This window comes from Narcine bancroftii, chromosome 6 (assembly GCF_036971445.1).
Source record: "Narcine bancroftii isolate sNarBan1 chromosome 6, sNarBan1.hap1, whole genome shotgun sequence".
Taxonomy (NCBI): Eukaryota; Metazoa; Chordata; class Chondrichthyes; order Torpediniformes; family Narcinidae; genus Narcine; species Narcine bancroftii.
The window spans coordinates 223,944,595-224,088,773 of NC_091474.1; the positions used below are offsets into that span (position 1 = coordinate 223,944,595).

Here is a 144,179-nt window from a genome sequence, read left to right on the forward strand (position 1 = left end):
TGTACTGGGGTCAAGTAAAACTCGTCCTCTGGTTGGTTGAAATGCGCAAAACATTTACTCGTGAAAGTTATGGCCTACGGTCCATGCCGAGAATTGCATTTGAATGTATTTTTCAATTCAATGATGGCTTTCAAATGTTGTAATTGAGTGTGAACGGACTAATGAGAATTCAACAAGCAGCAGAGGTAATAACTGTGTGTTTGGTGTAGTGTGCCACATTGAGGCGAGGGGTGTGGAAAAGGGGAGAACGCGTTTCAGAACGTGCGAGGCAGTTCGTGGAAATAAATAAATATATACATGGATACATACATAAGGGTTCGCGCGTGTCCACAATGCGCAAAAGAAGACATCGTCCCATTCAGGACAATTAAAACTTGGTCCTTGCAAGTTCCAGTCTGAACCAACCCTCTCCGAAACGCTTCATGTCCTCTGTTTCGATGGTTCTAGAGATGCCACAAGTGTATAAATGAAGCTGCAGAAGTGGCTTGCCTTCTCCGTGAGAAACCTGAGAGCTGCAATATCTCAGTGTGTCCATGTATCAGATACCTATATACTGTACTTACGCCCCACACTCACATATAGATATATATATTTATGGTTGCAGGCTATTACACATAGTCTATTATATATAAGACTATGGTAATAGACTGCAACCATAAATATATCTATATGTGAGTGTGGGGTGTAAGTACAGTATATAGGTATCTGATACATGGACAAATATACGTGTGTGTATATATATCATAGACTGCAACAATCTATAGACTCTCTATGAATGTTCCTGGAGTTACTGTAATGGAAATGACAGTTGCATTGGCCATACTTTAAATGTTGGTGTCTGCCACATAATGGGTTTTAATTGGCGTGGGGACGCTTTTATGATTTAACAAATCACAGAATGTATAATACAATGAACTGATAAAAATATAAAATGCGTCTCCCATTCAGTTACTGGAACATAAAAGAATCGCTAGTTAATTAGACGCAAGCAATTAAACTACTGTACATGTCTTCTCTTTGGTAGTCAGGGCTGAAAAAAGATCTTTTCGGGCCTTTTTGCGTTAGAAGCATCCGAAGTCTGTTGAGAAAGAAAGAATAAAGCGAACTTTGCTGGAGAGTCGCTATGTTAACTTGTAGTAGTCTGTCAGATTACCAGGTTGCGTCTCTGCCCACAAGTTCAGCCGATTACATCACGGACAAAGTATGTTTGGTGTCCTGAGAAATAAGCCCGTGACAATTGTCGACTAGTTAATTCGTCTGTGTTTCTTGAAACGTACACTCGAACGATTTTGATCGGGAATGGAGTTTGGAGCAAGGGGTGGGGGGGTTGCAATACTGCCACTCCTCAATTTAACCAAACCACATTCTTGTTGAGACCCGCTGATCAAACCGTTGGCCGCCAACCACAGGTTTGATGCACGATTTTCCTAATTAATAGATAACATCTTCCACTAGATGAGAGCTGATGTATTCTGCACCAGCTTATTCTTTGTTAACCTCCTCATTAACTTTCGTAGGTCACTCAGGTCTCTCCAACCCAAAAGTGAAGAGAGGCTTTGTGCTACGACTTGTAAACTTACTTTTTTTTTGGACGAAGGGGAGATTAAGGACAAAAAAAAAGACTCCATTTAGGCTTGATTCGGCTGCACACACACACATACATTTCTGCCAGGATCATAACCTCATTCCAATTTACAATTCTTGCTGGGTAATTTGCGGTTTTCGAGTGGGGGGGGGGGCCCAACTCATTACATTTTTTTAATGACGGCAAACACATAGCCAAGTCGGTATTTTGATTGTAGAAAGGGTCAACTGGTTATTTTGTCAGATCACCCGGGGGACTAATATTACAGATCGTCATATTTGTTTACTGCGTTCTTGAAATTGCTCGGTACATGATCCAAAATCGAGCAAGTGGCGGTGAGGGTGGGTGGGGTCTTCCACAAATGCCAAAAAAAAAGAGAAACCAGATCCAGGTTCAAACTGAAATACGATCAGTACAAACGGTAGTTTAGTAGCGCCACCACCCCTGCAGACTAACCTTCCACCACCACCCCCCCCCCCCCCTTCTAATAATGAATGAATGTTAGCATTTGGCTGTCCAGTACACCGCGTTTCATGTGACCCTCTGCAGCAACACAAATCAACATTTGTAGCAAATCCTTTGCACTTTCCGTGTGCCAGAACATTCCTGTACTTGTGTCTGCAAGAAAAGGCGATTTTCTCACACTCATTAGAGACGTACCTAGACGCAAAGGAGAGTCAAGCTTCTAGCCTGCCCGCCACTCCGACAAGTCACCTCATAGACCAAAAACACGGGGATGATTTTGAAAAGAAATTGACTTTTGTTTCGAGTTTGTGAAAACTCGGAATCAGGCAGGGGACAATGGGACTCCCCGCGGTGCTGAATGACTGGAGCCATCTCGAATCAGTCAGCCAAGGCACCAATTAATCCGCTCTTTGTGAGTTCCGAGCCAGCTCGGCCACAGCCACCACACTGCATTCGGCCATTGTTCAGACCTTCATGTGGCGGGATTTATCCATTTCAACAGGAAAGTTTTGTCTAAAATAGTTCGAGCGGAAGTTTCTCACTGACAATTTGCCCCAAATAGATAGATTTGCCGTATCCCGACCTGCAGCAAATTCGACCATATTGCAGAGTAAACCCCAACTCTGCTTTAGAATCATTTTAAAAATATAATTTATCCCACCTACACCTTCAAGATGTCAAAGCCAGAGGCAATTTATTATTAATGGCTCGGAGACCCTCCATCGGACAGTCACCTGTAACCTTCTTGTAACCCCATTGTACCGTTTCCCTTTGCTAAATTACCATTTACCACCTCGGAAACCCCTAAAACGCCCGACAAAGCAAGCATTTAAAATGGCAGTTATTTCAATCTACTGCAACTGAACCTTTTTACTGGCTATTAGTGATGTACATTGTTAAACTACTAACGTTCCTCCAATAGCGGGGCAAAGCAGTATTGATCTGGGTGAAGTTGGTTCCAAGATATAAAAAATGTCTGCTCATGGGACACCATTCCATGCCAATGGGGCTAAACCACTCCCAGATTTCCATCCACTCTTCTGCAGTTTCCTGACAGAACTGTGAGTGGGAGCTTTTGCATTCTGTATTCCGTTTACCCTAAAAATCAGCGTCCTCTCGCGCCCAATCCTCTTGGTTGGAAACACTTTGGTGCGCCGTGTGCTAACATTGCCTGAGTGTAACTCGGATGATACCCGGTCCCCATTTCGCTCTGACGTTCCTTGGCTTTGTAGTATACCCAAGGGCGAAAAATACGCCGGTCACATTGTACCACGTGGATTCCTTGGGCTTGAAAACCTCTAAGTATCAAATACTCAAAAAGCATTAAATTTCCCGGGACAAATAACTTCTGATCCACGATTTCATTGTGTTGAGTGGAAATGTTACTTCTATTTCAACAGGTTTCATGTAAGTAAAACCTGTCGATCTTAAGCAACCAAAGTTGTGATATTTCTCCCCTGTGAAGATGATTTAAAAAATATGTTTATTCATTTATTGACTTTCCAATTTCAAAGCATCCCTGGGCGATTTACTCCACTCAAGGACTTTGTAAAATGTGGTCCTTGTTCTCCTGCAGTTGAAATGCACAACCACCGACACTAGAGCAAGATCTGGCAAAGGACCAGATAACCGTCTTCGTTAACGATGTGAAAGGCCAAGCCGCGAGGAAAAACGTTTTATTGTTCAAAATAGGGCCCTTGATATTTCTTACTTGCGCTTGAGCGAGTACACAGGAATAGGATTTAAACGTTTCACGTAAAAGATGGCACCTTCGACCACTGCCCTCACACTGCGCTGAATAAGTCCGCGTAACATTCGTACTTCAAAGAAACGATCAGGTTTACGTACAAGAATAGAATCTACTTAATTTAAAGGTAGAATTTTCTTCTAGTGAAACGGGAGGATGTAAAGGCTTTAGAGAGGGAGAGGAGACTTACCAGGACTGAGAATATGTTTTAGAAAGCAAGGCTGACAAAGGTAGGACTTTTCTCTTTGGAGCGATGAAGGATGAGAGGTGACTTCATAGATTATGATTACGAGGGGTATCGATAAGATGGACAGCCAGCTCCCTTTTCCCCAGGGCAACAATAGCAAATACCAATAGACATCTGTTTAAGGCGAGTAGAAATAAAGTTTTGGGGAGACGTCTGAGTTGACTTTTTTTTTACAGAGAGGGGTGGGTGCCTTGAATACATAGCCGGCGTGGTGGCGGAGGCTGGTATAATCGAGAGAGTTAAAAGACTCGAGGCACATGGATGTAAGAAAAATAGAGGGTTATGGGTGTGAAGGAGGAAAGGAGTAAATGTTGCGGAATTGGTTGATGTAGATCGGCACGACATCGTGGGCCGAAGGGCCTGTACTGCGCTGTTCTATGAATTATAAAATTATTCCAGCCTCAAAGTGTTGATGTTTCCCTGTCACAACTTTTATTATTCCGAGTTTCAGAAATCAAATATTTAGTATGTTGAAAATCTAATGGATTTTCACTCGCATCTGTCAAATGAACCCCGTTCACGCAACGGTTATAAATGGTGATTCCCAGAGAGTTGAGCTAATAACCCGGAGGCACAAGCTCAAATCCCATCATGCCAGTTGGAGAAGTTAAAATAAGTTAGTCAAATAAATCTGGAATACAAACTAGTAATAATGACCATGGAACTATCCGATTCTTGGTTTTTTTTTAAAGCATATGTTGGAAATGTTGCCCGAGCGCCTTGGTCTGATACGACTCGAGACCCACCGAATGATGGTCGACTCTTCACTGCTGTTATCAATCAGGCAGATCAGTTCAAGGACAACTCATAAATCCTGACTGTGCCATCGATCCGCACAACTGGATGAGGTGTTCGAGCTCGAAATTTATTTGCTGAAAGACACTTTGAAGCTTTTGACCTGGGGGGCGGGGGAAAGTAAACATAAACCCCCCAATATTAAGGGCGACAAAAGTTCTTGCTGTCCTTGTCAACCCGATGAGATTGGAAACGCGGTCGCTGGAATGGAGGCGATGGATCGATACACTGCGCACAGCCCATCTCGCCTTCACAGGGCATAATGTGCTTTGCAGACCGACCTGTTTCTTTTCAGCCGTCCTCGATCCCGAGGAGTTGCCGTCGTTGAAGTTCATTTGAATTAATGATGGACAACGACGCCGCTTAGATTTGGTCACCAAGGATAGATCGAAAGAACAGGTGGGCAGTTTACTGATTTTCTGCAATATATTTTATCGCACGGTATATTTAAACAATCTATAGTTTTCTGTTATCTGTGTTCATTAAAGCATTGCCAGTACTTAGGAATATATAATTCCCAGAGCGAGGCTCAAATTTGATTCGATCTCTGTCACCAGAGATTCGGGTGTCATCTAGAATTTTAGATGGATGGAAAGTTTACAATTTCCATTGCAGATTCGTTCTGAGAACCAAACTCTTCCCGCGTTTCAAGTGGGCAATTGTATCATTTTAAAGAGAAACCTCGGTCACGGACGAAGAAGAATTACGCATTGCCTCAACCAATCAACTCAACTTTAATAGACAGGATTACGAACTTTTTCGGGCCCTGTTACAATTTATGAGCAAATTCGTTAACTGTGGAAAAAGGGTTTCCACGATACTCTCCCGACCCAAAAGATCCTTCAAAGCCCAGGAAAAGGTAAAATAACCAAGGCATGAATCGAAACACCTGAGATGTACCCTGGAAACGCTGCTTTAAAAGTGCGTCCAATTTTGTAAGATCTACTTCGCAAAATTAAATAAAATGATGTATTGGGTCATCGATGTATTTATAATGTCATTGTATCCGTCCCGTGCAATGAACAATTGTGGCGACCACATCATTTTAAACACTCGATCCCACACGAACACAATGAGATCATAACCTCGCTGGTTGGAACTCAAGGGTCCAAAATGACAGTAAGGTATCGTCATAAATTGAGTGGGGGGGGTCACATGACATCGGTGCGGAGACGGGCTTGACACTGCATTACCGCAGGGAATTTGTGTCACGGATCGATAACCTATTGATTTGAGCCGGGGGAATTTGTGCCAAAGCCAAACCCAAGTACGCCATGAGCGATTTCACAGCGTCTCCCGCTTCCGTCGAGCGCCGGATCCTCGCTCATATAGTTCGCAACTCGAACAGTTTAAACGTTAGTACGATTGGCAGCACCCCGGGCCGAATCAATCCTAGGAACGAACATGAACGATTGCTCCGGGTCTTTAATCGCCGGCTCTTCCTCAGAGAGGTTGGTCACCTCTCTCCTTCTCACCTTAACGCCCTTCATTTCAACGCGAAGAACTGAATAAATTCTGGCACTGGGCCTTAATTTGAGTGCAGTTTCTGTCGCGACAGTGGGTTCACTCACAGACGATTGATTCACTGGTGGCATCAGCGGGTCTCCTCATTTAGACGCGGCTTTTGTTTCTTGCGCGATCTTCACCGTGGACTCCGCTTGGCGTCATTCCGAAAGTTCTGTCTCGGTGTGGTTACATCAGTTGTTCATCTTGCCGGAATTTCCCTGAAGCGCAAACATTATGGTTGCTGGTCGAAAGTGTTATCTCGAAAAGCCGCAGTCAAGCAATAATGGCACACGTCTCTACTCACCGGGCTACGGCCGAGAGCTTTTATTGAAAGTGAACCTCTACTGCGGAGGACGGTGTCCGTGTGACCTGCTCCGGATTCCTCTCCAGTTTTCAACTTGTCTGACAAACACTATTGGGGATATTTATTTGGTTTTTTTTTGGGGGGGGGGGATCAGATGTCAGAGCAATTGTTTCGTCCTCCCACTTCCTTCTCGCGCGCTCACACTTTTAAGTTTTGCAGAAAGAAATCTTATTGCAACTTTCAAGTCACAGCACAGCCCCGAATGCCATTGGCATCTTAAAACCTGCTGACGTAATGGTTTAGTCGTGTGTTGTGAGGGGGGTGGAGGGTGGTGAAAGATAAAGCAGTGAGCTACACTATGGAGACAGTGGAAGGAAGTGTTGATCTATCAAACCCTGCGTTTGTCTGAAAGTGTGATGTTCGAACCCAGGTCCGAGGGGCCACATTCGCCAGACCTCGCCCGGAGAAAATCATAGTTCGGTTCACGTTACCGGAAGCGGTTGGCAACTCGTTCCTTTCCATCCTGACCCGAATCGAAAGCCGGGACTCTGATCCTCTTTTAACCGCTGCAAGGAGCGGAACTTCCAAATGCTTGACGCCTGACGGATGGACCCGCTCGATTCATCGACCAAATCCTTCCTGCTTGACGAGGGAGACGGGGCGAGGACTGGGCACTGATGAAGACTGACTGTCGGAAAGCGGCTGATGTTATCAGAAGTTGTCGCTCTGCTTGTCGGGGGAGCAGAGAATCAACAGTAGCCAGCGAAAGGAGAGTTATCGGAATCACTCTGGACCACATCCCGCCTCACCATTATATCGATCTAGATATATTTACCCGCACGATCCTAGAATATATATATTTAAATATATAAATAGGCGCTTGACCAACCAAGATCGCAAGAATGAGCAAACCCGCCGGATCAACAAGTGGGTGATGCATATCAATGTGGATATTTTTTTTGTGATATGGGATTCTGGTGAAGGAAGGGTCTCAATAATGTTAAATTAACGAGTGTGGCGAAGACACGTATATGCTAGGTATTCTGCCGAGGGTGTAATAAACATGCATCATGCAGTATTTTACAATCGAAGTGCAGACTGATTTTGTTTTTAGCTCCTGGGCCTTGAACTAAAATAACTTTCTTCTCGCGTAGCTTTGAGCTGAGACCCTTTCAACGGGCGGTGCAAGGCGATGAAGCAGGCGTCTGTCCAAAGTAATATGGCACTTGGGAACGTCTCTAAGTTTGCTGATCTTAGTTTACGACTTTTAACGTTACTTTTTAAAAAAATTATTCTGTTCGATATCTGTTTCGCCGAGGTTACGCGGTTACACAGGCACAGGATTAACAAATAGAACCTAATTGCAGTTAATGGGGACTCGGGATCTGAATATTGTGAAGGAAGAGTTTTGCTTTTCTCCTCCAGCTCCGATAACAGGGACAATGTATGGAAACTGTCGGTTTGCTTTTGTGTGTGTGCGTGTGATATTGGAAAACTGTTGATCTAAGGCAAGGCAGCTGTCGATTCCTGTTTTCTGTTCCATTTCAAATACTCGATCCATAGTTACCTTTCGAGTATTACCTGGGATGTTTTCAACATTTCAAGTGATTCGTACAAATTGAGGGCCGTTTATAATTCCAGAGCATAGGTTCCGTAGTTTAATGTTACAGATAGAGAGTTTGTACTGAAACCACGTTGGCTTTATTTCGCGTGACACCTACCTGCTTAGCAATTCGCTAATCCCGACGATGAAACATTGATTAGTGGTGTTTCCCATTTCTTAACCTAAAATGCACTGAGATTCTAACACGATGCAATCCCAAACACTGCAGACACCACCTGTCTGTTGAAGGGAGTGAGAAACAATGTCAGATTTTACCTACTAAGCAGGTTATTGGTCCTGCAAGATTTCATGGAGTAAAATAGAGTCTGAAATCCTGGTTACGAAAGAAAAGTAGGCAAATGGCCTCGAAAATGAAATATTGAGATTAATTCCACGGGATGAGATTACTCAAAATAAAACATAAGGGGCACTGAAATTATTCGAGGTGTTACTGAGGAAATTCACAATGAAGTCCGTCCAGGAAAGCATCTCATTCTCTTTCCATAAGGGACATAAACTCAAAAAGTAAAGCTTTACAGAACCGAACGATTGTTAAAGATAAAGTGTATACAGAATTCGATGTATTCAAAAGCACACGTCGCCAAGAATATGAAATAAAAATGATCGCATTTACGAAATTGATTGATTAATTGGGGGCTCAAAATCAAGGAAATTGTCTCTATGTGTAAATACTGAATTTTGAAAACCGAATTAATACAATTATGTCTCAGTATCACGAGGAAAGAGAATCCCTCGATTGAAAATGAAGACTAGAAGGTAGCGGAGTTAGACAGATGAATAACTAATCTTGTATTCGGACCAGATGAAACATTAATTATTTTACTCTTTCTATTGACTTAATTTTCCAATATTTGCAAGTTTTCTACGCCATCCCACTCATGAAGGTTACACTCCAACAATGGTGCTAGTATATATTAAACAATGACATCCCCCTACTCCCTCAAAACGGCGTAATGAATTATCTAGATTTGACTTTATTCCAAAACAACTGATGTTAGTTGGACGAAGTGAGGTAATGAAGCACTTTAGAACGGATAATGCAGGAAGATTTCTCACTCTTGCCGAGATGGGAAGCCATTGCACCTGTGGAGTCCACCAATGCTGTTGCATTATCTGATGCCACGTAACATTGATTTTTAATGCATTGACTTACTGTAACCAACATTTCCTGCGGTTTTTTTAAAGAAGAATTTATCTATTATTTACTAAAGTGGAGTTTGTCTCCCCACGCCACCCCCCCCCCACCCCCCTTTCCGGGTTTGATGAGCTGTGCTTAGACGGGAGCGTTCACTAACTCTGCCTATTAGTCCATGTTAAGCTCAAACAAGAGCACTGTATGGGTGGCAATAGAAACCAACTCGGCTCCCAACAATCACGTTCCTCGAATCAAAGATAACTTCTTTCAACGGCTTATAGCGTTGATGGTAATTACAGTAATAGAATATGCCATATACTTTTAAGTAATTATTATACACAATAAGTGTCAAATGACCCCCTACTGACAAAAGTTAAAGGCATGTTTTCCTGGTGAATAAAATCGTGTTCCTTTTTATTTTACACGCATCAAGACTAAAGTAGGCGATCGCATGTTTAACTATCAGCTTTACCAATAATGTTGTTGGCTTCTCTGACCTCTTCTTCTATTGAGAAATTGCTCTTCTTGCAAGATGTTTATTTAAAGTATATATATGTCTAATGCGTGCGCGGTTGAAATTCAGAAAAAATACGTTGGAACAGAATGGAATATTCCATGGGTTTGTCCAGGAGCAGTTTTATTGATTTGCGTCCAGATAAGTTTCATATTGAACTTTTCTACAATAGGAATTATTTCACTTACTTTTAGCACCGGTACACGATCATTTAAATGTATTTCTCTTTGCAAGAAACACGAGACAGAGAGTAATAGCTTTTTTTAAAAAAAAAAGCATCATATCTGTCTTTTTTTTTGCATAGTTTTTTTTTACACAAAAGTAAACAGATTTTCACATTAAAATTCGCTATCGAAGGTAAACTTGAAGTAACCAGTAATATCCTCAAATACTTAATGTTAATCCGATCTTTTATTTCACACCAAGAAACCCATGTGTGGGCTGGGCTTTGTAACGTTAAATTGAATTGACGCCACCCGATCGGACCTTTTCTTTCCGTATCGATTGCTTTCCCCTGCATCCATGCTGGAATTTCCGAATTCTCATGGTACCGTTTTGGACATAATTGCACATTTACCAAATAATTTCATTTTCACTCGACACTAACGTTAATCAGATATCCGACGGAATATCTGTTTAAATATGACATCCAGGCTCATTATGCCACTTTTCAGTTCGCATCTGTGGAGAAGGTTTTAATCCCCCACATTATAGCGCTGTTTTTCTTCAGCTCTTGTATAAAGCAGCTGTCAGAACTCATTTAAGAAAGTCATGACAGCTTGTCCTCATTGCAAGCAGTCAACAAGTTCAATGGGAAATCATTAACTCAACACTTTCCGCCCAATGTTCCGACTGGTACTTTGACTATCACAGACAATGTTGGAGCTGTCTGTACTTCCAAAAATCCCAGCTTTTAGATTCCTACGGTCTGCAAAAGCAATCAGTGACATGAAAGTTCACAAATTTGTTCTGTGCCAAGTCATTCCCAAGATCCGATGATAATCAACATCAGATAACTACTGACGTTTCAACTAATGAGGAGTTTCAAGAATTATCGCTGTAGACTTATCATCCCTGGGGCTTGTCAGAATTCTTGAAGCTCTGCTCTCCTTGTAGTTGCGCCTCCCTACTCATCTACTAACGACTTTAACGTGGTCAATTCATTTCACCTTTACTTTCACCGTTGGTCCTAATTTTAACACCTACCCCCCCCCCCCTCCCAACTCACCCCTGAGGAACAAATTAGTCGGATGGAGGGGGAATCGCGGCCAAAAAGTCAAATGAAACTACGCGAAGAAGAGCGTTAAAATCCTCTATAGTAAGCGCATTTTATAACATTTCTCTGATGTAAACATGTCCATCTGTTACTTCACAATCGACGGCGTTTTTCCAATCATTGTTCTTCATGGTTAGTATAGACAGACTTTTCAACTGTTTCAAAGTCACACATGGGTAATAACGTGCTCTACAACATTCATTGCAACCTGATTTCAACATATTGTTTGTAAACTTTATTGGTAAGTGCCTAATTGTTGCCTAATTCCATAAGCCTATCAGGCCGCTCTGAAGGTGGGGTCCATTCCTTTTAAAGAATTGGATTATTTTCCAGTCTGGAAGACAATTTAACCCCCACACCAACTCTCTTTGACTTTTACAAGTGTACAAATTGCCTCTACTATACTGCTTTAAGATAATTCAGTGTCTGAAGGAATCTCATGGTCTTAAATTTGCTGGTTCCATTCTAATTAAACTTGGTTAATTACTAATGTTACAAGACAAGTGTCTAACGGATATAAGATGATTTTTGAAGGTTTAAAAATGTCAGATACCAATAAACTGGACCCGGTGATACCTCTCATTCGTTCCCAATGCAGGTTGTGAAAGAAGGAACTCGTATATTATGCGATTATTTCATACGAGATGTTGCAAAGGCCTCGATAGAGGTCGTTACTTCATAACTCTGAAAAGTTGATTTTCATTTTCAACGCTCTTGATACTTAATAGTCATCGAGCTCCTGAAAAAGCCACTATGATTTTATTTTGAAACACCCGCCAGCCCTTTTGACTCCTACTTAAATCAGCCAATTGTATTTTTCTGTAGGTCGTATTTTGGATATTCCGTGTAAAGTTTGCGGAGACCGAAGTTCTGGTAAACATTATGGAGTTTATGCTTGTGACGGCTGCTCAGGGTTTTTCAAGCGCAGTATTCGCCGGAATAGAACCTACGTTTGCAAATCAGGAAACCAGGTACCAACGAAGCCCCAAGAGCTGATACGGTTACATTCCGTGTTGGCTCACTGTCAGCACCTTTCAGAAATCTTTCGCTGCTCTTCATCGCAAGAGATTATGCAGATAATGTGCTTTCGAAAGTAGGTCATCGTTGTGATTTGTTGGAACTTGCTCACTTTCACCGGACGAACCCACATTCCAGCATCGTTTAGACTGTAAACTATTTTTTGGGGACGGGCTGATTTCCCTTTGCATTGCGGAATAAGATGGCAGCCTTCGGGAAACGTCCTTGTTGGGTTCTGGTCCCTTATTGTTTTGGGAGAAGGGCGGGGAATGGAGAATCAAGTTCACTTTTCTTGTTTCAATTTAAATAACCTTGCCTGTTTGGCGAGCAGTCCAGCTAGACATCTCATGCATAGAACAACATTCACAGTGCAGCAAGTGAGACACCACAGAGAAGGTGAGAGTTGCAGATAGCAGTTGGTACAAAGACGAGCTCGACTCTCGCCGTTCCTGTACAGAAATGTTACTGCATGGATCTTAACATTTTTAGCGCAATTGTTTTGACGCAATGCGTTTGAGAGAAATGCAGAACGAATCTGGTCAGGTTCACAAGTTAAATATTTATTTGATATACCTATGCATTTCCAATTTAAACGTATGTTTAGGGATTCTAGTTGTGAGTCAATTATAGGCAGAATGTTTCAACTTTGACCTTTTTTAAAACTATCACCCGGTAGTTGTAAAACGTGGTATTGATAGATGCAATGTCTGACAGTGAAATATATTTCATCCGCTTCAAGGTATTTCGTGTGTCGTTTAGGCAGGGTCTTTTTTTTCGTCTTTTAAAGGGTGGCTGTCCCGTTGACAAGACTCACAGAAATCAATGCAGAGCCTGCCGGCTGAAGAAGTGTCTTGAAGTAAATATGAACAAAGATGGTAAGTTTTTTTGTTGTTGGTGTCAGATTAACCTTTCATTCCCCCATCCCGCGCCTGCTTGAGACTGAAGATTTCGGAATTTGTCGCGAAAAGAAACAAACTCCTGGAGAAACTCAGCGGGTCAAGCAGCGTCTATGGAGAGAAATGGACAGTTGTGGATCCGAGTCGAGGCCTTTCATCTGGACTGAAAGAGAAGGAAGATGCATTACCGACGACCGCACACTCTTTCAGTCCAGATGAAGCGTCTTCATTCGGAACGCCGTCTGCCTATTCACTCTGCAGACTTGCCTAGCCCGCGGCGTTTGTCCGCTTTTTGCTCCAATTTCTTTGATGTTTCCCCGTGCGGTTCAAATACAACTTCCAGCAGTAAAAATACTGCTGTTTCACCGGGTTTGACCTCAAACCTGCAAATGAAATTTCGAAATTTTATTTTTAGGCTTCTTAAAAATCTTCCTGGGTTTAATTGTCTTTTCATAATTGCATTGGAGGAGAAAAGGAAACCAAGGCACCGAATCCACATGAACCCCTCCAACCCCGGTATTTTCCCGTAAATCTTGCATTGCAAACTTCTTTCGCACCTTTCTTCCATGATTATTTGGTATTCAGAACAAAAAAAAATTACTGCTTTTCCACGTTTTGTTAATTCTTTTACAAGATATTGACATTACAGATAATGCGTCCAATTCTTGTCCATGTCCATCTATGTCCGAACGGAAGAGGTTGTTAACCACATCACCCATATGCCAGTCAAATGGATTTCCTTCTCCGGAGGACATTAATCAAATGGATTGGAGTTTGAGTATGTTCACTGACCCCAGAGAACTTTTTCAGGAGGAAAATACTAAATTTATTCAATTATTTGAATTAAAGTCCTGGGCTGCTTTGGACGGACTTGAACTGGTGCCTCTGGATTAATGGTCCAGAATTTTGACAGAGTTAACATTTTTGCTGCGGTACCGCTTCTACCTTAAAGAATAACTATTAACTGTCGCGACTCGACTTATTAAAAAATCTGTTATTTTTTTGTGCCATTACTATTCGCGCAACCTTGCAGTTTCCAAGTTGGCTGATCGTTTCGCCACATGCAACAATAACGGCACTTCAGGAGGATTTCGTTGGCTATAGTACAGTATGCATGGCCTTGGGGTCTTTTAGCCAGGGCATCAAAGTGGGAAAATGGATTAGCTCATGATTAAATGGCTGGGCCGAATAGTCTATTTTTGCTCCTATATCTTATGGTCTTAACAAGGACTATCTAATTCCACACATTTCTATCCCCTTGCAAAAAAATACAATCTGCTGGAGACAACTCTGCAATTAAGGTAGAATATAGAACAGCGCAGCAAAGGACGTAATTTTAAAATAATTTATCATGAGTCTATGCCAGTTTTCAAACGAATCCCATTAATCTTATTTCTCCATTATTTCACGTGCCCACCACGTCTCCGTCCACCTAAATTGGGGTCACTTACAATAGCGAATTGACGTTCAAGCCATCACGTCTTTGAGGTGTAGAAGGAATCCGCAGCCCCCCACCCCGGGAAAGCCCAAGCGGTGTCAGAGAGAACCTGGTGGAACCCAGGTGGCAGGAGCTGTGTGAGCTCCACATATACGCACGGTCACTGTGATTCAGGTATATTCTCGCACATATCGCCCCTAAATGGTTCCGTGAAGAAACCAAATTGGGTTCATGGAGTCATCGAATTCTGCAGCATAGAAGCGCGATCTTCGACGCCCACTACTTCCAAGCCCACCTTTTTGTTGATCTATTTTATCTCATTTGCCCGGCATAGCTTCTTTGCCTTGTCGAAGACTTAAGCATAGTGATTGTATCTGATTAAAGCACTTCCACTGTCTCCCAAAAAGATACAAGAGACTGCAGATCCAGGAGCGAAACAAATGCAAACTGCTGGAGGAACTTAACAGGTTAAACTGGGTCCGTTATCCCCTCTCCCAGTCCCAGAAACCTGGTAGATGGTCCCCCTCCCAACAGTATCCAGAACAGGTTGAGGGGAACGGCCACCGGGGTGAGACGAAGGGATTTTAAAATGGAGCAACAAACAAATGCCCGAGGATCTCAGCGGGTCAGACAGCATCTGTGCAGGGAACGAGACCGTCGACGTTTCCGGTCGAAACCATGCATCGGGAGTGAGAATGTAGAGGGGAGATGTTGCAGGAAGGAACTAGCAAGGGAGAGGTAGATAAGGGTGAAGATGGGATCGGTGGGCAGATGGAGCCAGGAGGGGTGGGGTGGAGAAAGCGAAAAGCTGGGAGGGGACGTGGAGACAACAGAGCTCCGCGTTGTGGAATCTGGTGAGAAAAGAAAGTGATGAGTGGAGCCCGATAAGGGAGGGAACTCGGCAGAGGGGATCTGGGGGAGGAGATAGGGGAGCCAGTGGGAGGAGTGGTGGGCAGATGGTTCAGGCGAGGGAGGGGAAAAACTGCACATATGGCATCCTATTGGTTAGTAAGGGATTATTTAAGGTGGTATGTGTGGATAAAATTGGGTGGAGAACCACTGTCCTACACACTCCTCCCACTGATTTCCTCCACATACCGTCCCCATATTGTTCTCATCTTCCCACCGTCCCTCTCTTATCCGGTTCCACTCCACATTCCTTTCTCATCAGATTCCATCACGTCAACACTTTCCATGATGGCTCAACATCGCCCCAGCCTCCACGAGGTTGTCCCCTCTCCCACCGTACTCCGTCTGCCTGTCAGAGGCCCCCACCCCCCCCCCCTTTTATTGGATCCACCAATCGCCTGGCAGCTCCTATGGCACCCGTCCCCTCTCCTCTGTGTTCTGTCCATCTCCCCCTTTTGCCCTCAGCCCGGATGCAGATCTCGACCCAAAACGTCAACTATCTTTTTCCTTTCACAGATGCAGTCTGACCTGTTGAGTTCCTCCAGCAGTTGGCTTTAAGTTCCCCCTTTAAAACTCCTTCCACTCACACTAAACCTACCAATCTTGTTTTTGATACCCCAACCAGGGGGAAAAAAAGATTATTTTTAACAGAGTTACAGCCATGGTAACAGGTCCTTCCGGGCCCACGAGCCCCCGGCGCCCAAGTACAACCATGAGGCCAATTTAACCCCGTTCGTTTTTGGAATGTGGGAAGAAACCGCAGCACCCAAAGGAAATTGACGCAGACACGACGGACAAACTCCTTGCAGATTCTGACCATCTCCCTTTACATGCGTCTTAAAATGTTATTTTCTCGTTTCAAATCACTCCAGGACCGAACTTGACCTCTCCCCTCCTCCACCCCCCCCCCCCCCCCACCCCTCTCTCTCTCTCTCTCCCTCTCTCTGGACTCTCTCTAGTGCAATCACATCCATCCTGGCTCTTTCTTCGAGTAAGTACTGATAAACGTTAAAAAAAATTCTAATGTAGGTATCTCCAACTTCGTGTCAAAATGCCATCCAGTCCCCTACACGAGCTGTTCAATAACTTTAATGTTAGACGGAAGAGGCGAAAGTTTTCGGATGCGATTAAACCGCAGGCTTCAGCTGCTACTAAACTACAGACGCCGCTGAGTTCTTCCAACAGATTATTTTTTTGTAGCAAATGAATTATTCCCAGATTTTCCTTGCCAAACCCCAGTCACTTCGTCTACTTTTAACACCTCCAATGCTCTTTCTCTCTTTTTACCGACCAAGACAGCACACACCTTGCGGGTTGAGTGATGTTCACCTCCTGACTAATACAGTGCTGCTTTTTTGGAGCTCCGGTTCACCCGAAGCCGTTTACCTACGTACAGGTACGCTTTCCCTTCTAAATCTCCCATGTCTATGGCCATACACTTTAGGTGAAAGCCATCCTTACCGGTGCGAACAGGCGAGTTCACCGTTCAACCTCCTGAAGATGTTCAGTGTGTTTGAAAACTATGACTCGGTTGTTAGGTTAATCAAATGGAATGACTGGTTTGCGAAGATTTAATTGGGAGGTGAAATGATCAAAAATCCCAAATTATCATGGGAATGATTGTTATTTAATTAATGTTTTATGTTTATGATGGAAACGACTGATATCGTTCAATATTTTACTATTCATGATCTACGCGCCATAGTGGGGAAATGTCAGTCAGCTCTGTTGGAGCCACAGATTAACTTCTTATCTGTTTCTCGTGTAAAGTGGTGTCTGTTCATTTGGACAGTTGGAATAATCTGCTCTTTTAATACCTGGAAGAAGGGCTCGGGCGGTTAAAAATCTTTATCCTCTGTGGAGGCTGAGGAACCTGCTGAGTTCCTCCAGTATCTGTTTTCACTACAATCTGCAGACTTTTCATCCTGCATTCAGTTTTATGACAAAATTCGACTATCAGCCACACTCGAGTGTTGTGGCCAAAACCCGAAAGGATTGATATGAAATAGACCCTTTCCCGGATGGGTGTGGGGGTTCTGTGCTCATCTCACTGAACGAACGGGTTTGAACCGATTTGTTTTGAAGTGACAGATTTTCAAGCCGCCAAGGCGCCCGGGCGATGCTAATTCCGAAACAAAAAGGGATTTGTGGCCAACACGAAACTGACGGGTCTCTAAATTCTGGTTTGCAGGATAGAAGGGAGAGGATCAATCAGTTCGGCCCAACTGGGGAATGCTCCACTTGGACCTGCTCCCGACTTTCCTTGTTTAAATCTATCGGCGTGATCCTTTATTCACCTCTCCCCCTTACCTTGCCTCTGAGTAACTCACCTCCACAACAGTAGAGAGATCTTCACTGTGTCAAAGCATTTCTTGAATTCCCACTTGATGTGATATTTTATTTTTGGGCTCTCCTTCTACACTTCCTGCCAAAAGAAGCATCACTGTCTCCTTTCCAGCTAAATGAGTTGTAATTTTGAAGACATGTCTCAGGCTACCCTCTGCTTTCTTTCTTGAAGAGAATCGATGCCCAGTCAATTCCAAATCAAAACACCCGCAGACGCTGGGAATCTGAGAAAAAAAGATGCTGGAAATGCTCAGCCAGCCATCCGTGGAATGAGTTCCTCTGTTTCCTTTCTGTCTTCAACCATCAACACCAGAAGGGGCCCATTGCTTCCAGACCAGCAATCCCACCAGCCCCATCCCCCATTTTTTTCCTTCCACCCCTTGCAATTTACTGTCTCTCTTCCTCGCAAAGCCAGCTACTCCCATTTGATTCTTTTTACTCTTAAGGTATACTAAGGGGGAATAAAAACTGGCCAAATAGCTGAGCAGCCTTGACTTTGGGGCTTGAGAGGAAACTAAAGCATCAAGAGGAAACCCATTGGCCAGCAGAGAACACTCAGAGGTTCCTAGAACTGGGAGGCAGCAGCTTCTGGCCACTTATTGGCCACATGCCCAACTGAAATTTGAGAAAGATTTGTCATAACTTCCCCATCACTCTGGAAATCATTCTTGCATTTTTATAGCCTTCTTAATCTGTGGCATAACTGTGTTTGTATCCCTTTGATCCTCTGCACTTTTCCAAATCATGTGACCTTCCTATTCGTTATATCATCATGCCCTATCTGTGCTGAATTTCATTTGCTAGTACCTGCTCCTTCTGCAAGTAGTTGTTTCCTCGTAGACATTTCCATGACCCACCCTCACCATCCTTAACATTCCAACAAGGCCAACCATCACTGCCACCCTACTAAGCCTGTCACCTACCTGCACAATTTTGGTATAATTGACACATTTGGAAGTTGTATTTCTGATTCCAAAAGTCCAAACTGTTCTGTAAATTGAAATTAATGGCAAAGTGATTCAGCACCCTGCGCATTTGCTTGCTGTAAAAGCACCATTACAACTAATGCCACATCTGATATCTTGGCCAAGATCACCGATTTTCAACCTTTCTGAATCTAGGACCCACCTGGCCATGGCCCACTTTATTTTAATGTCAAGAAACACACCTAATTCAATTTTATTTAACATTTGTAAAGATCCACATGAAAACCCACTGGAGCCCACCAGTGTTTGAGAACCACTGGTACTAGAAGCTGAGCCCGGAGATATCAAGATGTTTTAAATGTGATGATGGCTTTTCCCTTGACTCCCCCAGTCCCACATGTTGGAAAATAGGAATGGTATAGACCTGGTGGGCTGAAGGGTCTGTTTCTGTGAAATATAATTGTGACATCCTTCCAGTCTCCATCACTTGCAGTGCAATGACGTCCTCTCTAACTATTTTAACCATAATCGTAAAACCACACCCGTGTCATTAACTTCCTTACTGGGAAAAGAAGTCCCCCCTACTCATCCCACAATATATTATAACTTAAATAAATCTTGCTTTAGCTTTCTATTTCAACAAAAAATGCCCTTACTGCTCTGTTATTGGCAATATTCTCCCCTCAACCCGTTATGGGGTTATCTCATATTTCAAGCCATACCGTAATTAGAACTGTTCATGCACCATCAGGTGTCCGCTACCTAGTGTTTTCACCAGGTTGAGACTGACAATCTTATATTCAAAGTATATGCCAATGAAGGAACTTTATTAACCAACATATTTGCTTTCCCAACAACATAAGAGCTTTGTGAATATCCCTCTCTGCTGCTACAATTCTCTGAATCCTTCCATTCAATACCCTTGTGGTATTTACTCTCCCCAAGTGCACTGGTCGCATTCCACTGAATTGAATACTACTTGTTTTCTTTCTGTCCACAAATAAGTCCATCAATATTTTCCAGCAGCCAACAGCCTCTTTCCTTAATCAATTATGTCGTAACAATTGTATTATCTGTAAATTTCATTAAAATGCCCTCTTGATAAAAAAAAATCCTTCAGGAAAGGTAGGGAACACTCAATCTGGCTAAATCTTTCTCCAGACCAGCAGTAAAAAAGGAATGAATCTTCTCTGCCTTCAGAAGTAGCTAGGCAAGCCACTCAGTTCAAGGGCAATTAAGATTGGGTAGTCATTGGTATTTTTTCAGTAATATTTTGCTTGAATAAAAGGATGCTTTTTTGCAATATCTATTGCATAGCAGAGGAAATATGATAAAGTCAAAGCTGTTGCAGCTACGTCTAGATGAGGATCACTAAATGTAAAATATAAGCAAATGTTCAGGAAATTCCTATATCCATAAATTGCAATTTATGATTATAGTTCAACACTAAATGTATCTGAATTGCCCGAGTTTTATGTTGAAACTATTATATCTCTCCCTATTTGATCATGATTTACTTTTCTTACCTGGATTTGTTTGGTCATGTGCTGTCACACAGAATGAGAAGGCCCCAAGCCATGTGGATTTCATATTTAAATGGAAATGAGTTAGAGTGAAAAGAACCAAGTGGTGACCATAACATTCAAGTTGAAAATAAAACTATCCGTGTCTAAACGCAGCAAGATGAAAAAGGTTTCAGGCATGTGCTGATCAGTTGCATGTAGCATTTCCCACATAATTACAATGGATCCAGCAGAAGCTGGGTATCCCGCAAAGAGTGACTCACCTCCTAACTCCACAAAGATTTTCCGTAATGTAAAAGGCATACAGGGGATGTAAGGGAATACTTCCATCTGGGTGCCATTTAAAGCAACCCATTTGATTGGTGCCAATGTACCATATGGGACTCCCTACCTTGCCACCCTGTAGGAGTAGATTCAGAAAGAGAGCAGCAGTTCAAGAAGTGGATCGCCATCAGCTTCTCAAGTGCAGATAGGGAAAGGAAATAAATGTTGGTATTGGCACAAATACCCCTACTGGAAATAAAAGAAAAACCTAGAAAATGTATTATAGTTACTTGCCAGCTACAACTCTGCAAATCAGCTCTTTCTATCAAAACAGACAAAGATTATAGTTACAGAGGAACACTACAACTTTCTGTTTCCTTCCATCCACACATCCTCCTGAATTGGAAAGCTATTGTCTTCTACCTTTATTACTGGATCAAAATCCAGCCCAAAAGAAGTTCAAAAAGAGGAATGGGCAATAAATTCTGGCCTTTACAACAATACGTTTATTTCAGAAATGCAGTCCAAAATTAAGAAACCTGATAGTCTATGCAAAATTTAGTTCTATGGTGAATTACAGTATCATTTTGCTTCTATAATGCCAAAATCCTCTTTTAAGTTCATCCAGGTTAGTTACATTTCCTGGATTCACCTGTTTTTGCAATAAAACAATTATCTCTTTAAATCAAAGTCATTCTGATTTATAGGAATTGTGCCAAAGAAGTATTGGGAGATGAATTAGTCAATAACTGATGATCGTTCCTTGATTTTGGCACAGCTCTGTAAACTGAGAGACATAGCCTGCTGGGGTTAACTTTGTAACCCCACGGCAAATTTGTGTGATCTGTGCATTAGTGTTATTGGTCTTTGCAATTCTGCTATTCTGGCTGCAGATCTCGGTGTTCCCCTATTTCTTTGCAATGGCTTAGGATTGAAAGTGATGAGTTAGGTTAGTCTCCAAGTCTCGGTGTAATAATCATAATTCCTTTGCCATACACTTTGTTGACTTCTTCATTCAGTAGGTTATAATTTTCCATTTCACCGCACAAATGTAAAATTTATCAACTATAACCGTAACACTTAGAGCCCTGAATATTCTGCTGATTTTATTTATTTTACAGTTCATTTCTGTATTCATTAGGTCATCAAAACTAGACTCAACATGAATTAACCCAATTTCATACTCCAATAAGTATCTATAGGGACATTTAAGAGACTCTTCAACAGGCACACAGATGAAAGAAAAATAAAGGGTCATGAGGTAGGGAGGATTTAGTTTTTTTAAGGCGTCCATTACCCCAGTCATCCCCGGCTCTCCCATATGAGGATAGAAAAACATAAAAAGTCCTTGTCTTCTTGTTATTCAATATTTCATCAATGTCCTGGATTTCCCTGTTTTAGTTTAAATATTTTTAGCTTTTTTTCCTTGATTTTTTTAAAACTTTATTTATTTGTTCAAAAAACAAATAATATATGACATATACAACAATTAACTATAAACATGAACGTTATTTTTTATATATATAAAAAAAGAGAGAAGAAAAGAACCCCCCCCCTTCAGCCAACTCTCCTAAGGAGAACCATAAAGAAAGAAAAAAGAAAAAAATTAAAGAAAAATTAAATATACATATTAAAATCTAATCAATGTAAATTGAAATGTAAATATTCTGAATATAATGACCACTTATTAATAAAAAAATATAATTATCACGTGAAACATACGTAATTTTTTCCATTATTAAACAATATTTCGTCTCATTATGCCTTTTTTTTCCCTTGATGAATGAAGACACTAGAAGCAGGATAAGTAAGAGTGCACTGAGAAAGTTCTTCTTCCTAGAGGGTTCTGAAGTGAAATTCCCCACCCTGGGAATCTCTGGTGCTATATATTCAAATCTGATATTTTTTGAGATATTGAGGCAATGACAGGATATGGTGGGAAAGTGGAGATAGGGCAGGTGTAAGATTATTGAATGGCAGAACAGGCTCAAGTGGATGTATGGTCTATTCATTTATATTGTGTCTTTCAAAACCTCCAACAGCCCAAAACACTTTAAAGCCAATTAAGTACTTAAATAGCTACTGTTGTAAAGTGGAGATCGAATAGATAATAATGTACTGAATATCCAAGTGGGCACAAGAAATAAGAGCAAGAGTAGGTCCTGCAGACACTCAAGCATGCTCTGGCTTTCAATAATATCGACCCCACTTCTCCACCATATGGCCTATATTCCTTGGTTTCCTTTACATCTCAGAATTTATCATCATTGAGAATAGTCAGAACCATTGTTCTCTGGGTTGGAGAATTCCACTTCAGAACTTTCCTGCATGAAGGAATCTCTGAGTCCTAAATGGCTCATTCTTAACCTGAAACAATGGATGCAAGTTCTAGATTCTCCTACAACCAAGAGGAACAGATCATTATTAATATTAGTGTCATACAATGAAGAAATAGGCCCTCTGGCTCAACTCATCCATAGCAACCAAGGTGTCTTCCTGAGCTAGTCCCATTTTATCCCTATCGCTCAAAATTGCAAATGTCTTAAAAATGTTATTGATCCCATCTTTACCATTTTCTCTGGCAGTTGTTCCATATACCCGCCACCCTCTGTGTGGAAAAAAAAAACCTGCCTCTCATCTTTCCCTTCTCACCTTAAACCTTATCTGTGTCTTTCATGAGTTCATAACTCTCTATAACATCATCCTCCAGCCTCCTGCAATCCAGGGTAAATAGTCCAAGTCTATCCAGCATCTCCTTATGATTCAAGCCCCCAGTCCCAGAAACATTCGTTGGTACATTTTCTGCCCTCACTCTAGCTTAATCACATAATTCCCATTGTATGATAACCAAAGCTGCGCACAATATTTCAGGTGTGATTTCACCAATGTCTTGTTACGTGATGTCTCAGCTTGTCAGTACTGTCAAGAACTCTAAGAATTGGTCACGATTTATAATATCACCTCTCATTCTTTTTAAATGTTGAGAAATCTAGTCCATTGTACTCAACATGTCTTCCAAAGCAGGCTAATAATTTGGTAGCAAGGATTGCAAGCTTACAAAGTGAGGGTAAACACCATAGATGGCCGTGATGCTTCATTACCCGATGAGCTGAATATTTTCTATGCCCACTTTGAGAACAACCATACAATGCCTACTAGAATTCTTGAAAAGGCTGAGGACCCTGAGATATCTGTCTCTGAGGATGACATCAGAGGGTGAACCTTTGCAAGGCATCAGACCCTGATGCCATATCTAACAGGGTACTGAAAACCTACACCAACCAACTAACCAGAGTGTTCACAGACATTTTCAGCCTTTCATTGCTGGAGTCCCAACTGCTTCAAAAGGGTATCAATCATCCCGGTGCCCAAGAAGAGTAGTGTGAGCCCAGTAGCACTAACTTCTACTGTGATGAAATGCTTTGAGAGGCTGGTCATGGCCAGAATTAACATGTACCTAAGCAAAGGTCTGGACCCTCTACAATGTGCCTATCATCATGATCGCTCCACAGCAGATGCAAAATCACTGGCTCTCCACTCATCTCTGGATCACCTCAAAAACAGCAACTCATACATACAGCTGCTCTTCATTGACTACAGCTCAGCCTTCCACAACATTATTCCTTCAGTGCTGGTCAAGAAGCTACAAACTCTGGGACTCTGCACTCCCCTCTTCAACGGGATTCTTGACTTCCTCATCGGAAGACCACAGTCAGTATGAATTGGAAACAATATCTCCTCCTCAGTGATTATCAACACAGGTACATCTCAAGGATGCATGCTTAGCCCACTGCTCTACTCATTATACACCCATAACTGTGTGGCCAATGCTATCTACAAATTTGCCACTAACACTACAGTGGTCAGCAGAATTTCAAATGGCAATGAGCAAGTGTACAGAAGGGAGATAGATCAGCTCATTGAATGGTGTCATGCCAACAATCTTGTGCTCAATGTTAGAAAAACCAAGGAGGTATTGTAGACTTCAGGAGGAAGTTGGGGGAACACGAACCAGTCCTCATCAAAGGCTCGGTCATGGAGAGGGTCAAGAACTTCAAATTCCTTTTTATTGGAAAATTTTATTTAATTTCACATATGCATTAAAAATATACATAAATTTCTTATTCAAAACTAATGAAAAATTAATACATAGTGAGTTAAAAAATATTTCCCCCTTCCCCCCAACAACCCAATAGAAAAGAAAGAAAAAAAAAGAAAGGAAAAAGAAGAAAGAGAGCATCTGGATAGTATTTATAAAAATTTACCAAGACTATCAAATAAAATCTAACATATCTTAATTTTCTTGATTTTAGAGGTCAGAAAGTTCAGGTTGGGCAATTACAACTTAATTCCTACAATTTGTAAATACAATTCCAAAATTCTTTCAAAAATTTCAAATTTGATACATAAATTATATATAATTTTTTCATGTGGTATACAATGACCTATTTCTACTTATCTACCCATTCCCAAATACACATCGATTTCCAAGTTACTGCCACACATTTTCTAGCTACCACTAAGGCTATTCTTTTTGATTTTGTTGAATTTCAATTTCAATTCAGTGTCAAAAATATTTCCAAGTAATAAAAATTTGGATCTTAAGGAAACTTAACTTTTGTAAGTCTTTCCAATAATAAACCCAGTTCTGTCCAAAAGGGTCTTAATTTTGAACATTCCCATGTAGAATGTAGAAAAGTACCTAGTTCTTTATTGCATCTAAAATATTTATCTGAAAAATTAGAATTTAATCCATTTAATTTCTGTGGAGTAAGACATATTGTACCATTCTATACCAGCCATTAATTGTATTAGTCACACTATCCTGACAAAGTTCCAACCAAGTTTCCTCTTGAATATTTATTTTTTAAACCTTTCTCCCATCTTTGACTTGACTTATGAATTCCTTGTTTATTCATTCCTTTTTGCAAAATTGTATACATAATTGAAATAAACTTTTTAATATTTATATCTATGACTAATTGTTCCAAATAACATTGTTCTGGACCTAAATTTTCTCTTAAATATGCCTTTAACTGATAATAAGAGACTACGGATGTCATGATAATGAATATGTATGAGATGTACCGGAAGTCACGTGGTATGAGAGAGAGATAAGAGCACAAGCAGGAGAACAAAGGAAACTGGAAAAATAAAGACCCTGAGAAATTTACCTGATAAAACTTGTGTTTAAAGTTTTATTAACTTCACATTTCGGGCCACAAATTGGGAACAGAAACAGAGAGCTTTGTACGCTTCGTAGCTATTCAGTCGACACCGAAAGCTGTGACTACGAAGGAGGTCGAGAGAGAATCTGAATGTGATCCAGAACTCATGGAAGTAAGAGAATGCATACAGAGTGGACAATGGGACAAGTGTACTCACAAGGCTTACATTCCCATTAGAGACGAACTTTGTTGCATCGGACAGTGTGTATTGAGAGGTTGCAGATTGGTGATACCGCAAAGATTGAGACCGAAGATCGTATCCTTAGCGCATGAAGGACACCTAGGCATTGTTGGTACCAAGCAAAACCTCAGGACCAAGGTATGGTGGCCAGGTTGTGATAAAGACGCAGAGAAATTTGTTAAAACTTGTCACGGATGTCAAATCACAAGTAGGAGTAATCCGCCAGAACCGATCCGGAGTACTCAACTCCCGACAGGACCATGGATCGACGTAGCTGTTGATTTTCTTGGACCTTTACTGACGGGTGAATCAATTATGGTAGTGATAGATTACTACAGCAGTTACTATGAGTACGTGGTGTTGAAGTCCACAACCACTGAAAAAACAATACAAGCGTTAGCAGAGATATTCGCAAGATATGGATTACCTGTTACATTATACTCTGACAATGGTCCACAATTCATTTCAGAGACATTTGCGGAATACATGAGGACCACAGGTATCCACCATCATAAAGTAACTCCAAAATGGCCGCAAGCCAACGGAGGAGTAGAGAGACAAAATCAATCCATTGAAAAACAATTGAGGATTGTACACGCAGAAGGACAAAATTGGCGAGAAGCATTGCTATCTTATGTGGCTGTCTATCGAGCAACGCCTCATGCTACCACTGGAAAAAGTCCTGCAGAAGGATTTTTTGGGAGAAAAATCCGCACAAAAATGCCAGAAATAAAGGAAATCCGATACGACCAGGAGATGAGGGACCACGATGCTGAAAAGAAAGGTGCAGCAAAGCTGTACACAGATTCGAAACGTGGAGCCAAGTACTCAGACATCATGCCAGGAGATAATGTTCTAGTGAGGCATGAAACTGGTGGTAAGCTAGACACACCTTATTACTATCAACCCTATACTGTCGTATCCAGAAGTGGCAGTATGGTGACAGTCAAGTCTCCGACTGGAGTCCTGTATAAGAGAAATGTATCAGGTGTAAAAAGGTACCAGTCCAGAGATACATCGAGCGAAGAGGTTGAAAGGCCAATACGAGATGCTGAAACTGAGAGACCTGATGATGTTCCAGAGACAGTTACCAGCACTCCTGATGAAGTGACTAGAGCGCCAGAAACACCCGAAGCCGTGGTGAGCAGTATTTCCAACGCTGAGAGTGAACAACCGAGAAGCGACGACAATATCGCAGGCAGGCCGAAACGAAACCGGAAAGTGCCCAAACGATACGAAGACTTTGTGCCATAGTTTTAATAAGAACTTTGGGACAGTATTTTAATCTTATATCATAAAGTACATGTATGAGTGCTGTAGGAAGTAAATTTTATGTACCATTAGTTACGATGTTTGTATGTTTCCGAGGGATATTGGTAAGTGAAGGTAAAGTTTATTTCTGATTAAAGGAGGGATGTCATGATAATGAATATGTATGATGATGTACCGGAAGTCACATGGTATGAGAGAGAGATAAGAGCACAAGCAGGAGAACAAAGGAAACTGGAAAAATAAAGACCCTGAGAAGTTTACCTGATAAAATTTGTGTTTAATGTTTTATTAACTTCACATTTCGGGCCACGAATGTGACACGGTATTGTTTTGTATTCCATAGCTACTTTTCAATTGTTCAAATGTCATTAAAGTTGAACCTTGAAAACAATCTTTTATTGTCTTAATTCCTTTGTTAAACCAAATATCAAAACATTTATTATTTATTGTAAAAGGAATAAGTTGATTCTGACTCAATATCATTCCTGGTTTCTGAAAATTTCTTATTCCAATTTCTAAATGTATTTTATTCCATATTTTAGAGAGATGTTTTAACAAACGAATATCTCTATTTCCCATAAAAAGCTTATTATTCCATTTATATATAAAATCCTCTGACTTTTCTTCTCCTATTTTATTCATTTCTATATGAATCCATGCTGGCTTCTCTCCCTCTTGAAAAAAAAAGAGAGAAACCTCAACTGTGCTGCTCTATAATAATTATTAAAATCTGGTAATTGTAGTCCTCTTAATTCAAATTTACGTGTTAATTTTTCCATTTTCCCTTTCCAGATAAATTTCCTTACATACTTATTTAGTTCTTGAAAAATTTTTGATGGTATAAATAAAGGTAGCATTTGAAATAAATACTGTACTCTAGGGAATATATTCATTTTTATTCAATTAACCCTTCCTATTAATGTTATAGGTAGTTCCTACCATTTCTGTAAATCTTCTACTTTCTTAAGCAATGGTGTATAATTCAATTTTAATTGCATCTCTCTGAGACTTAAATTGATTTTTCTTTTTACACTGCTCATAATCTGCCTTTACTTTTGGCATTAAGAACTTCAAATTCCTGGGTGTTAACATCTCCAAGGATCTGTCCTGGAGCAGCCATGTCGATGCAATCATGAAGAAGGCTCACCAGCAGCTATACTTTGTGAGGTGCTTTTTTTTTTTTTTTTTTCACACCATAAATCACATTAGCCATGATATACGCTATTTCTTTTTCACACATATACAGTGACTTTTTCTCCCCCCCCCCTTTCCTCCCAAACCACCCCCCCACCCCCCCCTCGTCCATTTTAGGTATACAATCTAGGTTGCATTAAGCCAGTCAGACAATGTTGTCATTCAACAAAATTACACCAGAAATTCTACTGAGTCCATTCTTTTCTTTCCTTCTCCTTCCTTCAACTTAGGTACTGTTTGTCCCCAGTAGGTTTTCGCTATTGTATTTAATGTAAGGCTCCTATACTTGTTCGAATATTTCAATCTTATTTCTTAACCAATATGTTATTTTTTTTTAATGGAATACATTTATTCATTTAAATTTGGTAGTTTCTTCCTTTTAATTTGGTTATGTATTCCATTAATATTTAAAGACATATAGTTCAGCGTAGCCCTTTTATATTTTGTTTATCTTCTCTTTCCGTTTTTCCATCATTACCTTTCCTCCTTTTCCATTTCTGTTTTCTTATTTTCAACTCTTTATAAGACAACATTCCTACAACATCTAACATTTTCCTTATTCTCCTATTTCTATCTTATTTATCCCCAATCTCCCCTTCCCCTCCTGAGTTGTCCTTTATCCCTTGTCGGACAACCACATCTCCCCTCTCCATTTGGATTTGCGAATCCACTCGCAAGCGTCAACTGATTTTGCAGTGACCGCTATTTCCCCCCACCCCGCCTCCCCCAGAAAAGATTTCACTTTTCATATGTCACAAAGGTCACTCTTTTAATTCCCTCCTTATTCTCTCTATTCCATTACCTTCCCTTATTAATTCTTGTCTATACTATCTATATTTTCCTCTAAGTACAGATACATTCATGTATGCTCATTGTCTCTATTCACTCTTATACCTCTTTACCCGCATACATATCAATCGTGATCATTTTTACTCTCATTACCCGTCTTCATCCCTCAGTCTATTTTTGTCTTTACCCACATACATATCAATCGTGATCATTTTAACTCTCATTACCCGTCTTCCTCCCTCAGTCTATTTTTGTAATTGTTCTGCAAATTTTCGTGCTTCTTCTGGATCCGAGAATACTCTGTTTTGTTGTCCTGGAATAAATATTTTCAATACCGCTGGATGCTTTAGTATAAATTTATACCCTTTCTTCCATAAAATCGCCTTTGCTGTATTGAACTCTTTTCTCTTCTTTAGGAGTTCAAAACTTATATCTGGATAAATGAAGATTTTTTGCCCTTTGTACTCCAGTGGCTTGTTGCCCTCTCTTACTTTTTCCATTGTCTTCTCCAGTACCTTTTCTCTTGTAGTATATCTTAGGAATTTTACTACAATAGATCTTGGTTTTTGTTGTGGTTGTGGTTTAGAGGCCAATACTCTATGTGCCCTTTCTATTTCCATTTCTTGCTGTAGTTCTGGACATCCTAGGGTCTTAGGGATCCACTCTTTTATAAACTCCCTCATATTCTTGCCTTCTTCATCTTCCTTAAGGCCCACTATCTTTATGTTATTTCTTCTGTTATGGTTTTCCATTGTATCTATTTTTTGAGCTAGTAGTTCTTGTGTCTCTTTAGTTTTTTTATTAGATTTCTCCAATTTCTTTTTTAAGTCTTCTACCTCCATTTCTGCTGCTACTGCCCGCTCTTCCATCTTGTCCATTTTCTTTCCCATTTCTGTTAAGGTCATCTCCATTTTATTTATTTTCTCTTCTGTGTTGTTTATTCTTTTTCTTAAATCCTTAAATTCCTGTGTTTGCCATTCTTTAAATGACTCCATGTATCCTTTAATAAGAGCAAGTATATCCTTGACCTTGCCTATCTTTTCTTCTTCTATTTCCCCATACTCTTCCTCTTCTTCTTCCTCTGGGTTGACCATCTGTTGTTTCTTTGTTGCCCTTTCCTCCTCTTCTTTCTTGTTTCTATTGTCTTCTGTGGTCTCTTCTTGCTGCAGGTGTTCTGCAGCTGTCGTTGCCGGCTGTGGAGATCGGCTCCCCAGCTGGTCCCCCCTCCCGTCAGTGTGTTTTTTTTCATGCGCGGTTGCGCACTTTTACTCGGCTCAGCGAGCCATTTTTGTAGTCCATTATTTACCGACCTGAGGGAGCGGGTTTCTCTCTCCGCAGCGGGCCTCTTCGGACAGGTAAGGCCTTCACCTTTTTCCTCCTTTGTCTTCTCTTCCTCTCTTCTTGCCGTTGCTTTCGATTTTTCTTTTTTTGTCGCCATCTTCTTTCCACCTTTATACTCACTTTTCTGTAACTTTTATTTCTGTGCCTTTGTGTTTTCTCTTGTTTTTCCCGACTTTTCTGGAGAGGGCTGGAGTTCACCGTCCGGCCACTACTCCATCACGTGACTCCTCCCCCTTTGTGAGGTGCTTGAGGAGATACGGTATGTCACCGAAGACTCTCAAAAACTTCTACAGGTGTACCGTGGAGAGCAGCTGGCTGGTTGCATTACTGTCTGGTATGGAGGCACCAGCTCTCAGGACAAGAAAAAAACTCCAGAAGGATGTTAACTCAGCCTATGACATCACAGGCACCAGCCTTTACTCCACTGAGGACATCTACAAGAGGCGGTGTCTTAATAAAGCAGCCTCTATCTCAAAGAACCATTCCTCTCAGGTCATGCCCTCTTCACTCTGCTACCATTGAGAAAAAAGGTACAGGAGCCTAAAGATGAGCACAAGATTTTTGAATAATAAATGAACCAAAGACTTGCACTTTTCGTGCATTATTTTTTGTTAAATTTATTGTTGTAAAAGATGCTGTATGAATGTTTGCACTATGATGTTTCCACAAGTTTGTGACTTGTCCATGACAATAAATTCTGGTTTTGATTCTGATTCTGAAAAGCTCCTTTTGATGAAATGGCTTCCAAACTTCAGATAACCTGGAACACTTTAAAGCCAATTTCAGTTTTATAGTAAAACAGTCTTCTGGAAGAACTCAATGGGTTGAGCAGCATCAGAGGGAGAAAGAGAATAATCAATGTTTTGGGATGGTGCCCTTCATCAGGACTGGACAAATCAAAAAGATTCCAGCCCAAAATGTAGACCATTCTCTTTCTCCCATTGATGCTGCTTGACCCACTGAGTTTTTCTAGTTTTTTGGTCCTGATTCCAGCATCTTGCTAAGGTTAATCACTGTTGTAAAGAGGGAGACACGGCAGTTAATTTGAATAGAGTTTGCTTAGGGATTAGCGCAATGTTATTACAGTGCCAATGACCCGGGTTCAAATCCAGCTCTGTCCGGAAGGAGTTTGTACATTCTCCCCATGTCTGCATGGGTTTTCTCCTGGTGCTCCAGTTTCCTCCCATCCTTCAAAAGCATACAGGGGTTGTAGGTCAATTGTTACTGTGCTGTATGTCTAAATTAGACAACTCCCATGTGAGAAGGGTCAGATGATTTCTTTAGGTTCTGGTGAATGAGGACGAGTACCCTGAAGAGAATCATCGCTTGGTCACTTATCTCGCAGGTCATTTTGCAAGAATAATGCGGACAAGACTGGTTCACCTTCTACATTGCAACACTTCAAGTGTGACTATAAATCCATAAACCTTCGTCCGCGAAGCCAAGCCAAGAAGAAGAAGAAACACTTCAAAAATACTTTGCTGGCTGAAAATCATTTTGGGACATCCAGAGATGATTAACACCCCCCCCCCCGAAAAGTATTTACCTATCTGAAATTCCCTTGATTTTCTTAAAATGCAGTCATGATATATTTTATATCCAAAGAACTGGAGAGAGACCTTGATTTAATTTCCGATGTTTTGAATAGTGAACAGGCTCTCAGTGCAGTGCAGTATGGCAGTGATCACATGCTTGGGTCTCAGGAGTCATGACTTGCCTTCTATTTGCTACACCTCTAAGACATGGAAGTGACCAAACTCATGGCTTTGACAAGCCAATTATAAAGATGGTATCAAGTTTTACTATTATTGCCACTTAAAGTAGGTATGTGGGCCAAAGATCATACAATTAGTTATTCCTCTCACCCAAGTGAATGAATAATCATCAAACAAAAGTTTTTTTTTCCTTTGGCTCCTCTCATACCTTCTTCTATGTTTTCTCCACAGCTGTGCAGCATGAAAGGGGCCCTCGGACATCCACAATAAGAAAGCAGGTAGCCCTGTATTTCCGCGGGCACAAGGAGGTGAATGGAAGTGTCACTCCTTACCCATCAGGGGCTTTACCTGGACCAGCCTTCTTCACTGCTGTAACCCAGTTAGAGACGCATAACATTGATGTCACCACTGGGTCTGATCGACAGGCATTAGTGGGCTTGCCACAGCCAACTCCGAAGGTAAATGATCATTTCCACTTGTATCTGTTCTTATCTTGAAGCAAAGAAAACCAGGGAATAATTGGTGCTGTCAATTATTAGTCAATACAGAGAGAGGCAACATTGATTATATAACTGCATAAATATCTGTCCAGTTACATTGCTACAAGAGCATTTATATCACTGTAAGTGGGGAGTTGGTTGTTGAGAGATGCGAATAGGAAGAGACAGTTTTTCTCCTGGTGCTCCAGTTTCCTCCCATCCTTCAAGAACATAGAGGGGTTGTAGGTCAATTGTTACTGTGTTGTATGTCTAAATTAGACAACTCTCATAAACAGTCATGTGAGAAGGGTCAGATGATTTATTTAGGTTCTGGTGAATGAGGACCCTGAAGAGAATCATCGCTTGGTTACTTACTTGGTAAAGGACATGGGCGAAATGCAAGCAACTGGGTTCACCTTCACCGAGGGGGGGGGGGGGGGGTGGAGGGGGGCAGAGCTGTTGAGCTCTGTCTGACTGACTCTTATCATTCACTTGCAATAACCATCTATTTGTTTGTGGTCCTTTTCTGTCACACAAGAAAGCCTATGGCAATGGTTTACCAGCTAATGACTATTGTTGCTTGTTCTACCCACACTAATCTCATGAGAGAGAGAGAGAGAGAGAGAAAAAACCCCGATTGAGTTGTTTAATTCGTGGTCGGAGTATGGCAGCGCTGCAGTTTTCATTCCCCTTTGTGGTAAATCATCGCCCATTGATTCGACAACGATATATCTGATGCTCATTGACTCTGAAGCAAAACTGAAAACGGTCCCAGTTCACGGGGCCAAAAAGCAGCCAGAATGGCCAGAAGCCACAGCTCCAACAGGGCACCGGGAAAAATGACACCACCACTTGGCTCGGACAATTTGCACAGTTAAAAAAATAGTGCAAAGCATTATTATGTGTTGAAAGAAGGTCAAGTTGAACAGGCACAGGCACGTTGGCTTCCAAAGCCTCCTTAATGTGCATATATCAATTTACCTCCCATGCTTATTACTCGACTATTGTGGATAGTTCATTGTTATTTCCTTCTCGGCTGAGAAATGTCATCGTGGTCTCACACCCATTGGAATAATGATCGGTTCCTGGTCTGAGAATGCATCTCTTTTTTTACCAATCGAATTCCCATCCCACAATCAAAATATAAATCAGTGGTTCCCCGGAGGTCGGGGGCTGGGGGGGGGGGGGGGTGGGTGCAAAGGTCAACCCCGAATTGCTCCAGAATGCAGCGAGCACAGAACAAGGCTGCAGATGGCCGCAGCATGTGACCTGTAACTCCTGACGATTTCCCGGAGGGCTCTAGTAACTGTTGCTCCAGTACATTTTATTTGCAGTTTTGCAATTTAAAAAAAAATCATTTCGTGGTCCACTAATTGTTAGTAAGTTTACATAGGTCGGCATCACATTGTGTGCTGAAGGGCCTGAGATGTTTCATGTTCTCCTTATGCCTTTCCCTTATTCTGAGACTCTGACTACAATTTTCTGACAAGGGCACCTCATAAGCTCCAAAAAACAGGTTGCTGGTTTCTAAATCTCAGACCCACCTTCCCAGGAAGTAGATTGGTGAACCTTCAATGCACCCCTGCTGTAGAAAGTATATCCTCCTTTGGTCAGGAGACTGAAATCGTACATAAAATGCTCCAGGTGTGGTCTGTAGGTTTGTTTCAGCTTGTCTGTGGCAATGTAGTAAAGACAGATATTACTGACATAATAAACAATTAATATGTAAAACAAGATTGTAAATTTGACAACAAAACGTTAAAAATTCTCAAAATATTTTCCCAACTAAATAAAGGATAAATCCTGTTGGTGGTCTGGGCAGGGGTTTAAGCTCCCCTATCCCCACTGGTGCTCCATTGGTCTGTAGTAGGTGGTCCATGGTGAGTAAAAGATACTTTTTTCTGAATATTTTATTTAATCAACATATATAAGAACAAATAATTGAGAATAATATACCAAGTTACATAATGCAATGCTAACAAATGTATGCTGAAAGAGTAAAAGGATACTTAAGATGGTTCTGGGTGAAAAGGTTGAGAACCTCTGCCCTACATAACTGCAGTAAGAAAACTTGATCCTGTCCTTGCAACAAAATGTGCAATTGAGTAGTTTCTTCATCATCATTAATGAGACTAGCTTTTTAAAAAGACTTCCATATTTTATTACATTCCCCAGCTGATGTTGTGAGATTTGAGCCAAGAGGGTACATTTCAAAATGTTGACTGGAAGAGGGAAGTGAGTTGCATTCCTTTATTTCTTGGCAAGGTAGTGAAAGGCTATTTACCATTGGGAAAGGAACACGACCCTGATTAACAAATCCCAAGAAAACACCATGTACCTGTGTTCGAATGTTCTAGAGACCCAAGGGTCGGAATGAATAAATATATGATTTTTAAGCCATGAGGCAGACTCTTGGGGCGAGACTAGCTGCTTATTACACAGTGCTTCTTGATGTAAAGGAGTTCTCATGCTTTGCAAAATGATTAAAATCTTTTGCTGCAGCTGAATTCATGTTTATTTTCAAGCAACCGAGGGGTCACTTTATCAAAGGTATCTGCGTGGATGGTCATAAGCCTGGCTGTTAATTCAATAACTTAACCTTTACACAATATTCATTAAAAAAAACTGTGAACAGACAAGAAAAGCCTGAAAAAGTAAATATTCTTTTCAGTTTTAAAATAAAACTGAAAATGTGGTCTATACTGGAGAAATGAGCTGAAAGTATGGAGATTTTTTTTTAAAGTGGATGAAGAGCAAAGAAAGAGAATGAAAGTAGATTAGAAACAAATTAAAAGATAACCCAAAAATATACATGAGTAGCAAGGAGTAGATAAATAAAAAGATGAGGATAATTAAGAATAAAACAGTATGCCTGCTTTTGGATGCAGATTATATAGCAAAGTTTGAAATTAATGTATCTGTTTTCACTAGGGAATAGGGGTTGTACAGGTGGTAGTGGGGTGGGGAGGAAGGGGCAATATCGCACAGGTGTTAATGAAATGGTTGGTGATCGTTAAAGTTAAAAAGGCATCCAAGCTAAAGTGTGGATATAGTGATGGCACATGATGGCAATGATTGAAAGTGTTAAAATATTACTTCAAACTAAGAAAGCGATGGAGCTGACAATTACAGGCCAATCAGCCTAATTTTGATCGTGAGAATGATGTGAAGGCCTCAGAAGGTGCAAAGAGATTTTCTAGTTTTTCTTCAGTTCTAAGTTGGACTTGAAAGCCTGGATTATACTTCATAAAGCAAAGAATGGTGAAAGGGGATAATTGCATTGATAAGGTGTTGTCCCATTAGTGGATGATTAGGTTCACAAATTTAAAGTAACAGGCAAAAGGTAATAGAGTCGGGTGGCATGGATGAAGAAAATCTATTTTACAAAGAGATGAACTGAAATTCATTAGTCTGGGCAAAAATGATTGACAAATAGAAAGTAAATGGTTAATAAATCGGAGTAAGTACATATGTGTTAAAGTTAGCACAACGCTATATCAGCACCAGTAACGCAGGTTCAAATCCAGTGCTGTCTTTAAGGATTTTGCACATTCTCCTCGTGACCTGTGTGGACTTTCTCTGGGTGCTCTGGTCAAAGTGTATGGCATTGGTAGTTTAACTGGGTGCAATAGGCCAGCACAAATTTCATGGGCTAAAAAGGGTGTATTATTTTTAAAAATTGATTAACTTGATTGTGTTTTATGATTCTCCAATAAAAACATTTAAACAAGGTAAACTAGTTGACATTGTCTATATGGCCTCTCAAAAAATGATTGACAACATTTACCATAGGGCATAAGAATAAGGCAGTAAATACAGTATAGAATTGACTAAGGAAAATAAGCACATTGGAGGGAGATATACAGTAGAATTTAGGACCACTGCCCTTCTTGATATATATTCATGACCTGGACATGTGTAAACAGATGAAATCTCAAAATCTACAGTTAATACGGAATTTCCAATTTCACTAAACAAACACTAAAGCTGGAAAATTAAAATGAGCAGATATGGACTGAACGGCATTTAATACAATGTCTGGAAGCAACTGACTGGTCAGATTTCAGCATCAGATCTTTAGAGGAAGCACTTGCAGGGGGATTTAAGCAGAATGAGTTGGGAAAGGCTGAGGTTTCCCTTTTGAGCAGAGAAGGTCAGGAGATTTCGTTGGTGGTATCTTGTTTAAAAACCATAAGTGGCTTTAATGGTGTAAATGAGAAGCATGTTTCTAATAAAAGAAACAAGTAGTCAAGATTTAAGGTCAGAGCCAAAAGGTCCAAAGGTAAAATGAAACACTTTGCAAAGTGGCTTGATATATTTTGATGTTCACTGCTTTAAGCAGGTTCAGTGGTAACAGTAAAATAAATGAATCGAATGGAAATGGTTTACAGAAAAATTGCATAAAGAACACAGGAGATGGATTGGGGACAGTCTTGATGACCTTGAAGACCAGGCATGACCAAAGATTCAACCCAAAATATTGACCATTCTTTTTCTCCCACTAAAGCTGTTCCGCCCACTGAGTTCCTGGAGCAGGTTGCTTTCTGCTCGGGTAGCAGATGGATTGGCTGACTCTACTGGAGAGGCAAAATAAGGGAAAGTAGCTCTGTTTTTGTGTTCCTTCAATTAAGTTACGACTTTGCTAAACCCTGTACGCACGCGGCAAGCCAATAATTAGCTCAGAATTTACTGCCAGCAAACTTTCCACCTCAGAGGGCTGCAGATGACGAGTCACTGTGCATATTAAAGGCTTGGATCGATAAATAAACAAACTTCACCCCCCTCTCTCAGCCTGCACCACTATTTATGTGATTCACTCTCTCTTGGTCTCCATCCTAACACACACATTGTCCTTCTTTTCACCTACACCCCTGCTCTGCAATTGAAAGCACGCTTGATTTCCTGGACAAGTTTTCTCAATTCTGATGATAGGTATTGCACTTGAAACCTGAATTCTGTTTCTTTCTTCATAGATGCCTCCTGGCCTGCTGTGAATTTCCAACATTTTCTTAAACTTTCCAGCATCTGTTGTGATTTGCTTTTCAGGAAGTCAATCTGAATCAGTGCTCGTGGGGTTGATGAGGGATCAGTATTTATGTAAATTGAAAAAGTTATTATATAATACCCTATCCATAAATAAAGATACAGCAGAAAAGGGATTGTAATGGCTCACACAATCTTTCAACAATATAAATCTCCTGAACTATTCTTGCTCTTCTGATCAATGTATAATCAAAGTCTTTTTCTTCAGTACCCACATGAGGTCAACGGAGCACCCATGTATCTATACGAAGTAGCAACTGAATCAGTGTGTGAATCTGCTGCGAGGCTCCTCTTCATGAGTATCAAGTGGGCCAAGAGTGTGCCTGCCTTTTCCACACTCCCATTCCAGGATCAGGTTAGTGGTCTACATTGCACCCAACTTTTGTTATCTCTTTATTCCAAATACTCTGCTTAACTTGGACAATTGCAAGATGTTGAACATTGGCAGTTTAAATCAGGGCAGGACTTACATAGGCAGGACCGTGAAGAATGTGGAAGAACAGAGAGATTTAGGGGTACCAGAATATAATTCCATGAATGTAACTACACAAATGGTAGGGTGGTATAGAAGGAGCCTTGCATGCTTGCCTTCATCAGACAGGGCATTTGAATACAGGAATAGAAATATCATGTTACAACTGTCCACGATGGTGGTGAGACCATAGTTGGAGTATTGTGCAGATGAAGGAAAGATATTGTTATGTTGTAAAGAGTGCAGAAAAGTTGTTCAATTGAGTTACTGGGATTGGCAGACTTGAATTATAACGAGAGGCTGGATTGGCTGGGGCTTTTCTCCCTGGAACATAAAAGGATGAGGGGAACGTTATGAAGGTTTATAAAAGGTAAGTCATCATTTTTTTCAAGGGCAAGGGAATCTAAAACTAGAGGACATAAATTTAAGGTGAGAGGTGAAAGATTTCCCTCTATCAGACAGAGTGTTTATGGAATGAGCTGTTTATGGAAGAAGTGGTAGAGATGAGTACAGTTTAAATGTGATGCTTAAATGGTATAGGGGGATGAGCCAGACACAGGAAATGGGGACTTGATTGGGTAGACAAGTTGGTATATGTTGGGCTGAAGGGCCTCCTTCCATGCTGAAAAATTCTAAGTTGAGCATCTTACAGAAGCCATAAGCCATTTGTCTGCGTGCCTTCACATCTCGCTACAGTGACATAAAAGATAATGCAGAGATGAAAACCTGAATCAGGGTCATTTTATAGTTTCATCAGAGGGGTTCCTCCAGAGTAAGACCATAGACCATACAGCATGGAAACATGGAGTAGTGGCCGGTCAGGGAATTCCAGCCCTCTCCAGAAAAGTTGAAAAATAAACACACAAAACACAAAGGTACAAGAGTAAAAATTAAAACAAAGTAAAAATAAAGGTGAGAAGAAAATGGCAGCGAAGAGAGAAAAGTCGAAAACAACGGGAAGAAGAGAAGATGAAAGAACGTCGGAAGAAGAAGGTGAAGGCCTTACCTGTCCGAGGAGGCCCGCCGCGGAGAGAGAAGCCCGCTACCTCAGGTCAGTGGAAGTCCCGGGCTCGGGACTACAAAAATGGCTCGCGGAGCTGAGTAAAAGCGCGCAACCGCGCATGAAAAAAAACACACTGACGGGAGGGGGGAAACAGCTGCGGAGTCGATCTCCACAGCTGAGAGTGACAGCTGCGACACAGCAACAGGAGCAGAACATGGAAAATAACGACAACAAGAAAGAAGAGGGTAAAAAGAAAACAAGGAAACAACAGATGGTCAACCCAGAGGAAGAAGAAGAAGAAGAACATAGAGAAATGGAAGAAGAAGAGAAAGGCAGGACAATGGATATATCTTTTTTTAAAGAATATATGGAATCAGTGAAAGAATGGCAATTACAAGAATTAAATGAGATAAAAAGAAGAATTAAGAGTGCAGAAGAAAAAATGAATAAAATAGAAATGGTCATATCAGAGATAGGAAAAAGAGTGGATAATGTGGAAGAATGAGAAATAATTGTAGAAATGGAAGTAGAGGACTTAAAAGAGAAATTAGAAGAATCTAATAAAAAATTTAAAGAGGCACATGAGCTGTTAGCTCAGAAGATAGATATAATGGAAAACTATAATAGAAGAAAACTGCCTCAGGAATTTGTGATGCCACCATCATCACCCTGTGCAAAAGCAAAGGCGAGAAATCAGACTGCTCATCTTCAGGATTCTACTAAATAGAATAATACCTAGTGTCGCCGAGAATATTCTCCCAGAATCACAGTGCGGCTTTCGCGCAAACAGAGGAACTACTGACATGGTCTTTGCCCTCAGACAGCTCCAAGAAAAGTGCAGAGAACAAAACAAAGGACTCTACATCACCTTTGTTGACCTCACCAAAGCCTTCGACACCGTGAGCAGGAAAGGGCTTTGGCAAATACTAGAGCGCATCGGATGTCCCCCAAAGTTCCTCAACATGATTATCCAACTGCACGAAAACCAACAAGGTCGGGTCAGATACAGCAATGAGCTCTCTGAACCCTTCTCCATTAACAATGGCGTGAAGCAAGTCTGTGTTCTCGCACCAACCTTCTTTTCAATTTTCTTCAGCATGATGCTGAACCAAGCCATGAAAGACCTCAACAGTGAAGACGCTGTTTACATCCGGTACCGCACAGATGGCAGTCGCTTCAATCTGAGGCGCCTGCAAGCTCACACCAAGACACAAGAGAAACTTGTCCGTGAACTACTCTTTGCAGATGATGCCGCTTTAGTTGCCCATTCAGAGCCAGCTCTTCAGTGCTTGACGTCCTGCTTTGCGGAAACTGCCAAAATGTTTGGCATGGAAGTCAGCCTGAAGAAAACTGAGGTCCTCCATCAGCCAGCTCCCCACCATGACTACCAGCCCCCCCACATCTCCATCGGGCACACAAAACTCAAAATGGTCAACCAGTTTACCTATCTCGGCTGCACCATTTCATCAGATGCAAGGATCGAAAATGAGATAGACAACAGACTCGCCAAGGCAAATAGCGCCTTTGGGAGACTACACAAAAGAGTCTGGAAAAACAACCAACTGAAAAACCTCACAAAGATAAGCGTATACAGAGCCGTTGTCATACCCACACTCCTGTTCGGCTCCGAATCATGGGTCCTCTACCGGCATCACCTACGACTCCTAGAACGCTTCCACCAGCGTTGTCTCCGCTCCATCCTCAACATCCATTGGGGCGCTTTCATCCCTAACATCGAAGTACTCGAGATGGCAGAGGTCGACAGCATAAAGTACACGCTGCTGAAGATCCAGCTGCGCTGGGTGGGTCACGTCTCCAGAATGGAGGACCATCGCCTTCCCAAGATCGTGTTATATGGCGAGCTCTCCACTGGCCACTGTGACAGAGGTGCACCAAAGAAAAGGTACAAGGACTGCCTAAAGAAATCTCTTGGTGCCTGCCACATTGACCACCGCCAGTGGGCTGATATCGCCTCAAACCGTGCATCTTGGCGCCTCACAGTTTGGCGGGCAGCAACCTCCTTTGAAGAAGACCGCAGAGCCCACCTCACTGACAAAAGGCAAAGGAGGAAAAACCCAACACCCAACCCCAACCAACCAATTTTCCCCTGCAGCCGCTGCAACCGTGTCTGCCTGTCCCGCATCGGACTTGTCAGCCACAAACGAGCCTGCACCTGACGTGGACTTTTACCCCCTCCATAAATCTTCATCCGCGAAGCCAAGCCAAAGAAGAATAATAGAAGAAATAATATAAAGATAGTGGGCCTTAAGGAAGATGAAGAAGGCAAGAATATGAGTGAATTTATAAAAGATTGAATCCCCAGGGTCCTAGGAAGCCCAGAATTACAGGAAGAAATGGAAATAGAAAGGGCACATAGAACATTAGCCCCGAAACCACAACCGCAGCAAAAACCAAGATCCATTTTAGTAAAATTTTTAAGATATACAACAAGAGAAAATATATTGGAGAAAGCAATGAAGAAAATAAGAGAAGACAAAAACCCACTGGAATACAAAGGTCAAAAAAATTTTTTCTATCCAGACATAAGTTTTGAACTCCTGAAGAAGAGGAAGGAGTTCAATACAGCAAAAACGATCTTATGGAAAAAAGGATATAAATTTATGTTAAAATACCCAGCGGTACTTAAAATAGTTATTCCAGGGCAACAAAACAGACTATTCTCGGATCCAGAGGAAGCACGAAAATTTGCAGAACAACTACAAAACAAGCAGAGAGATGAAGACATGTAATGAGAGTAAAAATGACCACGAACTATATGTATGTGTGTATATGGGTGTATATATATATATAAATATATATATATGTGTATACATGAGTGTATCAGTATTTAGAGGAAAATATATAGAGTATAGATAAGATTTAATAAGGGAATGAAAGGGAATAGAGGGAATAAGGAGGGAATTAAAAGAGTGACCTTTGTTATATACGAAAATTGAAATCTTTTCCGGGGGGGCTGGGTGGGGAGGAGTTACGGTCACTGCAAAATCAGTTGACGCTTGCGAGTGAAGTCGCAAATTCAAATGGAGAGGGGAGATGTGGTTGCCCGACAAGGGATAAAGGGCAACTCAGGAGGGGGAGGGGAGAATGGGGTTAAAGAAGTTTTAAATAGGAGAATAAGGAAAATGTTTAATGTTTTAGAAATGTTGTCTTATAAAGTGTTCAAAACAAGAAAGCAGAAATGGATAAGAAGGAAAGGTGATGATGGAGAAATGGAAAGGGAAGATAAACAAAGTATGAAATGGCTACGTTGAACTATATGACTTTAAATATTAACGGAATACATAACCAAATCAAAAGGAAGAAACTGCTAAATTTACTGAAAAAATAAAAAATTGATATAGCATTTGTGCAAGAAACACATTTAACTGAATTAGAGCACAAGGAATTAAAGAGAGATTGGGTAGGACATGTAACAGCAGCGTCGTATAATTCAAAAGCAAGAGGAGTAGCTATATTAATCAGTAAAAATATACCAATTAAAATAGAAGAGGAAATAATAGATCCAGCAGGGAGATATGTTATGATAAAATGTCAGATATATTCGGAGTTTTGGAATCTACTCAATGTATATTCACCTAACGAAGAAGATCAAAAGTTTATGCAAGATATTTTTTTGAAGATAGCAGATACGCAAGGGAAAATATTAATAGGAGGGGATTTCAACCTTAATTTGGATTCAAATATGGATAAAACTGGGAAAAAAATTAACAGAAAGAACAAAGTAACCAAATTTATAATTAAATCGATGCAAGAAATGCAACTTTTGGATATATGGAGGAAACAACACCCAAAGGAAAAATCAGTTTATTCGGGTAGACATAAAACATACTCAAGAATAGACCTATTTCTGTTATCAGCTCGTATGCAAGATAGAGTAAGAAAAACAGAATATAAAGCTAGAATATTATCGGACCATTCACCCTTGATATTGACAATAGAGTAAGAGGACATCCCTCCAAGAATGTATAGATGGAGATTAAACTCCATGCTACTTAAAAGGCAGGATTTTAGATAATTCATTGAAAGACAAATTAAAATGTACTTTGAAATAAATACAGAATCAGTGAAAGATAAGTTTACACTATGGGATGCAATGAAAGCATTCATTAGAGGGCAAATAATAAGTTATGTAACCAAGATGAAGAAGGACTACAATCAGGAAACAGAGCAGTTGGAAAGGGAAATAGTAAATATAGAAAAAGAATTAGCAATGAAGGAAGATACAACTAAAAGAAGAGAATTGACAGATAAAAAAATAAAATATGAAACACTACAAACATATAAGGTGGAGAAGAATATAATGAAAACAAAACAGAAATATTATGAACTAGGTGAAAAAACGCATAAAATTCTAGCATGGCAGCTTAAGACAGAACAAGCTAAGAAAATGGTATTGGCATCAAGGAAAAAAGACAAACAAATCACATACAATCCAACGGAGATTAATGAAAACTTTAGAGAATTCTATGAACAATTATACCAAACTGAAAACGAAGGGAAAGAAGGTAAAATAGATGAATTTTTAACTAAAATTGAACTACCAAAATTACAAATAGAGGAACAAAATAAATTAACAGAACCATTTGAAATAGTAGAAATACAAGAGATAATAAAAAAAAACTACCAAATAATAAAACACCAGGAGAGGATGGATTCCCAATAGAATTCTATAAAACATTTAAAGATTTATTAATTCCTCCCCTCCTGGAAGTAATCAACCAGATTGACAAAACACAAAGCTTACCAGATTCATGTAAAACAGCAATAATTACAGTAATACCAAAGCAAGGGAAAGATCCACTCGCACCAGCATCATATAGACCAATATTATTACTTAACACAGATTATATAATAGCTAAACTATTAGCAAACAGATTAGCAGATTATGTACCTAAAATGGTAAATCTAGACCAAACTGGATTTATTAAAAAAAGACGGACAATAGACAATATTTGTAAATTTATTAACTTAATTCATTCAGTAGAAGGGAATAAAGCACCTACAGTAGCAGTTGCTTTAGACGCAGAGAAGGCCTTTGACAGAGTAGAATGGAATTATTTATTCAAAGTATTGCAAAAATTCAGTTTACCAGAGAAGTATATTAATTAGATTAAAACATTATATAAGGGGCCATTGGCGAAAGTGACAGTAAATGGATATATATCAAAGCAATTTAATTTAAGCAGATTAACAAGGCAGGGATGCCCACTATCACCCTTATTGTTCGCGTTAGCCATAGAACCACTAGCAGAGTTGATAAGAACAGAAAATAATATAAAATGGATAAAAATAAAAGACAAGGAATATAAAATCAGTTTATTTGTGGATGATATTATAGTATACTTAACAGAACCAGAACTATCAATAAAAGAATTATATAAGAAATTGAAGGAATATGGAGAAGTGTCGGGTTACAAGATTAATGTAAATAAAAGTGAAGCAATGCCAATGAATAATGTGGATTTCTCAAAATTTAAGAAGAAATCACCATTCAGATGGCAAATGCAAGCAATAAGATACCCAGGTATACAAATAAATAAAAATCTCGGCCATCTATATAAACTCAATTATTATCCACTAATGAAAAAATTACAGGGCGATTTAGAGCATTGGAAAGATTTACCACTAACACTAATAGGAAGGATAAACTGTATTAAAATGAACATTTTCCCAAGGATACTATACCTATTTCAGGCATTGCCAATACACTTGACAGAGAAATTCTTCAAGGAGTTAAAGAAAATAATAAGGAAATTTTTATGGAAAGTGGGGAAACTGAGGATAGCACTAGATAAATTAACAGAATGGTATAAGCAAGGAGGATTACAACTGCCAAACTTTAAAAATTATTATAGAGCCGCACAATTAAGATACCTATCAGATTTTTATCAAACAAGGGAAAGCCAGATTGGACTAGATTAGAACTAGATAAAATAGGGGAAAAGATACCTGAACATATATTATATAAAGGGATGAAAAATTGGTACAATGTAGGAGTTCTCCAGTATTACATCATCTGCTCAATATTTGGAAGAAGATTCATGTAGAAAGGAATAAAACAAATTACCAATTACCAAAACTAATAATGACGCAAAATTAGTTACTCCCTTTTACAATAGATAACATTTCCTTTAGAGAATGGGAGAAAAAAGGAATCAAAAGAATAGAAAATTATTTTTCAGGAAATAGATTATTATCCTTTGAACAAATGAAGGATAAATATAATATAACTCAAGATACAGTGTTGGCATATTACCAATTGAGATCCTACTTGAAGAACAAATTAGGAAGTAGTCTGAGGTTACTAGAGGGAAGTAATTTTGAATATGTGATTACAGATACAATGATAATCAAAAGATTTATAACAAATATGTATATTAAACTGCAAGAAAAGGAGAATGAGGAAACAAATGGTAAAACTAAACAAAAATGGGAACAAGATTTATATATAAAGATAAAGAAGGAAACATGGGAGAACTTATGCTCTGGAACGATGAGAAATACAATAAATACGAGGTTACATATGATACAATATAACTGGATACACAGGCTATACATTACACCTCAAAAGTTAAATAAATGGGACCCAACAGTATCTGACAGATGTTTTCATTGTAAAAAAGAAATGGGAACAACAATTCATGCAATCTGGACATGTGAGAAAGTAAAAAAATTTTGGGAAGATCTAAACCAGATATTAAATAAAATTACAGAAAATAATATACCAAAAAACCCAGAGATCTTCCTCCTAAGTAACATAAAAAATAAAGAATTTGGACTTGATTTGGATGGTGCACAAAAAAGATTTGTTAATATAGCTCTAGCCGTAGCAAAAAAAATATATTATGTCAACCTGGAAATTGGAAGATAATTTGAGAATACAACAATTGTATGTAGAAATGAATAAATGTATTCCATTAGAAAAAATAACATATAATTTAAGAAATAATATTGAAATATTTGAACAAATATGGGAGCCTTACATGAAACACAATAGAGATAACCTACCGGGGACATCTACCACCTAAATTAATGAAAGGAGAAGGAAATGAAAAGAATTGACTCAGTGGAATTTCTTGTTTATTTTTATTGAATGACAACATTGTTTGACTGGTTTAATGTATCTTAGATTTTGTACTTTAAATGAATGGGGGGAGGTAGGGAGGGTGGGGTGGGAGGAGGGGGGGGTAGAAAATGACACTGTATATATTTGAAAAGGAAAATGTATGTATCTTGGTCAGTGTGGTTTATGGTGTGAAAAATAAAAAATTTAAAAAAAAAGAAACAGGCTCTTATGCCCAGAGGTCGGTTCAGAACATGATATTCAAATTACACTAAAACTCTGTTGCTTCCATCTGATAGGTATCCCGCATCCCCTTCATATTTGAGTGTTTATCTTGAAGCTCTTAACTGTCACTATTGGACCTGCTTCCACCCCTACTCCTGACACCCCATTCCAGGCGCCTACCATTCTCTGGGCAAAATGTTGCTGTTAAATCTCCTTCCTCTCAACTCCTTTGGAGTTATGAAACTGTGCACATAACGAGCTAATTAGGTACGATTAAAACAGTGGTTTTCAAACTTTTTTTTTCCACCCATGTACCACCTTAAGCAATCCCTTACTAATCACAGAGCACCTATAGGATAAGGAATATTTAAGTGGTATGTGAATGGAAAGAAAATGGCTGAGAACCACTGATCTATACCCATCATAATAACCATAAATAATGGAAATATTTATGTGTTTTATCCCATTCCAGCTAATTCTTTTGGAAGATGCATGGAGAGAACTCTTTGTTTTGGGAATAGCCCAATGGGCCATTCCAATCGATTCCAGTACCTTGTTGGCGGTGTCTGGTAAGTCCCAGTATATTCTTAATAATCAGTAATTAATGTTCAAAATGCAGTTTATTTGTGATCCAATGTATGCACTACAAGGAGAGATTTCATGATCAAAACAAACAACCTGCTGCAATAATTCAGCTTGTGCAGAAGCATCTGTGAGGAAAAAAGAATTGCCGACTTTTCAGGTCATAGAGTAGCAGAGTTCTACAGCTGTGAACCCCGCCTTTAGCCCCAAGCTAGTCCCATTTGCCTGCATATCGCTCAAGACCTTTCCTATCCAATTGTTACTAAAAATAGGATTTACATCATTGAAAACTACATAAATATCTTTATTACAGTTTTTCTATTGAAATCTTAGTTTTATCTAATATGAAGGAGAAAGTGTCAATAAACATTGTTAATGTCCTTGACTACAGTAAAGGCTACAATTTAGTTTCAAAATAATATGAAGAAGAATGTGTCAATAACCACTGTTAGCGTCCTTGACTTTGGTTAAGTCTTGACTTCTAAATAATATCTCGCTGAACAAATATTGTATTAAAACTGGCTGTTCACCATCTGTTAGTGTCAATGTCAAAGCTGTCAGCACAGACTTTCCTCCACAGATTTGGTGTCAATTGTCAATCTCCATTAATCCTTTGGATTAACACACTCAGTCTCTTTCATTTACCTCTTTACTTGCACTTTAGTGTTTGCACTCGACAAATTTGGTGATGTTTCGCTATGAAAGGGGGATGATAACCCACAGGGTATGGGCACGTTGGCAGGTCTTCAGCCTCAACACAGTTATCTTCTTCTGTCTCATTTGGTTTATAATCCCTTCCCATTTCAACTAGTGTTGAAGTATGTTTGTTACTAACCATCGTAATGTAAGTAATAAGTGTTTGGCACCATGTTTTCCAAAAATAGCTCAACAAAGAATTAAACTAATCGTTACTACAATCAATATCCCGTGTGAGAACCGGGTCTCTAATCCAGAAAACCAATGCCCCAAATTACCTCACCATCTCTCAGAGGATATCGTTAGTCTCTTGTTTCCTGATGTGGTTCACCAGATTGGTAACACTCTCAGAATTATCGGGAATGTAAGTACAACATTCTGTGCCGATCAAAGCACAAGTGCCTCCCTTCTTTGCTAACAAATAATCTAGTGCTATCCTATTCTGGAGAGTAACTGTTCTTTTGTTACCATCTACCTTTTTTTTTTGACCTCTGTTGCATCATTGAGTACCTACTCTAAAACAGAGATCATATTGTTAATCCCGTAATAAGGTGATCATTCCAAAAGGAGATCTAATAAGGGCTAAAGATGGTTGAACAGTATTGATTTCCCATGATATTTGATTCAGGACTAAATAGGGGAGACTCTGTCAATCATTCACAAAATATATGTAAAGGACAACATATCCTAAACCCAGTCCAAGTGTATGGGAGCCCAGGGTATGCTTTAAACCCACAAATGAAATAAGTACCATTTTATGCAGTAAAAATGATCCTATCCACATTGGTACGATAATTTCCTGCCAAGAAAGAAGGCTTTTTAAAATCGCTCCAGCCCAATTAATGATAAGATCCTTTTTTGTTGTAGATTCTACCCATCTCCAGTTGCTCTCACAATCACTATTACCAACAATATTTCCACCCGGAACTGTTTGCCCAAAGCAAACATTTCCTTTACCTGGGTGTCCTAATTCCACGAATGGAGGGTGTTTAGATCTGTTATAACGAGGTTGGTAGCATTCCTGGATGATTGTATGCAATTGAGACCCATTTCTGTAGCTCTGGGGTATTTGAGAGTTTCTCATTAGGATTTTTGCATTATAGCCACATCGGATAAGTTGAATGGGACCCAACCTTCCGTAAGGACCGAAAACTCATGCATATCCAACAGCTACGATCGGTTTAGTGTCATTTCCTGGGAGCACTAGTTCATCTTCTCCTAAAGGGGATACTTGATCATTTTCAACAATCTTATTGCTTCTGAAATAAATGTCCAAATATAACATGAGTATAGATTTACATGGCGATCACGAATTGAAGGAGCTCTTCGTTTCTCGGGTTGGTGATGAGGTTGTTGGCACCTGGTGGCGTGAATGAGACGTTAACACCACCAGGCAGGGGGCCCTTCCTTTCCACCGGGGAGAGGGGCAAGAATCACGAGCCTTTAATTCGATTTTAACATCAATCGCCGGATTTAAAAGGGTGCAGATTTCCCTCTGTCGACGACATTTAGTTTTATTCTTTTTTTTTGGGGGGGGGGGGGTCGAATTATGCCAAATCTGTAAACGAAGTGAACTGTTCCGATCCCGTTTTAATCGGCATCCTTGGCGACTCCGCCGAATGTGTCAACGAACTGAACTTGATTGGAGACCTCGAGTATCGGTTCACGTGAGATCCTGCTCGACAAGTACGTCCATTTATACAGAGAGACCGTGCGGTTACAGACAGTACAACGGGATCGACTCGAGAGAACTCGATTATATGTTGTTCTCGTGAAATCTTAGTTTTATCTTAATATGAAGGAGAAAGCGTCAATAACCATTGTTAATGTCCTTGACTTCAGTTAAGGCTTCACTTCTTAATAATATCTCGCTGAAAGAGACTGTATTAAAAGGGGCTGTTCACCAACTATGTTAGTGGGCTGTCAGCATGAACTTTCTTTCACCGATTATGTTGTCCACCTCCATTTAAAAAATCCACTTCAATGCCCCTGACAGTGTGAGGTAGCCCCTATTTTTTTAAAAGAAACAAGTCTCGCCAGCTTCCTTACACCCCGACCCACTCAATTGTTTGAAAACTTTCTCGTGGCTTTTTAAAGTTAGTAAAGCTGTTAAAATCGCACACGTGTATTGTAAAAAAAAAACATTTATCTAACGATCTGGAATCTTTGAGAGAGATTAGATTGATTTTGAAGCGGTTGACGTGACAAAATGAGACCCCCCCCCCACCCCCCCCCAGTCTTCTTGCAATGAATCTTGAAGCCGACCTGATTCCAGGAAGGAACCGAACCAGGGACAGTGGGTTGCGAGTTCATGCCTTTCTCTCATTCTGCGCCCCCCCCCACACACACACACCAAGGAATGAACAGCGACAACACGGACTCGCAGAAGCTGAACAAAATCATCGCGGAAATCCACGCTCTGCAGGAAGTGGTGGCGCGATTTCGACAGCTCCGCGTGGACGCCACTGAATTCGCCTGCCTGAAATGCATCGTGACTTTCAAAGCAGGTCAGTGCTGGACCCTCCGCGCAGACTTTCGGGCTCGATACTCATTTTGAAACCAAGAGTAACCGCGCGACATTCCCCAGAGTACGGATGTTCGGGATTGCAACGAGAAATCCCCAAATCGCGGAGTGTAACTGGGAGAACGACCCTGGGCATTGCTCCGGCTTTTGGAGTGATACTTGCATTTATTATTCGGGACGAGAGAGTTGCCTGAAGCCCTGGGGATTTTAGGTTATTTATTAGACCGAAAATTTATTTGGCTATTTGATAGCGGCTACTATGTTGGTGCTTTTAGAATTGAGGTCAGAACGAAAGAGCATGACAGCACAGAAACAGGCCCCTTCGGCCCTTCTAGTCTATGCCGAACCTATTTTTGCTTAGTCCCACTGCCCTGCACCCAGTCCATGGCCCTCCATACCTCTCCCATCCCTGTCCCTGTCCAAATCCTTCTCAAGTGTTAAAATTGAGCCCGCATTCACCAATTCAGCTGAAAGCTCATTCACACCCCTACCACTCTCTGTGTGAAGAAATTGTCCCTCATGTTCCCCTTAAACGTTATCCCTTTCACCCTTAACCCATCATACGGCATGGGGCCCAGAGATGCAGTTATATGACAAAAAGACATCTGTGTACCAAGAAGTTAATCTTCCTGCTTGTTTTGGTCACAGTCTTTCAGGCAGAGACCTCCATTAAATAAATAAACCATTGTATTTTACAATAATCCAGTCGTTCTCATAATCATTGCTACTAATGAAAAGCTGCGCACAATTCTTTGAAAACCCAGGATATTAACTGTATGTATATTTCACAGCCCCCTGGTGCAATGTGAACTGGGTTCCTTTGATTGTTAGTCCCGATTTCTAGATCGAGTTCAGAATTGAACATTGCAGTCATATTGTACCCTTTCAAAATACTCAGCTGGTCGTGCAGCATCTGCAGAGAGATAAACAGAGTTAGTAATACAAGCTGATGGCCTTTCATCAGAACTGTTGAAACTTAAGCCACTTTCAGGTGCATTCTCCGCCAAGAATGTACCTGCAGAAGTGGATGCAGAGCTTTGGAATCGTCGTTCAGGTGGCAGCCCTAAAAGTGCTGCGCTGTCCACCTGAAAAGGACAGCTGCGCGGGAGGCGCCTCGGAGCGCACTCCCGCTCCTGTCCACTGTAGCTTTCAGGCAACTGTATTCAGGTGCCTACGGGGCCTTCAATGCTCCGGCGATTATCCCTCCTGGAGGAGGGTTAGAAAGTGCACCTCAGAGGGGACTCCTGCTCTTTCAGGTGGGTACCCTGAGAGCTGCATAAGGGTAGAATATGCAGCTTTACGTCGGGGTATTCTGGCCACCTGAAAGAGCCTTTAGAAGGGAGAGGGGTGGAGAGAACAAAGAATCTGTGTAGGCACTTTCAGGTGGCCAAAATACCCTGATTTAAAGTTGCATATTCTATCCCTATGCGGCTGTCGGGAGGCCACCTGAAAGTGGAGAACCTGGCCAGGAGGAGCACTTACCTAACATTCCTCCTGTGGGTGTAATCTCCGGCTCCAAGAATCCCCCGTTGCACCTGAAAGCAGCAGTGGGACTACGGCCACAGTCCACATGAGCCGGCGTTCACTTGGACGCGGCTCTCCTTCAGCTGGCACATTCAGGTGACAGAAAGGTGTCTTCTCCTTGGCCACCTGAACATCCCAGCTGCACTCCCCTAGCTGCGTCTGCCGACGCATTATCTGTGTCCGAGCACCCTAAAGTGGCTTGTGATAGGAATAAAACAGGAAACTCTGCAGACACCAGGGTTCAAGTAAAAACACAAATCTAGAAAAGCTCAGCAGGTCAAACAGTGAACTTTTTATAGCAAAGATAAAGATATAGAACCAATATTTCAGGTTTGAACCCTTCATAAAGGTATGGTGAGAGAATGGCAATGGAGTTGGCTGAGAGAGGGTGATGAAAGATGGAGAACACCTCATTCTTCTGGAGGAGATCTACATTGGAAATGAACAAAAAGAGGAATGGAGATGGTGCAGATGCTGGTAGTCTGAGGAAAAACAATGTAGAAAATAAGCAGATTTAATAGGAGAATGTGTCTCCAGTTCTGATAAAAAGCTACAAAGACTGACTCCCAGAAGTGGTTGATTTCATTGTTCTGTTCTGACAATGTACCAACCCAGATCAAAATGGTGAATGGACAACTAATAGTCTTTGTTCAGAACCCATCCTTGTGCAATCCAGGAGAATCACCACACCCACCACTACACACCACTAAACCTATTCCAACATCCAACAATGAACAATGAACCCTACCACAACATCTAACACCACCCCCTGCCATGTGATTACAACCTAGTACATCTCACGACATCCATGCCCACCACATCTTCCCACTTAGTCAGCTTCTTCACCACACCCACCATTCTCTGCACACCCCCCTTTCCTACCCACTCCACCAATCTTGGCAACCACACCTCCTACCAGTCCCAGCTCACTATACTGACCTCACCCCACCACTTTCATCTACCATTATATGTTCCCATCCCACCCAGCACAATGCTCACCACTATACCTGCCCACTATCCCTGGTTCCCATCAGACTGATTGAATTTGAATGTGCCGCCATTCTGATCAAACTTCAGCTTTAGGTGCTAGAAAATCTACCTATCAAAACATGTTTCCACTCATTTACCAATCAGAATAGGCAGTGTGTCAGAGACAGATTCCATTTCAAATTGGATTTGAATATCTATTGTCATGAGTGGAAAAAGTTTGTTCTGTGTGCTATCCAGGCAAATCAACCTCTCCTTAAGTCAACAGGTTGTGCAAAATAAAACAAAAGTGCAGAGTCCAGTGGAACAGAGAAAAGCTCAGTGACAAACAGGGCAAGGGTAGCATCATTTCATTAATGAGAGGTCCATTCATTCGTTTGATTACTAGCTGTCTATGGTGGTGTGGAAAAAACTGTCTTCAAACGTATCTTCAAATTATGGTGGTGCATGTTTTTTTTTCTGAAACACAGATTTAGTTATGAAAACCATTCCCAGTTTTTCCCCTTACAATTAATCTTACATTGACATTCTATTTAGTTAATGCTAGTTTTATGCTGTAGGTTGATGACGCCTTTTAACAGAACATTTTTTCCACCGATGGATTACTGCAGTCTACATCATTATTCTTTTTATTCTCCTTCATTCCTAGTCCCAACTCAGAGTGGCTCAGAGCTGAGGAATTTCCGCAATGCTTCAGGAATCGCAGCTCTCCAAGATGAGGCTCAGCTCACTCTGAACAGCTACATCCATACCAGGTAAAGGAGAATGTCCCACCCATACTCATTTGGCTTCTTCGGGAGAAATGGTCTTCACGTAGAGGCTAATTTTTGTTTGCAGTCTTCAGATTTGCTTACCAGAATCAGCAAAGAAATCCTTGATCAAAATAGCTGTAAAAACTCAAAATAGCCTGTACTGGCTAGTGTTCGTATGTAGTGCTTGTTTTGACTTTATAAATGATCACTTAATATGTCCTCTTCACAAAAATAGGGCAAGTCAAATCCAACGAAGGAGCGGCATGGCTGGCAGAGCAGTTAGCGCAACGCCTTTTCAATGCCAGTGATCACGGCAGGGTTTGAGTCCCACACTGTCTGTAAGGAGTTTGTATGTTCTCCTGGTGTCTGCATGGATTTTCCCTGGGGGCTCCAGTTTCCTCCCCCATTTGAAACGTACCGGGGGGTTAATTGTGTGAAAAATGGGTAGCCCCGACTTATGGGCTGAAATGGCCTGTTACTGTGCTGTTTATCTAAATTTACAAAAAAAATTTAAAATTTAAATGTAATTACTGCCTTGAGCGAAAGACAAACCACACGGAAGCTGTGAGTGAGCTGAACCAACCAAATGATTTTATATGATCCTTTGTGGTCCCCACCCCACCCCCACTGGGACCATTGTGATATAAGCAAGTGCAAGCCTCCTCCGCCCCCCACCGCCCCCACCAGAACCAGTGTTTGAAGTTGCCGAGTCCATAGTTCGTAAACAGTTCGTATGTTTGGGAGGCTGACCTCTCCGCCATGGGGCTGGAACAGTTATTGGTTGTCGAGATTGAGGTGTGTTGGTTTGAGGCGGTCGACCGTGAATGTTTCCTGCCTACTCCCAATGTCTAAAAGGCATGTAGTCTTGTTGTCCTGTTGTGCCATAACACCTTGTATGGACCCTCGTATGAGCGCTGAAGAGGCATCTAGGGTGCGCCTCTCCTTATGAAGACATATTTGCAGTCTTCGAGATCCTTTGGGCCATAGGATGGAGCTAGACTGTGGTGTGAGGTTGAGACAGAGGCCAGGGTTCCCAACTTCTCGCAAAGTCATGTTACCAGTGCCTTAGCTGTTTCCTCCTGGCTGTAAACTGCTGGCACAAACTCTCCCATGACTGTCAGTAAGCCCCCATAGACCAGCTCAACAGAGGACGTGGCCAAATCCTCCTTTGGCACTGCGTGGATGCTAAGGAGCAGCTTGTCCACTCAATCCAGGCCTCGGAGCCACGCCATGAGGGCCTTCTTCAAATGGCGATGGAACCTTTCCATCAGGCCGTTACACTGTGGAGGTTAGGCTGTGGCGTGATATAACTGGGTTCCTAGGAGCTGATGCAACTCTGCCATAGGCCAGATGTGAACTGTACCCCCCTGTCCAATGAAATATTGGAAGGAAGGCCGAAACAGGCTATTCATTTGGCAATGAAGGCCTTGGTGCAGAATGTCAAGGAAGTATCCGAGAGCTGGACAGCTTTCAGCCACCTAATGAACCTGTCCACCATCTTGAACAGGTACATGGTGCCCCTGGAAACTGGCAGAAGCCTGACAATGTCCATGTGGATGTGGTCAAATCATCTATGTGTCAGCGGGAAGAACTGAAGTGTGGCTTTCACATGGCTCTGTTCCTTGGGTATCCGACATTGCAGGCAAGTTCTAGCCCAGTGGCTGACCTGTTTACACAGGCTATGCCACATGAATCTGTCTGCGACTAGTTGAGTTGTCACCCGGATGGATGGGTGGGCCAAACCACATAGCGTGTCAAAAACATAATGCCATCACGCTGTGGGAACAATGGGCCTAGGTCGACTGGTGGACACGTCACAGAGAAGTGTGGCTTCAGATGGCCCGAAATGCACGTCTTCCATCTGTAGCCCTGAGACTGCAGTGCAGTAGGCTAGTATCTCTCCACCCTGCCGCTGGGCACTGTGAGTGCTATATAGTCAATTCCAGAGGGACAGGGAATACACAGACAGGACAGACATATGGGACAGGGCATCATCCTCGAGGTGGCTCTTGCCAGAAATGTGCTTGATAGCCGTCATGTACAATGAGATACAAGAGAGGTGACGCTGCTGCCTTGCCGACCGTGGGTCTGACAACTTGGCGAAGGCAAAGTGAAGGGCTTGTGATTGGTGAAGACCATGAAATCCTGTCCTTCGAGAAAATAGCAGAATTGGTGTATGGCAAGGTAGAGGGCTAGCAACTCCCTGTTGAATGCATTATACTTCTGCTCCAGGGGTCGTCAGTGTTTGCTGAAGAAAGTAAGCGGTCCCCAGTGTCCATCAATCAGCTGCTTCAGAATGCTGCCAAAGGCCATATTGGATGCATCGACTGTGAGTGCGGTGGGCGTATCAACACATGGATGCAGTAGCAGGGTGGCGTTGGGCAGAGCATCTTTGGCTTGGTTGAAATCTGCCGTGGACTCCGTGTCCCAGCTGAGTTCTTTGGCCTGTCCACACAGCAGCTTGAAAAGAAATCACATGATCCTGGCAGCTGACAACAGGAACCGATGGTAGAAGTTGACCATTCCAATGAACTCCTGAAAACCTTTAACCAAAGTTGGCATGGCAAACCTACAAATGGATTCAACCTTTGACAGAAGAGGGACCGCCCCATGTCGATCGATGTGGTGTCCAAGGAAGCTGATGGCTGTCAGGCTGGACTGACATTTCGCTTGGTTGATGGCAAGGCCGTAGCCACTCAGTTGCTGGCAGAGAAGATGCAGATGTGTTAGGTACTCCTGTCATGACGACTGGCGATGAGGATGTCGTCTAGGTAGATAAAAACAAAATCTAGGCAGCACCCCACTGAGTCCATGAGTCCCTGGAAAGTCTGTGCTGCGCTGAGGCTGAATGGCATGCAGAGAAACCTGAAAAGGCCGAATGGAGTGAAGAGAGCTGTCTTGAGGATATCGCTGGGGTGCACAGGGATCAGGTGGTACCTCGCTCCATATAGATTGGCCATAAAGTCCTGGATGTGAGGAACCAGATACCGGTCAGCTATCGTGGCATCATTGAGCAAACAGTAGTCCCCACAAGGTCTCCATCCCCCAAGAGACTTTGGTCCCTTATGTAGAGGAGAAGCCCACCGATTCCCATCTCCTCCATCTTCCTAAATTCTTCCTTGGTGAGCTGCGGCTTGTCAGGAGGAAGCCTGCGAGCCCAGGCTTGAAGTGGTGGTCCCTGTGTGGGGATGTGGTGCTGGACACCATGTTTTGGGATCACGGTGGAGAACTGTGGTGTTAAAATGGCTGGGAATCCTGCCAGGAATCTGGCAAGCTCATTGCTTGATAAGATTACTGAGTCAAGGTGGGAGGCCGGGAACTTGGCATCTCGAAGGGTGAAGTTCTAGAATTGACCAGATGGCATCCTTCCATGTCCACTAGAGGGCAGTGGGTTCAAAAGAAGTCTGCACTCAGTAGGAGCTGAGACACGTCAGCCAAAGTGAAGGCCAGGTAAAATGGCAGGAGCCAAACTTGACCAGAATAGTCCGCATCCCATATATGCGTATGCCGCTATTATTTGTGGGAGTGACAGTCCTGACTTCCTGGCATGGGTGTCTCAGTTCGAGGGGGGCAAGACGCTGACCTCTGCCCCTGTGTCCACAAGGAAATGCTGCCCTGAGGGCCGGTCCCATAGATAAAGAAGGCTGTCTTGGCGGCCAACCATCATTGCCATTAGCAATGGGAGCAGGTTGGACGGCAGCGGTAGGCTCCAGAACCCCATTTTTGAGGTAGAAACATGAGTTTGAGTCTCCACCTGCTATGGCTATCACCAGCCTCCTCGGTAAAGTGGGAAAGTGGCAAGTTACTGGGCATGACAAAGTATCTAGGTCAACGGGCGTCCCGCCATATTGCTTGGCATGCCACAGGACATCCGCACGGGCTGCTAATCTGCATGGGTCGCTGAAGTTATCATCTGCGAGAAGTAGATGGATGTCTTCTGGCATCTGTTCACTGCTTGTACAGTAAGCAGGGCTGGTGGCCATCCATTAATGCCAGCATATTGTTCGCGGCAGGAAAGGCCAAAGGTGTGGATAAATGGCGACTGATGTAAGAAGTTGATTATTCGTCTGACAGTCTCCTGGTAATATCTTGTGGAGACTGCAGTGATCTGCCTGTTCTGAAACTGGGCCTCTGCCTAGACTACCGGCTGTGAGGTCCAAAAGCTCGACAGCTTCAGCAAGACTGCGTCCCGTGTGCTTGTGTCATTCATTCATCATGGAGTCCAAAATGCCATTTTGGACGTTCGGGATCACCACTGAGGTCGGTGTACTGTGCAGTGAACACTTTACCCTTTCATTTTTGAATGTTCTGCAACTGTTCTATAAACCTGTTCACCCTGGCACTTGGGAGGCATCGCACCATCTGAATCCATGACTATGGTCACAGAGGTACTTGTCTCTTCCCTTCACCATCAACTCTTCTGCCACGGTGGTCCTCGGACATTTGCTTTTCATCTTCACTGCTTTCCAACATGGAGATAAAGTTTTGGAGTGAGAATGCATCTCCCTGACTACCCGCCTGCCTCTCTTCCTGTCTCAAGTGGTTAATCAGTCCCTCTCTCATTGCTTTTCCTTGAGATGCTATTGGCAGTGATTCTGCTATTTTGCTCCCCATACCTAAATCCAGATCTCTGATTTTATGGAAAAGAGAAAGAGGTTTCTTTGGGGATACTGCCAAATGCACTCCTCCATCTTAAATGTACTCTCTTTTCTGACCGCTATCTGACCGCATTCTTGCAGCTCTATCCTTTTAATTCAAAGTCAGTGATTTGCCATAGGGTTCTATGGGACACATTATTAAACCACATCACTCTACTTCTATATATGTTATGTTATCTGCCTCTTACAAACTCATAATAATTGAAACTAAGTCTTTATGTGTGAGTATTCATTTTATTATACTTATGGCCACTAGCAAGTTGCCCATTGTCTATTAAATTTTATGCTTTCCATTTCACGTATCCAGATGCCAAACAGTCTCCTTCAATTTTTCCCTTTGCAAATTCCAGCCCCTATTTGCATTATAGTCTTAATTCGTATGCACAATAATGTAGATATATCGTTGCTAAGTTTCATGTGCTGCGGAATCAGTCCAGGTACAAGTCCTCCCACAAAGCAAAGTACTATGGATTTTGGACATCCAAAACAAGTACAGGCATCGCTGGAACTACTCAGCAAGTCAATCATTGCCTATGCAGATATATAGAGAATTACTTTTCAGGTTGATTATCTTCCACCTGAACCATTAAAAGATCCAGGGGTACCAGTCTAATCACCACCCTCTCCAGAAGCTGTTGGAGTTGGTCATATCGCTGATTCCAGATCAAAAGAAAATGAATCACAAATCACAGATCAATTTAAAAAGCTATAGGGGTGGAAGGAACAGAGGTCAGAAACAATTTGAAAGGGAGTAAATATTGGATGACAAAATGAAAATTTGCAAGGAGTTGGTATTTTAATAAATAAAGGAGCAAAAGAGGGAACTGGACTTAAATAGGGATAATGGAATCACGACCATTAGCTTCATTTAAATATAGAAACAGTGGCTATGATTTCTAATGGATTAATCTGAATGTTAAATAAAGTCCAGATGATCATGACTCCCTCTCATGTCCTTCATTAGTTCAATGCAATCAAAAATCACTTGAGTAGAGACTAAGCTCTAAACTGTTTCTATGTCTCAATGGAAGGAGATATCTGAACTTGGACTGATAGAAATTTTATTACATTTTTCCTTCCCACTTTTACTCTCTGTAATGATGCATTAAAAACAGAAATTTACAGCCCCATACAGGCCCTTTGGCCCACAGTGTTTTGCCGACATAATAACTGACTCTAACATTTGCTTAGAATTTCCCAGCTGCAACACCCTCTATTTTTCTCAGATTCATGTACCTACCCAACAGTCTCTTAGAAGGTCCTTTTGTCCCTGCACCACAGGCATTGCTGGCAGTGTACACACTCTCTGTGTGAAAAACTTACCTCTTGCATCCCCCTGTACTTACTCCCAAGCACCTTAAAATTATGCCCCTTTGTGTTAGCCATTTCAGCCCTGGGGGAAAGCCTCTGGCCATCCACACAATCAATACTTCTCATCATCTTATGCACTTTTGCCAGGTTGCACTCCAAGGAGAAAAGACCAAGTTCACTCAACCTTAAGGTATGCTCTACAATCCAAGCAGCATCTTTATAAGCCTCCTCTGCACCCTCTCTATAGTATCCACATCCTTCCTGTAGTGAGATGTCCAGAACTGAACACAATATTCCAAGTAGGATCTAACCAAGGTCTTGGTTAGCTGCAACACTACCTCAAGGCTCTTGAACTCAATCCCACGGTTAATGAGGGCCAACACACCATTTGCCTTCTTAGCATTCCTATCAACCTGTGCAGCAACTCTGAGTGTCATAGACCCCAAGATCTCTCAGTTCTTCCACACTACTCAGAGTCCTCCCATTAACATTGTATTCTGCCTTTAAATTTGACCTGCCGAAATTAAGCACCCTACCTTTCTGAGTTAAACTCCATTTGCCCCTTCTCAGCTCAGCTTTGCATCCTATCAGTGTCCCTCTGTAACCTCTGGCAATTCTCCGGACTATCCAACCTTTGTGTCATCCTTAAACATACAAACCCACACTTCCACTTCCTCATCTAGGTCCTTTATAAAAATCACTGATGTACTTTTCCTTATGACTACCTCCATTTGGTTATCTTAAACAGTTGCCAATCCATCTGTCAGACAAATAAAGGAGCTTCACTTTCCCAGAAAATATCGTGTTATGGCTGGTCTCATCAACTAATCAGTTCAGACTTTCAAATATTCCATTAACTTTCAAGTCAATTTTTACAAGCTAAAAGCTAATTCCAATAATACACTTAAGTGCTGTTAGTACATAACGTGTAGATTTATTACATTATTTACAAAGTGCAATGGAATTCTTCTATTGATAGTGAACAGTTGAATTTAATTAATGAAAAAAATGCTGGAAATACTCAGCAGTTTACCAGTACTATAAATGAATTATTGGGTCTATTCAACTAGAGGGCAGTGGGTTCAAAAGAAGTCTGCACTCAGTAGGAGCTGAGACACGTCAGCCAAAGTGAAGGCCAGGTAAAATGGCAGGAGCCAAACTTGACCAGAATAGTCCGCATCCCATATATGCGTATGCCGCTATTATTTGTGGGAGTGATCCTATTCAACAAAAATAGGATCTTAAATTTAAAGAGAGAACAGAAAATGCTGTAAATCTTCAACAATTCAGGCAGTGGATGTGGAGAGGGAAACAAAGTTAAAATTTCAGGTCAGTTTCAGGTCTTAAATCTCAGCTGCCAAGTCCAAGAGAATGCAGATAAACTGAAGGAGGTGAGGAAAATGGTCTTTTACTCATTTATATTACCTGGCATAGAGAAGATCATTTGAAAGTTGCAGGTCTGCTTTATCACATTTGTTTACTTTTAAGATGCTTTCATGTCATTGAAGTCATTTTCAGCTGTCATGAGCCTCACACGGTGTACATGGGCGGGTTCATTCCAAGAAACATCAAATTGTAAGGAGGTGATTTTAACTTTCCACATGTTGACTGGGACTCCCATACTGTAGAGGGGCTGGATGGGTTAGAGCAGTGGTTCTCAGCCTTTTTCTTTCCACTAACATACCACTTTAAGTAATCCCTATCCCATCAGTGCTTTGTGATTAGTTATAAGATGGTATGTGAGTGGGAAGGGAAAGTTGAGAATCACTGCTCTAGACCCAATTGTTACTGAAATATTTTGCTTGAGAAAAATTGTCATTGGCCCATTTCCTTTGTAATTATGAAACTATGCACATAACGAGTCAATGAGGTGCAATTAAAACAGTGGTTTTCAAACTTTTTTTTTCCACCCACATACCACCGTAAGTGATCCCTGACTAATCACACAGCACATATGGCATAGGGAAAACTTAAAGTGGTATGTGAGTGGAAAGAAAAAGGTTATCAAATGTGTTCAAGAAAGTTTCCTATACCAATATATAGATGTCCCAACTAGAGAGTGTGCAATGCTGGATCTCTTATTGGAGAATGAGGCAGCGCAGGTGACAGAGGTGTGTGTAAGGGAACACTTTGGATCTAGTGATCATAATGTCATCAGTATCAAGTTAATTATGAAAAAGGATAGGTCTGGTGCTCGGGTTGAGATTTTAAATTGGAGAAAGGCCAGTTTCGATGAAAGGATCTGGCAAGTGTGGATTGTTGTTTGACAAATGTGTGCTTGGTAAATGAGAGGCCTTCAAAAATGAAATTTTGAGAGTACAGAGTTTGTATGTTCTTGTCAGAATTAAAGATAAGACTAACAGGTTTAAGAAACCTTAGTTTTCGAGAGAGATTGAGACCCCGGTTAAGAAGAAGGAGATGCATTGCCGGCATAGGTAGCAAGGAGCAAATGAGATACTTGAGGAGCATAAAAAATGCAAGAAAACACAAGGAAATCAGGTTTATAGAAGGCAGAGGATTATATAGTACATCTGAAAAGATCTTGTATAGTGTGAGGAGGAAACCAGCAACATAAAAAAAGTGGCTCTTTTTTGGCCTTTTTATCATCAGTACACTTCCTTGGCTATTGAATTAACACGGATAACTGTCCTCTCGTGCCCCTATTATTGACTGTAGCATTACATACATTAGGATCTCATACCTGAACTGATCAAATTTTAATTTTTTCTACTTTTCAATTGTGAACGAGGGAGAAATTTCTATCATATCATGGTTGTAGGTGGGGGTTGGGAGGGAGTATTTTGTTTTGTCGTTTGATTTTCTGTCTGTTTCTTTATCTGTTTATGAAAAAATTGGCTATTTTACTTCAATAAAAACATCTTTAAAAAAAAAAGGCCTAGAGTATGATAGAACAGAGATATCTGGGAATACAGATATCCCTTGAAATTAGTTAGGGCCATACAGAGAGCTTTGGGTACATTTACCTTCATATTTTAATGTACTGAGTGCAGGAGCTGGAATGTTATGGTAACATTGTATAAGACATTGGTGAGACATTGGTAAATTTGGAGTATCATGCACATTTTGGTCACCTACCTACAGGAAAGGTATTGTTATGAGTCCAGAGGAGCCCAAAACCCAACAGCAATAGAAATTCACCAAGACAAATGGTTACTTAAACAAAAGTAGCTTTCAATTTTCTTTTAACATAAAAATAGGATCAAACTTCAACTTATTACTATTAACTTGATCCCCTTTTAATTCTAAGCGCATTTGTATGTACTGTGTATATGTTCAGGAAAGTTCTTTGATTCACAATCCAATCTCACTTCTCCAAGTTCTCCGGTATCAGGCATTTCTTGTACTGTGCACAGAATTTAATATTTATGAATTTTTACCAGGTTCTGCTGCTGGACGGTAAATGGCTACCACTCAGGAAGGTTCTTGTTGGTTTCAGAGAGATTTGTTGCTTGTTGGACACACAAACTGATTCCCTCCAATCAGCCACTTCAGTGTCTTGTCAAAGAAACTTGCCCCATCATGGGTTTTCCAAATGATAACCTCTTCTTCCAAGTCACCACAGAATTCCTCTTGTTTCCCTTATTTCAGGAGAAACATTCTAGCCAGACATTTCCTCTTGTAAAGACTACAAGGGTTTTCAACAGGCTGAACTCAGAGCTCACAACTCATCTTCAAAATGGGGATTCAACAGGCTTGCCATGTTGCAGCCTCCAAAATCTACTGCAGAACTGTCTTCTCTCCCTCTCTCTCTCTCTCTCTCTCTCCACCACCCCCCCCCCCCCTCCCTATGTCTCCATAGGCATTCTTCAAAGTTTCTGTAAAGTCACTGTGGACATGAAGTTTCTACTTATGCATAGCTCTTGCATTTTAAGTGAAATGTCTTGTGAAGTTTTACTGTTTGTGAAGTGACCTACACACTAAACCCTCACAATTTATATTTAAAGACATATTAATATAAAATATAACCCATTGTAGCGGCAGCTACGCTGCTAACTGAAGGATCGCACAACCAGACGGGTTGAGTTCAGTGAGCAAAAACTGATTTATTGCAGGCTGCCTGGCTGGTCTTACACTCCCAGCACGGACCTGGCTGAGAACTGCGCTGGGGGGCCCCGACGTCACCGGGGCATCACATGGGTCGTCAAGTGCAGGCTTCTGAGCCTGGTGCCAAGGTCGGGAGGAAACTCCAGACGGCGCCATTTTGGCCGGCTGCCCTGCCGCATGCGTGACAAGCTGGGCCGGTTCGCCTGTCTAATGGTGTACCGCCAAACAGCCCCCCCCCCTCCAGAACCAGCGCTAATGTCCTTTTTTGCCGGGCAGCCTCGCTTCTTGGGTTGGGCCACAACTACTGGTTCGGTGGGGTCGAGGTGGGCTGGCTTTAACCTGTCCACCGTAAAGAGTTCCCTCTTACCACTGATGTCCAGTGAACTCTTCCTTAGCTATTTGGAGCTTATCCGGTGGGAGCTGGCATGCCTCGGTGTGAACTGGAGGGCCTTGAGTGGGGATGTAATGAAACACCCCGTGGCGTGGTGAGGCGGTGGAGAACTGCAGCTTGAGGAGGGACAGGAACTCATCCAGGATACACTGAAACTCGTCCTTGGGCATGCTGACCGTGACCATCTGTGGCTGCTCTGTGCGGGAGGTGTTGAGGTGAATGGATTGGAAGATACGGCCTACCTTGAATGGGCGAGGAGGAAGTTGACACCCAGGATGGTGGTTGGAATGGAAAAAACGGTGAACCTCCTCGAGAACTTCCGCTGGCCAATCTGGAAGTGGACGGTCTTGTCTCCATACGCTCAGATCTCTGTCGAATTGGCTGCATGGAGGGGATGTCCTCAAGGCCGGTTCCAGGACTCAATGGCTGTGGCCGGGATGATACTGATCTGGGCCCCAATGTCGATGAGGAAGCGTCGGCCGCTGACTGAATCCCACAGGTAGAGAAGGCTGTGTTCTTGACCAGCTGCCACAGCCATTAACAGCCGCCGGCCTGCTCATACCCCTGGAACGAGCAGGGCTGATGACACTTCCAAGCCTTGGCTCCTCAGCACTGGTGGAAAAAGCACAGGCCTGAAGTGGATGACTTGCTTCTGGCTATGCTCTTTGAGGCCCCTGCAGGGGCCGGGTGTTCCACCGAAGTGCTAGAGGAAGGCTTGGCATGGTCATGTCCATGACTCGTAACCTGCTGGACTGCTGAGCCCTCCAGGAATCATTCGAGCCATAGCTCCTGAGCCTTTTGAGCGACATTCCTAGGGTCGACAAAGCTCGCCTGGGACAATAACAGTTGGATATCTTCTGGCAGATCGTCGAGGAAGATGCACTCGAAGAGTGGGCAGTTGGTGTGATAACCCATGAGCGTGAGCATCTCTTCCATTAACTCGATTGGAGTTCTGTCCCCCAAGACATCGAGGTGCAGTATCCGAGTGACACGCTGGTGCCTGGAGAGGCTGAGGGAGCCAGTGAGCACCTGCTTGATGGTCCCATACTTATCTTCCACGGGTGGGTGCTGAACGAGGTGCAGCACTCGTTTGGCATTGGCCTGGTCCAGGCTGGCGACCACATGGTAAAACATGATCGAATCCGATGAAATCTGTCTCCAGCTCCTGAACCCAGAAGTCAGGAAGCTTGATGGCTATAGTGTTGATCGAAGGGTCGTTCATGTTGGGTTCAAAGACATTTGAACCTGTCGGGGTCACCGATTGTAGCGGCAGCTACACTGCTAACTGAAGGATCGCACAATCAGACGGGTTGAGTTCAGTGAGCAAAAACTGATTTATTGAAGGCTGCCTGGCTGGTCTTATACTCCTAGCCCGGACCTGGCTGAGAACCACCCTGGGGGGCCCCGACATCACCAGGGCATCACGTGGGCCCCCAAGCGCGGGCTTCTGAGCCCAGTGCTGAGGTCAGGAATAAACCCCTGATGGCGCCATTTTGGTCAGCTGCCCCGCCACGTGCGTGACAAGCGAGACCGGTTCACCTGCCTAATGGCGTACTGCCATACCGTAACGGTATCAATAAGATTGAAAGAGTGCAGAGAAAATTTACAAATTACCAGGACTTGAGGGGCTAAGTTATGGCGAAATGTTAAATCGCCTGGGACTTTATTCCATGGAGTGATGGAGAATCGAGTGATTTGATGAAGGGGCATTGGTAATGATTGGTAATGATTGGTAATGATTGGTAATGATTGGTAATGATTGGTAATGATTGGTAATGATTGATTGGTAATGATTGGTAATGATCTTTCAGCAATCAATATATTCTGGTATGGTCCCAAAGTACTAGAACATTGCAAATGTCACCTCACTATTGTTAGGTCTGCTTTGTTCATGAATGAGTGAGACAAACACCAGACTGAGTCGAAATCAGGGTTCTTTGTTCTTTATTACCGGATTGTAACACTTGCGACTAACCATGTTAGTCGGAGAATGCATTCTGCCGTTATCAGCAAAATGGTGATTTTTTATACCCTTGGATATGTGCTTAGAACATCATCATATCATTACTTGTCCAATGACTAAAACTGTTGCTATCCTTTCCCTGCTAGCTTCCTGCCTCTCAATCCATCAATGTCTCTCTTATCTTGTAAGTACAAGGATGCATTCACATCTTGTTACAGCCCTGCACAGGGTAACTCCTTACACATTCCCATCTCATGATGTTTTACCTAACAGGAGTACAAGGACACCTCCCCTTCTTGTTACAGCCCTGCACAGGGTAACTCCTTACACATTCCCATCTCATGATGTTTTACCTTACACTATTCAGAAAGGGGGGAGGCAGCAGAAAGGAAATTATAGACTGGTTAGTCCAACATCAGTGGTTGGGAAGATGTTTGAATTAATTGTCAAGGATGAGGTTACAGAGTTGTTGGAAGCTAGGCCAAAGCCAGCACGGTTTTTTTTTAATTTTTTTAATTTTTTTATTTTTCACACCATAAATCACATTAGCCATGATATACACTATTTCTTTTTCACACATATACAGTGACTTTTTCTCCCCCCCCCCTCCTCCCAAGCCACCCCCCCACCCCCCCTCATCCATTTTAGGTATACAATCTAGGTTGCATTAAGCCAGTCAGACAATGTTGTCATTCAACAAAAATACCCCAGAAATTCTACTGAGTCCATTCTTTTCTTTCCTTCTCCTTCCATCAACTTAGGTAATGTTTGTCCCCGGTAGGTTTTCGCTATTGTATTTAATGTAAGGCTCCCATACTTGTTCGAATATTTCAATATTATTTCTTAACCTATATGTTATTTTTTCTAATGGAATACATTTATTCATTTAAATTTAGTAGTTTCTTCCTTTTAATTTGGTTATGTATTCCATTAATAGTTAAAGTCATATAGTTCAGCGTAGCCCTTTTATATTTTGTTTATCTTCTCTTTCCGTTTTTCCATCATTACCTTTCCTCCTTTTCCATTTCTGTTTTCTTATTTTCAACTCTTTATAAGACAACATTCCTACAACATCCAACATTTTCCTTATTCTCCTATTTCCATCTTATTTATCCCCAATCTCCCCTTCCCCTCCTGAGTTGTCCTTTATCCCTTGTCGGACAACCACATCTCCCCTCTCCATTTGGATTTGTGAATCCACTCGCAAGCGTCAACTGATTTTGCAGTGACCGCTATTTCCCCCCACCCCGCCCCCCCCAGAAAAGATTTCACTTTTCATATGTCACAAAGGTCACTCTTTTAATTCCCTCCTTATTCTCTCTATTCCATTACCTTCCCTTATTAATTCTTGTCTATACTATCTATATTTTCCTCTAAGTACAGATACATTCACGTATGCACATTGTCTCTATTCACTCTTATACCTCTTTACCCGCATACATATCAATCGTGATCATTTTTACTCTCATTACCCGTCTTCATCCCTCAGTCTATTTTTGTCTTTACCCACATACATATCAATCGTGATCATTTTTACTCTCATTACCCGTCTTCCTCCCTCAGTCTATTTTTGTAATTGTTCTGCAAATTTTCGTGCTTCTTCTGGATCCGAGAATAGTCTGTTTTGTTGTCCTGGAATAAATATTTTCAATACCGCTGGATGCTTTAGTATAAATTTATACCCTTTCTTCCATAAAATCGCCTTTGCTGTATTGAACTCTTTTCTCTTCTTTAGGAGTTCAAAACTTATATCTGGATAAATGAAGATTTTTTGCCCTTTATACTCCAGTGGTTTGTTGCCCTCTCTTACTTTTTCCATTGTCTTCTCCAGTACCTTTTCTCTTGTAGTATATCTTAGGAATTTTACTACAATAGATCTTGGTTTTTGTTGTGGTTGTGGTTTAGAGGCCAATACTCTATGTGCCCTTTCTATTTCCATTTCTTGCTGTAGTTCTGGACATCCTAGGGTCTTAGGGATCCACTCTTTTATAAACTCCCTCATATTCTTGCCTTCTTCATCTTCCTTAAGGCCCACTATCTTTATGTTATTTCTTCTGTTATAATTTTCCATTGTATCTATTTTTTGAGCTAGTAGTTCTTGTGTCTCTTTAGTTTTTTTATTAGATTCCCCCAATTTCTTTTTTAAGTCTTCTACCTCCATTTCTGCTGCTACTGCCCGCTCTTCCATCTTGTCCATTTTCTTTCCCATTTCTGTTAAGGTCATCTCTATTTTATTCATTTTCTCTTCTGTGTTGTTTATTCTTTTTTTTAAATCATTAAATTCCTGTGTTTGCCATTCTTTAAATGACTCCATGTATCCTTTAATAAGAGAAAGTACCTTCTTTATCTTGCCTTTCTTTTCTTCTTCTATTTCACTGTACTCTTCCTCTTCCTCTTCTTCTTCCTCTGGGTTGGCCATCTGTTGTTTCTTTGTTGCCCTTTCCTTCTCTTCTTTCTTGTTTCCATTGTCTTCTGTGGTCTCTTCTTGCTGCAGGTGTTCTGCAGCTGTCGTTGCCGGCTGTGGAGATCGACTCCCCAGCTGGTCCCCCCTCCCGTCGGTGTGTTTTTTTTCATGCGCAGTTGCGCACTTTTACTCGGCTCAGCGAGCCATTTTTGTAGTCCATTATTTACCGACCTGAGGGAGCGGGTTTCTCTCTCCGCAGCGGGCCTCTTCGGACAGGTAAGGCCTTCACCTTTTTCCTCCTTTGTCTTCTCTTCCTCTCTTCTTACCGTTGCTTTCGATTTTTCTTTTTTTGTCGCCATCTTCTTTCCACCTTTATACTCACTTTTCTGTAACTTTTATTTCTGTGCCTTTGTGTTTTCCTTTGTTTTTCCCGACTTTTCTGGAGAGGGCTGGAGTTCACCGTCCGGCCACTACTCCATCACGTGACTCCCCCGCCAGCACGGTTTTCTTAAGGGAAAATCTTGCATGACAAACCTATTGGAATTCTTTGAAGTAACGAGCAGACTGGATATGGGAAATGCAGTGGATGCTGTGTGTATTTGGATTTTTAGAAGTTATTTGATAATGCGCTGCTGCCAGCTGCTAGTTAGTGGTGGATCCACAGAGGTGGATGTTGGGGCTGCTACTTTTTTGATGTATATTAGTGATTTAGATCCTGGAATGAATGGATTTGTGGCCATATTTGCAGATGATATAAAGGTAGGTGAAGGAGCAGGTAACTTTAAGGAAACTGGGAGGCTGCAGAAGGACTTGACAGAGAAGGAAATTAGGTAGAGAAGTGGCAAATGAAATACAATGTAGAAAAGTGTATGGTCATGCACTTTGGTAGAAAACCTAAATGGGCAGTCTATTTTTTAAATGAGGGGAAAATTGAAAATACCTAGACACAAAGGGACCTGGGAGTCCTCGTGTAGGATAGCCTGAAGGTAAAGTTGCATGTTGAGTTGGTGGTAACGAAGGCAAATTTCATCAGAGAAATAGAATGTACGAGTAGGGATGTGATATTGAGGCTTTATGAGGCACTGGCTCCTGATTTCAGAAAGGATGTGTTGAAGATGAGAAGATGAAAGCAAATACAGTATGACAAAATATAATACATGTGATTTGTTTAAAGTTTGACATCATTGTTTGATAGTGAATAAATTGTTCTAATAAAAATTATGGATTAAAAAAAAAAGGATGTCCTGAATTTGGAGAGGGTTCAAAGGAGGTTCGCAAGGATGATTCTGGGAATGAGGAGTGTTTGACAACTCTTGGCCTATACCTCAGTGGAAGTTAGGAGAATGAGAGGGGATCTCATTTAAATATTTTGAATGTTGCAAGATATGGACAGAGTACATGTAGAAAGATTGTTACCCATGGTGGGAGAGTCTAGGACAAGAGGGCACAACTTCAGGATTGAAGAGTGTCCGCTTAGAGCAGAGATGCTGAGAAATTTCTTCAGCCAGAGGCTGGTACATCTGTGGAATTGTTGTCACAAATGGTTGTGGAGGCCAGGTCATTTAAGCCAGAGATTAGCCAGGGCATCAAAAGTTATGGGGCTAGGCAGTGGCTCTGAGTGGGAAAAATGGACCAGTCTATTTCTGCTCCTATGTTTTATGGTCTTCTGGTATAGATAGGGTAAATTCAGGCATATTTTCCCCACTGTGGTTGTGAAGCATGGGTTAAGGGTGCAAGGTGAAATATTTAAGGGGAATATTTGATGGAACTTCTTCACTCAGAGGGTGATGAGAGTGTGAAATGAATTGTCAGTGGAAGTAGTGGATGCAGGTTGATTTCAATATTTAAGAAACATTTGGATAGATACATGGATGGGAAGGACATGAAGGCCTACGATCCGGGTACATGACTGGGTGGGCCGAATCGCCAGTTTCTGGGATTCTCTGCGCATTTTAAGTTAGCCGGAGGAAGATTTGTCACTGCAGCGGGTCAAGAAGGCAGCTCACCATCACTTGGGCAATTGAATGCTGCTCAGTATGCGAAACTCGCGCCCCTGGGTGAAGTGGAGAACGGTGGACGCAGAGCTACCCTCGACCTTCCGCCAGATGCTCCCTCGGGCTTCCGCCCTTCAGTCTTATCAAGGCAACCCTGTTTTGCTTCTTGCTGCAATATCACGGGGACAGTACTCGCCGTCCTTCATATGCTAACTCGTTTATTTCCTCTGTATTCTCCAGATACCCCACGCAGCCATGCCGTTTTGGAAAGTTACTTTTACTTCTGCCAGCTTTACGTTCCGTGAATCCCTCGACTATTGAAGAAGTCTTTTTCAAGAAAACGATCGGCAACGTCCCTATCACAAGACTATTGTCAGACATGTACAAATCCAGCGATATTTAACTCCAAATCTTTCAAAAGGATAATCTACGTTACCGGTGTTACAAGTGAAACTTCCGCAGACTAACAGAAATCGTGGCTATTACTGTCAAAAAGATGTTTCGTATGCCTGTATAAAATTGGCCAAGGGTTGTTGATAATGTGCCATTCGCGCCCGACAGCTGCCTCTCCTGCCAAATAAGCTGTTTGAAGTTCTCACCAATTAGCGAGTTCAAATTTGACCATGTTCTTTTCAGCAGAATCCATTAGAAGTTTGGCATCCTTGGCAGATCTCTGTTAACGCTTTAGGGAGTTGGGGGGGGGGGGGGGGGGGTTCTTACTGCTGCCGGTGGGCGAAACAATGCAGGGCCCATTTGACCTAAATGGAATGTTGGCCAAAGCTCATTTCACTGTGGCAAAATGTTTTTTTTTTAAACCTTGCATCTGATGCGTTTCCAACATAATTCTTGGCAAATCACAAGGCGGACTTTAAAACACATCCTTCATCTGACCTACTAGTGCCATCCTGGAGAGCACCATGCCACGAGAAAACAACGGCTATTCGTGAAAAGCTGGTAGTATCCCCCCAGTATACTTACTCCTGCCGTTCTTAGTAGATTGTTTTTATAAAAATTTTGTTAACATTTCAAAGATGCTTTGAAGAAATGTGTAAGGCCAACACGTGTAAATTAGACAAACCAAATGTGAAGGATGAAGCGAAGGACCCAGCCCAGCCAGTTGCTGTCCAGTGACTTAGTGCTGAAACCAAAGGCGACGTCAGTTTGACTTCCAGTGGCGAAACCGCAGAACTCCTGCCCGATTATCAACTTTGAGGTCATTTCTGCTGCTCTCCAACAAGGTGAAAGACTTTCAATGTGACCAGAAACCAATCGGAGAGAGTTCGTCTATCATAGACTCCTTTACAAGTGCCTTTTTGCTTTCTTGAGGTATTTGGCCAAACTGCCAGTGCAGTTTGAACGCGGCATGCATGGAAGGAGTTGCCACTATTGAGGCGGCTGGGGGAAGATTTATGGTCGAGGCGCCGTTGATCGGGAAAGTTCATTACGTCTTTGCACGAGAACTGTGGAGTGGATGCGTTATCTTTCAAATAAGCACTAAGGAAAGCAGCACTTGGACATTTTTCTAACAGAAACGTTCGTTGCGTTGTTCTGTGCATAAATATCAAATGTAACTGAGTTGTCAAGTCAAGAATCTTGTAATTCATTCGGAATAGAGTATAATTATACAAGTAAAATATCAACGTTCAAAAGTCGTATTGAATGGCAATTAATTACTGAAAGTGCAAGTAAATTGAATATTCTGAATAAATAGATTTCTCCGGATTTTCTTATAAATGTTTAAATGCACTAAGGGACGATTTAGCTGAATAATTGGAATGCTAAGTTTGCAAATGTGAAACCGACGCGAATTAGACACGAACAGAGGAAAGCGAGAGTGAGAACTCACATGAAAAGTGGAGGATTCATTCCTTATTAGACGACAGATTCTCCAGGAACAGTTATTTACATCGACATCTGAAACAACATTTCAATACCAACTAACAGCGGGTCGACTTTGTTTTTGCCGTCTCCCCATGCTTGAACAGGTATCGATAGCTTAGGAAACGATTATGGTTTATCTTTTTTTGCCCACGATGTTTCAAAACTAGCATTATCCCAGTTTCACTCACTCACCCGAAATGCCCGAATCAAACCCCAATGGCTCGTTGACCACGCAGTTCATGAAACTTTGGCACATTATCTCCAATTTCTTCATTAATCTTCCATATCCTCTTTGAAATTTCGCGCTGGTCTAAGACCAATTCAGAATTGCAAGATTGCAGTATCCAACAAGCCGTCAAGTCAGTTCGGGCACGAGTCACTCAACTTAGTTTCAATTCCATGTTATTTCCCTACAGGCCTGCACGAAGTCATTTCCAATTGCCGTTTGCGTGGCAGATGAGAATCTGCGCCCACCGCCAACCTCTTTGGCAGTGCATTGCAGACCCTAACAGCTGATTCTGAGAACGAAACTGTCTTACTTGCTTCATTTCGAATTTTTCTTTTGCCAATCAGCTTCATTTTATAAATCTCAGGTTTCCAACCCTTCTGCCCAATGGGAGCAGTTTACCTTAAGAATGTAAGATAGGGCAAGGCAAGGCAAACCAGCCTCTTGTGCCTGCTCTGCCATTCAAGATCATGGCTGATCTGCTCCCTCATTGCTTACTTGCATTAATTCTCAATCCTTCATATTTAAAAGTAATATTTTCAACCCATCTACTCTGTGGACCCTTCTTGATTTTAAATATCTCCATAAAACCCCCACCCAATTTATTTTTTCCTCAAAGAAAACAACTCGAGTTTGTGAGAGTCTGGTTGATGCATTACTGGAAGAATATTCAGGCTTTGGAGAGGGTGCAGAAGAGGTTCACGAGGTAATAAATAATAGATTTGTTCTTAAGAATGGGGATAAGCAGAAGGTAAGTTGTGGGAAATCTCTGAAATGTATTTACTTGTTGTAAGGAAGGTGGACGAGCTGAAGGTGTGGATAGACACTTGGCAGCATGACGTGGTGGCGATTAGTGAGACGTGGTTGCAGGAGGGTTGTGACTGGCAGCTAAATATTCCGGGGTTTCACTGCTTTAGGTGTGATAGAATTGGAGGGTTATGAGGGGGTGGTGTTGCATTGCTTGTCAGGGAAAATATTACGGCGGTGCTGATGCGAGATAGATTGGAAGGCTTGTCAAGGGAGGCAGTATGGGTGGAATTAAAAATGGAAAAGGAGAAGTTACAATTATAGGGGTGTATTATAGAATACCTAATGGGCAAGCGAGAAATAGAGGAGCAAATGTGTAAGGAAATAGCAGAGATTTGTAATAAACACAAGGTTATGTTAGTGGGGATTATAATTTTCCTCATATAGATTGGGAAATGCATTCTGTGAAGGGGCTGGATGGATTAGAATTTGTGAAATGTGTGGAGGGTAGTTATTTTGCAGCAATACATTGATCTTCTCTACATAGAGAAGGGGCAGTGTTGGATCTACTGTTGGGGAATGAGATAGGGCAGGTGATGGAGGTATGTGTTGGGGAGCACTTCAGATCCAGTGACCATGGTACTATTAGTTTCAATATAATTATGGAAAAGGATAAGTATGGTCCAAAGATTAAGGTTTTTGAGTGGGGAAAAGCCAGATTTGATAAAATGAGAAGAGATTTGCAAGGAGTGGTTTGGACTGATTTGTTTTATGGGAAGGAGGTAGAGGAGAATTGGAGCTCATTTAAAGGTGAGATTTTGAGGGCACAGAATCTTTATGTTCCTGTTAGGATAAAAGGCAGGGACAAAAATTCGAGAGAGCCATGGTTTTCAAGGGAAATTAGAAAGTTGCTTCGATATAAAAGGGAGTCCTACATTAAATACATGAAGCAAAGTATGAATGAGATGCTTGGAAAATAGATGGATTGTCAAAAGCTTAAGAAATAAATTAGGATAGTGAAAAGAAGGTACGAAAAGAAGGTGGCTATAGTGAACAGGGTGAAAGTAAATCTGAAGGGTTTTTACAGATAAGTGAATAGCAAAAGGAGAGTGAAGGATAAAATTGGACAACTAGTCAATCTGAGCAGAATAATGAGTGCAGAGCCAAATGAGATGGGGGAGATACTGAATGAGTTCTTCTCTTCGGTATTCACTCAAGAAAAAGATATGGAATTGTGTAGGACAAGAGAAGCAAAAGGGGTAATTATGGAAAATGTAGGGATTAGGAAAGAGGGGGTGTTGGAACCTTTGAGGCATATAAAGGTGGATAATTCTCCAAGTCCCAACAGAATTTTCCCCAGGACCTTGAGGGAAGTCAGGGAGGAAATAGCGAAGGCTCTGACAGTAATTTTTCAACAGTCGCTGGTTCTGCAGGATTGGCACGTCGCAAATGTGGTTCCTTTTTTTAAAAAGGGGTCCAGGTGTAGGTCCGGTGATTATCAGCCAGTAAGTTTGACATTGTTGGCTGGTAAACTAATGGAAAGTATTCTTAGAGATAATGTTTAAGTATCTAGAGGGACAGGGACTGATCAGGGACACCCAACATGGGTTTGTGCAGAGAAGGTCATGTTTGACAAATCTTGTTGAATTTTTTGAGGAGGTGAAGAGAAAGGTTGATGAAGGCAGAGCAGTAGATGTAGTCTATATGGATTTCAGTAAGGCTTTCGATAAGGTTCCACATGGAAGGTTGGTAAGGAAGGTTCAGGTACTAGGTATTGATGTTGAGATAGTCAGATGGGATCAATGGTGGCTAGAAGGTAGATGCCAGTGAGTCATGGTTGATAACTGTCTGTCAGGATGGAGGCTGGTGACGAGCAGTGTGCCTTAGGGCTGTGTTGGGTCCCTTGCTGTTTGTCATTTGATGGAGTGGTAAATTGGGTTAGTAAATATGTGGATGATACAAAAATGGGAGGAGTTGTGGATAGTGAAGATGGTTTTCAGGGACTGCAGAAGGATTTGGACTGCTTAGAAGAGTTTTTGGAGAATAATCAAAACAGGACATATGCAGTGAAGGGGAGGGCATTACAGAGAAACAGAGATCTTGGAATAACTGTTTATTGTTCTTTGAAAGTGGATGCTCATGTAGAAAGGGAGGTAAAGAAGGCTTTTGATATGCTGGCCTTTATAAATCAAAGCATAGAATATAGGAGTTGAGAAGTGATATTGAGACTATTCAAGGCATTGGTGAGGCCAAATTTGGAATTCTATGTGCAGTTCTGGTCCCCAAATTATAGGAAGGATATCGATAAAGTAGAGAGGGTGCAGAGAAGATTTATTAAAATGTTGTCTGGATTGCAGTATCTAGAATGCAAAGAAAGAAGGAATAGACCAAGTCTTTATTCATTAGAACATAGAAGGTTGAGGGGGATTTGATAGAGGTATATAAAATTATAAGGATAGACAGAGTAGATGTGAATAGGTTCTTCCCCTTGAGGGTAGGTGAGATTGGAATGAGGGGTTATGTTCAGTGTTAAGGGGTAAAAGTAACATGAGAGGGTGCTTCTTCATTCAGAGAGTGGTGCCTGAGTGGAATGACCTTCTGGAAGAGGTGGTTGCAGTAGGGTCAGTTTTGTCATTTAAGAGAAGGTTGGATAAGTGCATGGATGTGAGGGGATTGGAGGGTTATGGACAGGGAGCAGGTAGGTGGGACGAAAGGGGCCGAGATGAGCTGTTTCTGTCCTGTAATTGTTTTGTTAATTTTTCCAATTCAGACAACATAACCATACAAGGTTGGACAAGCTTAGATTGTGTATTGCACCAGAGAAACCAAAGGTGTTGGAGAAACTTCACAGGCCACTTGGCATCCACATGTGATTTTGTATTGTACTCAACCCTAGTATCTACAGACGTTTTTTTCCCCCTGGAGCATTGGGGACTGACAGCTGATCTGATGGAAGCTCATAAAATTGAGTCATGGATAGATAACTTTTCCCTAGATGAACATGCCAAATATTAGAGGGCATAGGTTTAAGGTTCATAACCACTGCCTTTCTTTCCATTGGTATACCACCTTAAGTAATCCCATACTAACTGCAGAGCACCTATGGCATATATGTCCTTTGAATTAAGATTAGTACCTATTGCACTTCTCCACTGTCCATCAATATTGCAAATAAACCACACACTTAACACTAATGTTCTGCAGCAGCTTGTACTACAGAAGATCAAAGAAATGAGCCATTAAACTCAATGGGACTATAGTCAGAATGATCATCCTCCATTTGCCTTTGTTTAACTTGGTCTATCTTTCTCATTCATGTGTTTATTTCCTCTGAACTTATCCATGTTATTTGACACAACCACGTAGGATGCTATAGGTGCTCTGTGGTTGGTTAAGGGATTACTTAAGGTGGTACACGAGTATAAAGGTTGAGAACCACTGGACTAGGGCTCTGCATCGTGCATCAGGAGAACAGTTATTGCATACAGAATAAAAATATTAGTTTTTAATATGCCAAACTTAAATATTACTTTTATTTCATTAAGCTGTTTACTATTTTATTGATATGTTTGCCTGAAGATATTGCTGCAATCACTTAGTTATCTACTTTGAGTATTTATATCTCCAACTAAAATAAACTACACATTTATGATTGGCAAATGATTGGTAAACCATCTATTTGTACCAAGTATACTCATTTGACTACTTCTTGGGATTGCAAATTCAATTCAGCATTCTTGATTACCTGTGGTAGCCATTTACTCTCCTGTTTATCCATGCATTTTGAAATTGCTCTCCCATTTCCCAAGTTCAAATGGTTTGTGACTGGTGAGAAAGTGGTTCCAGCAACAACAGCCAATTGCCTGCCTAATTAACATGATTGATTGTTCAGTCATTTACATCCAGATCTTTCTGCCGCTTATTGCCTCCAACCCAATACATTCTGACTTTGTGTTGTCTTAAGTGAACCATAGAGGAAGCAATGCACTACAATGAGATCTTGGAGGCAAAGATCCTAAGGCACAATTTCAAAGAGTACAAAATGGTGCCATATCTTAAATTATTCATCACTAAAAATTCTTCAGATCATCATGGCATTACTTTCGTGTAATTGATACTTAAATAAGCAACTATATTTCTTGCTCTACAGCCTTGCCATTTCAGAAGTACCTCACTTTAAAGTATTCCAGGATGTCTTATGGTCACCATACCTTCCATTTAAATAAATCGCAACTATTTCAAATCTTTATTCGAAGTTTCCTTTTATTTCTAACTGAACCAATTTTTATTGATTCACTGGTGTTCAGAATTGGTCTCCATCAGGTGAAATGGTTTATCAAAGGAACATTCAAATCTTGGAGCAAAAGGTGGTCACTCAGCTCTTCAACCCTTCTTTAGTGTTTAAAACAACGACTAATGATCTGATTGCAATTGGAATCCATATTCCATCAATCAGTAATTTTTCATGCCTTGTTTAAAGTATCTTTCAATTTCTAGTGCAAGATGGTGTTTCAAACAGTTAAATTTCCTTTGATCAGTATTAAAATTGCAAAACCAATTTAATTGCCAATTCAACATAGCAATTTTAAACTTTTCTAATAGGAAGAGTTGACTTTAATGGAAAGCAAAGATGTGACAGTCACCTTCAAGGGTGTGCAGGACAAATCACCCAATAAACCAAATGTTAAACCATTGGGATTTCAAAAGTCAGATAGTTGATTGTTTGGAATGGAGATTACTGGCTCGTGTGTATTAGAATTAAAGGCTGCTAGTAATTAATATGCATGTTTTTTGATGCCAATTTCAAATACATACAATAACTTTAAACTCAAAATATTTTCTGTTTCTCCAGTGTGGCATTCCTCCCACTTCCTATAATAATCAGATCATTGCAGCACAGTGCAAACCCTTTGACCCCTGATGTTGTGCCAACCTTTATATTCCTACAAAAACTATACTCTTCCAACTCATAACCTTGTCTTTCATCCATGTGCTTCAGAGTCCCTTAAATGCCCCTCATGTTTCAGCCTCCACCACCACTCCTGGCAAGGCACTCAACTCTATAAAAACCTACACCTGATGTCTCCCCTAAACTTTCTTCTCTTCACTTTGTACAGATGTTCTCTGGTGTTTGCTATTCTTGCCCTAGGGGAAAAAAGGTGCTGGCTGTCCACCTTATATTCATCCTCATCTCTCAGAATCTTGTAGATTTCTATCAAGTTTCCTCTCATCTTCCTTCACTTCCTCTCATCCTCCTCCATTCCAAAGAGAAAAGGCCCAGCTTTTCTTACCTTGCCTCAAGACTTATTTTCCAATCCAGTCAACATCCCGATAAATCTCCTCTGCACCTTCTCCAAATCTTCCACATCCTTCCTATAATGAGGGTACCAGAATTGAACAAAATAGACCAAGTGGGGTCTCAGAGATTTGTGGAGTTGCAACACTACCTCTTGACTTTTAAACTCAATCCCCTATTAATGAAGCCCAGCATCCCATAGGCCTCCTTAACTAACCTATCAACCTCTATGCAAGGTTGAGAGATGTATAGATTTGGACCCCAAGATCCCCATGTTAAGTATCCAACCATTAACCCTTTTCTCATCCTTCTGGTTTGAGGTTTCAAATGCATCACCTCACACTTATCTGGATTGAACACCATCTGCCACTTTTCTGCCCAACTCTGCATCCTGTTAATATCCTTTTGTAACCTATGACAACCTTCAACACTATCTACAGCTCCTCCAACCTTATCTTCTGCAAACTTACTGACCCATTCATCCACTTCTTCATCTAGGTTATTCATAAAAATGACAAAGAGCTGGGGTCCCAGAATAAATCCCTGCAGAATTCCACGAGTCTGACGCTACAGGCAGAATATTTCCCATCTACTATCTTGTACTATTTGCTTTCAACATGCAAGCTAATTTTTAATCCACACAGCCAAGGTTTCATGGATCCCATGCCACATGACTTAGAACAAGTCTCTAAAGAGGGACTTTGTCAAATGCCTTAATAAAATCCATACAGACCACATCTACTGCCCTCCCTCCAATTTCCTGTTACCTCCCAAAAAAACTCAATTAGGCTCATAAGACAAGACCTTCCTCTCACAAAGCCATGCTATGTATTCTGTACTTCTCCAAATGCTCATAAATCCTGTCCTTAAGAATCCTCAGCAGATTGCACACCACTGACACAAGAATCACCAGTCTATAACTCCCAGGTTTCTTCCTTTTTTTAAAAAAATACCCAAAAAGTCCACATTTGTTTTTCTTCAATCCTCCAGCACCTCCTGTGGCCAAGGACTCATATCCAATGGAAGGGCAATCAAATCATAACATCCTCAGGCTCATTCACAGATTACATGTCAGCTCTGATGGACCAGCCACATTTGCATACCAAACACATTTTGTAAATGGACCAACTTGAACCCTGGTAGGAAGGCATTATAGGCAGAAGGATTCAAGGATGCAATTAAAACATCAATATGCAAATGAATGGGAACCCCCCACCCCAATCTACATGCAGAAGGAACAATGTGGCTAGAAATGTGGGAGGACACTACCTCAAACTTACTGCCACCTTCAGAAGCAGGTATCTGTTCATTTGTCTTAGTATAGTTTCCACACCCAGCCTCATTCACCAAAACTAGTGGATGCAACCATCAAGCTTTCTTAGGCAGACTAGAGATGCACCAATTTTCATCATAATCTCCTCACATGATATAGTATGTGAAACAGCACTAAAGCCCAGTAGGCAACAAAATAGAGTCAAGACTCATGAATAGTTAAGTGAGCAAGTCTCCAAACTGAATGAATGTTGAGCAAATACTGAAGTCATGAATCAGTTATCAAACCATGTTTAGTGTGTTTCTACAGTCTCAAGATATCCTTATATCTTTAAGTGCAGGTAGTCAAGACAAAACCATCCACCAAAATACAGCATTTAACTGGTGACTGGTAAATCAATTGCACTATAAAATAGTGACTGTGATTTAAACAACGATCAAACCAAATAGAATTGATGATAAAACAGTAACACATGTACCAGTTCAATAGGATTCAACATTTGTTTGACTTTATTCAAAAACGTTTAAACTTTGCAGGATGTTTAGGCTTAGTGTCCAAGAAATTCAGACAGAGACTTGGCTACAAGAGTTAGTACAAAAAAGTGAAAAGGAATCTGATGGAAACATTCGAATAGGCTCTACTTTTGTAACAAATGCAGTGTATGGATAAAGATAACTAGCCACAGAAAGGAGATACATGGCAATAGTTGAACAGCAATAGTTTGAAGGCATATTACTGAAATTCAAATGTTTATTTTGGCTACTGATGGCCTCCAGTAAGTTTTATTCACTCCGTCTATTTACCATTCACTCAAAGAGCAACATCTGTCAAATCCTAGACTTCAGCTAGGATTTAAATTATAAAGCACATGCATTATAAAAATATTCTTTCACAAATGACAAAGCATCAGATAAAATTGTTAGAAGTGCTGCAATCATACCACAGGTCCATCTGACAAATTCTGTCAAATGCAACATTTGGGCACAGACAATTACATGAGCATACTTTACTCAATTTAAGGCTTCAGTATGAATAATGCAATAAAGTGTTATACAAAGCCAAATTATAGTAGCCAGCTCCAATCCCAAATGCAGATCTTTCTTCCTCTTGATCTGCACCCAAGATGAAATTCTGTTTTCAGAAACATCAGTAAGCAGAAAGATGTACTGAGGATTAACCAAAAACCAGCATCTTCAATTGGTATGGAAGGATTTTTGACAAATCAGTGTTTTAGTCCTTTCACACTGTTTGTGCATGTTTCACTTTTGCTGGCGTGTAGTTTTTATCTATGATTTCCTCTTGCAGAAACATATGAAGACAGCGCTCATTCTGTGCCAAGGGATGCCCAGCAACTCTGAAAAGGCAAAATATTCAAATTTCAGTGAATAAGTTTAGAATCAACAAAACCTAGCATTTCATAAAAAATTGCATTGGGGTTACCAGAGACAGCTTTCAAGAAAGAGATGAAAGATAACTGACATGGTGGGAAAAGACTAGAAAAGCTGTCCATGTGTACAGGAAACAAGTTATCTGGTTGATTGACTACATCACACTTCAAAAGTGGAGTGGAGATTGTTAAAGGGCTTGCCATAACTCTCCAATCCTCAAGATACTTGATATTCTGGTTCAAATAAATAACCAATGGATATGCCTAACAGATATAGATCAAACAAATCTACACTACAATTAATAGACTAAATTAAGAGACAAGGCAAAATGGTGCTGATTGGATGCTAAATAGCACAATTTACCAGATAGTTTTGATAACAGAAAGTTGAAGGGTATTAATATTTGTTAATTAAATAGAGAAGGTTGCTTATGTCAGCTCCCACCTATCAACTAGGTCATGATATGGGGGGGGGGGGGGGGGGGGGGGGAAATCACCAATTTCAAGCAAGATACAGGGAAGCCTCATCTGACGACCAATTTGTTCAAGTGCAACAAAAGCAAGCAAAAATTTCTGGCGAACTGTTGGAAGATAGCTATGCACCATTATTGTATATGGCACAATGAATGAATTATTTTACTTAAGTTTGAACAAAAACAGCATTAGGGCAGACTGGAGTCAATTCCCCTCAAAATGCATTGCAATAATTTAAGAGCTCACTATGTTTAAGATGGTCCAACTAGCAAACTTATCAAATAAAAGTGAACTTAGATAAAACCAAAAATTACATCCCTCTCTGCACAAGCTACAAGTTTACTAGTGTTTCTTCCCCCCTCCCCCCAAACAAAGTTCCAGTACCTTTGTGACATCTTTCAGTTGGGCAGCATGGTTAGTGTAGCTGTTAGCACCAGTGATCCAGGTTTGAATCCAATGCTGCGAGGAGTTGCTAAATTTTCCCCATATCTGTATGGGTTTTCCCCAGGTGTTCCTTTCCTCCCACCCTCCAAACATAATGGCCAGAATCAACTTCTACCATGTTGCAAATAAAAAATTTTAAAAATTAAAAGTGGAGTTCGAGATGAGCATCTTTAACTACAATCTTAAGATGTTAGTGCAATTTGGATAAAATTTGTCTAGCTTTATTTTGCAAAACAATAGCTGTGTTAAAAAGGTACCAACACTAACCTGATAATGTAGTCCTCGATTTCCGACTTATACGAGTTACGTCCACCCACACACGTTTGAATTTTTAAAATTTAAACTACTGTACATATTTTGTATTAAAAGAACTGTATACAGTGGTCCCCGCTCCCCAACTTACGACCAAACCAGAGTTACAACCAATTTTTCGGTCCCCATTATTGTTACAAGTTGGGAACTACCTGGAAGGTACAATATTTTTTCCACTAAATGTAGATCATCGGTGTCTAAAAGTAATGACTGAAAGTATAGAACATGGTTTCAGGAGAAAAAAAAATATGGAAAACAATTTTCCCATTGAAGTTACTTGTTAATAAACTGTTCAAGTCCTTGTCTTCTTTCTTCTATAAAGTTGTCATCAAAGATGCCATCATCCCCTCGAAAAGGCAGCTGACGAAATAGTGCTTTGCCAGGCAATGGCGGTACCACAACCTAAAAAGGAAAAAAATGTTTTTAGCCAAGAAAACAGAATAAATAAATGCCTTGCTACATATTTAGCATGTCTTCTGAAAGAAAAACATTCTACAGTAAAAACCCAATATCTGGCACCAATAGGAATTGATAGATGTCGGATAAGAGAATTTTAAGATTGTGTTGCTTGGATTGGCAAATTGACTGCAAGGGGCTCCAAATTTAAACTTTTTTTTAAAAACCTATTTATTTTCTGCAATTTTTTTGCCAGTTACTTGAATTTCAGATAACAGGGATTTTACTGTATTTAACTTTGAAGTGTACAGTGCAAATGCTATTCAATAGTCAACCACCAAATGAAAGTTGTTTGTGTTCCACCACTGATAGATGAAGTGATGACAATACTTAATCACAACAGCCAGAGTTAATTTCATGGCAAAGAAAAATGTACAAAGGTGGATATACCAACTAAGATCATATCTTTTCACCATTAAGCAGTTACCTACAGAAAATCCTTATGCCACAAATTGAAATATATATTAATTTGTCATTGCCCACCAATTTGCTTTTAATGCATGTGTCTACAAGATCTGGTCCAACCAACTTTAGAGCAAGTATTTACATGAGGGGGAAAATAAATTCTATAAATCATGCACTCAATTTTTTTGTGTCAAGTTACTCCCCAAGTACTACTGCAGCTGAAAATTCAAAACTGATCAGCTAATATTGAGAATTTTGAAACATTAAAGTTTTAAATCATTAAAAATAAACAACTTTTGGAGAAACATTGGTGCAATGGAGGGAGATGCAGTTTCATTCATTAACTATAGAAGGTCCATGTCCCATTCCTTGCAGATACTCAAGAGTTTCACGTAATAGTCCCAATGATGCCTTTCCTAGGTCATAAGATGTATACTATAGCAGATAGTGTAACAGAAGAAGGGTTGGTTCACCTAAAAGGTTCTTATTCAATGTACGCCAGAGGTAAATGCAACAATCAAGTGAAGTCAAATGAATCAAGTTAGCTTTGAATAGCAATCTCAAGTCTATTCACAACAATTGGACAAGCAATACCTGCACCAATTCCACTTGACAATTTACATGCTTAAGTTTAGTTCTTGAAGCACCACAGTCAGTTTGTTGTGACAACGAACAAGAGTTCTGGTGTCCTCACGTCGTGGAATATTTTTCATTCTTACTCTAAAAAACATCTGTTGATTAATTCTATGCCAATCTGCACATCCATGTACTTCGTAGCTTTCAATGAAGCACTGATGAAACAATTCATTCCAGACTTTGAGGGAAAAAAATGATTATAAACCTAAAAGTTTTCTTTCCTAGCTACAGTCTTGGAGGTGCCCCATTTTGACTTGTAGTTCTGCATTTCAAGACCATATGCTATAGCCTTGCTTTAAATTGTTAGTGGATTTTGGTTTACAGATCCTAGCTTCATTGAGTAGCAATTTTAAATACGAAAGGAATTGGCCATTACAATTCAAATTTAATATTTATGCAAATTTCAAAGTCAAATTAAGTTTAACCCACAGGAAATCCCTCCAATTTTATTTAGGCAAATTGAAAGGCACCCAAATTGTATGTTAAAAAAGTTAAAGATGCATGTTACCAGGTAACTTTTACTCATTGATTCAATTTTTAAGGCATGTAGTTCTCCCCATCCTCCCCCAACAAAAAAAGTGACCTATTTTGAGAATATTGCTTTGATGGAAACCCAGTTATGGTTGGAGGACACAACCCCATTGTTAGATGAATTTAACCAGACATTTCGGTCCCAAAATAACTGGGCTTTACCTTGCTTTCCCTTTCAAGTTCATTTCTCAGCCATTCAAAGTCACTGTATCTTCTTCTCACAGAAGATTCCTTCAACTTGAATATTGGAAGATTGGTCTGAAAAATATAAGTTACTCAATGCAATGAAAATGCTTTAAAAAAAGTCAAAATTGACAGTTTAAAGTAGTTAAATATTTAATACATACAGATTGATCATAATTTGGAAAAGGAGTTTAAAATTCCATGCCACTTAAGTTTTATCACTGTAATTCTGAAGTTTTTAAAAAAAATGCACCAGACAGATCATGATTGATGGAGGAACCATTTCCCTTTTGCACAGTAGAACCTCTGCAAAGAGGCGATTAGATTTATGAATAAATAAAGGATTAAAAGTTCCACACAAGAAAATTCTGTCTCCTTCCTAGTGTTGGAGATAATCACAACTCTATCAACAAGTGCACATAAGTTTAAGCAAATGATTTAAAGGAAATAATGCAAGGAAGTCTCATTCATGGGGAAAATAAAATCTGAAACCTTGTTGGGGAAGAGAGTGAAATGAGAATGTAAATATCTAGTGAACATTTGAAATACTATGATCTTGAAGGCTGCAGCCCAGGTGCTAGAAAAGAGATTAACATCGATAAAAGCAGAATTAGAAATTACCATGACATGATCATAATCTCAATCAATGTCAACAATCTTGAAATATTAGAAGGTATATTGTTGCTTTGATAGACAAGTTTAGCTTTAGAACAAGCCCAATGGGCCTCAGCAGCTCTGGAAAGCACAGTCAAATTAATTTAATCCCACATGCCTGCATGATCCACATCCTTCCATTTGCTTCATGTTCAAGTGCTTAAATGCCAATGTTACTACTGCATCTGCTGAAGGGCTCAGGCATGAAACACCAACTGTCCATTGGTTTCCATGAATGCTGCATGACCTGCTGAGTTTCTCCAGCACTTGTGTACGACGCAAGATAAATGGGGGAGGTCCAACATGCAAATTTGTTGGAGAGATGCTGGGCTGCACAAGTTTTCACTTGAAAGAAGCTCAGCACCCATTCTGAGGACACTCTTTCCAAAGATTTGTCAGGTTTGGTTTCAGTATTTGCACAAGTATTGGCGGAGTGGAATGACCTTCCAGAAGAGGTGGTTACGAGGTGGGACTAGTAGCATTCACTTAAATCGGTGCAGACTAGAGTGGCCGAGATGGCCTGCTTCTGTACTGTAATTGTTATACGGTTATAATCTTAACTATTTTGTTTTGGAGGGGAAGAGAGAAGGAGGTCAATGTCCAAGATGCCAGGAAAATTTTATTTTGCAAATATGGCAATGGGAGTGAAATACACATCTCAAGTACAGACATTAGATTTTCAAGGCTCTTTGGAATGTCAAAAATCAATGTTCAATTTTGAATAAATATTAAGGCCATATCCAAAACATGCAATATAAATTAGCAACAACCGACTTCTAACACATTCACTGAGAAATTTAGCTCAAACTCCAAATAGCTTAAACCTGAAAGCCTGCAGACAATGATTGAAGTAAAAACACAATGCTGGAAAAACTCAGCAGGTCAAACAGAGTACTTTATCTAGCAGGGATACAAAACCAATGTTTGGGCTTGAGCCATTCAACAAGGCATGGGCAAAATGTAGGCAGGTGCCTGAACAAATAGCTTTTTTTCCTCTTTCCTTGCTTTGACTGAGACTAATCCCATACATTCAATTAAAATGAGTTAAAATTCCCATATCCAAAGTGATCAGTAAATTTGACTGCAAGATTTCAAAGATGCTCAAGCTTCATTTTCTCAGAAGTGAACCACTGTGTTCTAGTTTCAAATCTACACTGCAATGAACAAATTATAATCTATTTTAAATGGCATCTGAAAGTCAAAACTAGCCAGAAGATTCTAACTAGATCCCTAGATGTTTCTGGTCAGCTGCTTTCTTCGAAGGAATGCAACTCTCCCATTTTCAAAGCAAATTGGTAATTTGCACCAATTGTACTTTGGATTAGAGATATCAAATTTCACCAACTAGCTTCTTACCTGAATTTGCCTTACTTCTCCCTGAAACACCAATCGAGTCTTTGTGAATCCTGAATACTCCAAACAAAACCTTTACAGCACTGATTACATTAAAATGGAACTCTGCATTTTAAACACATTCTCTCAAATTACAGAGAGATTAGCTTCTATTTTACTTGGCAGAAAGATCAACCAAACCAAAAAGCCTACCTAGGATTTACCTGTGGGCACGGAAGTCTATAAAAAGTTAATCCTTGATGCAGATCATGATTGCAGGTACATTGACGAGAAGCAAGTAATCCACATTAATTTGACTTCAAAATGCCCTTTTTAACTTCTGACACCTCATTCTTTATTCATCGACCAGAAGAAAGGTTGAAGACACTGGTCTATTACAGAAATGCAATAGCATCACTTCTGTTCACTTTTATGGCTCTAATCTACAGCAGTACTTGTATTAAAAAAGAAAGTAAATACAATATTCACAGACCTCAATGAATCAATTACGCATAAAAGAATCAGTTTAATCCACTACAATTCATGACAAGCAATCTGATAAATCTGACTGCTTTACATTTCTACACAGCAAATCTTGTTCAGTTTGAGTAGTTGCACAGTTTAATAAAAAGTGTCTAGATATTTAAAGTTACATCAAGAGTCTCAGCATTTGAAAACAAGCAACCATACAAATAGACAAAACCAGGTGGTTTTGAAGTACAGTAAAATCCCTGGTATCCAGCACCTACAGGGATTGGTAGATGCCAGATAAGCACGTTTTCCGGTTCCTTGATGCTCACACCAACAGACAAAAATACTGTACTTACCATGAACAAACTTCACTTGCATGAATATAGAAACCTGAAAGCATTTTTACTTTATTTTCAGTCACATTCTTTGAAAATATTTGCATCTGCAGGTTCCTCCCCCTCCATGAAGTCACCCAACATAATTAACCCCCCCTCCCCCAAATTTACAGATAAAGCCTCTGACCATGGAAACTCTTACTAAGCAGGGATAAGGAGACACTAAGAGTCACGCCAATGGCGAGCAGCATCAACCAGCTCTTCATCCTGGGCAACTCATTTAATTCAGACAGCTGCTACAAGCAAAGCACTGACTGAATGCTTGCCCCCATCTTCAAAGATTTATGTGTTACTCCAGAGAACATTTACTCTTAAAATTGTAAACATTTACATTTTGATTAATTCTTATTTTTAAAAATATTGATCTTCATCAATTTTTTTTGTTGGTTGCTTGAATTCCAGATAACAGGTTTTACTGGATTTGTGGATTTTCATGAAAAGTGCATGGAAATGTTACAAATTTAGAAAAAATTGTATGCATGATATTCTCTGTACATAGTTTTAAAAAAAATATAAACAATGGCTTATTGAACAAGCAACAAGAATCAAAACTGCAGGCTCAACACTACATAGGTGTCATCTTTAAATCAGGCCTGTCTCAAGAAACGCTGCAAAATTATCAGTATCAGATAACCTGCTATACCAGAGGTCCCAGCACATTTAATCCCTGTTACATTAAGGAAAGCTTATTGCTTTTTCCCAAGACCGCATTTTGGCAAGTCAGATCACTCGTCGGTTCTCCTACCTATAGACAGGCCCTAAAGAGAGACTCCAGAGATCAGGACAGCCAGAAGGCAGTTGCTGGAGGCTGTAGAACAGCAACAGGAATGCCTCAAGTCAATGGATTGGGCAGTGCTCAAGAACTCAGCTGAGGATCTGAAATGATTACACCAGGGCTGTTACAAACTTGACCACAGCTACTTTTTAAAAAGCCACTGTGGATAAGTGTGTCCTCACCAATTCATACAGGGTTTTCCTCAACCAGAAGCTCTGGATGAACAATGAAATCCACCCAGAATCTGACTCTGCTGTGAGCCAGATCACTGGCATTCAAGTCCAGATATCCAGATCACTACAGAAGGAGCAAGAACCACTTATGGAAAGCCATCTCCTGGACATTGTGGAGATTCCAGATGAGACTATAAACAGCTGTGGCAGGGCCTACGTCACACAACCTGTTACAAAACTAAATCCAGTGTCACAGGAGACAGCAAAGCTTCACTCGCAGATGAGCTCAAAGTTGGAAGTCTAAGGGTAGATGAGTCTGCTGGACCAGATGGAAAACACCCTTTAGTGACCATACTACCAAAAACTCATGAATCCTTGTTGTTTCTTCCTGGAAAAAAATCCTTCCATACTAACGATTGTCACAACTCCCTTTTTCCTTTTGTACGGGAAAACAAGCAACTTCCACGATGCTTCCAATACCCAGGTCAAAGTGACCTCTCCTTTGGTCATGGAGGTTCAGTAAATTCCCCGACAATGAGAATCAGTTGAATTGTCCATCATCACACAGTCATTCCAGCTCCGTGTTCAAGAGATGGCTGGTGATTAATTTCGTTCAGTGCCCCATTCACATGACTTTCTCACCACCTGTGTCCCTGGAAAAAACAAATCTTCCTTCTCCTCTCCAAAGTAGTGAAGTTGGGTCCAGTCTGTACTAGTTGTTGCCACCCAGTTTCTTCACAGCTGTGAATGGCTGCAGTCTGTGCTAGGCCTTAAAGTAATATTTACACTAAATGAAACGTGAGCTCATAATGCAAGGTGCTGCACACGAGGCTGCTTTACAAAGTAAGAGTTCATGGAATTACAGGAAAGATACTCGCGTGGATAGAGCATTGGCTGATTACCACAAAACAGATTGGGAATAAAGAGATCCTATTCTGGTTGGCTACCAGTTACCAGTGGTGCACCACAGATCAGTGTTGGGGCTACTTCTTTTTTACATTGTACATTAATGATCCTGATTGTGAAATAAGTGGCTTTGCAGCCAAGTTTGCAAATGATACAAAAAAAAATAGGTAGAGGGACAGGCAGTGGGGAGGAAACAGAGGCCACAGAGTGACTTGGATTGGGAGAATGGACAAAGAAGTACCAAATGAAATACAATGTTGGAAAGTGCATGATCATTCACTTTGGTTGGAAGACTAAAAGGGCAAACTGTTATTTGGATAGGCAGATCATTTAATATTCAGAGGTGCAAAGGAGCTTGGAAACCCTTGTGCAGGATACCTTAAAGCTTATCCACCAGGTGGTGTCAGTAGTGAAGAAAGCAAATGCAATGTTAGCATTCATATCTAGAGGAATAGCATACAAGAGCAGGGATGTGCTGCTGAGGCTTTACAAGGCATGGTGAGGCCTCACTTGGAGTACAGAGTACAGTTTTGGGCTCCTTATTTAAGGAAGGATGTGCTGGCATTGGAAAAGGTTCAGAGAAGGATTACATGATACCTGGAATGAAAGAATTAGCATACGAGGAACATTTGACAGTTCTCTGACTGCAATCAGAAGAATGAGGGGACTTCAAAGAAGCATTTTGAAGGTAGAAATGCCTTTACAAAGCATATGTGGCAAAGTTCCTCTTCCCCTCCCGCCGCGCCCCCCCCCCACTCCGACCATGGGAATCTTCCCATGGTGGAGTCAAGGAAAAGAGGGCACAACTTCAGGATTGAAGAGCACCCATTTAAAATAGATGCAGAGGAATTATTTTAGCCAATATGGTGAACCTCTGCAATTTGATTGGGCATATTTAAGAGAGGCATCAGAACAGTCTGTATTAAAGGTTATGGGGTGAAGGCAGGGGAGTGGGGCTGAATGGGAGAATGGATCAGCTCATGATAGAATGGGAAAGCAGACTCAACAGGCCAAATGGCCTATTACTGCTCCTAATAGTCTCTCCCAAGCCAACATTCTCATCCTGTGGGTTGCATGACCAGAACCTGAAGAGGTCATTCTGCACTGCTGTGGCTTGTTCGCAATACTGATCACTGCTGCAAGGAATAGGCCATTTCCTACAATGCACCAGCAAGGGTGCTTCGGAAGGTATTTACTGGGTGCAAAATATTCACATTCCCAGAGGAACAAAAATATTTGAAAAGTTTAAGGCCAAGATCAGGATGCTATTTCATTTGCAACAGTGCCCAAAACCTTTGGGACATTAGTGTTGAAGACTTTGTCCATTTAAATTGACAGCATTTTGGAAATGCCTTCAAATATCAAATTTAAAACAAAAGGTTAATCTTTAATCATTTCTAAAAAAAAAACGACAAGATCAATTACTAGATTGCCAACTCAAATGAAGTTCAGAGTTAGTTGTACCACATCAAAACTGTGTGTCCATAATTTTAAGCTAATAAATAATACATGCTCGCCAGTGAATTAGTGGTCATATGAATAGTGGTCTAAAAAAACTTTAGCGTTAGATTTACTTTTAGCAGAAAATGGGTGGAACTTATTTAGTAGTGGGACAACAATGATGTACATATTCTTCTTTGGCTTGGCTTAGCAGATGAAGATTATGGAGGGGGTAAATGTCCACGTCAGCTGCAGGCTCGTTTGTGGCTGACAAGTCCGATGCGGGACAGGCAGACACGGTTGCAGCGGTTGCAGGGGAAAATTGGTTGGTTGGGGTTGGGTTTTTCCTCCTTTGTCTTTTGTCAGTGAGGTGGGCTCTGCGGTCTTCTTCAAAGGAGGTTGCTGCCCGCCGAACTGTGAGGCGCCAAGATGTACGGTTTGAGGCAATATCAGCCCATTGGCGGTGGTCAATGTGGCAGGCACCAAGAGATTTCTTTAGGCAGTCCTTGTACCTCTTTTTTGGTGCACCTCTGTCACGGTGGCCAGTGGAGAGCTCGCTGTATAATACGATCTTGGGAAGGCGATGGTCCTCCATTCTGGAGACGTGACCCACCCAGCGCAGCTGGATCTTCAGCAGCGTGGACTCGATGCTGTCGGCCTCTGCCATCTCAAGTACTTCGATGTTAGGGATGAAGGCGCTCCAATGAATGTTGAGGATGGAGCAGAGACAACGCTGGTGGAAGCGTTCTAGGAGCCGTAGGTGATGCCGGTAGAGGACCCATGATTCGGAGCCTAACAGGAGTGTGGGTATGACAACGGCTCTGTATACGCTTATCTTTGTGAGATTTTTCAGTTGGTTGTTTTTCCAGACTCTTTTGTGTAGTCTTCCAAAGGCGCTATTTGCCTTGGCGAGTCTGTTGTCTATCTCGTTGTCGATCCTTGCATCTGATGAAATGGTGCAGCCGAGATAGGTAAACTGGTTGACCGTTTTGAGTTTTGTGTGCCCGATGGAGATGTGGGGGGGCTGGTAGTCATGGTGGGGAGCTGGCTGATGGAGGACCTCCGTTTTCTTCAGGCTGACTTCCAGGCCGAACATTTTGGCAGTTTCCGCAAAACAGGACGTCAAGCGCTGAAGAGCTGGCTCTGAATGGGCAACTAAAGCGGCATCGTCTGCAAAGAGTAGTTCACGGACAAGTTTCTCTTGTGTCTTGGTGTGAGCTTGCAGGAGCCTCAGATTTTTAAAAAAATTTTTTTTATTTTTCACACCATAAATCACATTAACCATGGTACACACTTTTTCCTTTTCATACATATACAGTGCCATTTTCTCCCCCCCCCCCCTCCCATCCCACCCCCCCTACCTCCCCCCTCCCGTCCATTTAAGGTATAAAATTTAGGATACATTAAACCAGTCAGACAATGTGGTCATTCAATAAAAATACACGAGAAATTCTACTGAGTCCATTCTTTTCATTTCTTTTTCCTTCCGTTAACTTAGGTAATGATTGTCCCCGGTAGGTTTTCGCTATTGTATTTAATGTAAGGCCAGGAGCCTCAGATTGAAGAGACTGCCATCCGTGCAGATGTAAACAGCGTCTTCTTTGTTGAGGTCTTTCATGGCTTGGTTCAGCATCATGCTGAAGAAGATTGAAAAGAGGGTTGGTGCGAGAACACAGCCTTGTTTCACGCCATTGTTTATGGAGAAGGCTTCAGAGAGCTCACTGCTGTATCTGACCGCACATATAACATATATATAGTGCAGACAATAGAGAGACCATTCCACAATTACACCCCCCCCCCCCCCGGACCATCTTGGTGGCCTTTTGAGATGGTGGACTACCTTTATCCAGGTCCTGTCCATCATCCTACTGGTTGTATTGCTTTTGCACTGCTTTTGCTTAATCCCTTCATGTATAATTTGTTTTCTTCCCCCCCACCCCCTTTTATTAACAGTAGGGTATGGGGGGGGTGGGGAAGAAGAGAAGATAAAACCATATTCTAATTATATTGGTTATGATAAAGGAGAGAATGTGAAATAACAAGTTTAATGAATATGCCTAACAAAGGGTTAGAGAGCTGATCTGAGCATATAGTTGCTTTGCAACCTAGTGGATATCTTCTAACATGACCTTCCCTGTGCTGTAATGAAATAGTAACTGACACCACAAAGAACGAAAACAAAAGCAAGAGCAAGGACACCCTGACATTTCCCAGCCATTTGCAGACCCCAAAGGGAAGCATGTCATTATAAACACAAAATTGCCAGATATGTGAAACTCGTGTAAAACCTGTAAGGGTCTCACACAGACCCCTGCCAAAGGTGTATAAAAGTATGATGTACACTCTAATGCTTAACATAACATAACAATTACAGCACGGAAACAGGCCATTAGGCCCTTCTAGTCCGCACCGAACCAAACACCCCTTTCTAGTCCCACCTCCCTGCACAATGCCCATAACCCTCCATCTTCTTCTCATCCATATACCTGTCCAACCTTTTCTTAAATAATACAATTGACTCCGCCGCCACTATTTCTCCCGGAAGATCATTCCACACGGCTACCACTCTCTGAGTAAAGAAGTTCCCCCTCATGTTACCTCTAAACCTCTGCCCCTTAATTCTTAACTCATGTCCTCTTGTTTTAATCTTTCCTCCTCTTAACGGAAAAAGTCTATCCACATCCATTCTGTCTATCCCTTTCATAATCTTAAATACTTCTATCAAATCCCCTCTCAACCTTCTACGCACCAAAGAATAAAGATCCAATCTGTCCAATCTCTCCCCATACTCCAGATGCTTAAACCCAGGCAACATTCTGGTAAACCTTCTCTGCACTCTCTCCACTCTGTTTATATCCTTCCTATAATTAGGCGACCAGAACTGCACACAGAACTCCAAATTAGGCCGCACCAACGTCTTATACAATCTCAACATCACCTCCCAACTCCTATATTCCATGCAATGATTGATAAAGGCCAGCATACTAAAAGCCTTCTTCACCACCCTATTCACGTGAGTTTCTACCTTCAGGGAACGATGTACCATTACTCCTAAATCTTTCTGCTCTTCTGTATTCCTCAATGCTCTCCCATTTACCACGTATGTCCTATTCTGATTCTTCTTACCAAAATGAAGCACCTCACACTTATCAGCATTAAATTCCATCTGCCATTTTTCAGCCCACTTTTCTAAGCAGCCCAAATCCCTCTGCAATCCTTGAAAACCTTCTTCATTATCCACTATTCCACCCATCTTAGTATCATCTGCATATTTACTAATCCAATTCACCGCCCCATCATCTAGATCATTAATGTATATAACGAACAACAATGGGCCCAATACAGATCCTTGAGGCACACCACTGGTCACCGGCCTCCAACCTGACAGACAATTATCCACTACCACTCTTTGGCCTCTCCCTTTCAGCCAATGTTCAATCCATTTGACTATCTTAAAATTTATACCTAAAGACTGCACCTTCCTAACTAACCTTCCATGTGGTACCTTATCGAAGGCCTTACTGAAGTCCATATAGACAACATCCACTGCGCTACCCTCATCCACATTCCTAGTCACCTCTTCAAAAAATTCAATCATATTGGTCAAACATGACCTTCCTCCCACAAATCCATGTTGAGTGCTCCTGATCAGATCCTGTCTATCCAGATGTTTATAAGTACTATCTCTAAGAATTTTCTCCATTAATTTACCTACCATTGAGTGAGAGTCAGTAACTCTTTCTTTTATCATCCCTCACTCCCACCAGCATTACCAAAGCTAAAGAAATTGTTGTATGCTCAATTGGTTTTGCTGTTTGTTTTATTACAGCATGGGCTGACTTTCACAACAGCCTATAATGGTAGTTTTAGTGGGTGTGGCTTGCAATCACAGAATTGTTGTGGCTCTCAAACATCTGAAGTTAATCGTAGGTGGCTCTTATGTTCAGCAAGTTTGACCATTCCTGGCTTAAGAGGAATATTGCTTCAAAAGCACCTCATGCTCAGGTTCTGGGACAAGTGGTCCAGTAGGGTTACTGCAAACAGCTGGTACAGATTCAAAGCCAGTGGAGATAAACTACATTTAAAATTGGTACATTTCTAAATCTTGCTTATAGAAGTATTAAGCACCCAAAATACCTGAGTTCTATCACAGGTCAGTGAAAAACAAATTGCAGATCATTCTCAATTTAATCTGAGCTTAAATTTTTAAAACAAGAGTCACACACATCGGAGCAAGTCCTATGACCTACTGCAGTCATTCCAACCCAGTAATATTAAGGCCATTTTCCAGTACACTGAGGCACATGCAATTCAGTAGTGTGTATTTAAAGAAGGTCATCTGCAAAGGCAAGAATTTTTAAGTGTCATGCCTAAAATATCACGATAGGATGCAACTTTCAAACAAATGGAATCAATACATTTAAAGATCACCTTGTTAAAGCAGAGGGGGTGCAAAAGAAAAAAGGTTAAGGTGCAAGCATTACCTCTAATGCTAGCATAAAACTGACAGGTTTTCTGTAAAGGTGATCAGGGATAGGTTATGAGTGAACCAATAGTGATTGGGATCAGTATTAAGGATATAGAGTGCAGGATTAGGATCAGATTTTCAAGAGCTATAGAGTATGATCAAGCAGAATTTCAAAAGATACATTTTGAAATTTCTTTCTAATGTCCCATACTGCCAAAATGGGAGCAGTGGGCTTTATGATGAAAGACAGAAATTTACTTACCATTAATAGCAGGGGTGGCCAAACTTGCTTATTGCAAGAGCCACGTATAATAAATTTCAGATGTTTGTGATTATATAAGACACGAAAGAAAATTACACGTTTTTAATTCTCAAATGCACATTGTTACAAAATATTTACATAAATATTAATACAATAGTATTTATTTATGTATGCAGCTTTTAAATGGATAATTTGTATTAACCTCAATAATAAGTGTAGTGGGCCGAGCGACTGCACAGATAGACAGGCCAAATTTTTGCACCAGTCAGCTGACCCAAGATGGCCCCCTTCACTACTGAGAAGCCAAAGGTTGACACTATATGTGGACTAAGGGAACTCCCCACTTCCAGGAAGCGTACCACCAGCCAAGGAGCGACACCGTGATGGGCTGACGTCACTTCTGGAAGCCAGCACATACATCACTAGGAGTGGGTGTCCCCTTCGTGCAACACGGTGAATTCAAACAATAAAATCAGGTACTGGATCACCCTCACACCGTGTGGACTTCTCTTTATTCCGTAGCTATGCCGTAGTAGATGCTACAGTCGTAAGCCTGACGGTTCCAACGTTTTGGAACCCGCAAACACAACAGGATGCAAGATACCACTACTACTGCATTCGCAACAGTTGCAACCAATGCGGTGGGTGTGCATTTGCCACCCTTCTGGGCAAACTAGCCCAGGAACTGGCTGAGTCCCAGTTCCACATCAGGGGAATTGTCTCAGAAGACACCTAGTTCCAGCACGTTGTCAGCGTACTGGATTCTGCCACCTCACCTGAGGTCGCAGTCGCACACTAGTCCACTTCAAATTAATAATATTCTTATAAACTGAATAATCTCCTTCACTTACCGGTAATATTTCACTTTTTTCCCCAATTAACTTTATATCCAGAAAGACATCCATATTGTATTAAACATTCCTTCAAATGCAAAAGTGACTGAGCTGGATTTGTTAAATACACCAATACGTCATCAGCAAATAAATTAATTTTATACTCCTCATCTAAAACTTTCATACCTTGTATTTGTGTATTTTGTCTCATCAACTGTGCCAAAGGTTCAATCACTAAACACAAACAAAGCTGGTGATAAAGGACAACCTTGACGAGTTGATAGAGTTAACTTAAAGATTCCGAAATCAAACCATTCGTTAATACTCTAGCTACCGGTTTACTATATAGAGCCCTAATCCAACCAATAAAAGAAGGACCAAATTTAAATTTCTCCAAAACTTTAAACAAAAAATTCCATTTAACTCTATCAAATGCTTTTTCTGCATCTATGGATATCACCATTGGATGATCTAAAGATTGTCAAAATCTATTGATCAAACTAATCACTCGCAAAATATTATCAGAAGCATATCTATTCTTTATAAAACCTGTTTGATCAATATGAATCAACTTTGGTAAAAATTTAGCCAATCTATTCGCTAATATTTTAGCTATTATTTTATAGTCTACATTTAACAACGAAATTGGTCTGTATGAAGATACCTTCAAAGGATCTCTATCTTTTTTTAGGAATTACTGTAATTAAAGCACTAGAACAAGATTCAGGTAAATCATAATGTTCTCCAACTTGATGCAATACATCCCCAAACTGTAGATAAATCATAAAAATTTTTATAAAATTCAACCGAAAATCCATCACCAGGTGATTTACCATTCGGCATTTCCAGCATAGCCATTTTAATTTCCGAATCAGTAAATGGTTCTTCTAACTCTTGTATATCTCCATCCTCTAATATCAGTAAATTCAACTGTGATTTTTAAAAAATCCAATCAATCCAGTTTCCTGTTTTCCTTCAGATGTATATAACTTTTTATAAAATGAATAAAAATCATAATTAATCTCACAAAGTTTATAAGTAATAAGAGAATTCCGTCTAACAGCATTAATAGTCCTCGATAACTGTTCTTTCTTTAATTGCCACGCCAATACCTTGTGTGCTTTCTCTCCCCATTCGTAATAGCGTTGTTTAGTCCTATTAATCACACATTCAAATTGATAAGATTGCAAGGTATTATATTTCAATTTCAGCCCAGATAATTCTATTTTCTGATCTTCTGTAGCATCTTTCTGAAATTCCTTTTCTAACTCATCGATCTGTTTCTCTAATTCAAGACTCAGATTTAATAGATTCTTTTTATTTTAGAAGTATAACTAATCATTTGTCATCTCAAATAGGCTTTCATAGCATCCCATAATACAAACTTTCTTTGAACAGATTTAGAATTTTCTTTCAAAAAAAATTAAGTTTTTGTCCCCCCAAAAAAATCAATAAATTCCATATTTTTTAACAACATTGTATTAAATCTCCAACGATAAGCTATTTGAATTTTCTCAGGTTTCATATGTAAAATATAACAGAGAATGATTTGAAATCATCCTACTTTTATATTCCGCTTGTTGTATTTTCCCTTATAAATGTGCCAATACTAAAAAGAAGTCAGTCCTTGAAAACGATTCATGTCTAGACGAATAAAAGGAAAAATCTTTCTCTGTCGGATTAGACATCTCCAAATATCTACTAAATTTCTTCGGAGATTTATCTAATAAAGGTTCCAAAACACAATTAAAATCAGCACCAACTAAAATATTATCATAAAAATATAAAAATGCATCCGAAATAAATACTTCATCATCTGCATTTGGAGCATACTTATTAAGTAAAGTCCAAAATTCACTAAAAATCTTACAATTGAATTTAAGAATACATCCTGCCTTTTCCTCCATTGATTGTAATTCAAAAGATAAATTTTTATGTATCAAAATTGCTACACCATTACCTCTAGAATTAAATGAAGAATATACATGCCCAACCCAATCCTTTTTTAATTTCACGCTTTCCTTCACATTCAAATGTGTTTCTTGTAAAAAGGCAATATCAATTTTCATTTTCTTAATATACGCCAAGACTCTCTTACGTTTAATTGTACTATTTAATCCTTGAACATTAAAAGTAGCAAACTTCAACTTTGACATATCTACTATTATTACTAAATACCAATAATATCTTTATATAAAAACTCAAATCAACGTATATAGGCCCTCCAATTTTAAAAAAAATCACAAATTAAAGACTAAGAAAAAAGTTTAAAAAATAAAGAAACCCCCGCAAAAAAAAAAACCCCAAAAGGTAATAATCCCCTAAACAAAAATTGGGTGTGGATCACCCACCAGTAGCTGATGACTAGTAAAGGACTTAGTGCAAATCTCTCCCTCCCCAGCCAAACAATCAGTAACATCAAAATATAATAACAAGAAAAAAAAAAAGAAAATTCTTTTCATCCAGAAGATTCCAATCTCGAAGATCCCATTTCTGAAGAAGGTAGACTCTCTCCATTCCCATTTCTGCCATTTCTTCCATTTCCAGAGCTACCAAATTTTCCTTTAGGAGATAATGGTGGACTACGTCTTTGTCCTCTTATATCTGGCAATGAGTCAGCAAAAATTTTTGCTTCACAATCAGTTTCAAAAAACCGAAATTGATAGTCTCCGTAAAACACCTTCAACACTGCAGGGTAACGAAAAGTAGACTTATAACCTTTACGCCACAAAACTTCTTTACCTGGATTGAATCGACGTCGACGTTGAATGACATCTTGACTCAGATCAGGATAGAAAAAGACTCTGCTATTCTGAATCAATAATGGGGTTTGTCATTGTCTCACATTTTGTACTGCAAGTCAAGTATTGCTTCTCTATCCAAATATCTCAGACATCGAATTATTACTGGTCTCAGGGGATGACCAGCTGAGGGTATTTTCCTTAAAGCTCTATGAGCTCTTTCCAGAGCCAATCCCCTAGAGAAAAATTCTTGCCCTAATATTTGCGGAATCTAGTCTTTAAAAAAAACGAAGAGGATCTCGTCCTTCTATACCTTCTGGCAAACCAACAATTTTCACATTATTCCTTCTGCTTTTAATCTACTCTCCTTTCTAATAATCTACTTTTCTTTCTTGCTCCTTCTCACCATCTCCTAATTCTATGACTGATTTTTCCACCTTCAAAACTTTTTCTGTGTTAGAAGTCACTTGTTGTTTACAGTCCAAAAAAGCAGTCTGAAATTTTAAAAATTCTTCACAAGATGCATCCACACGTGTCTTAACCATATTTATTTCTGAACTCATACCAGCATTCATCTGAGATGTCAACAAATCCATTCCAGGTTTTAAAACAGCTTGAATAACTACATTTATTTGCATACACTGTGATTCGGTAAATATCAGCTCTGCTCTCTCTGACATGGTGGCAGAACAAGGTAACTGCAGCTCCTGCTGCAATTCAACAGAAGGCATTTTAAAGTTTTACTGCAGGTCTGGACTCCCAGCGACGGCACACCGATTTCCTCAGGGGGTCGCCGTTGGTCTCCCCCCGTATCTTGTTGTTTTCTCATCAATTAGTGAAGAAAGACGATTTCTTCAGATTGAAATGTTACCTGATGCATGCTCCCTCCATTGAAATCGAAAGGCTTTCCAAATTGGGGTCCACTTCTTGGGAACACGCACCTTCTTCTGGGGAACGGGTAATTCCAGTACCATCCTTCATTTGATCAGTAATAGATGTTTTTTTTTCAGCCACCACAGGCGATCTTTGGGATTTAGGCAATGAAGAAATTTAGCCTGGGGCTGTTTCAAGTCGTCTAGGCCCGAGATCTTCAACATTTCAAAAATGTATCTTCTTTTGAACTTGAGGTTTAGTCTTTTTACCATTAGTGGCCATAATAATTCCTTAATACTTTAAACTAAAATTTAGAAAGTTTAAACTTGAAAACAAAGGGTTAAACGAGTATTTAAAATTCTGGCCAGAGAGGTTGAGATTGCACGTCTAGACTCTACGCCATCTTGCCACGCCCCCACTAGGAAGATACTGTTGTTTATATTCCTCATCAAATGCCCAACAGAGCAAAACCAAAACAAATTATGAAACCCAAAAAGATAAACAAGCTTAAATTATTCAAGGACCGCATTCAGGGTCAGTTGCAATCTTTTGTCAAAAGCAGGGTAGACTCAAAAGGCCTCAGAACTAAAGGGCAAATAAGCCATATTATCAGACCATAATGACTCCAACAGACCCCAACTACCGTTGAATTTGTGGATACACTAGTAAATCTGTCTATAAAAGCACAATTCCACACTAACAACCAGTTGAATTGCAGTATATCCTAGATCTTTTTCTGCAATTTGCTCTACCACTTGAAAATATAACGAGCTCCATATAGCAATACAAATCATTCCCAACACCTCCCTCCCCAAAATCTTGAGTACAAGGTGATTTCAGCAATCTTCACATTGATAATGCAAATAATTTGACATTGCCCTTGCCAGAAAGCAGAAGAGTACCAACTCATTGAATGTTCAATATTGGCTCGACTTGTGTAGGTGAGAAACCTGACTGCCTGCAGTGACCAAGCAGTGATTAAATCCCCAAATATGGATCTGGGCTGTTCTCCAATGGGAGACAAGACATTAAGAAGATTCAGCAAATCTCGCCACCAACTACCCCCGACCAAAACACAATAATAAAAGCAACTGATGGAAAGTGCATGTCCAGATCAATAGCTGTTAAATCTGTCAATAATCAAAACTTTGTAAACTTAGAACTTAAATTAACATTTGAAATCTGCTCAAGATGGTACTTACTTCCACAGAACAAGCTGATTAGGCTTGGTGTATCTATTGGCAATCACTTTATTTTTATAATTTTTTATTTATTATTTCACTGAAATACTTCAATAATATATAGAAACATTCATCGTTAAATTATACAATGACATTTTTTTGCCTTTTCTCCCCACCCCCTATAACATAAAGCAAAAATAAAAGAAAGCAGGAAAATAAATAAAATACAAAAGAGAAATTTAAAAAATCATGAAGTCCTAAATTCTATATTTAAATATTTTGGTATTTGTAGCGGCGGCTACTCTGCTCCTGCAATAACACACGCAACCAGACGGGTTGAGCTCAGTGAGCAGACTAGTTTATTGCAGGCTGCTGGGCTGCACTTATACTCCCAGCCCAGACCTGGCTGAGAACCATGCTGGAGGGCACCGACGTCACCCGGGCGTCACGTGGTCCACAAGTTTGGGTTTCTGAGCCTCGAGCTGGAAGGAAGGGAAACCCCCGATAGTGTCAGCTTGGCCGGCTGCCCCGCCGCATGGCTTACAAGTGGGGCCAGTTTGCCTGCCTTGTGGTGAGCCGCCACATAGCCCAACCCCCACCCCCAGAACCAGCATCAATGACCTTTTATGCCAGGCGGCCTCGCTTCTTGGGCAGGGCAACGACCACTGGCTCGGTGGAATATCGAGGTGCACTGGCTTCAGCCTGTCCATGGTAAACAGCTCATGCCTGCCACCTAAGTCCAGCGTGAATGTTGAGCCGGAACGCTGTATAAAGCAAACCCGCAGAGGTGCTGCAGTCGGGCCCCGCTGAATGAAAACGAACTCCATGGAAAGCAGCTCGCCAGGAATGCGAGACGGGCGGGTGCCATATCTGAGCAGCGGTGGGGGTTCGAAGGAGTCCAAGCATGCCCTGAGGTGAGGAAATACTTCGTGTGGCGACCGCTGTGGATTGTGAGGTATGTCGACAAACTCACCAGGTAGTGCCAGCGGCGCACCTTAGACAAGCTCAGCTGATGACACCTGCAGATCTTCCTTGGGAGTGGAGCGGATGCTCAGGAGCACCCAAGGCAGTTTGTCCGTCCAGTCAGGACCGGTGAGGCGGGCCATGAGAGCCGATTTAAGGTGGCGGTGCAGACATTCGACCAGTCCATTGGCCTGCGGGTGGTGGGCCGTGGTGCGGTGTAGGGGGCCAGCGAGTGGTGCGGTCCACCACCTTAAACAGGTAACAGTTGCCCCGGGAAACGGCCCAAGGATGTCCACGTGAATGTGGCTGAACCATTTCCAGACGTGCTCGAACTCCTGTACAGGCACCCTGGTGTGCCTGTGCACCTTGGACATCTGGCAATGGGTGCATGTTCTGGCCCAGCCCGCGATCTGCTTCCCAGCCCATGCCATATGAACCATTCTGCTACCATCCAGACCGTGGACCTGATGGACGGATGTGAAAAGTCGTGGATGTGACGGAAGACCTGCCTGCGCCACTGCTGCGGAATCACTGGCCGCGGGGTGCCCAAGGAGATATCGCACAGGATGGTGCCTTCGCCACTCAGAGTCGAGGTCTCAGAACCGCAGGCTGGTGATGGTGGTCTTGAAGGCCCTCATCTCATTAGCTTCCTGGTCCCGGTTGAGCTTGTCAAAGTCTAGGCCGGGCGTCAGCGCGCAGATGGCCGGTCGCGAGAGTGCATCGGCAACCACACTGTCCTTCCCCGCCTTGTGCGGAATGTTGGTGGTAAACTCCAACACGAAGGAGAGGTGACGCTGCTGTCAGGCTGACCAGGGATCCCTTGCTTTCGCGAGCCCCTGGGTGAGGGGTTTGTGGTTGGTGAAGATGGGAAAAATTCTTCCCTCCAGAAAATGCCACACCGCCAGATACATGCCCAGTAACTCGTGGTCAAAGGCACTATACTTGCGTTCTGGCAGGCGGAGCAGGCGACTGAAGAAAGCCAGCGGCTTCCAATGCCCATTCACCTGCTGCTCCAGGATGGCACTGACGGCAGTGGCATCGACAGAGTGCCACATGCAGTTTGGTGTGCAGGTGGGCAAGCATGGCGGCCTTCGTGAGGGCGTCCTTTGTGGCCTCGAATGCGGTGTAGGCTTCTGGATTCCAAGTGAGCGTCTTGTGCTTGGCTACGATGAGGGCGAACAGCAGCTGCATGATGCACACAGCTCCCGGGATGAAGCGGTTGTAAAAGTTGACCATACCCACGAACTCCTGTAGCCCCTTGAGGCTGTTAGGGTGTGGGAACTCCCTGATAGCGGCAACCTTCGTAGTGGTGGGCATAGCTCCTTCGGCCTTGATGGTACGGCCCAGGAACTGCATGAACTCTTTGCCGAACTGGCATTTGGCCAGGTTGATGGTAAGGCTAAGTAAATGAAGACGAAATCCAGATCCCTGTCCACTGAGTCCATGGGTCGCTGGAAGGTCTGAGCGACGTTCTTGAGCCCGAACTGCATGCGCAGGAATTCGAACAGGCCAAAGGAGGTGATGATGGACGTCTTGGGTATGTCCTCAGGGTGCACCAGGATCTGATGATATCCGCACACCAGGTCAACCTTGGAGAAGACCCTCGTGCCTTGCAGGTTGCCTGTAAATTCCTGGATGTGAAGGATGGGGTAACGGTCAGGAACGGTGCCTCGTTGAGCAGTCAATAGTTTCCGCAGGGATGCCAGCCGCCAGAGGCTTTCAGGACCAGGTGGAGTGGCGAGACCCATGGGCTGTCGGACCGTCGAATGATCCCCAGCTCCAACAGGTGCGAAAACTCCTCCTTCGCTACCTGGAGCTTGTCAGGAGGGAGCCGGCGTGCCTTGACGTGAACTGGCGGGAACTGGCTGGGGATGTGGTGGAACACCCCATGGCGTGGCAAGGCAGTGGAGAACTGTGGCTTGAGGAGTGTTGGGAACACATCCAGGATCTGCTGGAACTAGTCTCTGGGCGTGCTGATCTTAGCCATCTGCAGTTGCTCAGAGCCGGAGGCATTGAGATGAACGGCCTAGAAGGTACGGGCATCGACCACGCGCCTACCTCAAATGTCCACCAGAAGCCCATGTGTGAGGAGGAAGTCTGCACCCAGGATGGCAGTCGGGAGGGACAAGACAGTGAATCTCCACACGAAATTTCGTTGGCTGATCTGGAAATGAATTGTCTTGTCTCCATACGTCCAGATTGCTTTTGCGTTGGCTGCACGGAGGGGAGGTCCATGAGGTCGGTTCCTAGATTCGATGGATGACGCTGATCTGGGCTCCAGTGTCAACGAGGAACCGCTGACAGAGTCCCGCAGGTAGAGAAGGCTGTGTCTTTGGCCAGCCACCGCAGCCATCAACAGTGACTAGCCTAGTCATTTCCCTGGAACGAGCAGGGCTGACAACACTTCCGAGTCTTGACTCCCCAGCGCTGGTGGTAGAAGCAGAGGCCTGAAGAAGATGCTGTGGCCTTGGTTATGCACTTGGGGGCCCCTGCAGGGGCCGGGTGCTCTACCACAGCACTTGGAACAGGCTTGACGTGGTTGTGCCCGTGCCTCGTGACCTGTTGGACAACTGAACCTTCCGAGAATCGTGCGAGCCGTAGCTCTTGGGCCTTCTGGGCGACCTTCCTCGGGTCAGTGGGTGGATGCCCCGGGCATATGTTCGAGGAAGATGCGCTCGAAAAGTGGGCAGTTGGTGTGCTCACCCATGAGCGCGAGCATCTTGTCCATCAGTTCCATCGGGGACCTGCCCCCAGGGCGTCGAGGTGCAGCACCTGAGCGGCACGCTGGTGTCTGGATAGTCCAAGGGACCCGGTAAGCACTCGCTTGATGGTCTTGTATTTGTCCTCGGCAGGTGAGTGCTGAACAAGGTGCAGTACGCATCTGGCGGTGGCCTGGTCCAGGGCAGAAACCACATGGTAGAATTTGGTCGTGTTGGATGAAATATGGCAGAGGTGAAACTGGGCCTCCGCGTGGCCAAACCAGGTCTCCGGCTCGTGAACCCAGAATTCAGGCAGTTTCACAGCTATAGGGCTGAGCCCAGGCTCACTCATGATGGATTCAAAGATGTTTGAACCAGTCGGGGTCACCAATTGTAGTGGCAGCTACACTGTTCCTGCAATAACACACGCAACCAGACAGGTTGAGCTTAGTGAGCAGACTAGTTTATTGCAGGCTGCTGGGCTGCACTTATACTCCCAGCCCGGACCTGGCTGAGAACCGCGCTGGAGGATGCTGACATCACGTGGGCGTCACGTGGTCCACAAGCACTGGTTTCTGAGCCTCGAGCTGGAAGGTAGAGAAACCCCTGACGGCGCCATTTTGGCTGGCTGCCCCGCTGCGTGGCTTACAAGCAGGGCCAGTTTGCCTGCCTGTGAGCTGCCAGTTTGTCATTTTAAAAATATTCTTTGAGATTATAGGCCTTTTTCCTCTTTCAACATTCCTGTTATTGCCACATAATACAAATATACATACAGCACAGTCCCTTCAGTCCTCGATGCTGTGTCAACCCATATATTCCTTCCAATACTAAACCCTCCCTACCCCTTAATTCTCTATTTTTCTCTCTTCCATGTTAAGAGACTCTCAAATGGCCCCAAGGTTCCAGCCTCCACCACCAACTTCAGCAAGGCATTCCAGGCCTCTACAACTCAAAAAAAACTTACCCCTGATGTCTCCCCTAAACTTCCCTCAGTTCACTTTGTACATACATCCAATGATGTTTGCTGATCTTGCCCTGGGAATATAGGTGCTGGTTGACTACACTACGTATACCTCTTAATCTTGTAGACCTCTATCAAGTCTCCTCTCAGCCTCCTACACTCCAAAGAGAAAAGTCCCAGCTCCACTAACCTTGCCTCATAAGACTGGTTTTCAATCCAGGCAACATCCTAGGAAATCTCCTCTGCACCCTCTTCATTGCTTCCACATTCTTCCTAATATGGTGACCAGCACTGAACACAATACTCTAAGTGTGGTCTTATCAGAGATTTGTAGAGTTGCAACATGTCCTCTCTACTCCTGAACTCAATCTCCCTATAAGTGAATCTCAACATCTCATTGGTCTTAACTATCCTATCAACTTGTGTGGCAGCCTTGAGGGAAGCATAACATACTTCAAATTTTGTCTGGTGCAAGACAGTGCCATAAGCATTAGCCAGCACCCCTAAAATAAGAGGAAAAGAGCAAAAGAGAGCTCCTTCAGAGATATTGAGTGCCCAAGGATTTGCCTCAGACAGATTTCTATTCAAAACATTGGCAGCCCGAGCTCTGGGTCCAAACCTCTGATGTGATCAGGTAGCTTTCAGCACCGGAATCCTTTTGGGAATCCTTGCCTTCAGCACCCTAGTAAATCCCAGTTCCAATACCTGGTTCGCATAAGCCCGTCTCATGCAGCCTCACGAGTCCTTTGATCTGAGCCCCTTGCTGTTCCACTGCTATAGTCACCCTCCCTGTAGAGTCATCTCCCATGCTTCTCCTTCTCAGAGGGGGGTATTCTCCCCATTTCTCGCACTCTGCACCAGTCTGCAACTCCTTGTGGTACACAACCAATCACAGGCACTGGCATCTTAAGCATAGATAAGATTTTTAAAAATGTCTGACAGAGGCCAGAATATCTGCTCCAGTATTTTACTTGAGAGGCAAATACTCTATAAAACCCATTAATAAAGAATGATTCAAGCAAATAAAAAGTCAACTGCTCATTGCTTCATGCAAACTTCTGAAAGAAACTCTTGGTCTTTCAGAATAATTTCAATAAGTTGACAGGCAAAAATTGATGTCCAATGCTATAGCAAATTTGCACAAGATCAAGCAAGCCATAATATGAATAAAATAATGCTAAGACAGCGTGAATTACAGTCAAATAAAGCTGTAATACTATTCAAACATGAAAGACTTTTGGGATTAATAGCCAGAAAAGGGCAATAAAGCCAATGTCTGCAAAAAGGATGCTCAAGATTAAATTGCATCTTTGCCTATTATTTTGCAGGGATAATCAAGAATCTATTTCTCCTGAACCCTAATTATACAAGGTATTCAAATAGTCAAATCAATTTTTATTTTAATGTGACTAATTACTGGACCACATTTAAGAATTGTATGCAACTTTGAACCATGCTTCAAATTGTTGGCTTCACAATAGCAATAAAAAGGAGTTGCACAGCAGGGAGATGATAGCAGACCACAGGAGAACAAGGAACGACCACCCTCCACTACACATTAATAACTGTCATGGAGAGAGAAGAGAACACCAAGTTCCTTGGAGTCCACTTAATAAGCAACCTATCTCACTTGTCAGGAAGGCACAACAGTGACTGCACTTCCCAAGAAGACTGAAGCAGGCAAGGCTTTTCTTTGGCTTGGCTTCGCGGACGAAGATTTATGGAGGGGTAACGTCCACGTCAGCTGCAGGCTCGTTTGTGGCTGACAAGTCTGATGCGGGACAGGCAGACATGGTTGCAGCGGTTGCAAGGGAAAATTGGTTGGTTGGGGTTGGGTTTTTCCTCCTTTGTCTTTTGTCAGTGAGGTGGGCTTTGCAGTCTTCTTCAAAGGAGGTTGCTGCCCGCCGAACTGTGAGGCGCCAAGATGCACAGTTTGAGGCGATATCAGCCCACTGGTGGTGGTCAATGTGGCAGGCACCAAGAGATTTCTTTAGGCAGTCCTTGTACCTCTTCTTTGGTGCACCTCTGTCACGGTGGCCAGTGGAGAGCTGGCCACAATAATGTCAACCTTCCACAGGAGCTCCATTAGGAGCATCCTGCCCATTAGCATCTGTGTGGTAGTTACTGTAGAGAAATAGATTAGAAGTCAACTCATAAGACCGCAAGAGTGGCAGACAGGATAACTAGGGTATCCGTCCCCGTCCTGCCCACCCCCCTCCCAACCAAGCGATATGATCTACCTTTCAGCTACTCCCATGAGGTAAGAGATACAGGAGTATCACAGCCAGCATCACCAGACTGACAAACAGCTTCTTCCCATTGGCAGCGAGTCTGCTAAATGACTAAATGAACTGCGCACACTAACCATCAAAGACTCAACTATTTATTAAATAATATTTATTTATTTTTCTATGTTGTCCTCCAGAAATATTGCTTGTCTGTATGCATGTCATATCTGGGTTGTGCGTTTGCACGTTTTGCACCAAGAACCAAAGAACACCATTCAGAGAGTAAATACAATTGAAATTGATGCAAGAAATTCATTTGAGTACACGAATCAAGTGGGATAGAGTTCAAGAGCTATGGGGTAATGTTGCAGTTATACAAGGTCTTAGCTAAACCCCACTTGGAAAGCTGTGTTTAGTTCTGGTTACCTCACTACAGGAAATATGTGGATGCTATAGAGGGCGCAAAGAAGATTTATAAGGATGTTTCTTGGATTGAAGAGCATGCCTTACGAGGATAGGATGAGTGAACTAGTTTCTTCCCCCCCCCCCCACCCTTGGAACAACAGAAAAGGAGGGATGACCTAATACAGGAATACAAGGTGATGAGAGGCATTGATCATATGGATGGCTAGACACTCCCCCCCCCCCCCTCAAAACTGAAATGCCTAACATGAGGGGGCATAGTTTTTAGCTGCTTGAAAGTACAGGGCAGATGTTAGAGGCAAGTTTTGACACAATGTGGTGGGTGCATTGAATGCACTGCTGGGAACAGTGGTGGAAGCATGTTCAAGATCTTTCAAGAGACTATTAGATAGGTACATGGAACTGAGAAAAGTGGAGGGAAACACAATCAAGAAATTCTAATCAGTTGTTAGAGTAGGCTATTAAGTTGGCACATTATGGGCTGAAGGGCCTGAACTATGGTGTAGATTTCTATGTTCTATAATCATCTAAGACAACTTTGCAGAATTTAAACCAGCAACAAGACAAATGTTTGCTAAAAATAGGCAATAACTACCAAATTAAGTGTCAAATTGGAAAGAGAACTAGGATTAACTTTATCTATCTGGATTAAATGAGCAGAATTTACTGAATAGCAGAACTTTAGCAGATTCAAATAGTGGATTACCCCGCTCCCATCCTGCACAAACCAAACTTCTTCAATAAAACCAATGCTTATTAGAATACCTCAAATCCTATCTGCTTCCACTCTGGCCAGAATCCAGTTGGAATATTTCAATGCATTTCAGCTGCACAGGACACGAGAAAGTAACATTATGGACAGAATTACAATTTCTTCCTACTGGAAGCACAAATAGTAAATTAGATAAGGAAATCTCAATTACTTAATGCTGTTCAAGCTAATACATGTAGCAAGACTGAACATGCAATTTTTCATAATGCTCTGAATAGTTTTTGAATTCTTGTATAATCTATCAAAAGCAAATAAAATTCTCCTGATAGCTTTCCCAATTAAAATTAATTGACTAAAATGAGGTAACAAGGTTCCATATGGATACATAGCTTGTGATATCGCCAAATGTTGATGCAAATGAAACTTCTTTTCCCAAGAATTAACTATAAAAATGTGGCTTTCAGTTCCCCAATATTAAGGGGAAATACAAGGAATGGATAGGAGACTAAAATCTGTTACGAGCCCAGAGGACCAAATCCCAGCAGCAATAGATATTCACCAAGACAAATGGTTACTTAAAAAGTTACTTTTAAATATCTTTAAACATGAAAATAGATTCAAACTTTAACTTATCTATTATTAACTTAACTCCCTTCTAATTCTAAGCACATGTATATGTAATATGTGTACAAATCCAGAAAAGGTCTTTGGTTCACAGTTCAATCTCACTTCTCATTCCTCCAAGCTCACTGGTTGCAGGCAATTCTTATACTGTGCACAGAATTTAACATGCATAAAGTTCACCAGGCTTTGGTGCTCGAAAGGTAAATGGTTACCGCTCAGGAAGGTTCTTGTTGATTTTCAGTGAGAGAGATGTGTTGTTCCAGGATGTCCACAATTGATGTACTTCCATCAGTCACCTCAGTCTTACTGATGAAACTTGCCCCATCAGGGTTCTCCAGATGTTAACCTCTTTCTTTCAGGTCATTACAGAGTCCCTTTCTGATTCTCTTATTCCAAGTGAAACATTAGACAGCCAGTCCTCTCCTCTTGCATGAGCCACAAGGGCTTCAACCAGGCTCTCTTCCAAAAGCTTGCCAGCTTGTCCTGTATCAGTTCAGGCAATTTCTGCTGGCTGACACTGTCAGAGTCTATATAAACACACACAAAACCTGCGACTCTCTCTGCTTGCAAAAACATTTCACCTGTTGCCTTGATAAACAATAATCCATTAGTGACATCTCTGGAGCACTCTTCAAAGCCACTAGGTCTCCTGTATTTCAAATAAGATCTGTTTTAAAGTGTTTGCATGTGACCTACTCTAACAAACCTTTTCCAATTTATCTCCCAAAAACATTTTTATATACTCTGTCACAACCGAATTTAACATTTATAAAATTCACCAGGTTTTGTTGCTTGAAAGGTAAAACACATTCCAACAACAATGACTGAGCAGCACCAGTATTTCTAAGAATTTTAACTGGAACCTAAGATCCTCCCTCCTTTACTGAAACCAAGCCCTCTGACAAAAGGGTTGAAAACATCCATGACACCCTTACCAGGTTTGGAACATCTGCTCTCCTTAAATTCAAATGTTTGAATACATGCTTCTGGTAAAACCTCCTTTTCCTGTGTCTTTTTCAATACTAGACAATTCGCAACAACATGACCAGGTTTCTTACAAAAATGACATACACATCCAGTTCTATCTTTTCCCACCATATCTTCATCTTTTCTCTTAGCATTCTCCACAAACTTAATTTCAGGCTTACTAGTCTGCTCCACATTAACCTTCTGAACAGGCTTAATTCTCCGAAAATTTGTCCGCTAATCGAGCCATTTGCTGCCACATCCCCACGTCTCTCCCTCATCCAGGTACAATTTAATCTCATTTGGAACACCTTTTAATTTCCTCAATTAACATCAATTCTCTCAATCTATCAAAGTCATTATTTATTCCTTTTGAAGCACACCAACTGTCAAAACAAAATCCACACAAAATTGATTCCATGTTTTCACCAAACCGCTAAATTTTTGTCTATATGCTTCTGGAACTTCTGGAAACAACTCTTAAGCTTTCAATACTGCTTGTTTAACAGTATCATAATTTGCCACTTGCTCTGTAGTCAAATTAGAGTATGCAAATTGTGCTTTTCCTTTCAATACACTTTGGAGCATAAGGCCATATTTCTTTTGGCAATCTTGAACTCAGCAAACTTTTCAAAAAGCTGAAAATATGTATCTATCTCCATCATCCAAAAGGAGGAACTAGATTTACCTCTCTACTAGCCAAAAACCTCTCCCCAGGAGTTACAGCCTCAATTCTCTTACTTCTCACCATCTCAATTTTTAATCTCTCTCTCCTCCCACCCTCGGTCAATCTCTCTCTCTCTCTCCTCCCACCCTCGGTCAATCTCTCTCTCTCTCTCCTCCCACCCTCGGTCAATCTCTCTCTCTCTCTCCTCCCACCCTCGGTCAATCTCTCTCTCTCTCTCTCCTCCCACCCTCGGTCAATCTCTCTCTCTCTCTCTCCTCCCAACCTCGGTCAATCTCTCTCTCTCTCTCCTCCCACCCTCGGTCAATCTCTCTCTCTCTCTCTCTCCTCCCACCCTCGGTCAATCTCTCTCTCTCTCTCTCTCCTCCCACCCTCGGTCAATCTCTCTCTCTCTCTCTCTCCTCCCACCCTCGGTCAATCTCTCTCTCTCTCTCTCCTCCCACCCTCGGTCAATCTCTCTCTCTCTCTCTCCTCCCACCCTCGGTCAATCTCTCTCTCTCTCTCTCCTCCCACCCTCGGTCAATCTCTCTCTCTCTCTCTCCTCCCACCCTCGGTCAATCTCTCTCTCTCTCTCTCCTCCCACCCTCGGTCAATCTCTCTCTCTCTCTCTCCTCCCACCCTCGGTCAATCTCTCTCTCTCTCTCTCCTCCCACCCTCGGTCAATCTCTCTCTCTCTCTCTCCTCCCACCCTCGGTCAATCTCTCTCTCTCTCTCTCCTCCCACCCTCGGTCAATCTCTCTCTCTCTCTCTCCTCCCACCCTCGGTCAATCTCTCTCTCTCTCTCTCTCCTCCCACCCTCGGTCAATCTCTCTCTCTCTCTCTCCTCCCACCCTCGGTCAATCTCTCTCTCTCTCTCTCCTCCCACCCTCGGTCAATCTCTCTCTCTCTCTCTCCTCCCACCCTCGGTCAATCTCTCTCTCTCTCTCTCCTCCCACCCTCGGTCAATCTCTCTCTCTCTCTCTCCTCCCACCCTCGGTCAATCTCTCTCTCTCTCTCTCCTCCCACCCTCGGTCAATCTCTCTCTCTCTCTCTCCTCCCACCCTCGGTCAATCTCTCTCTCTCTCTCCTCCCACCCTCGGTCAATCTCTCTCTCTCTCTCTCCTCCCACCCTCGGTCAATCTCTCTCTCTCTCTCTCCTCCCACCCTCGGTCAATCTCTCTCTCTCTCTCTCCTCCCACCCTCGGTCAATCTCTCTCTCTCTCTCTCCTCCCACCCTCGGTCAATCTCTCTCTCTCTCTCTCCTCCCACCCTCGGTCAATCTCTCTCTCTCTCTCTCCTCCCACCCTCGGTCAATCTCTCTCTCTCTCTCTCCTCCCACCCTCGGTCAATCTCTCTCTCTCTCTCTCCTCCCACCCTCGGTCAATCTCTCTCTCTCTCTCTCCTCCCACCCTCGGTCAATCTCTCTCTCTCTCTCTCCTCCCACCCTCGGTCAATCTCTCTCTCTCTCTCTCCTCCCACCCTCGGTCAATCTCTCTCTCTCTCTCTCCTCCCACCCTCGGTCAATCTCTCTCTCTCTCTCTCCTCCCACCCTCGGTCAATCTCTCTCTCTCTCTCTCCTCCCACCCTCGGTCAATCTCTCTCTCTCTCTCTCCTCCCACCCTCGGTCAATCTCTCTCTCTCTCTCTCCTCCCACCCTCGGTCAATCTCTCTCTCTCTCTCTCCTCCCACCCTCGGTCAATCTCTCTCTCTCTCTCTCCTCCCACCCTCGGTCAATCTCTCTCTCTCTCTCTCCTCCCACCCTCGGTCAATCTCTCTCTCTCTCTCTCCTCCCACCCTCGGTCAATCTCTCTCTCTCTCTCCTCCCACCCTCGGTCAATCTCTCTCTCTCTCTCTCCTCCCACCCTCGGTCAATCTCTCTCTCTCTCTCTCCTCCCACCCTCGGTCAATCTCTCTCTCTCTCACTCCTCCCACCCTCGGTCAATCTCTCTCTCTCTCTCTCCTCCCACCCTCGGTCAACCTCTCTCTCTCTCCCCCCACCCTCGGTCAACCTCTCTCTCCCTCTCCCCCCACCCTCGGTCAACCTCTCTCTCCCCCCACCCTCGGTCAACCTCTCTCTCCCCCCACCCTCGGTCAACCTCTCTCTCCCCCCACCCTCGGTCAACCTCTCTCTCCCCCCACCCTCGGTCAACCTCTCTCTCCCCCCCACCCTCGGTCAACCTCTCTCTCCCCCCACCCTCGGTCAACCTCTCTCTCCCCCCACCCTCGGTCAATCTCTCTCTCCCCCCACCCTCGGTCAATCTCTCTCTCCCCCCACCCTCGGTCAATCTCTCTCTCCCCCCACCCTCGGTCAATCTCTCTCTCCCCCCACCCTCGGTCAATCTCTCTCTCCCCCCACCCTCGGTCAATCTCTCTCTCCCCCCACCCTCGGTCAATCTCTCTCTCCCCCCACCCTCGGTCAATCTCTCTCTCCCCCCACCCTCGGTCAATCTCTCTCTCCCCCCACCCTCGGTCAATCTCTCTCTCCCCCCACCCTCGGTCAATCTCTCTCTCCCCCCACCCTCGGTCAATCTCTCTCTCCCCCCACCCTCGGTCAATCTCTCTCTCCCCCCACCCTCGGTCAATCTCTCTCTCCCCCCACCCTCGGTCAATCTCTCTCTCCCCCCACCCTCGGTCAATCTCTCTCTCCCCCCACCCTCGGTCAATCTCTCTCTCCCCCCACCCTCGGTCAATCTCTCTCTCCCCCCACCCTCGGTCAATCTCTCTCTCCCCCCACCCTCGGTCAATCTCTCTCTCCCCCCACCCTCGGTCAATCTCTCTCTCCCCCCACCCTCGGTCAATCTCTCTCTCCCCCCACCCTCGGTCAATCTCTCTCTCCCCCCACCCTCGGTCAATCTCTCTCTCCCCCCACCCTCGGTCAATCTCTCTCTCCCCCCACCCTCGGTCAATCTCTCTCTCCCCCCACCCTCGGTCAATCTCTCTCTCCCCCCACCCTCGGTCAATCTCTCTCTCCCCCCACCCTCGGTCAATCTCTCTCTCCCCCCACCCTCGGTCAATCTCTCTCTCCCCCCACCCTCGGTCAATCTCTCTCTCCCCCCACCCTCGGTCAATCTCTCTCTCCCCCCACCCTCGGTCAATCTCTCTCTCCCCCCACCCTCGGTCAATCTCTCTCTCCCCCCACCCTCGGTCAATCTCTCTCTCCCCCCACCCTCGGTCAATCTCTCTCTCCCCCCACCCTCGGTCAATCTCTCTCTCCCCCCACCCTCGGTCAATCTCTCTCTCCCCCCACCCTCGGTCAATCTCTCTCTCCCCCCACCCTCGGTCAATCTCTCTCTCCCCCCACCCTCGGTCAATCTCTCTCTCCCCCCACCCTCGGTCAATCTCTCTCTCCCCCCACCCTCGGTCAATCTCTCTCTCCCCCCACCCTCGGTCAATCTCTCTCTCCCCCCACCCTCGGTCAATCTCTCTCTCCCCCCACCCTCGGTCAATCTCTCTCTCCCCCCACCCTCGGTCAATCTCTCTCTCCCCCCACCCTCGGTCAATCTCTCTCTCCCCCCACCCTCGGTCAATCTCTCTCTCCCCCCACCCTCGGTCAATCTCTCTCTCCCCCCACCCTCGGTCAATCTCTCTCTCCCCCCACCCTCGGTCAATCTCTCTCTCCCCCCACCCTCGGTCAATCTCTCTCTCCCCCCACCCTCGGTCAATCTCTCTCTCCTCCCACCCTCGGTCAATCTCTCTCTCCTCCCACCCTCGGTCAATCTCTCTCTCTCCTCCCACCCTCAGTCAATCTCTCTCTCTCCTCCCACCCTCAGTCAATCTCTCTCTCTCCTCCCACCCTCAGTCAATCTCTCTCTCTCCTCCCACCCTCAGTCAATCTCTCTCTCTCCTCCCACCCTCAGTCAATCTCTCTCTCTCCTCCCACCCTCAGTCAATCTCTCTCTCTCCTCCCACCCTCAGTCAATCTCTCTCTCTCCTCCCACCCTCAGTCAATCTCTCTCTCTCCTCCCACCCTCAGTCAATCTCTCTCTCTCCTCCCACCCTCAGTCAATCTCTCTCTCTCCTCCCACCCTCAGTCAATCTCTCTCTCTCCTCCCACCCTCAGTCAATCTCTCTCTCTCCTCCCACCCTCAGTCAATCTCTCTCTCCTCCCACCCTCAGTCTCTCCAATTCCAACTCAACAGATCTATCCTCTGGAAAATTTTCTTTCTCATCAAAATTTCCCTCACCTATATAATACTTCACTATAATCCTCTCTATTTGTATTTTCCTCATCCAATGCTTGACTTCAGTCAGTTTTAATGCCCAAGAAATAACCATCAGTTCCTCTTTTCTCTTCCTCTGCAGGTGATGGTTGTGACAGAAATGTATCAACATCCATTGCTGCTCTTTTTCCCCCACACACAAGCTTTAAATTATCTTAAAAAAAAATTAACTAATAAAATCACAAAAGTTTCAATTTTCAATTGAATGGATGAGCCCCCATAAAATGTTATGAGCCCAGAGGACCCCAAAACCCAAGACAAATGGTTACTTAAAACGTTGCGTTTAATTATCTTTCACATGAAAATAGAATCAAACTTTAACTTATCACTATTAACTTACTTGACCTAGCTTAACCCCTTTCTCATTCTAAGCGCACATGAATGTAATGCGTGCAAGTTGAGAAAAGTTATTTGGTTCACAGTCCAATCTCACTTCTCATTCCTCCAAGTTCACTGCTTGCAGGCAATTCTTATACTGTGTACAGAATTTAACATTTATAAAGTTCACCAGGCTTTGGTGCTTGAAAGGTAAATGGTTACCACTCAGGAAGGCTCTTGTCAGTTTTCAGAGAGAGATTTGTTGTTCCTTTTACTTCCATCAGCCACTTCAGTGTTTTGCTGAAGAAACCTGTCCTATCATGGTTTTCCAGATGATAATCTCTTTCATTCAGGTCACCACAGAGTTCCTTTTTGTTTCTCTTATTTCAAGTGAAACATTAGGCAGCCAGTCCTCATGAGCTACAAGGGCTTTGACCAGGCTGTCTTTCAAAATGGGGCATTCACAAGTTCTTTCATCTGTTGCCTCTTGTAAACAATGCATTAGTGAAGTCTCTTGAGCACTCTTCACAGCTCTTGCAAAAGCTATGAGGCCCCAATATGCCTAGCACTGGGCAGAGCTCCAGTATTTCAAATAAGATCTGTTTTAAAGTGTTTGTATGTAATCCACTCAAACAAACCCTTCCCAATTCACCTCCCAAAAACATCTATATACTCTGTCTCAGATCAGAATTTATTGTCACAAACAAGTCATTAAATTTGGTGTTTTGTGGCAGCATCAAGGTGCAAACGTACATATATAACCATCTGACAACACAGCTCCAAAAAATAACAATAGTGCATAAATAGTAAGGTAGTGTCTGGTTCATTGATTATTCAAGAATCTGACAGTAGTGGGTAAGAAGCTGTTCTTTGTGCTGCTGAGTGCTCATCTTTAGGCTCCTGCACCTTTTCCTCTGATGGTATCAGAGTGAAGAGGGCATGGCCTTGGTGGTGGGGGTCTTTGAGGATAGAGGCAGCTTTTTTCAGACACTGCCTCACTCGATGGAATGAAGTCTGGTGCCTATGATGTCGCAGGCTGGGTCAACAACTCTCTATAGAGTTTATTCTTTTCCTGAGACAACTTTAATTTCCTTCCTATGACAGCATCCATTTGCTCTCGCATATTTATTTTGGTTTCAAGTACTGGTAATTCTAACACTCAATTATGTCCTGGTCACCCTTCCACTCACATGCATATCAACATTCAACTTACTTTTCTACCATTTACCTACCCAAAAGTAATTTACAGTAGCAAATTAACCCAACAGCAAGCAGGCTGTGGGGTGTGAACAGCAGATTCCTCAAGGGGAATTTGACATTTCAAATATGCACAGCAAATGTTTATAATTACTTCAATTCCATTATTTCTGAATCTTAAGTATGGTGTTTTTACGTTATTAATCAAACCCACTACTGGAAGTTAATGCTGAGATAAGGTACTAGTGAAGAGTTTCTATCTTACAAGTCTTCCAGAAGAATCAACTCCCAAGAATTCTGCTACAATTTAGTTACTTCTACTTCATTAGTTGTGTAGATAACTCAATGAAATTTTTTTTATACTATAACAAATGACCTTGGAATGCAAATTCAGTTAATGAGCTAACTGATCAAAAAATAAAAGTCAACAAGGTCAAAAGTTCCCGAAAGATTAGATCAACATTTTAGTAATCAGATGGACCGATGCAAAAATTAAAACAATTCGCAGATGGCCATGAACAGATGTCAGTGCAGCAGTAGCGTGTGGAATTCAAAAGGTCAGCCACAAATTAAAACAATTCTGTTCCAAATGCAAATGGTGACCTAAAATAAAGCAATCTGTTGCAAATACTCAGCACTCAAAATGCCAGTCATGATACATCTACTGTTCCTCCACAGATGCTGCCTGATATGCTGAATTCCTCTAACAGTTGTTTTAAAACAAAAAAGATTAATCTCTCTACAGAAGCAGCCCAATTATTTCAAGCATTTTGCCTCAAGCCCCCTCATTATGTTTAAACAGTAGTTTGCTATGACCAATTGAAGCACCTTGGCGAGAACCATACAAAATACAGCCTTTGCTTTTCAAAACCATTTCACTACAGATACTAATTATTAACAAGTTCACTGAATTATTCAAAAATATAGTTATCGCCATTTGACTACCAGTGTCCAGAAAAATCTTTACTTATCAAGCATTGCATGGGGCTAAGTTTATAGAGAAAGCCATCATTTTCTTTTGTTTTAGCAGTTCAAATTTCAGAGAAAGCTGCGAAATCTCATCACCTGCAATAATCCAGAATTACAAGCATGACCAATAATCTCAATTTCACAAAATCGCAGTCTACGCTGCTTGTATAAAATTTTGTTTGCACTACATGAACAATGAAACAGAACCTAATGCTGATTTGGTTTCAAGTTTAAGAACGGGAGCAAAAAATATACACATTTTGAGCACAACGTCACCATTCTAAACTCTGAACGTCTGCTTCAACGAAATGCACAACCACCGTTCCAGTTCTTGCTTCCCACACAAGTAGCAGGAATGGTTCTTGCTTCCTGTCTTCCGAGCAGCCCCCCCCCCCCCCCCCCACCAAAAAGATGGTGCACACCTTTACAGTAATTCAACAAATATCTCGTTTAAATAGGAGACGTTGGCGGGCAGAGTTAACCCTGCAACCTTCGTGTCCCCAGACATTCCGGCCGTGGCACTAAGCGAGGCACAGTCCCAAAGAAAGGCCCTCCAGCCAGAAGGCGTCCAGAGAAGGGCAGGAAAGAGAAGGACAGAGGACAGGCAGTCTCTCCCCACCCTCGTCCAGCTGGACGGCCGAGCGACTACTGCCCTCCCCCTTTCTATCTCACCTTGATCCGGACTTCGTAAGTGGTGAAACGCTGCCGACCCACACCCATCGTCTGCGGGGTCCCCACGTCGATCTCGAGGAAATTGCTGGGCGGCCCGTAGGCATCGTTGAGATTCTGAGGCTTCGCTAACAACCTCCTGGTATCTGGCACGGCCTCAGCCATCTTGCTCTCCCCCAAACTGACGGCTCCCGATGACGTTTCCTTTCGCCGTCAGCTGCCTTTCAAATGACTGAGGATCCGCCGCGCCTCCTGGGCAATGTAGTTCGCGCTTGGCGATGGCGCGCACAAGGCCTGCGGCCCCGGACCACGGAGTCCAGGGTGCAACGCGGTCGGGATTCATCGCCCATCTCGCACCCCGGGCCGCTCCTCTTCATCAGATAAACTCGTCTTAAGCAGCTGACAAACGGCCCTCTGCGATAACGACTTTTAAATTATTTGGAATGCATAAAATTTGGATTGAAAACTTTTTTTTAAACAAACGAGTTATTTTGCAATTGCGCAATAAATGTTGGAATCAGTTGACGACAGCATAAAAGCAGGCCCTTCGGCCCAAATATTCCATCTAGCCTCGTGGGGATGGGGATCATAGTTTCCATCCCCTAGCATCCATGTACCTATCCATCCTATTCTCAAATGCCAAAATTAAACTCGCGTCCACCACCTCCCCTGCAGTTTGTTCCACACTTTCGCCACCCTGAGTGAAGAAGTTCCCTTGAATGTTCCTCTTAAATATTTCACCTTTCACCCTTAATCCATATCCTGTCCTTCTTGTCTTACCCATCCTCAGTGGGAAAAAAAGCCTGCTTGCATTTACCTTATCTATCTTTGGCTTGGCTTCGCGGACGAAGATTTATGGAGGGGTAAATGTCCACGTATACTACTGTGAGAAACAGAAGTACCTTCACAGAAATTGCTCCAGACAAAAATTGAGAACAAAGAACATTTATTATACAACAATTCAAAGTAGGATGCTTTCCCCTTACACATACTGGGGCTCACCCAACTTTTATACAGTTCATTTTGTTAGAAATTAAAGTACCTTTAAAGAAATTGCTCGAGACAAAAATTGAGAACAAAGAACATTTATTACAACAACAATGCAAAGTTGGGTGCTTCCCCTTACCCTGGGAATACACACACATACTGGGGCTCACCCAACTTTTATACAGTCAATTTCAGTATCAGAGTGCCCTCCCCCTTACATTCTTCTGCCCCCTGGATGGGTTTGGCATAGGTAATCCTTCCTGCCTACGTGCAGTTTCAGTACACTTGGAGGACCAGGGGGTATCCTGTGGGTGTCCCTTATTCACACCTTCCTGATTCTCTGCCTACGTGCAGTTTCAGTACACTTGGAGGACCAGGGGGTATCCTGTGGGTGTCCCTTATTCACACCTTCCTGATTCTCGGGGCTACAATCTCTTGGTATGCGGAGTTGACTCATTCTATCTAGGGTTGGCTAGTTTCATATGTATAAATCTGTGTATGGTTAGCTAATTAGATATGTAGGACTTGGTACTTCTGTCCAGGTCTAGGAGACCTTTATCTGATCCAGACTACCTCAACTTCCTACATTCTATTGTACCTTACCATTCCTTTTCTTAGTCTTATGGTGGCTCTTGTCACACAGAAGATTCTTATGTTAATCGTGCTGACTCTGCTTTCCTGCATCCTAATCCCCAAGCTCATCCTGTTTGTACTGGTTACAGCCATTAACTGATGAATTTTAGTTTCTTCCATGTTCATAATTTTAGATCAATTTTCCCATCTCTCACAATTTCATTGTGGAGGTATCCTCCCCCCCCCCCCCCCCAACATTCTTCTGCCTCCAGGATAAGTTTGGCATTAGGCAATCCTGTCTGCCTACGTGCGGTTTCTGTGAACTTGGAGGACCAGGGGGTATCCTGCCTGTGTCCCATCATGTCATTGTCCTTATTCACACCTTCCCAACCCTCAGGGCTTACTAACTCTTATATGCAGAACTTGCTAATTCTGTCTAAGGCTTACTAATTACATATGCGGAACTTGCTGACTCTCTCTAAGGCTAGAAGACCCTTATCTTATTCAGACTAACTCTACTTCCTACATTCTAATATCTATCCTTATCCTATTCATACTGGCTTTATTAATTACACAGATATCCATACTAGTTTCCTCATCTTTCATATTTTCATATTAGTTTTACTCATCTCTCACAATCTCTCACAATCCTCACTTTTCTTTCAGCTACGCTTCGTGAATTCTCAACTGGAATGTATTACTTGTAAACTTGGTCTTTTTCCCAGCGGGTCAGTAAACGAACTGCAGTCTCAGCATCATCAGACAGAATTTGGGAAACATACATCCTTTGGGTTATAGTGATCTGACGAGGGGTCTGTTGAATTAAATACTGCACACAAGCCTTTAGGCAGGGGAGCACCATAATGGTCAGAATAGCGAGTCCAGCTGCTATACGGGCTGTGGGTATCAGACTCCAGTTACCAATAAAAAGTCTAGTCCATACCACACCGGACCGAGGGTGCCAAGTCTGAACCTGGGCATGGGAAGATTTTTGAACTCCTGAAGAAGTGTCTTTAACCGCCTGACCGTTGTGAGCATTGTCATTAACCAGTCTTTCACAAAGGCTGCCTTCAGCAGCCAACAAGTAATCGAGAGCCAGGCAGTTTTGTTGAACTGTGGCTCGTATCTGTCGTCTTTCTTCAGCCCATAAATTCAGGGCCATCATTGTCTGTTCAGTGATGATCTCCAAGCCTGGAGTCTGATTAAATGATTTAAATGCCAAGCAGCTGTGGTGTTCTGGAGCAGCTTACGTCATTTACAACTGGAACTCCCCTTACAGTGGTGGTTCTTAACATTCCGAATGTCTGTGTGACCCAAAGGATGATTTACAGGAGACCAAGTTGGGGAGGGGTGCTTCTTGTCACTTAACCTGTGAGTTGCAGCTTGTCTGCGAACATTAGCATAAGTATCACTGAACCTGTGAATTGCAGCCTGTCTGTGAACATTAGCATATTTATTAACTCTATCTCTGCTACGTGTACAATCCTGACTAACATTCTGTCTGTCATTGTCCCACCATCTTCTTTGTGCTATCTCTTTAAAACTCCTCTTTTTAATATCTGTAGAGGCCGGAATACAAACCAAGTCTACTCCCCTAGGGCCGTTCTGTTCCCCTGGTCCATGTTGGGATCCTATATTAACCCATACTAAATAAGGTAGCCCACTATGACTATACTCTATACCTGCGCCCTGTCTGCATTCTAAAGGTAAATAATTGTCACCTCTGCTGCCCCTATTCCAGGAGGACTTAATACATTGTGAGCAATTTGGTGATTTCCCAAAATTGGGAACCAACAAGTAAACAAAACAGCAAATGGTAAAAACAACATTACAGCACTTTTTCCCGGCGTAGTGTAACTTTCAGATCAGAAGGATGAAGGACTGCACGCCAGGTGGAGGGTAGATTATCAATGTCTTTAGTCTGTGATTCAGCAGCTTGTTTAATTCGTTGGATGTGGCTCCATCTCTTTTCTTTCGTTTGCACGGCAGTGTCTGTAATCAAAAGTACACAATAGGGGCCATCCCAGACAGGTTTTAGTTGGTGATCTTGCCACGCTTTTACATATATCCAATCACCAGGTTTAATAGAATGAATAGGATATTCCAGGGGTGGGGTTTGAGCTAATAAGCCCTTCTGTCGTAAGTCATACAGAGAAGTAGAAAGTCCCTGTAAATATTTAGATATGTACTGGTCATTAGCCTCAGGGGTAGGGGTATCAGTGTGGAATCCCATGTAAGGAAGACCAAACATCATTTCATATGGTGAGACAGCAAGGTCCTTACGAGGAGCTGTGCGAGTCCTAATTAAAGCTAAGGGTAAGCATTTAATCCAGGAGAGGCCAGTTTCCTCATGAAGTCGAGTGAGCTAATTTTTCAAGGTCTGATTCATTCGTTCAACACGGCCTGAGCTCTGGGGGTGCCATGGGGTATGTAGCTGCCAATCTATTCCCAGTATTTTGCACACACCCTGGAGTACCTGAGAGGTAAAATGTGTACCTCGATCTGAGTCAATGGTTTGAATCATACCATATCGTGGAATCACAGACTCCAGTAGTATCCTGATAACGGTGCTGGCACGATCATTCGGGGTCAGGAAAGCCTCAACCCATCGTGTGAAATGATCTACCATCACCAGGAGGTATTTGTAAACCCCTATCTTAGGTAATTCCGTAAAGTCAATTTGTATCCGTTGAAATGGGCATACAGCTATATCGCGACCGCCAGGCATTACCTGGCACATAACTTTCTTATTTACTCTCTGACAGATTGGACAACCCCGAGTACTTTGTTTGGCTATAGTGTATATGCCCGAGCAATGAAAAGACCGTACAAAAGTATCCACAAGTGCCTGTATTCCCCAGTGTGTCTGCTGGCGCAGCTGATCAATAATTTCCCGAGCCAAGGCTTTGTTCAGCACTTGACGTCCTTCTGCCATTCACCACAACCCATCAACAATTTGACGCATTCCCTGGTCTTTCATGTAAACTTCCTCTTCCTGTGAAAAGATGGGAGTCTTTTTAACCTCATGTGGGGTAGGCAGTAACAGCTGCATGTCTATTTTCTCCGTGAGCGCAGCCTGTTTTGCAGCTGCATCTGCCTGTCTGTTCCCCTGTGCTTCAGGACTGTGACCACTTTGATGGCTTCGTACATGAACTACAGCTATTTCCTCAGGTAATGTAAGAGCATCTAGAGATTGGACAATTAAGTTTTCATGGATCAACTTTTGTCCTTTTCCAGTTATCATTCCCCGCTCTTTCCAGATCTTCCCAAAGGTGTGCACTACACCAAAAGCGTACTTTGAGTCTGTGTAAATCGTGCTCACCTTGTTCTCTAGACGCTGGAGAGCTCTACAGAGGGCATACAATTCACAAGATTGTGCTGACCAATGACCGGGAAGGCGACCGGCTTCAATCACTACTCCTTCCTTCCCATCCACTACACTATACCCGCTATAGCGAGTGCCATCAATGCAACGGAAAGATCCATCAATAAACCACCTTTCACCCTCCTGTAAAGGCTCATCGCTTAAATCCTCTCTAATTTTGGTCTGTAAATCTATTACCTCTAAACATACATGCTCTAACTCATTCATGGTATTGTCAGAATTTGGAGAAACGAAGAAAGCTGCTGGATTGTGTTCTTTATTCGTAATCAGGGTCAAATCATCCCTATCCATTAGGATCGCTTCATATTTTAAAATTCTAGAATCTGTAAGCCACCTTCCAGCACGTTGTAAGAGAATATTGCAGACTGTGTGAGGGGTGTGAACTATCATCGGGGCATCAAACGTAATCTTTTGTCCTTCCTCAACTAAAATAGTAGTGGCTGCGATGGCTTGCACACATTCTGGCCAACCACGACAAACAGGGTCTAAAACTTTTGACAGAAAAGCAACTGGCTGTCTACAGCCTGCCCTCTCTTGTGTTAGTACTCCGGTGGCTACACCTCCTTTCGGATTGGTATATAGGTCAAATGGCTTATTTAGGTCGGGTAAAGCCAACACTGGGACACTAATAAGGCGATGTTTCACCAAGTTAAAATCTTTAATCTCTTCCTCTGTCCGGACAACAGCTTCACCCCCTAGAATCGTGAGTTTATCATAGAGAAATCTGACCAGGCTAGAATAATTTTCAATCCAGATTCTACAGTATCCCACTAAACCAAGGAATTTCCTAAGTTCTTGGGCATTCTTGGGAGGTGGGATCTGTAGAATACCACGTATCCTCTCTGGACTTATTTTCCTAGTTCCCTGACTTACCAGATGACCTAAGTATTTAACTTCTGATTGAACAAATTGTAATTTGGATTCGCTCATCCTGAGACCCTTATTCTCCAGAAAATTCAAAAGTTCAACAGTATACTGTTTAACTAATTCGTACGTTTTTCCCATAATTAACAAATCATCAACATATTGTATCAACTGGCAATTCTCTCTCCTAGGAGCCTCGTCTAGTATTTGTTCTAAGACTTGGCCGAATAAATTTGGTGATTCTGTAAAGCCCTGGGGATGGACCGTCCATCGGTATTGATTCTTGCGTCCAGTAAAAGGATTTTCCCATTCAAAGGCAAACATGTCTCTGCTCTCCGCTGCTAACGGACAGGTCCAAAAAGCATCTTTGAGGTCAATCACATTGTGAGAGATGGGAAAATTGATCTAAAATTATGAACATGGAAGAAACTAAAATTCATCAGTTCATGGCTGTAACCAGTACAAACAGGATAAGCTTGGGGGTTAGGATGCAGGAAAGCAGAGTCAGCACGATTAACATAAGAATCTTCTGTGTGACAAGAGCCACCATAAGACTAAGAAAAGGAATGGTAAGGTACAATAGAATGTAGGAAGTTGAGGTAGTCTGGATCAGATAAAGGTCTCCTAGCCCTGGACAGAAGTACCAAGTCCTACATATCTAATTAGCTAAACATACACAGATTTATACATATGAAATTAGCCAACCCTAGATAGAATGAGTCAACTCTGCATACCAAGAGATTGTATCCCCGAGAATCAGGAAGGTGTGAATAAGGACAATGACATGATGGGACACCCACAGGATACCCCCTGGTCCTCCAAGTGTACTGAAACTGCACGTAGGCAGGAAGGATTACCTATGCCAAACCCATCCAGGGGGCAGAAGAATGTAAGGGGGAGGGCACTCTGATACTGAAATTGACTGTATAAAAGTTGGGTGAGCCCCAGTATATGTGTGTATTTCCAGGGTAAGGGGAAGCACCCAACTTTGCATTGTTGTTGTAATAAATGTTCTTTGTTCTCAATTTTTGTCTCGAGCAATTTCTTTAAAGGTACTTTAATTTCTAACAAATGGGGACTCGTCCGGGATCACACTCCCTCCACTGACAGAGTACCCCGACGACGAGAGTAGGTGCACCCCGGCTGATTCAGCTGGACTCACGGGCGACGGGTGGCTGGTCAGTGGAAGAAGCGAGTGATATCCGAGAAGAGGCATTGAGAACAAACGACGGGAGGAAGCGCGCTAGAGCATTGCTAATGGAACTCGGTAAGAGGAATTTTACTTGTTTATAAGTATGGGAATAATGAGTAGCAAGGAAGAGAGTCCTGGTTCAGGATGTGAACACCAGATAGCTACGTACAGCCTGCTTGGGTTGATGTTATCTGAGTGGGGCACGGGAAAGACCCGTGGGAAAGACAAACTGACAATGGTCAGGTATTGTTGTATTGAATGGGTTAAATGCCCGGTTAAAGGGAGCTCCGTGTACTGGCCAAAGTTCGGATCCGAGGATGAATGGATGTGTCAAGCTTTGAACATCTGGCTCTATCAAAACCAGAGAGACAATGTTGAGAGCAGGGAATATGCAGCCTGCTGGCTCAAGGGACCCATTGAACAACTGGTTTTGAATGAGAAAGAATTCAGGGATAAGAGAGAGGAGGAACCTTTTGTCCCTGAATCACAGGGGTGGGATGTGTTACATTCCCTCCCTCCACCTTATGTTCCTCCTATGCCAGCTCCTATCTTTCCTTCCCCTCCTATGACCTACCCTTCTGCACCTCCCCCTCCTACCCCACCACTAGAGAAGAAAGAGGAGAACCGGAGTGGTATGGTGACTCGCGCACAAAGCGCTCGATTACCACCTCCGTTGACAGTAGAGGTAGAACATTGTAATTCAGAACAGCGTGAGATCCCTCAGGAAGAAGTGGCAGAACCCTGCGATTCACTTCTCAGGGAACAGGAACACAAATCTAAGAAACCAGAAATCAGCTGGATGCGACCCCTGCGGGAGGTTCCCGTGGGAGAAGGTCTTGGGTTCGTAAATGTGCCCCTGACCAGCACTGAAGTACGTAATTTTAAGAAAGAATTAATCTCCCTGATAGAAGATCCCCAGGGATGTGCCGAACAGTTAGACCAATTTTTGGGACCAAATCTGTATACTTGGGAGGAATTAACATCCATCTTTAAGACTCTGTTTACCTTAGATGAGCGGGGAATGATCCGACAGGCAGGCATTAGAGTATGGGATAAGGAACACCAAGGGGGGCACGAGGCGACCCCTGGAAAAGTCAAATTCCCCCTCACAAAACCTAATTGGGACAAAAATACCAGTGGTGGCCGCACACTGATGGAGGAATACAGGATTAATTTGATCAAAGGAATCGGGGAATCTGTCCCCAAAGGACAGAATTTCAAAAAAGCCTTTGAGGTTCCCCAAGGTCCCGAGGAGACCCCCTCTGCATTTCTCAATAGATTGCGCACGGCAATTCAACAATATGGGGGTCTCGACATAGAATCCCCAGCAGGGGAACAATTGGTTCTAACGGGTTTTGTTACCAACTCAGCCCCAGACATCAGAAGAAAGCTACAAAAGACAGAAAATTGGCACGAGCAAGGAATTACCCAGCTACTGCAGATTGCTCAGAGAGCATTTGTCCAGAGGGCAGAGGATAAACAAAAAGGGAAAGCTAAAATTTTATTACAAACAGTCAAAGGAATAGTAGCTGATCATCACGAAAAAGATAAGGATTACTGGCCAACTTCTGTACGCGGTGAGGGGAGCCACGGGTGGGGAGGTGGAGACCCCAGCAGGTGGAGGAGTAGAGGAGGATTCCGGGGACGACGTATGCCCCCTAGAAATTTTGGGAAAGATTGGGAAACAGGACCCCTTATTTGTTTTCATTGTAAAAAGGAAGGGCACTTTAAAAAGGAATGCCCACTGCGAGCAATGGACACACGTTCCTATGCCCTGATGGAAGCTGATCACGAATAGGGGGGTCACGGTTCTCAGCTAATACACACCGTGGGGCTGCAAGGAGAACCGTTAGTTAATTTATGCATAGGACCCCACAGTGATAAGATGACATTTTTGGTCGATTCTGGAGCCGCCCGATCTAGCGTTCTACACCAACCCCAGGGGGTGAAAATAGAAGGGACAGTTACAGTTTCTGGGGTGGGAGGACGAGACTTTCCAGTCCCGGTATTGCGAGAAGTCAGAATTCAAATGGGAGATAAGATCATAATTGAGGATCTTCTATTACTTCCCCAAGCCGGAGTATGCTTGCTAGGAAGGGATTTACAGGACCAATTGGCTATCGGTACTCGACCTCTACAATCAGGCATTGGAGTACAATTCTATGTTTTAAACGAGGAAGATCGCAAACTAATAAATCCAAGAGTATGGGCAGGAAAGGGAAATGGAGGAATCCTCGATATTCCTCCGCTACAAGTCACTTTAAAAGATACTCAACGAATTGTTAGACAGAAACAGTACCCGATTCCGATGGCTGGCCGAAAAGGTTTACAGCCCGTAATTGACCAGTTGATTCAGGGCGGTATACTTGAACCCTGTATGTCTCCCTTTAATACCCCGATTTTACCTGTTCAAAAACCAGACGGCACCTACCGCCTAGTACAGGACTTGAGGGAGCTTAACAAATTCATTCTTGCCCGTCACCCGGTTGTACCCAACCCCTATACCATCATGAGTAAAATTGACCCCCATAATCAATGGTTTAGTGTCATTGATCTCAAGGATGCATTTTGGACTTGTCCATTAGCCACAGAGAGCAGAGACATGTTCGCCTTTGAATGGGAGAACCCCTTTACTGGCCGTAAAAACCAATACCGGTGGACTGTCCTTCCACAAGGCTTTACAGAATCGCCCAATTTATTTGGTCAAGTCCTAGAGCAGGTATTAGATGAAGCTCCTCGGAGAGAAAATTGCCAACTCATACAGTACATGGATGACTTGCTAATTACAGCAAGAACTTATGAATTAGCTAAAGATTTTACGGTAGCACTTTTAAATTTTTTGGAGAAGAAAGGTCTGAGAGTCAGCGAGTCCAAACTACAATTTGTGCAATCCGAGGTCAAATACTTAGGACATCTAGTCAGTCAAGGAACCAGGAAAATTAGCCCAGAGAGAATAACTGGTATTATACAGATCCCCCCTCCCAAAAATGCCCAGGAACTCAGGAAATTCCTTGGGTTAGTGGGATTCTGTAGAATCTGGATAGAAAATTATTCGAACCTGGTCAAATTCCTTTATGATAAGATTCCCAGTATAGGAACCCAAACCCTTGACTGGACGGATGAAGAGATTGAAAATTTTAACTTTGTTAAACAGTGCCTTACGCGTGCCCCAGTTTTAGCGCTACCCGACCTAAACAAACCTTTTGATTTATACACTAATACCAAAGCTGGGGCAGCCACCGGAGTGCTCACCCAAAGCAGGGCTGGCTATAGACAACCAGAGGCTTTCCTGTCAAAGCTTTTAGACCCCGTTTGTCGCGGCTGGCCAGAGTGTATACAAGCCATAGCAGCCACTGCAATTTTGGTTGAAGAAGGACGAAAGATTACTTTCGGCGCCCCTATGATAGTTCATACCCCTCATACCGTCCGCAATATTCTATTGCAGCGGGCTGGAAGGTGGCTCACGGATTCGAGAATCTTAAAATATGAAACGATACTAATGGACAGCAATGATTTGACCTTACTTACGACCAAAACTCTCAACCCAGCAGCCTTCCTCATCTCTCCAACTAATGACCAATCCTCAAACGATTTAGAACATGTGTGCTCAGAGGTTATCGACTTACAAACCAAAATTAGGGAAGACCTAACCGATGTCCCTTTAACTGAAGGAGAAAGATTGTTTATTGACGGTTCTTCACGTTGTATTGCAGGAACCCGCTATAGTGGGTATAGTATAGTGGACGGTAAACAGGAACTGGTGATTGAAGCTGGTCGCCTCCCTGGTCATTGGTCAGCACAATCCTGTGAGCTATATGCCCTCTGTAGAGCACTCCACGAACTAGAGAACAAGGTAGGAATGATCTACACTGACTCTAAATATGCTTTTGGTGTAGTCCATACCTTCGGTAAGATATGGAAAGAAAGAGGGATGATAACTGGCAAAGGACAAAAGTTAGCCCATGAACAGTTAATTACCCAATCCCTAGAGGCTTTAACACTCCCGTCCGAAATTGCCATTGTACATGTGCGGGGACACCAGACTGGTAACAGTCCTGAAGCTAGAGGAAACAGGCAGGCTGATGCAGCTGCCAAACAGGCAGCATTAGCAGAAAAGATTCACATGTACCAGCTACTGCCCACGCCGATAGAGATTAAAAAGAACCCCATCTTTTCACGGGAAGAGGAGGACTCAATGAGAGATAAGGGATTTTGCCAGACTGCCGACGGGTTGTGGTGGACAGTAGACAGACGGCAAGTCCTTAACAAAGCCATAGCCCGCCAAGTCATAGATCAGTTACATCAACAAACGCATTGGGGAACCCAGTCCCTTGTTGATACCTTTGGACGTTTCCTTCACTGCCCTGGCATATACAATATTACTAAACTTGCTACTAGATCTTGTCCCATTTGTCAGAGGGTTAATAAGAAATCGATGCGCCAAGTAATACCTGGCGGTTGCGACATTGCCGTTCGCCCGTTCCAGCGCATACAAATAGACTTCACTGAACTTCCTAAGATTGGTATTTACAAATTTCTCCTTGTCATGGTTGATCATTTTACAAGATGGGTTGAAGCTTTTCCTACCCCGAATGATCGTGCCAACACTGTCATCAGAATACTCATTGAATGTGTCATTCCACGATACGGTATGATGCAGACCATTGATTCAGATAGAGGTACGCATTTCACCTCTCAGATTCTCCAGGGTGTCTGCAAGAACCTAGGAATAGACTGGCAACTACATACCCCATGGCATCCCCAAAGTTCGGGTCGAGTCGAACGTATGAATCAAACATTGAAACTTCAACTCACCCGACTTAATGAAGAGACTGGTCTTTCCTGGATTAAATCGTTACCATTAGCCCTGATTAGAATTCGGACAGCACCTCGTAAAGATCTTGCAGTCTCACCGTACGAGATGATGTTTGGGCTCCCATTTATGGGGTTCCACACTGATTCTCCCATTCCTGAGGCTAATGACCAATACATTTCCAAATTTTTACGAGGGCTTTCTACTTCCATCCAAGATTTGAAACAAAAGGGACTATTAGCCCAAACACCACCCTTAGACTTTCCTATACATTCTATTAAACCTGGTGATTGGATTTATGTAAAAGCATGGCAAGAGGATCAACTAAAACCTGCCTGGGATGGTCCCTTCTGTGTACTTTTAATTACAGACACCGCAGTAAGAACAAGAGAAAAAGGCTGGACCCACATTCAAAGAATTAAACCAGCTTCTGAACCACAACATCACGACACACAGACTCAACCCTCAACCTGGCGTGCAGTTCCTCATCCTTCAGACCTGAAACTTACACTGCGCCGTGACAGAGTGCCGTAATGTTACATTTATTGTCGTATTTTAACGGTTTATACATTTATTGTTGTATTTTTTTATTGTCGTATTTTTAATGGTTTATACATTTATTGTCGTATTTTTAACGGTTTATACATTTATTGTCGTATTTTTAACGGTTTATACATTTATTGTTGTATTTTAACTGTTTATTCATTTATTGGAGTATTGTTCGTTAAATGGATATGTCACTTCAGTACTCGCTATGTTTTAAGTCCTCCTGGAATAGGGGCAGCAGAGGTTACAATTGTGATACTTTACAGTGTAGACAGGGCATAGATTTAGGACAATTTTAATACGGACCAGGGGAACACAGTAGCGATAGTCAGTTAACAGCCTACATAGTGATTAATCAATGTACATTCCACACACAGGGAGAGACTCACAGGCAAGCTGCAAATACAATAAATTCACGAGAAACAATCCCCCCCCAGCTTGGTCTTGTGAGAGATGGGAAAATTGACCTAAAATTATGAACATGGAAGAAACTAAAGTTCATCAGTAAAATGGCTGAAACCAGTTCAAACAGGATAAGTTTGGGGCTTAGGATGCAGGAAAGCAGAGTCAGCACGATTAACATAAGAATCTTCTATCCTTTGTGACAAGACCATAGGACTAAGATAAGGAATGGTAAGGTACAATAGAATGTAGGAAGTTGAGGTAGTCTGGATCAGATAAGGGTCTCCTAGCCCTGGACAGAAGTACCAAGTCATACATTTCTAATTAGCTAACCATACACAGATTTATACATATGAAATTAGCCAACCCTAGATAGAATGAGTCAACTCTGCATATCAAGAGACTGTAGCCCCGAGAATCAGGAAGGTGGGAATAAGGACAATGACATGAAGGGACACCGACAGGATAACCCCCCCTGGTCCTCCAAGTGTACTGAAACTGCACGTAGGCAGGAAGAATTACCTATGCCAAACCCATCCAGGGGGCAGAAGAATGTAAGGGGGAGGGCATTCTGATACTGAAATTGACTGTATAAAAGTTGGGTGAGCCCCAGTATGTGTGTGTATTCCCAGGGTAAGGGGAAGCACCCAACTTTGCATTGTTGTAGTAATAAATGTTCTTTGTTCTCAATTTTTGTCTCGAGCAATTTCTTTAAAGGTACTTTAATTCCTAACAAATGGGGGCTCGTCCGGGATCACACTCCCTCCACTGACAGAGTACCCCGACGACGAGAGTAGGTGCACCCCGGCTGATTCAGCTGGACTCACGGGCGACGGGTGGCTGGTCAGTGGAAGAAGCGAGTGATATCCGAGAAGAGGCATTGAGAACAAACGGCGGAAGGACGCGCGCTAGAGCAGTACTGCCAGAACTCGGTAAGAGTATTTTACTTGTTCCTAAGTATGGGAATAGCGGGCAGTAGAGATGAGAGTCCTGACACAGGACATGACCACCAGATAGCTACGTACAGCCCGCTTGGGATGATGTTATCTGAGTGGGGCACAGGAAAGACCCGCGGTAAAGACAAACTGACGACGGTCAGGTATTGTTGTAATGAATGGGTGGGATACCCGGTTAAAGGGAGCTCCGTGTACTGGCCAAAATTCGGATCCGAGGATGAATGGATGTGTGAAGCTTTGAACTTATGGCTCTATCAAAACCAGCCAGACAATGTTGAGAGCAGGGAATATGCAGCCTGCTGGCTCAAGGGATCCATTGAACAGCTGGTTTTGAATGAGAAAGAATCCAGGGATAAGAGAGAGGAGGAACCTCTTGTCCCTGAATCACAGGGTTGGGATGTGTTACATTCCCTCCCTGCACCCTATGTTCCTCCTATGCCGGCTCCTATCTTTCCTTCCCCTCCTATGACCTACCCTTCTGCACCTTCCCCACCTCCCCCACCACTAGAGAAGAGAGAAGAGAGCAGGAGTGGTATGATAACTTGCTCACAAAGCACTCGATTACCACCTCTGTTGGCAGGAGAGAGAGGTAACTTTAATTCAGAACAGCGTGAGACTCTTCAGGAAGAAAGGGCAGAACCCTTTGATTCATTTCCCAGGGAGCAGGAACCCAGACCTAATAAGCTAGAAACCAATTGGATGAGACCACTGTGGGAAGTTCCCATGGGAGAGGGTCTCGGTTTCGTAAATGTGCCCCTGACCAGTACTGAAGTGTGTAACTTTAAGAAAGAACTGACCTCCCTGATAGAAGATCCCCAGGGATGTGCTGAACAGTTAGACCAATTTTTGGGACCAAATATATATACAATATGGGGGTCTCGACATAGAATCCCCAGCAGGGGAACAATTGGTACTAACAGGTTTTGTTACCAACTCAGCCCCAGACATTAAGAGAAAATTACAAAAGACAGAAAATTGGCATGAGCAGGGAATAACCCAGCTTCTACAGATCACACAAAAAGCATTTGTCCAGACATTTGAGGATAAGCAGAAAGCAAAGGCTAACATTTTGATGCAAGCAGTTAAAGTAATAGTAGATGAGTAACATGGAAAAGGCAGGGACTGTGTGCCAGCTCCTGAATGTTGGGAGAAGTGCAGGGAGTGGGAGAGTAGAGACCAGAGATAATTTCATAAATCACGACTTCCCACTTCAGTCACTGACCAATATTGATTAAAATTCATGCTAAAATTTAAATGTCATAAAGGATCATTTTTCAATACTGAAGAATTAGCGAATTTAACTACCAGTTAATTCCAATTTATGAAATAAATTGTATTCAAATGTGATTTTGCACAGGGACTACCTGAGAATAGTGATGTTATAACATTTGCAGGGAGAAATGTTTGCGCAAATAGGGTGAGTTCTATACATCTTAACTTTAAGTGTATGTGAGATAAAGAAAGGATCTGATGTGTAAAGTGGCTGGATCAGCCAGTTGAAGGGGGAGTGTGCATGTCCCTTTAAGTGCACTGTGGCACTTGAAATTGAGGCTTCAGGCTCTTGTCTTGCAGTTAGAGGTATGGAGCCCTATCAACACATTTTATACATTTCTTCTACACATTCAGCAGTCAAGGTCCGTGAGTTTAAAGATCACCCACCTCTGGAGAATAAAGATACCTCTGGGGATTCCTATGGGGATTCCTATAAGTTTAATCATTCATTTCTCTGGTGCATTTTCCTCCGGAGTGAAATTAATGCCTCAGCACAATTTCTCTGTATTGCCGCTGTTATTTAATTCATGATAACTTTCCCCCATTCATCAGGTTTATATTTAAATCCGGTAGTGCGGAAGTTACATTGTAAATAATCACGGAGGTAAACCCTGCGCGACTGGATTCAGCTTAATGGAGAAATAAACCTGCGAACTGGTCTATGGTGGTGTGTGAGTACTGCAATAGGTGGAATATGATTTAAATTGGTGGCATAGTTCAGAACAATTGGGTGCATAAGAATAATAATATCATTAAGAACTCACAGATCTTGTACCAGATGCTATTCAGTACATCTTGACTTAAGGACTGGAGAAATTGGCATGTTAGAATGAGATTGGCATGGTACCAATATTTCTTGATTCAATAATGACTCCACAAGCTCCAGGATTCATGCAGCAGAACTTTTAAGTGGAATATAATAGAAACTAGCCTGTACTTAAATTATTGTGTGTGCAATCTTCATAAGAACATCTTTTAACTTTTTTTTGGTGCCTGTTTTACAGACTGTTTTAAATAAGGCCAGCTCCTGTGAGCTGTGGCACAAGGCATTTTACTTAAGGCAGAACTAAAGGTTGAATATGTTTCAAGTTCTCTTGCAGGGGCTCTTGTGCTGCAATGTCTGTTATGTACTCACTCTAACAAATTGGAGGGTTGTGCCCCATACAGACAAGCAGCTCCAACTGCATTTTAATAAGGTCTAACATATTCAAAACCCATGCAAATATGGTTTGTGTTTCATTTTACAATTTTTACACTAACACAAGGGAAAGTCAGATTGTTACAAAGTGCCGTAATTTAACATTTTTTTTCGTTTCTTTAATGGTTTATTCAGTTATTGTTGTATTTTACTTGTCTTTTGATTATTCAGTTATTGTTGTATTTTATTGCAGTTTTCAATGAGCTTTACATTTATTGTGTTTTATTCAGTTCTTATTGTATTTTATTGCAGTTTTCAATGAGCTTTACATTTATTGTGTTTTATTCAGTTCTTATTGTATTTTATTGCAGTTTTCAATGAGCTTTACATTTATTGTGCTTTATTCAGTTCTTATTGTATTTTAATGCTGTTTTTAATGAGCTTTACATGTATTGTTCATTGTTGTTTACTAATTTCTTTGGAATATTGTTCGTTAATGTTTTAAGCCCCCCTGGAATAGGGGCAGCAGAGGTTACAATTCAGCTCCTTTAGAATGTAGACAGGGCATAGATTTAATGTATAATCATAATGGGATATAAGGGATCCCAATACGGACCAGGGGAATTAAACAGCTTTAGTGGAGTACATCTAATTTGTATCATAGCCTACACAGGTATTAAAGACAGGAGTTTTGAAGCGATAGCACAAAGGACATGGTGGGACAAAGACAGACAGAATGGTAGTCAGCATTGTACATGTAACAGAGAGAGAGAGAGTTAATACATATGCTAATGTACACAGACAGGCTGCAACTCACAAGTTCAATGATATATATGCTAATGTTAGCAGACAAGCTGCAACACACAGTTAAATCACAAGAAACAATCCCCCCCCTGCTTGGTCACTTTTCATCACCCCATGAAAGGGAGCACCAGTTTCCAACAACGTGAGCTGCTTGACACTTTAATATCAGGCTCCAAACAGCCTTCGGAGATCGGTGGCCCTAGGGTTCGGGGCTGAAGAGGACATCAGATACGAGCCACAATCAAACGGAACCGCCTGACTACTGCTACTCGTTCGCTGCTGAAGGCAGCGCTTCTCATAGACTGCTACTCGTTCGCTGCTGAAGGCAGCGCTTCTCATAGACTGCTACTCGTTCGCTGCTGAAGGCAGCGCCTCTCACAGACTTCGTCGGGACAACACTTACAAAGGTCGTGTGCTTCAAAGACACTGCTTCAATATTTCAACGTATGGGATGGACTAGACTCTTTACTGAGAACTGGAGCCTGATACTCCAAACCCTAATAAGCAGCTGGACTCACTCCCCTGACCTTCATGGTGCTCCCCTACCTAAAGACTTTACACAGACATTACAATTCGGTTATTGACCAGCTGGGTAAAACTACACCTTACACTTGAAAGATCAGTGTTACTGATCTAAAAGAAAAGTGAGGAGAGGGGGGGGGGATCAGTCACACTGACACTAGTAACCAAAGATCAGTAACACTGATCATGGTGAAAGATCAGTATTACTGATCTAAAAGAAAAGTGAGGATTGTGAGAGATGGGAAAATTGACCTAAAATTATGAACATGGAAGAAACTAAAGTTCATCAGTAAAATGGCTGAAACCAGTTCAAACAGGATAAGTTTGGGGCTTAGGATGCAGGAAAGCAGAGTCAGCACGATTAACATAAGAATCTTCTATCCTTTGTGACAAGACCATAGGACTAAGATAAGGAATGGTAAGGTACAATAGAATGTAGGAAGTTGAGGTAGTCTGGATCAGATAAGGGTCTCCTAGCCCTGGACAGAAGTACCAAGTCATACATTTCTAATTAGCTAACCATACACAGATTTATACATATGAAATTAGCCAACCCTAGATAGAATGAGTCAACTCTGCATATCAAGAGACTGTAGCCCCGAGAATCAGGAAGGTGGGAATAAGGACAATGACATGAAGGGACACCGACAGGATAACCCCCCCTGGTCCTCCAAGTGTACTGAAACTGCACGTAGGCAGGAAGAATTACCTATGCCAAACCCATCCAGGGGGCAGAAGAATGTAAGGGGGAGGGCATTCTGATACTGAAATTGACTGTATAAAAGTTGGGTGAGCCCCAGTATGTGTGTGTATTCCCAGGGTAAGGGGAAGCACCCAACTTTGCATTGTTGTAGTAATAAATGTTCTTTGTTCTCAATTTTTGTCTCGAGCAATTTCTTTAAAGGTACTTTAATTCCTAACAGTCTCTTTTCATCACCCCGTGAAGGGGAGCACCAGTTACCAACAACGTGAGCAGATTGACACTTTAATATCAGACTCCAGACAGCCTTCGGAGATCGGTGGCCCTAGGGTTCGGGGCTGAAGAGGACATCAGATACTAGCCACAATTCAACAGAACCGCCTGACTCTTGCTACTCGTTCGCTGCTGAAGGCAGCGTCTCTCACAGACTTCGTCAGGACAATGCTTACAAAAGTCGGGTGGTTAAAAGACACTGCTTCAATGTTTCAACGTGAATCTGCCCACGCCCATATTCAGACATGGCAACTTCGGACTGATGTGGGTTGGACTAGACTCTTTACTGAGAACTGGAGCCTGATACTCGCAACCCTAATAAGCAGCTGGACTCGCTACTCTGACCTTCATGGTGCTCCCCTACCTAATGACTTTACGCAGGTATTACAATTCGGTTATTGACCAGCTGGGTAAAACAACACCTTACACTTAAAAGATCAGTATTACTGATCTAAAAGAAAAGTGAGGAGGGGTGGGGGGATCAGTCACACTGACACTAGTAACCAAAGATCAGTAACACTGATCATGGTGAAAGATCAGTATTACTGATCTAAAAGAAAAGTGAGGATTGTGAGAGATGGGAAAATTTATCTAAAATTATGAACATGGAAGAAACTAAAATTCATCAGTTAATGGCTGTAACCAGTACAAACAGGATAAGCTTGGGGGTTAGGATGCAGGAAAGCAGAGTCAGCACGATTAACATAAGAATCTTCTGTGTGACAAGAGCCACCATAAGACTAAGAAAAGGAATGGTAAGGTACAATAGAATGTAGGAAGTTGAGGTAGTCTGGATCAGATAAAGGTCTCCTAGCCCTGGACAGAAGTACCAAGTCCTACATATCTAATTAGCTAAACATACACAGATTTATACATATGAAATTAGCCAACCCTAGATAGAATGAGTCAACGCTGCATACCAAGAGATTGTAGCCCTGAGAATCAGGAAGGTGTGAATAAGGACAATGACATGATGGGACACCCACAGGATACCCCCTGGTCCTCCAAGTGTACTGAAACTGCACATAGGCAGGAAGGATTACCTATGCCAAACCCATCCAGGCGGCAGAAGAATGTAAGGGGGAGGGCACTCTGATACTGAAATTGACTGTATAAAAGTTGGGTGAGCCCCAGTATATGTGTGTATTCCCAGGGTAAGGGGAAGCACCCAACTTTGCATTGTTGTTGTAATAAATGTTCTTTGTTCTCAATTTTTGTCTCGAGCAATTTCTTTAAAGGTACTTTAATTTCTAACAACATTAAACCATTTACTATGGGGTGTTGGAATATAGGGGTTAATTAATCATAGAAAATATGTAGAATATATGCTTATGTACTATTCATTTTGTATACATGAATCCAGTACTATGTAACAATTTAATATTTATCTCATGGTGAAGGGAAAGAGTAATGTAAGTAAGGGGCAGCCACAGTATGTAGCAAAGTTGGCTGATTACAGTAGGTTTAGAATTGCCTGCTCCCCAAATACAAAAGAGAGAATATGTATGAAACAATTTAGTAGGAATGTTAAGGCAAAAGGAGGTGTTGATTAGATGGCCAGACAAGAACAAAGAGAATCCTGACAGAGACTGTCAGAAACAAAGAGAATGGAATAACTCAGTAAGAAGGCAGAAGGAGGTGTTGAGTAGAACAGAAGAACATGGCCAAATGAGAACAAAGAAATAATTAGAAATATCTGGGGTATGAATTGATTTCTGATCAAAATAACAGGATATTCTGGCCTTGAGGATTAAGTTGGGAGCTCTATACCCTAGATATCTGCAGAGCAGGAAATTACTTGTGATAAATCTTATGCAAGAAATCTAGCAAAGAAAGCCAACTTTTGTTCTGTATGATAATGAGATCTAGCAAAGGAAGCCAACTTTTGTTCTGTATGATAAGGTTGAGCTATATAAACTGTAGAGACTGTACAGTAGAGGTCAGTCTTGGGGAATAGCTCACTGTGCAGGTGACCTATGACCTAACGACTGAACCAGAGCTCTGTTAAGCTTTATTCTTGTGCTGTGTAATAAACTGATTGTTGAACCGAATACCTTCTCCTATCACTTCATTCAACGAGCACGCTGGACTCAGACGACACATAGACTAAATTGAGGGTAGGGTAAAGCCAGAGTCCGACAGAGTTCAATGCCTGACACATCCAGTCCTCATCGGATCCGAACTTTGGCCAATATACCAAATTCCCTTTTATCGGGTTTTTTAACCCATTTCAGACAGCAATACCTGACCATGGTCTGTTTGTCTTTCCCGCGAGTTCTCCCCGCACCCCAATCAGATAGCATTAATCCTAACGGACTTTGCTTAGTTATCTGATTGTCCCGTCCTTCCTTAGGACTATTTCCCTTGCTACTCACACCTCCCATACTAACAGGTAAGTAAAATTCCTCTTACCGGGATACAGTAGCTATTCCTAGCGCGCTTCCTTAACGTCCTCCCGTCGTTTGTTCTCAATGCCTCTTCTTGGATATCACTCGCTTCATCCACTGACCAGTCACCCGTCGTCCGGGAGTCCAACTGAATCAGCCGGGGTGCACCTACCCTCGTCGTCGAGCACTCTGTCAGTGGAGGGAGTGGGATCCCGGACAAGCCCCCATTTGTGAGAAACAGAAGTACCTTCACAGAAATTGCTCGAGACAAAAATTGAGAACAAAGAACATTTATTATACAACAATGCAAAGTTGGGTGCTTTCCCCTTACCCTTGGAATACACACACATACTGGGGCTCACCCAACTTTTATAGAGTTCATTTCAGTGTAGAGGTACCCTCCCCACCTAACATTCTTCTGCCTCCTGGATAAGTTTGGCATTAGGCAATCCTGTCTGCCTACGTGCTGTTTCTGTGAACTTGGAGGACCAGGTAGCCTTAGAGAGAGTCAGCAAGTTCCGCATATGTAATTATAGACAGAATTAGCAAGTTCTGAGGGTTGGGAAGGTGTGAATAAGGACAATGACATGATGGGACACAGAATACCCCCTGTAAGGCTAGAAGACCCTTATCTTATTCAGACTAACTCTACTTCCTACATTCTAATATCTATCCTTATCCTATTTATACTGGCTTTATTCATTACACCTACGGCTCCTAGAACGCTTCCACCAGCGTTGTCTCCGCTCCATCCTCAACATTCATTGGAGCGCCTTCATCCCTAACGTCGAAGTACTCGAGATGGCAGAGGCCGACAGCATCGAGTCCACGCTGCTGAAGATCCAGCTGCGCTGGGTGGGTCATGTCTCCAGAATGGAGGGCCATCGCCTTCCCAAGATCGTGTTATATGGCGAGCTCTCCACTGGCCACCGTGACAGAGGTGCACCAAAGAAGAGGTACAAGGACTGCCTAAAGAAATCTCTTGGTGCCTGCCACATTGACCACCGCCAGTGGGCTGATATCGCCTCAAACCGTGCATCTTGGCGCCTCACAGTTTGGCGGGCAGCAACCTCCTTTGAGGAAGACCGCAGAGCCCACCTCACCGACAAAAGACAAAGGAGGAAAAACCCAACACCCAACCCCAACCAACCAATTTTACCCTGCAACCGCTGCAACCATGTCTGCCTGTCCCGCATCGGACTTGTCAGCCACAAACGAGCCTGCAGCTGACGTGGACATTTACCCCCTCCATAAATCTTCGTCCGCGAAGCCAAGCCAAAGATTCATTGCACATACTAGTTTCCTCATCTTTCATATTTTCATATTAGTTTTACTCATCTCTCACACTACTCATAATGTAATGTAAAATCTCACCTCAACCTCCAACCCTTCAGGAAAGAAAATCTTAACCTATTCAACTTTTCTTAGCTTTTCAAGTTCTGGCAACATCTTTGTAAAAGGGTGGTGTGGTCAGTGATGTGGACTTGAATCTGGCGCTGCCTGAAAGGAGCTTGATCATTCTCCCTGTGTCAGCATAGGTTTAAACAGCTAGAATCAGCTTTTGTTGTATTGTAAATAAAATTTAATTTAAATTTTCTCTGCATGATTTCAACTTTATTGACATCTTTCCTATGGGTAACTGAGCAATACTCTAAATTTTGCCTCACCAATGTCTTGTTTAACTTCATCATAATATCCCAACACCTGTTCTCAATACTTTAGCCAGTGCCAAATATTTCTTTGTAAACCTATCTACCTGTGCTATCCTGTTCAAGGAATTATGTATCCTTATCAAAATAGAACATAAAACAATAAAGCACAGTACAGGGCCTTCAGCCCTCAATGTTGTGCCAACCTATATATTCCTTCTTTAAAAAAAAAGTACTACACCCTCCCTACCCCATAATCTTCTATTCTTCTTTCATCCATGTGTCTGTCTAAGAGAATCTTTCTTTTCTGGAGGGGGTTGGGTGGGAGAAAATAACAATCACTGTGAAATCAGTTGACACTTGCGAACGGGTTCGCAGTCTGAATGGAGAGGCGAGATGTGGTTGCTCGGCAAGGGACAAGGGGCGACTCAGAGAGGGATGGGGGGCACACTTGGGGTTAAGGGAATTTCAGATGTAGGAGTGATTGAAGTATTTTATGTTTTAGAAGTGTTGTCATACAGTGCATTCAAAAAAAGAAAACTGAGAAATGAAAATGGGGAAAAGGGGAACGATAGTGGTGAGGAAGCAGAAATGAGATGTGTTTAAACAGAGTATGAAATGGCCATGACTATAAATATTAACAGAATACATAACCAAATCAAAAAGAAGAGGCTATTAAATTTACTGAAAAAAAATTGATATAGCATTCGTGCAGGAAATGCATCTAACTGAAGTGAAACACAAGGAATTAAGGAGAGACTGGGTAGGGCACATAATGGCAGCATCATATAACTCAAAAGCCGGAGGTGTAGCTATATTAATCAATAAAAATGTACCAATCAAAATAGAGGAGGAAATAATAGATCCAGCAGGGAGGTATGTAATGATAAAGTGTCAGATACATTCAGAACTCTGGAATTTGGTCAATATATATGCACCCAATGAGGAGGATCAAAAGTTTATGCAAGATTTTTTTTGAAGATTGTAGATATGCAGGGGAATATTTTGATAGGAGGGGACTTTAACCTCAATTTGGATTCAAAGATGGATAAAACTGGACAAAAGACTAGCAGAAAGAACAAAGTAGCCAAATTTATGGTTAAATCAATGCAGGAAATGAAACTTATGGATATATGGAGGAGGCAGCACCCAAAGGAGAAAGAATACTCATATTATTCGAGTAGACATAAAACATACTCAAGGATTGACCTGTTCCTGTTGTCAGCCCATATCCAGGGGAGAGTTAGGAAAACGGAATATAAAGCTAGATTGTTATCTGATCACTCACTCCTGTTATTAGCAATAGAACCGGAGGACATCCCACCAAGAACATATAGATGGAGATTAAACTCCATGCTACTTAAAAGACAGGAATTTAGAGAATTTATTGAGCACCAAATTAAAATGTACTTTGAAATAAATATGGAATCAGTGAAAGACAAATTTATATTATGGGATGCAATGAAAGCCTTCATCAGAGGGCAGATAATAAGTTATGTAACTAAGATGAAAAAGGACTACAATCGGGAAATAGAACAGCTGGAAAGAGAAATAGTAAGTACAGAAAAAGAACTAGCAACAAGGGAAGATACAACAAAAAGAAGAGATTTGGCGGACAAAAAAAATACAAAACACTACAAACGTATAAGGTGGATAAGAACATAATGAAAATAAAGCAGAAGTATTATGAACTAGGAGAAAAAAACACACAAAATACTAGCTTGGCAGCTTAAAACAGAACAAGCTAAAAGAACGGTATTGGCATCAAGGAAAAAGGACAAACAAATTACATTTAACCCATCAGAGATCAATGAAAACTTTAAGGAATTCTACGAGTAATTATACTGAACTGAGAACGAAGGGAAAGAAGACAAAATAGATGAGTTTCTAGCTAAATTTGAACTACTGAAATTGCAAGAGGAGCAAAACAAATTGATAAAACCATTTGAAATAGAGGAAATACAAGATATATTAAAAAAGCTACCGAACAATAAAACGACTGGGGAGGACAGACTCCCAATAGAATTCTATAAAACATTTAAAGAGTTACTAATTCCTCCTCTCCTGGAAGAAATGAACCAGACAGAAGAAACACAAAACTTGCCATTTTCATGTAAAACAGCAATAATTACAGTAATACCAAAGACGGGGAAAGATCCACGAACACCAGCACGTATAGTCCAATATCTCTACTTAACTCAGATTATAAGATAATAGCAAAACTGTTGGCAAACAGATTGGCTGACTGAGTACCAAAAATAGTAAAACTAGATCAAAATGATTTATTAAGAAAAGACGAACAACGGATAATGTCTGTAATTTCATTAATTTAATCCATGTAGTACAAGGAAATAAGACGCCAACAGTGGCTGTTGCTTTAGATGCAGAGAAAGCCTTTGACAGTGTAGAATGGAATTATTTATTCAAAGTATTACAGAGGTTCCCCCTACCAGAAAAATATATTAATTGGATTAAAGTATTATATAAGGGACCAATGGCGAAGGTGACAGTAAATGGATATACATCGAACCAATTTAAATTAAGCAGGTCAACTAGGCAGGGATGTCCACTATCTCCCTCACTGTTTGCTTTAGCAATAGAACCATTGGCAGAACTGATAAGAACAGAAAATAAAATAAAAGGGATAAAAAGAAAAGAGAAGGAATATAAAATCAGTCTATTTCCAGATGACATCATAGTATACTTAACAGAACCAAAATTATCAAAAAAAGAATTACTTAAGAAATTGAAGGAATATGGAGAAATATCAGGGTACAAGATCAACGCAAATAAAAGTGAAGCGATGCCAATGAATAATACGGATTACACAAAGTTTAAGGAAGAATCACCATTTAAATGGCAAACACAAGCAATCTGATACCTAGGTATTAGACTAGATAATAATCTAGGCCATCTATACAAATTAAATTATCAGCCACTAATGAAGAAATTAC

At 42.1% G+C, this 144,179-nt stretch overlaps 2 protein-coding genes across 2 annotated transcripts; one reads left to right on the plus strand and one right to left on the minus strand.

Moving 5' to 3' along the window:
- Positions 1-11,275: 11,275 nt before the first annotated feature.
- Positions 11,276-77,473, plus strand: nr2e1 (nuclear receptor subfamily 2, group E, member 1). Its single transcript, XM_069888117.1, has 9 exons — positions 11,276-11,330; positions 12,024-12,169; positions 13,003-13,090; positions 32,469-32,695; positions 37,968-38,114; positions 47,016-47,112; positions 50,179-50,328; positions 53,506-53,611; positions 70,635-77,473. The coding sequence occupies exons 1-9, from the start codon at positions 11,276-11,278 to the stop codon at positions 70,795-70,797; spliced, it is 1,179 nt and encodes a 392-aa protein (XP_069744218.1). The 3' UTR covers positions 70,798-77,473.
- A 2,830-nt stretch (positions 77,474-80,303) lies between these two features.
- snx3 (sorting nexin 3) lies at positions 80,304-118,971 on the minus strand. The gene is made up of 4 exons (XM_069887521.1): positions 118,766-118,971; positions 84,625-84,720; positions 82,712-82,836; positions 80,304-81,171 (listed from the first exon to the last, which is right to left on the minus strand). The coding sequence occupies exons 1-4, from the start codon at positions 118,925-118,927 to the stop codon at positions 81,057-81,059; spliced, it is 498 nt and encodes a 165-aa protein (XP_069743622.1). The 5' UTR covers positions 118,928-118,971; the 3' UTR covers positions 80,304-81,056.
- Between the last annotated feature and the right edge of the window lie 25,208 nt (positions 118,972-144,179).

Coding starts and splice junctions, on each gene's coding strand:
- nr2e1 (XM_069888117.1), top strand. CDS start 11,276: ATGTCCATCTGTTACTTCACAATCGACGGCGTTTTTCCAATCATTGTT. Junction 38,115..47,015: donor CACTCCCATTCCAGGATCAG/GTTAGTGGTCTA, acceptor ATCCCATTCCAG/CTAATTCTTTTGGAAGATGC. Junction 53,612..70,634: donor AACAGCTACATCCATACCAG/GTAAAGGAGAAT, acceptor TGTATTCTCCAG/ATACCCCACGCAGCCATGCC.
- snx3 (XM_069887521.1), bottom strand. CDS start 118,927: ATGGCTGAGGCCGTGCCAGATACCAGGAGGTTGTTAGCGAAGCCTCAG. Junction 84,721..118,765: donor CTTACGAAGTCCGGATCAAG/GTGAGATAGAAA, acceptor TATATTTTTCAG/ACCAATCTTCCAATATTCAA. Junction 81,172..82,711: donor CTTGAACAGTTTATTAACAA/GTAACTTCAATG, acceptor TTGCCTTTTCAG/AGTTGCTGGGCATCCCTTGG.